Genomic DNA, 144,179 nt, shown 5'->3' on the forward strand with positions numbered 1-144,179 from the left:
ACCCAGGGAAGCTGATGTTGTCTGTGCTTTGGACATGCCAATGGGTTTATGTACTAAAAACACTTTACTAAGCACTCTTGATGGTGAAGATTCAGAATTTGATTCATGATTCAACTAGATTGTTGGGAAAAAAATATTCATTATTAAAAACACTATGTGAGCATTTCCCAAATTCCCACAATAGTTACTTTCTATTTAGCTCTATCTGTCTGATAAAGAATATAATACCTGCAATCATTCATGTGTTTGAGCTTGGCTGTTGAAATCTTCTTCCTCTGCCATGTAGAGCTGGCTCTCTTTCACAAAGGTGGGTCTTGCAGGTCAGAGTGGATCTTCTCCTGGGTCTTCTGCCACAAGTCTTGCTGTGAATATTCCCTGCAAATCTTCACTGAGTGGCTGGCTTCCAGGTATGTGCATTTTTATCCCCCCTTGGCCCGGACCTTCCAGAATTCTTTGTTGCCTTTGGCCAACGGGATCATGAGCTGGGTTTAAATCATCCAATGGGTTTGTACTAACACCCTTCACTGTTGCTGCACCAGGAAGTGTTAAGTGTACATACTCAGGCAGTCAAGATTAGAACATCTGGTCAATAATTCTCCAACCCTCAGCCTGGTTGTAACTGGTTCCTCTTGAATCTCTGCAACCTCTGTGATCTTGTTCTTCTCTGTTCTCTGTTACTGACAGCTGCTCACTGCTGTTTAATAATTCTGTCAAGCCTGATTTCTCCAGCTGTGGGTCAATTCAGAGTGTCCACATTTGGGCCCGTGGCCACTTGATCATAGTGCACTTCAATCAGGTCCCACCTCAGCCTTCTCTGTTCTAAGGAAAATAACCCAGCCTATCTAGAATGAAGCAAAGAATGGTGGATGCTGGAGATCTTAAACCAAAACAGAAACTGCTGGAGAAACTCAGCAAGACTGGCAGCATCTGTGGAGAAAACAGTGAATAATTCGAGTCCAGTGACCCTTCTTCAGAACTGAACTGAAACAATTCTGAAGGGTCACTGATCTCAAAACATTAATTCTGTTTTCTCTTCACAGATGCTCCAAATCTGCTGAGTTTCTCCAGTAATTTCTGTTTTTGTTTCAGCCTTTCTAGCTTTTCTGAGTATTGGTGAGTGAATGGAATATGCGTACATACTATTGCTATCCTGGTTTTGCTTTTTATACAAAGTAAATCTGATCAGGCGCAAAGCAAACTGCTATTCACTATTCCACCATTTAATGCGCCCACTGAAGCTGAATTTTTCCCTCATCACTCCAATAGGAAGCAACGAGCATAGAAGAAACCTGTTCTTTGATTCCAGAAATGGCATATAACATGAAAAGATTTATTCTTCATCGATGTGGATGTCGCCAACTGGGCCAGCATTTATTACCCATTCCTTGTTACCTTTGAGAAGGTGATGGTAGGCCGCCTTCTTGAATTTCCACACAATGTTGTTAGCTGCATTCCAAATCTAATAGCTTTGGTACATGTGCCAAGCTTTATTCTGGAAAACTTTGCAGGTTTGCCCAAACTTAGTTGTATCTGAATCCAACGTCCATGCTGACGTTGTGTGGTTCACCCAATTTTATTCTTATTATTATTCTTTGAAGCAAAATGAAAACTGAGAGGCTTGCTCAATCATTTTAGGGGCCACATAAGAGAGAACCACATTGCTTTGTGTCTGTAGTTGCATGTAGGTCAAATTGGGTATGTTCACAAGTTTCCTTACTTGAAGGACATTAGTGAACCACTGGTTTTGTCATAATAAGTAGCTACACAGTCACAATTGTGAATAGAAACATTTAATTCCATATTTACTTTATTTTCCAAAAACTGATTTCAAATTTACAAACTGATATTGGTGAGCTCCATAACTCAACCCAAAACATTTAATATTTGGATCACAAATGACTTCATTGGACTCAACATTTAAGGAAATGTGTGAGAGCCTCATATGCTAATTTCAAAAAGGTGTGTTTAAATCGAAGTTGATAGTTTAAGAAAAAGTGTATGCAATTCTAGCCACAAAAGGAACTCTGCATTATTTAACTGTACGCTGCTGATGTACAACATGTGGAATTAGAGTATCTAATGTTAAAAATAATTAATTAATTCCTGCCTTTAATATCTTAACCTTCCAATGCGACTTCACATTTGTGATTGTAACTTTTTACATTATCACATAAGGATGTAATGCATAAGTCAGAGTTAACAGATATCCTCTATGGCTGGTCTGTTGCTAGTCAAGAAAGAATATTGCAGCATTGACAGTGTATGCAAGAATAATGAAAAAATTTAATTTAAATTTAAGCCAGTATTTTTGACTGCTTTGTACTGCTGATAAAATGCAGTTTCTACACTATGGAGCACAGGGCCATAAGCAAAGCTGTAGCTGGCAACAATGCATAAATAGCCACAGTAGCAAACTCATATTGCCACACAGTAACATGGTACTCCAACAGTAAAGTTAAAGCAAAATTAAACAGGTCATACATATATTGTGCAGGAAACTGTTTTGTACAATGATGATGATTAAGAAGATTAAACTATTGAATAACTATGCTATTTTTAAAAAGCTATGTACTTTTTAAAGTGTTGACTGCTGCCAGTTTTTGTTTAATGTTGTTGTTGCTGATTGTAACATGTTAATGATTAGTTTGAGACACAAAGCTCCCTTGGAAGTGATAGACATTATGGTGTGCTAACAGCTGTACTAACATGGCTACATTTCTATTTTATTGCTGATGTAAGATCCAGAGCAACTTGCTGTTGTTCACTGAGTCCACCGTGTACTTCATTTGTCTGTGACCATAAGCTGTTTTGTCCTTCATTAGGAATTCTGGGATATGCCTTGGCTGCTTCCTCAGGGTCTGGTTTTGATAAGCAAGTTCCAGAACACAGCATCTGTTGAAAATTCACTGAGCTGGGCTTGGGTGAGGCCAATATGTCTTCCCCCATATTTCCCTTTTCTTCTTTTAACTGTTCCAGTGAATGTGACCCTTCAGTAACCAGGAATGCCTTTTCTCCTCTGGGAGCTATCTTTCCACTCTGTGAGTTTATCTGTGTGCACACAAAGGCTCCATGACGCTGGAAAAGGAAACAAATTCAGCTTTAACAAGCGGAACATAAGCATGTACTGGATACAGCTGTGGGCTGAGTTCATTTATTAGCTCAAGTGCTGGCACTGACTTGCTTCTTCCACTCCACTGGCCATCAGCTGTAGTTCAGTTATCTACAGGCAGCAGATAATGGATATTCTGTCAGTGCAATTTATTCATGAAACTAAACAACAATGGAAAGTTAAGTATTAAGATTTTGGCTCAGAAACAACTGAAAGAATAAGACTCTTATTCTGTTACAAATTGAATCCATTTACTATTTATTACTCAAATGTATGTGACTAGAATATTACACTGTTGTGCTTGATCTCAATTATTTCATGTCTTGAACAGATACAGTAACACATTGATTATATTGTGGGCTGACAGATTTAGAGCTGAATTTTGATAACTTTTTTTCTTCTAGGGCATTTCATGCAAGCAGCAATCAAATACATTTATTAGAAGGATGAAGAGGCTGCTCTTGCAAGTCTTCGACTGCAACTAGGAGGTACATGAGACAACAAGGTGTACAGCTGGATGAACACAGCAGGCCAAGCAGCATCAGAGGAGCAGGAAGGCTGACGTTTCGGGCCTAGACCAGACTGGTTTTCTGATTTGCTCTCCCTCCCCTAAGAGTCAAATGACTTCAGAATTGTATGATTGAACTTGTTTTTATCACTTTTTAAAAATTCATTCAAGGGTCATGGTCATCATTGGCTAGGCCAGCATTTATTGCATGCCCCTAGTTGCCTTTTAGAAGGTTGCTTTTAGAGAGGGAATTCCAGGACACTGAAGGAACAGTGATATACTTCCAAGTTAGGATGGTGAGTGGCTCAGAGGGAACTTACAGGTGATGGTTTTACCATGTATTTGCTGCCCCTGTCTTTGTACATTTTGTCATGGTTTTGGAAGCTGCTGTTTACTTTAGAAAGTTCCTGTCCTGTATCTTGTAAATGATACATACAGTTGCTCCTGAGCTTCAGTGGTGGAGGGAGTGGATGTGGTGCCAATCAAGCCTGCTGCTATTACTGGATAGTGTCGAGCTTCTTGAGTGTTGTTGGAGTTGCACTCATCCAGGTAAGTGGGGGGTATTCCATCACATTCCTGATGTGTATCTTGCAGATGGTGGACAAGCTTTGGGGATTCAGGAGGTGAGTTATTCGCTGCAAGATTCCTAGCATCAGACCTGTTCTTGTAGCCACTTTATTAATATGACTAGACCAGTTTAGTTTCTGGTCAATGGTCACCTACAGTGGAGGATAGTGAGGGATTCAGTGATGGTGATGCTGTTGAATGTCATGGGGCGATAGTTAGATTCTCTCTTGTGAGAGAAGATGATAACCTGGCATTTGTGTAGTAGGAATATTATTTGACACTTGTCAGCCCAAACCTGGATATTGTCCAGATCTTGCTGCATCTGGCCACAGACTTGCTCAATATCTGAGGAATTGCGAATGGTGCTGAACATTGAGCAGTTATCAGCGAACATTCCCATTTCTGACCTAATGATGTAGTGAAGGTCATTGTTGAGGCAGCTGAAGATGGTTGGGCCAAGGACAATTCCCTGAGGAACTCCTACAAATATGTACTAGAGCTGAGATGACTGACCTCCTCCAATTACCACAGCCATTTTCTTTGTGTCAGCAGAGAATTTTCCTTCTGATTCCTACTAACTCCGCTTTTGCAAGGGATCCTTCATGTCACAGTCCATCAAATGTGGCCTTGGTGTCAAGGGCCGTCACTCTCACCTCATCTCTTGAATTTAGCTTTTTTGTCCATGTTTGGTCAAAGCCTGTTTTGAGTCTCTAAGTGGCCCTGGTGGAACCCAAACTGAGCATTAGTGAGTAGGGTATTGCTAAGCAAGTGCTTCTTGATAGTACTTTTGAAAACACCTTCTGTCACTTCACTGATGATGATGAGTAGACTGATGGGGCAGTAGTTGACTGGGTTGGATTTGTCCTGTTTATTATGTACAAATCATGCCTGGACAATTTACTACATGGTTGGATAAATGCCAGTGTTGTAGCTGTATTGAAACAGCTCGGCTAGGGGTGCAGCAAGTTCTGGAGCACATTTTCATACTATCGCAGGAATGTTGTCAGGGCCTACTGCCTTTGCAGTGAATTGGCTGAAGACTTGCATCTGTCATGCTGAGAACCTCTGAAGGAGGCCAAAATAGATCATCCACTCAGCACTTCTGGCTGTAGTTTTTTTTTGTGAATGCTTCAGCTTTAATTTTTGAACTGATGTGCTGGGCTCCCCCAGCGCTCAGGATGGGATGCTTATGGAGCCTCCTCCTCCAATGAGTTGTTTAATGAGAAAGGTGCCAAATCTGAAAAAAAAAACTGCTTCCTGACCCAAACGTACTCCGAGGATGTGGGTTAGAACTCTAAATTTGCAAAGGAGCCTGTCAGCCTCACATCCATTCAAGTTTAACTCTGGTCAGTTGGCTCTTCCCATCTTAAGAAAGCCATCAGCTTTATTGAGATGAAAATGGTGGACTCAGGAACTAAATATTTTTGCCTTTTAGTTCCAGGCGCCTGCCTGCAGCCTCTGTGAAAGGCAGCCCCTCTCATCTATAACTTCCTTTCCTCAAAAGCCTCTCATCCCGCTACCAGACTGTAATCTCCCTTGTCACGAGGCCTCCCACCTCCAGCAGCAACTCTCTGTTTCCTCCTTCTCCAAGACATCCCACCAACCTCCAGCCCTTCTGCCCCTGCCAAGACCAACCATCCTCCCTGAGGCTTATGGCCCCCTGGAACCATTAGCCTTCCAACCTCACTCACTGCTGCCACCACTCCCCAGCCACCAAAATCCCTCTCAGGATTGGCAGCCCACTACATGTGGGAGAATCCTGGACTGAAAGTTCCCCATGATCTTCTGATGAACCCACTCTTTGCAGGTCAGGGAAGTAAAATTGGATGTAACAAGTAGGTGGGAAAATGGGGAACTAGTATACATAATGTATTTTGCTTTGTAAAAAGTGTTTGATAAGAGATACCACATAAAATGTTACTGCACAAGATAAGAGCTCATGGTGTTGGAAATGCTATATTAACATAATTAGAGGATTAGCTGACTAGCAAGAAGCAGATAATCAAAATAGATGAACCATTTACAAAATGGTAAACTGTAATTAGTGGAATGCCGCAGGATCAGTGCTGTGCCCTCAACTATTTATAATTTGCCAGAAGAAGGGGCCAATTTTATTGAACAATATTTGCAGATAATACAAAAATAGGTAGGAAAGCAAGTTGTGAGGAGAATAATAAAAGTTTGCAAAAGAATATTGATGGGTTAAATAAGTGGACAAAAAATGAATGAAGCATAATACGAGAAAATATGAGGTTGTTCACTTAGATAGGAAGAATAGAAAAAGCAAAATACTTGGACTGAGACTGCAGAATACTGTAGTACAGAGGGATCTGGGTGTATTTGTACATGAATCACAAGAGGTCAGCATTCAAGTATAGAGGGAAAGCATGTAGAATGTTTGCCTTTGTTGCAAAGGGGATGAAGTATAAAAATTGGAAGATCAGTCTATGCTGCACAGGCATTGGTGAAACCACACATAGAACACTGGGTATTGTTTTGGTCACCTTATTTAAGAAGGGACATACTAGTATTAGAAGCATTTTGGCAAAGGTTCACCAAGCTGATTCCTGTAGGGAAGAAATTTTCTTTTAGGAAAAATGGAGAATATTGGATCCACTCTCGTTGAGGTGAGAGATGATGTTATTGAAACTCGACACTGTACTATCTGAGAGAATGGACAGATTCTTGTTAAGGCAATGGTCCTCTCCCCTGGCAGATTGAGAGTCAGTGAGAGACATGTATGGCCTCTTTTTTGGAAAGCCCACTGATTACAAGCTAATTAGGCTAGCAGCATGCCTTTCTTTGGAATCAAGACCTCAGGGGCAGAAATCTCACCCACTAATCAGTTCTCACACTCAACAGTCCCAAAGGGGGGGCAGTGACTGCTGCTGGTATGACAGATTTCGGAGTTCGAGGATCAAAGAATGACCCAGACCGGAAGTAATGTTGGGAGGAGTTTTGGGGGTGGAGTCTGTGAATACAGTTCTCAGTGGATCTCTTTCACCTTATCAAAGTTAAGTCTTTCAATGAGGCAATGAGTGCCTTTGATCAAGGGACCCCACATATGCTGGAATATTAAAAGCTAACAACATAGTTCATCTTTTGTGCACACTGTATGGTTGTGGTGGCAGGCTGAGACCGTCCTTAGGTGGTCATTAATTGATTTATCAGCTATGACTGGCAGCAGGGTAGGAGGTTGGCCATGGGCCATTCATTCATATTTCTGGAGAAGGCAGGAAAAAGGCAGGACTCCGGTATGCCATCATCCTGCCTAATTAGTTGTGCTTTCTTCAGCAGCGGCTTCTGGGTATTCCAGCGTTCATCATCTTAATCGACTTTTCCCGAACTGAAATTGATCTTAGATGAATTCTGTTTCAATTTTTACTTTTTTCTTCTTATCTAAGACCTCTGTCATTAATACAGTCACCATGGTATGACAACTTATAAAACTGCTAATTTTTTTGTAAAAATACACATGACATTAAACTGCTATTCTAATCTATTCTATTCTACTGTCGCCAAACTCACTACAAGAGACAGCAGAAAATTCTGCCCATTATTTCCTCTTTTGAGCAAATATAGAACTATGGGTCACAGTTTAAAAATAACAAGTCTCCCATTTAAGACAGAGATGAGGAAGAATTTCTAATCTCAGAGGTCATTTATAGCTGGAATTCTCTTCCCCAGTGAACAGTGGTTATTAGTTACATTAGGACTGAGTGATACAGCTTTTTGATTGACAAGGGCGTCAAGGAATATGGGACTAGGCTGGAAAGTGCAGTCAAAACCACAATCAGAGAAGCCATGATCAAAAATGGCATTCTTCTGTTCTTATTTTCTATGTTCTCTTGTCCTAAGAATCGTTTCTTAAGCCTAGCAATATCCTGGTAATCTACAGTGACTGTCTGTAATGGCACTGACTACTTCCAAATGGCAATCCTAAAACTGAACGTGCTGTAATGATAGCCTTGTATAAAATTATATAAACTTATCATGATCTTGTTGCTCTTACACTTAGCTACCTCACTAGAATACATTAATTGCTTTTAGTTCAGTTGAAAAGGTTTAAAACATGAGTACAGTGTCAGTAACAGTTCTAATACTCTTGAAAAATAGGATCAAGAATATTCATACTATTCAATATACTAAGTACAAACCCATTGTCTAACAAGAATGTTATTATGTATTCAGTTTTAGAGAAAGAAACCAAATCTATGAATAAGGAAGTGATGTTTTGATGGAGTCTAATAGAGCAGTCAATAGCATAGCCATAGGTCAAACTGTGGAATTCTATGTTTCTCAGAGTATAAGTTCTTAATATTTTCAATTTGTCCTTAAGTTTACAGCAATAAGGACATAAAGGTTGAATGCCTCCCCACCAAATTCTTACTCTTTCCTTACTTATTCTTGGCTTTCACTTCCACATTCTGCTCCTTTGCTCACATTGGCCATGATATGCTGGTTATAACCATCTTGAGTATTTAATTCAGGACCTTTCAGAACTTTATGGCTTAATTCCACACCAGACTGTGTGACAACCCACTTAGCCACTGAACAAGTCCCTTCAAGCACATTTGAAGTTCACAGCCCATGAATTGCCTTTGATACGAATTCAGTAATTAGTTACATAATACTTTATGCACAGTTGTGCACATAGACCTTACAGCTATTAATCTTGTCTTACCTTGCCTCTGATGGGTTCATTTGGACACTTCCTTGCATCATATTGGTGAATGAAAGATATGTATTCCCGATAATTCGTTGGAGGAGTTAGTAACTCTCTGGGATCCACCTGTGGAACTTGGTGATATTTTCAAGAAACAGATAAGTTCAACACAAAACAAAAAATAAGCACCATATACAAGAGGTTATTATTAGACTACATACAGCTGTGTTTCCCTGTTGTGAACTTCACTGTCAGTCCTTGATTACAACTGTGGTTCAAAAACTGATTGCAAAATTGAGAGTTCTCACTTTAATTAAATAGTATCAGAAATTGGCTAGCTGTAAGAAGACAGAGGGTGGTGGTTGATGGGAAATGTTCATCCTGGAGTTCAGTTACTAGTGGTGTACCTCAAGGATCTGTTTTGGGGCCACTGCTGTTTGTCATTTTTATAAATGACCTGGATGAGGGCATAGAAGGATGGGTTAGTAAATTTGCGGATGACACCAAAGTCGGTGGAGTTGTGGATAGTGCAGAAGGATGTTGCAGGTTACAGAGGGACATAGATAAGCTGCAGAGCTGGGCTGAGAGGTGGCAAATGGAGTTTAATGTGGAAAAGTGTGAGGTGATTCACTTTGGAAGGAGTAACAGGAATACAGAGTACTGGGCTAATGGTAAGATTCTTGGTGGTGTGGATGAGCAGAGAGATCTCAGTGTCCATGTGCATAGATCACTGAAAGTTGCCACCCAGGTTGATAGCGTTGTTAAGAAGGCGTACGGTGTGTTAGGTTTTATTGGTAGAGGGATTGAGTTTCGGAGCCATGAGGTCATGTTGCAGCTGTACAAAACTCTGGTGCGGCCACACTTGGGAGTATTGCGTACAGTTCTGGTCACCGCATTATAGGAAGGATGTGGAAGCATTGGAAAGGGGCAGAGGAGATTTACCAGGATGTTGCCTGGTATGGAGGGAAGGTCTTATGAGGAAAGGCTGAGGGACTTGAGCCTGTTTTTGTTAGAGAGAAGAAGGTTAAGAGGTGACTTAATAGAGACATACAAGATGATCAGAGGATTAGATAGGGTGGACAGTGGGAGCCTTTTTCCTCAGATGGTGATGGCTAGCACAAGGGGACATAGCTTTAAATTGAGGGGTGATAGATATAGGACAGATGTCAGAGGTAGGTTCTTTACTCAGAGAGTAGTAAGGGTGTGGAATGCCCTGCCTGCAAAAGTAGTAGACTCGCCAACTTTAAGGGCATTTAAATGGTCATTGGATAAACATATGGATGATAATGGAATAGTATAGGTTAGATGGGCTTCAGATTGGTTTCACAGGTTGGCACAACATCGAGGGCCGGAGGGCCTGTACTGTGCTGTAATGTTCTATGTTGTATGTTCTGCTATAGTTGAGGAGCTGTGTTTTTTAAATTTTATGGTATTTAGTTCCATAAAGCAATCTCATGTCACTTTGCTGGTGCGCTGATAGTTTTGTTTCAGAATCATTCAACTCCACTAACTCCTGCGCTTTTACAGGTTTCCCTTGAACTGTCACCTTAATGTGAGCTTTGCCTACATCAGGGTATTTGTAACTTAAGAACAAAAACAAAGTTGCTGGAAAAGCTCAGCAGGTCAGGCAGCATCTGTGAAGGAGAAAACAGAGTTAACGTTTCGGGTCCGGTGACCCTTCCTCAGAACTGATGGTGGCTGGGAAAACATCAGTTTATGTGCAGAAAATAGGGAGGTGGGTGGGGTAGGGAGTAAACGATAGGATAGAGCCCAAAGAGAGAGAAAGACAGTTGGACAGACAAAGGAGTTGCTAACGGTCTGGCTGGGAGGGTGAATAGTTGTGAATGGGGACTACTAGTGACTAACAACAGAGGGTGTGTAGTGGCAGGCTATGTGGTAACAAGGCCTGGTGTGTGGGGTGGGGGGCTGGGACATGGGAAAGTTTAGGCCCTAAAATTATTGAACTCAATATTGAGTCCAGACGGCTGTAGGGTCCCCATGCGGAAAATGAGGTTTTGTTCCTCCAGCTTGTGTTGGGCTGTAAAGTGTTCACTGGAACCCCACTTCCGGTAAAGACTCCATCCCATTCTCTCAGTTCCTCCGTCTCCGTGGCATACGTTCAGATGAGGCCAACTTCGACAAGGGAGCCTCCGAAATGTCCACCTTCTTCCTCAACCAAGGACTCTCCAGCTCTGTTGTTGACAGGGCCCTCAACCAGGTACGACCCATCTCCCGCACTTCCGCTCTCACCCCTTCTCTTCCCTCCCACAACAGCGATAGGGTTCCCCTTATCCGCATCAACCATCCCACCAGCATCCACATCCAGAAGATCATCAGACGCCATCTCCGCCACCTCCAGCAAGATGCCACCACCAGACACATATTCCCTCCCCTCCCTTGTCTGCCTTCCACAGGGACCGTTCCCTCCAGGACACCCTGGTCCACACTTCCATCACCCCCAACACCTACCCACATCCCTACGGCACCTTCCCCTGTAACCGGCGAAGGTGAAACACCTGCCCATTTACCTCCTCCCTCCCCAGAATCCAAGGGCCCAAACATACCTTTCAGGTGAAGCAACACTTCACCTGCACTTCCAAGAATTTAGTCTACTGCATTTGCTGCTCACAATGTGGTCTCCTCTACATTGGGGAAACAAAGTGTAGACTTGGCGACCGCTTTGCAGAACATCTACGTTCTGCTCGCAAAAAAAACCCTGAACTACCTGTTGCCTGCCACTTCAATGCACCACCTTGCTCCCTGGCCAACATCTCTGTCTCTGGCTTGCTACGGTGTTCCAGTGAAGCCCAACGCAAGCTGGAGGAACAACACCTCATTTTCCGCTTGGGGACCCTACAGCCTTCTGGACTCAATATTGAGTTCAATAATTTTAGGGCCTAGACTCTCCCATGTCCCAGCCCCTCACCCCACACACCAGACCTTGTTACCACGTAGCTTGCCACTACACACCCCCTGTTGTTAGTCACTAACAGTCCCCATTAACAACTATTCACCCTCCCAGCCTGATCGTTAGCAACTCCTTTGTCTGTCCAACTGTCTCTCTCTCTCTTTGGGTTCTATCCTATCATTTACTCTATACCCCACCCACCTCCCTATTCTCTGCATACAAACTGACATTTTCCCAGCCACCATCAGTTTTGAGGAAGGGTCACCGGACCCGAAACGTTTATCTCTGTTTTCTCCTTCACAGATGCTGCAGATCTGCTGAGCTTTTCCAGCAACTTTGTTTTTGTTCTTGATTTACAGCATCCACACAGTTCTTTTGGTTTTTATTTGTAACTTAAGTTAATTAAGTTAGTTCTTGTAGCATAACTACTATATTTAGTCAAAGTGGTAATGAAAGATTCAGTAGAAATGTGGGACAACTCCTGATAAATATAAATATTACAGTAAGGGCCACTTCAGTGTCTGTACTAATATTAAGCTATTCCATTACAAAGAATTACATACTCTCATTAATGTGTCATGCTTCAAATTGTCCAGTTTAAGGTGGAGGCTGAGATCCTTATACTCCAAGGTCACATGCTAAACTTGTCTCTTAAAAGTATACTGCATACAAACTATGAAACATAGGAGAACATCCTTCTCTTTCACACTATGGCTGTGTATTATGAAAATTTGTCTATCATTGTTGATTTAAAATATTTTCAACAAGTTCAGTGAATGTTCCATTGATAATTATTTCTACATTTAGTAACACTTGCCAGTCATTTAAAATAGAAGCTTCTCCATCAATGTGATAGCCTATGACACTACAGTTGCAAAATCTGACTATCAGGCTTCACTGTGGAACAACAGTTTACTTAGGTTCTACATTCTGTATTTTGGGCAAGATAAGGCTTAAAGTTAAATACAGGATTCTCCTTTTATATCCATTATTTAATAGAACTTCTAAAATCAAATGACCTTTGGTGATAATGTAACAAAATTAAACTCTTCCCCACTCCTTCTCCACATCACTCTGTATCAGGGCCTCCCTGTTGTCATTCGAGAGGCAACACTTGCCTGGTTCAATTGTCATCTGTTTAATTCTTGCCAACATATCATATGTAACAATGTTTTTTTCCCAATACTTCTTCATGACCATTGGATCAAGGATCTAAGCTTGGTCCCCTCTTATTTCCCATGTGTTCTTCTTCAACAATATCTTCTGAAAACATAGCATTTGTTTTCACATATGCCCTGATGACAACCTGCTCTATCTCATCACAACCACTCTCAACTCCTCTGCTGTTGCCACGTTATTCAGTCACCTACAATAAACTCGATTCCAGAGCTTGTGACTCCATCTTTTGCCTTGGCAACAACTTGAAGCTGAACCAGACTGTTTGCAACCTTAGCTGACCCTGGTATGAGCTTCCAAGCACATTTCTGTGCCATCAGCAAGACACCTATTGTCACCTGTGTAACATTGTCCAACTCTGTCTCTGTTTCTGCCTGACTGCTACTGAAGCTCTCAACCATATCTTCATTACCTCTATGCTTGATTATGCAAATGCACTCATAGTTGGCCTTCCACATTCTACCTTCTGTACACTTGAGGTTTTTCAAACTCTGCTACCTTTATCCTTACACATACCAATTCCCATTCAGCCATCATGTTGTGCTTGCTGACCTACACCAGCTCCTGGTAAGGCTATGCCTCGATTTTAACATTCACACCTTGTGTTCAAGTTCCTCCATGACCTTATCTCTCCCTATTCCTCCAGCCTCACAACCCTCTTGGCAAATAGTGTTAAGGAGAATCCAAAGGGTTTCAACAAATACATTAGAGACAAAAGGATAACTAGGGAGAGAATAAGTCCCCTTAAAGATCAGCAAGGCCGCCTATGTGTGGAACCACAGGAAATGGGGGCAATACTAAATGAATATTTTGCATCAGTGTTTACTGTGGAGAAGGATATGGAAGATAGAGAATGTGGGGAAATAAATAGCGACATCTTGAAAAATGTCCATATTACAGAGGAGATGGTGCTGGACATCTTAAAATGCATAAAGGTGGATAAATCCCCACGACCTGATCAGGCGTACCCTAGAACTCTGTGGGAAGCCAGGGAAGTGATTGCTGGGCTCCTTGCTAAGATATTTTTATCATCGATAGCCACTGGTGAGATGCCAGAAGACTGGAGGTTGGTTAACATAGTGACACTATTTAAGAAAGGTGGTAAGGAAAAGCCAGGGAACTACAGACCAGTGAACCTGACATCAGTGGTGGGCAAGTTGTTGGAGGGAATTGCGAGGGACAGGATTTACACGTACTTGGAAAGGCAAGGACTGATTAGAGATAATTAATGTGGCTTTGTGCATTCGAAATCGTGTCTCACTAACTTAATTGACTTTTTTGAAGAAGTAACGAAAAGGATTGATGAGGGCAGACCGGTGGAAATGGTCTATGTGAACTTCAGTAAGGTGCTCGATAAGATTCCATTTGGTCGACTGGTTAGCAAGTTTAGATCATACGGAATAGAGAGAGAACTAGTTATTTAGATACAGAACTGGCTAAAAGTTGAAGACAGAGAGTGGTGGTGGAGGGTTGCTTTTCAGACTGGAGGCCTGTGACCAGTGGTGTGCCACAAGGATCGGTGCTGGGTCCACAGCCTTTCATCATTTATATAAATGATTTGGATGTGAACATAGGAGGTGTGGTTAGTAAGTTTGCAGATGACACAAAACTTGGAGGTGTAGTGGACAGCGAAGAAGGTTACCTCAGAGTACAATGGGATCTTGATCAGATGGGCCAAAGGGCTGAGGATGGCAGATGGAGTTTAACTTTGGTAAATGTGAGGTGCTGCATTTTGGAAAGGCACATCAAGGCAGGACTTATACACTAAATGGTAAGGTCCTGTGGAGTGTTGCTGAGCAAAGAAACCTTGGAGTGCAGGTTCATAGTTCTTGAAAGTAAAGTCACAGCTAGATAGGATAGTGAAGGTGTTTGGTATACTTGCCTTTATTGATTACTGCATTGAGTACAGGAGTGGAGAGGTTATGTTGTGGCCGTACAGGACATTGGTTAGGCACTTTTGGAATACTGCATTCAATTCTGGTCTCCCTGCTATAGGAAGGATGTTGTTAAACTTGAAAGGGTTCGGAAAAGATTTACAAGGATGTTACCAGGGTTCGAGTGTTTGAGCTATAGAGAGAGGCTGAATAGACTGAGGCTATTTTCCCCGGAGCATCAGAGGCTAAGGGGTGACCTTATAGAGGTTTATAAAATCATGAGAAACATGAATAGGGTAAATCCAAGGTCCTTTCCCCGGGGTGGGAGAATCCAAAACTAGAGGGTATAGGTTTAAGGTGAGAGGGGAAAGATTTAAAAGAGACCTAAAGGGCAACTTTTTCACACAGAGGGTGGTGTGAGTATGGAATGAGCTGCCAGAGGAAGTGGTGGATGCTGGTACAATTACAACATTTAAAAAACATCTGGATGGGTATATGAATAGGAAGGTTTTAGAGGGTTATAGGACAAATGCTGGCAAATGGAACTGGATAATTTAGGATATCTGGTTGGCACGAATGAGTGGGACCGATGGATCTGTTTCTGTGCTGTTTATCTCTATGAATCTATGATTATGATTCTCCAAGATATCTAATTCATTTAATTCTGACTTCTTGAGCATCCCTAACTTTAATTGCTTCATCATCGGTGACAGACATCACCTGCCTAAGCCCTAAATTCTGGAATTTCATACCTAAGCATCTCTCTCTTTAAGGTACTCCTTAAAAATCCACTCATTGTACAAGTTTCTGGCCATCTGCCTGAATAGAGTCCAATACAATAGTGTCTAACTTTACTTTGTACAGAAAACAACAAGGGGAGGCAATGGCCTAGTGGCATTATCGCTTGGATGTTAATCCAGAGACCTAGGTAATATGTTCTGGGGACCAGGTTCGAATGGAGGAATTCGAATTCAATAAAAGAAATCTGGAATTAAGAGTCTAACGATTACCATGAATCCATTGCCGATTGTCGGAAAAACCCATGTGGTTTACTAATGTCGTTTAGGCAAGGAAATTGCCATCCTTACCTGGTCTGGCCTACATGTGACTCCAGACACACAGCAATTTGGTTGACTCTTAACTGCCCTCTGGGCAATTAAGGATGGGCAATAAATGCTGCCTAGCCAGCAATGCCCATATCCTGTGAATGAACAAAAAAAATTGCTGGAGATATCAGTGGGATGTTCATGGAAAGACAGCAAGTTAACATTTCGAGTCTAGATGACTCTTCATCAGAACAGACGTAACATTCTTATTAAATGTACTGGGACAATTTATCATGTTAATGTACCTATATAAAGTTGTTGCAGTTTATTTTCATGGGCCTTCATCTGTTCAATTTGATGTCACCAGATTTCCCACCATGCCTTGTATTAAATGTCTGCCTCTACTTAGAAAAAAAAGCACTGGATTTTTCTTCTCTAATTTCCATTCATTGAAAGCATGCAATATGACCTGATTATGCTATTCAGGCACATGCTCACTTGTGGCTCAACTCATTTTAGTTCTCTTGTCCAACCAACGCCTGAACTTAACTTTCCCTCCTCGTTCCTTCACCTCTTCCCATCCCTCAACCTCTATTACTTTTCTAACATTCTCTTTACTTCCACTGTCCCAACTACACCTCACCTGCTTTCTAGCTCCTTTTTTGTTCTTTGGTGATCTTCCTCTTCCTTTCTGATTTTCCTAATCTCTCTTCTTGTTTCTACACTTACATTCATTCCTCAGCCTTGGTCCTGTCTCACATTACTCAATCTGAGAACCAGTGCAATAGTGCTTACAAGAATTATGCAACATCAGAGGAAATCAAATATTTGTTTTTAAAAAGACAATGCATAAAATGGGTTTTTCTATACTGCAAAAATACTTTGATCACAAAATGCTGCTTTGTACTGCCAGTGTTTTCAGCATTCTGGGAGTGGGTAAGGATGTTTGTTCTTAATGACTTCCAGCGAGGATCACGCTGATTGCTATACTGTGAGGGTATTCGTGTGGTTGTCAGTGTGTGCGTGTCAGAAGTGGGCATATTGTGAAGTCAGTCAATTTTTAATGCTTATTTAAGGTCTATCTTGCTATTTTGGACTGGACTGCTTCTGTTAATGCCCTTGAATTGAACATACGTTCATGCACAAGGGAACTACACATATGACCTCAGATCAAACATGACAATTCCCTAATTTTAAAGACTTCAAAGCAGAGGGAAATAACTTCACAACAGAAAGGGACCCTCATCTCACTAGAACTATTTAAAGGTACCATCATTCAACTTACAGCTTTTGAATATTTATTTGCTGTTGTGCAGTTAGTGGAAATACTATGATGTAAGTCAAAAAGGAGTGGTGTTGGATCTTAGGAAGATGTTTCTCTAGTAATGGGGCTATAGTTACAGTTCCCCTTGGGTTGCAACATTATAGGGAAATGGGAAAAGGCAGCAGAAATGACAAACTGTTGGGAGAATGGGGAGGAAGACTCTTAATAGTCAGCAGTACTCTTCAAAGAGCACTCTCCTTTCTGCACTTCAGTTAAGAGCATTATCTTCAGCAACAGTGCTTTGCCATGGAGGTGGTTACAGAAATTTGTCAATTCATCAAACAAGCATGCAGCTTCAGGGCAAGACAAGGAACCTTTGCCAGCGGCAATTAAGTTGACTGTGGCCCTTGCAGTGAAGTAGGGCAGATGTTCCACATTATAAATAGGAAACATAAGGGTCAAAAGATAGTTTTAGTGCATTTGTCCTAAAAAGCATTGCGTGACTGCTTGTTTACTTGAGTAAACAGTAAAGGTCATATTTTCAAGACTGTAGTTAGAATGAGCTTGGCAGAAGCAATCTTGGTGGAACACTACAACACTGCTGCTAGAAATCACAGTTTCAGCAATTAGAAGAACACGATCATGTACATGCATGTGATCTGGGTGCATGGCAGTGTGTGCTATCTGTTCAGCCATAAGTTGTGTAGCTGCATGTTGTAAGGAATGTCCTACCAAAGAAGGCCAGAGAACTCAGCAGGGGTTGACCAAGATACTTGTATCCCCTGTGAACTTGGAAAATAAACTTGTATTTACTGAAACAGGCAGTGTTGAGGATATACTTTAAATACCATTACAAGCGATCCTTTCAGGCAGGACAAGGCAACATCAATATAACACAGTCCACTGTTCAATGCTGCATATCGGAGTTCGGAGATGTTCTCTGTACCAGACTGAATGATTGAATGAATTAATGAATTATTAAATGATTGAAAGAATGAAGAAAGAATTGTCTAAAGTGGGCTGAGAAAATAGACTAAGGTAAAATCAGTGAATGAGCAGCAGCAGACATTTAATCAGTTATTTCATAACACTCAGTAAAGCCTATTTCAGTCAAAAAGGATTCAATGAGAAGGATGAACCACCCATGATTAACAAAGGCAGTCAAGGAGAATATCCAATCAAAAACTGAGGCATTCAAAGTGGAAAAAAGTAGTGGCAGGACCAAGGTTGGGACTTTTTTTTAGGAACTAACAGCAGATGACTAAAAAAGCTAATAATGTGGGAGAAAACTGAATTTGAAGAAAAAAGATAGCAGATAAGCAAGCTGCTGATGGGAGGAAAGATCTTGTAACAATCTATCATGAGGGACAAAATATTTGACAAAGTAATGGGACTAAAGGCAGACAGATGTCCAGGACCTCATGGCCTGCACCCAAAGGTTTTAAGGAAGTGACCGTAGAGATAGTGGAACCATTGGTCTAAATATTCCAGAACTCACTGATCCAAGAGGGTTCTAGCCAATTGGAAACCTGCTGATGTATCCCCTAATCAAGAAGGGAGAGGGACAGGCCACTGTAAACTCTAGGGTAGTCAGCCAGTTATCTGTTGTTGGGAAAATGCTAGTTGATAATTTAGGAAGAAATAGAAGGACATTTAGAAAAGCTTAACACTATCAAACAGAGTTGACATGGTTTTGTGGAAGGAAAATCATGTTTTACAAATTTGCTGGAGTTGTCTGAGGATATAAAAAAACATAATTGATAAATGGTAACTGGTAAATGCTGTGTATTAGGATTTCCAGAAAGCATTTGATAATGTGTGATATAAAAGGTTACTGTGTAAGATATGAGTTCACAGTACTGGGAGGGTGACGTATTAAAATGGCTTGAGAATTGGTTAACAGACGGAAAACAGAGATTTGGGATTACTGGGTCTTTTTCAAGTTGGAAAGACATAATAAGTGGAGTGCCACAAGGATTAGATCTAAGGTCTCAATTATTTATTATCTATATTAATGAGTTGGAGCAGGAAGCAGAGTGTCATATATGCAAATTTGCTGATAATCCAAAATAGGTGGGAAGGATGTTGTGACATTAGGAATCTGCAAGGAGATGTAGATAGGTTGAGTGAGCGGGCATTTGGATTTTAACACAAGAAATTGTAAGGGGTCGTGTACCTTGGTGGGAGTAATCAAAGGTCAGACTATTGTTTAAATGGAATCCCCCAATATCAACATCCTGCAGGATACCATTGATCAGAAACTCAATTGGATTTGCCACATAAACACAGTGACTATAACAGCAGATCAGAGACTAGGAATACTGCGACAACTAACTCACCTCCTGACTCCCCAGAACCTGCCCATCATCTACAAGGCATAAGTTAGGAGTCTATTGAAATACTTTCCACTTGCCTGGATGAGTGCAGCCCTAACAACAAGAAGCTTGACACCATCCAAGACAAAGCAGTCTACTTGACTGGCACTACATCCACAAGCATACACTCCCTCCACCACCAACGCTCAGTAGCAGCAGTGTGTACTATCTACAAGATGCACTGCAGGAATTCATCAAAGGTCCTTAGACTTCACCTTCCAAACCCACGACTACCTCCATCTAGAAGGGCAAGGACAGCAGATACATGGGAACATAACCACCTTCAAGTTCCCCTCCAAGCCACTCACAATCCTGACATGGAAATATACTTCTTTTCCTTCACTGTCGTGGGGTTAAAATCCTGGATTTCCCTCCCTAATGGCATTGTGGGTCAACCCACAATAGGTGCACTACAGCGGTTCAAGATGGCAGCTCACCACCACCTTCTCAAAGAAAACTAGGGTTGGGCAACAAATGCTGGCCTGTCAACGACGCCCACATCCCACAAATGAATTAAAAAAGAGATTCCAAAGAAGTGCAGCCTTGAGGGATTTGGTGTTCTTATGCTTGAACCACAAACAAGCAACACATTGGTGAAGCAAATAATTGCCTTTATTCTTTACTGGTCAGAAGTTGGTGTTTAAAAATAGAGAAGTCCTGTTACTGTCCAAGGCACTGGTGAGGCTGTACCTGCAGTACTGTGTACAGTCCCGGTTGCCATATTTAAGAAATGATAGACAAGCATTGCAGGCAATTCAAAGAGGCTGACGTTCATTAGGCTGATTTAAGGGATGAAGGGGATGACTTATAAGGATGGCTGAACACATTAGGTCTTTATTCATTGGCATTTGGAAGAATGAGCAATTATTTTATTGATTCTGTGAAACATCCAAGATTCTGAGGAGTCTTGATGAAGTAGATGTTGAAAAGGTATTTCCATTAGAGGGAAATTCCAAACTAAGGTACATAGTTATAGAATAAGGGTACACTCGGATCAGCTATGATCTCATTGAATGAAGGGACAGGCTCAAGCGGCTGAATGGCCTACATCTGTTCCTATGTTCACTCATTTAAAATTGACATGTGAAGAAATTTCTTCTCCCAGATGATAGTGAATGTCTGGAATTCTCTACCACGAAATCAGTGAGGGCTAGATCATTGAAAGAATTTAAAGAGATAGATTTTTGAAATATCAGGGATTTGAGAGCTATGATGAGCTGAGGGCTATGAAAAAGTAACTGAGACCTGGGGCGGATCAGCCATAATCTTGTAAAATGGTAGGGTACACTTGAGAGGCCAAATAGCCTACTCCTACTCCCACTCCCATTTCTTATGATCAAGGGCTTGAGTGCAAAATCAAGACTGACACTCTAATACAGCACAGGGGGAGCGCTGAAGATACTGTTTTTTGGATAAGACATTAAAACCTCAACGTCCCATCTACCTGCTCAGGTGAATGTAAAAGAATTGATGGCTCTATTTTAATAACAGCAAGGTGTCCTGGTGTCCTAGCCAAAATTTATCCCTCAGTTAGCATCACATAAAGAAAATTGTCAGTGTCACATTGGTGCATTTGGACGCTATATGTACATTGGTTACCACATTTGTTACATTACAAGATTGACTACACTTGAAATACTTCATTGGCTGTTTAGCATACACTCCTGTCTTGCAGCTTCATTAGGTTGTCATCTCACTTTTAATTATGCCAGCACTTCTACTGCCATGCTGTCCTACACTCCTCATTGAAAAAGTTGTTAGTTTCCTGACTTGATGCCAGTGTAGAGTGAGGGATATGCTGGGCCATAAGCTAAAAATCATGGTTTAATTAATTCTATTGCATGTAGTGGTGCTCAGCATGTCATGGGGGCCTAATTTTGAACTGATAGATCTGTTCTGAATCAATTCTATATGGCATGCAGTGGAGCTTCTTAAGAAAATGCACAGCGCCCTCAGTATGAAAATGGGAATTTACCTCCACAAGGACTGTACAGTGGTCACTGTTACCAATGCTATCGTGGATAGATGCATCTCTCTCACATAGATGTTGAAGGAAAGCTTTTTTCTCTTGTTGGTTTTCTCACCACTTGCCACAGACTCTACCTGACAGAATACCATTCAGGATTTAGCCACCTGTCTCAATAGTGGTTCTAACAAAGCCACTCTGCAACCAGAGTATGTGCTGTGCCCTTGCTACTCTCAGTGTTTCTTCAAACTGCTGTTCAATATGTAGGAGTACTGATTCTTCAAATGAAGAAAGCAGTGGATGGTAATCACCAGAAATATTCCTTGTCGGTGTTTCACCTGATGGCACAAGAATTCATGGAGATTGGAGTCAATGTTAATGACTCTCATGGCTATTCCTCCCGAGTGAATATCACAGTTGTCACCATTTGCTTATCCAAATGATTTCTAATGTGTGCCTTTTCACATAGTGCAACTCCAATGTTTTCTCATCTGCAGTTTCCTGGAAGTTAACGTACACAGTCGGCCATTCTTGCCGTTCAAAAATCAACTACTGACATTTTCTTGGAATGCATTCCCTATAAAGCTGAGAGTTTACTGTATGTCAGGCTGTTACGTGGGACAACTCTCCCCATTATGGGCCAAGTCGCCAGATGTTAGTGAGAAGGACTTTGCAGGGTAATCAGGTGCAGGTTGTGGCTTTTTCATTTTGAATATTGAGACTGATGCAGAGTGGTCAATCCAAGTTTATTCTTGTTCACTTTTTCTGTAGAGATTTAATAAATGTGGGTGGCTTGCTAGGCCATTTCAGAGGGCAATTACAAATCAACATGTTGCTATGGGTTTCAAATCACATGTAAGCTGAATTGGACAAGGATAACATATTTCCATACCTGAGGGACATAGAAACATAGAAGATAGGAGCAGAAGTAGGCTGTTCAACCTTCAAGCCTGCTCCACTATTCAATGTAATCATGGCTATTTATTGAGCTCAATATTCTAATCCTACCCTCGCCCCTACATATCCTTTGATCTCTTTAGCCACAACAGCTATATCCACCTCCTTCTTGAAAACACATATATTTTGGCCTCAACCACTTTCTGTGGTAGTGAATTCCACAGATTCACCACTCACTATGTGAAGAAATTTCTCCTCATCTCAGTCCTAAAAGGTTTATCCCTTATTCTTAAACTATAACTCCTGGTTCTAGATGCCCCCTCCAACTGGAAACATCCTTCCTGCATTTAACCTGTCTAGTTCTGTTAGCATTTCATAGATTTCTATGAGATTCCCCCCCACCGACTCATTCTTGTAAACCCCAGTGAGTATTATCCTAACCTATTCAATCTCTCCACATATGTCAGCCCTGCCTTCCTCTATAGCAAGAACATCCTTCCTCAGATAAAGAGACCAAAACAGCATACAATATTCCAAGTGTGGCCTCACTAATACCCTGTAATAATTGCAGCAAGACATCCTTATTCCTGTACACAGTATGAAAGCCAACATACAGTTTGCACTCTTTACTGCCTGGTGCACCTGTTCGCTAACTTTCAGAACTCGTGCACAAGGACATCCAGGTCTCATTGAATATTCCCCTGTTTTAATTTACAGCCACTAAAATATTAATCTGCCTTCCTATTTTTGCTACCAAAGTGAATAACCTCGTATTTAACCACATTAAACTGGATCTACCATGCATTTGCCCACTCTCTCAGCCTGTCTAAATCACATTGCAACATCTCTGCATTTTCCACACAGCTCTCCCTTCCACTCAGCTTTGTGTCATCTCTAAATGCTGAGACATTACATTTTAGTTCCCTCATCTAAATCATTAACATGTATTGCAATTAGCTAAAGTCCTAGTACCATTCCTTATGGTAGCACACTAGATGTTGCCTGTCTTTCAGAAAAAGATCTCCTTTATTCCTAGTCTTTGTTTCCTGTTTGCTAACCAATTTTCTATCCACCTCAATACACCAACTAATCACATGCACTTTAATTTTACACATTAATCTCTTACGTGGATCTTTGTTGAAAGTCTTCTGAAAGTCCAAACAAGCCACATCTACTGGCTCCTCCAATAAACTCCACTAGTTATGTCCTCAAAGAATTCCAGTAGATTTCTCAAGAATGATTTCCCTTTTGTAAATCCATGCTGACTATTTTTACCACTGTTTTCTAAGTTCTCTGCTATAAAATCCTCGATTATGTACTTAGTATCTTCCCCATTACTGACTCTCTAATCTAAAATTTTCTGTTTCTCTCTACCTCTGTTTTTAAATAGTGGGGTTACATTAGCTACCTCCAATCTGTAGGAACTGTTCCAGAGTCTAACGGATCTTGGAAAATGACCACCAGTGCATCAACTATTTCTAAGGCCACTTCCCTAAGTACTCTGGAATGCAAATAATCAAGCCCTGGGGATTTATCAGCCTTCAATCCCATCAATTTCTCCAACTCTATTTCTCTACTAATACTGATTTGCCTCAGTTCCTCTCTCACTAAACTCTGTGTTCCTCAGCATTTCTGGTACGTTATGCCTTTGTGAATACAGAAGCAAAATATGAATTTAATTCATCAGCCATTTTTTGTTTCCCATTATAAACTCCCGCATTTCTGTCTGTAAAGGACCTATATTAGTTTTCACCAATCTTTTTCCCTTCACATACCTACAGAAACTTTTACAGTTTCCCATAAGCTTCCTCTCACACCCAATTTTCCCCTTCTTAATCAATCCCTTGGTCCTCATTTGCTTCTAAACTGTTTCCATTCCTCAAGTCTATTGTTTTTCTTGCCAATTTCTATGCCTTTTTTTGGCATCTCATAAAATCTCTAACTTGTCCCGTATGCAATGGTTTGGCCACTGTTCTTTTTGCACTCTTGTACCAGACAGGAATAAACAATTTTTGTAATTCACACCTTTGCTCTTTGAATGTTTGCCATTGCCTATCCACCTTTCCTTTCACTCCTTTCAGTAACATTTCCTAATCATTCATAGCCAACTCACGCCTCATACGATCATAGTTTCCCTTATTAAGATTTAGGACCCTAGTCTCAGAATCAACCACCTTTCTTCCCACCTTGATGAAGAATTCTATCATATCATGATTACTCATCCCCAAGAGGTCTCTCACAACTACATTACCACTTATTCCTTTCTGATTGCTTAGTATCCAATCTAAGATGGCCTGTTCCCAAGTTGATTTCTCAATATTTTATCCAGGAAACCATCCTTTATACACTTTAGGAATTCCTCCTTGATGGTATTGTGACTAATTTGATTTGCCCAATCAATATACAAACTAAAGTCAGCCCTACGGTGACGTGGTGGCTCAGTGGTTAATGCTGCTGCCTTATAGCATCAGACACCGGGGTTTGATTCCACGCTTGGGAGACTGTCTGTGTGGAGTTTGCACATTCTCCCAACACCTGTGTTCTGGTTTTCTCCCGCAGTCCAGAGATGTGCTGGTTAGGTGGATTAACCATGGGAAATGCAGGGTTTACAGGTGGGGTGGGTGGTGGGCCTGGTTGGGATGCTCCTTGGAAGATCAGTGTGGACTCAATGGGGTAAATGACCTGCTTCCACATTGTAGGAATTTTATGGTTCTAAATTATACCTGTTCCTCTGTGCATGCTTCTCTAATTTCTTGTTGAATGCCATTCTCAACATCTTGGTATTTCTCAGTTCTACCCACACTAATTTTAAAATGTCTAAGCTAATATTTTTCCTCAATATAGTGTTTATATCCTCTTCAACCAGCAATACAACTTCACTGCTTTTTCTTTTTTGTCTGTCTTTCCTAAATACTGAATACCTCTGGCTGTTCAGTTCCTACCCCTGGTCACCCTGCAACCATGTCTCCGTAATCCTAACTATGTCATACCCTTTTACATCCATTTGCGTAATTAATTCATCCACTTCATTTTGAATGCTCTGTGCATTCAGACACAAAGCCTTAAAGCTTGTCTTTTTAACATTTCTTGTTCCATTCTAATTTTCTTAAACTATACACTTGTTTGAGTCTGACTCTTGATTCCTCTGCCTTTCACTTCTCTTATTCTCATTTCTGTCTTTTGTTGTCCTTGATTTCCCTTCTTCTGACTCCTTGTATAGGTTCCTGTCCTGCTGCTTATTTAGTTTGAACCCACCCCAACCATTCTGGCAAATACTCTCCCTAGGGCATCAGTCCTGGTCCTGCCCAGGTATAACCTGTCCAGTTTGTACTAGCCCCATCACCCTAGAACTGGTCTCAATGCCCCAGGAATCTGAAACCTTCCCCCTCACACCATCTCTTTAGCCACATGTTCATCTGACATAATCTGCTATTTCTACTTTGATGAGCACATAGCACTGGTGTAGTCCTGAGATCTGTAAATGTACCAGATTAGCTCAATGACTACGGGTCAAGCAACAGCTTGCTGTTAAAAATTCTCATACCTATTTTCAAACCCCTCATTGGTCTCCTCCCTTCCCAAATTGCAACACTTTTCCAACTGTGGTCCATTTTTGACTGGATCTTTCAGCTTCACCATCATGTTTTTCTCATTTAGTTTTCTGATCTTCCTATTGTTAACTTTTACTGTTTTTCACCAACTTGTGAAACACACTGAATTGAGTTTTCTGTATGTTAGGGGAACTATTCCTTGGAAAGGAGAAGGCTAAGAGCAAATTTGACAAAAGTTTCCAATATTTCGAGGGGACTGGACAAGGTGGATAGGGAGAAACTGCTTCTACCCATAACCAGATCGAGAACCTGAGGGTACAGTTTTAGAATGTTTTGCAAAAGAAACAAAGGCAAGGTGAGGAAAAATGTTTTCACATAGCAAGTAGTTAGGTAAGAAATGCAGAGCCTGGAACTGTGGTGGAGACAGGTTTGATTGGGGCATTCAAGGAGGCACTGGACGATTATTTAAACAGAAACAACTTTCACGGTTACAGCATAAAGGCTGGGGGTGGCAATGGTCTACTGGTATTATTGCTGGACTGTTAATCCAGACACCTAGCTAACATTCTGAGGACCTGGGTTCAAATCCCACCACAGCAAATGGTGGAATTTGAACTCAACAAATATCTGGAATTAAGAATCTAATGATGACTATAAATCATTGTCAATTGTTGGGGAAAAACCCACCTGGTTCACTAATGTCCTTTAGGGAAGGAGACTGCCATCCTTACCTGGTCCGGCCTACATATGACTCCAGACCCACAGCAATGTGGTTGACTCTCAACTGCCCTCTGGGCAATTAGGGATGGGCAATAAATACTGCCTAGCCAGTGACACCTTCATCCCATGAATGAATGAAGAAAAGAAAATTAGCACTAAGTTAAAATGCTCAGAGAGCAAGTACAGACACAAAGGACCAATAGGTCCCCTTCTGCAGTGTTTGGCTCTATGATTCTACACAAATGTAAATATTCTCTGTCATCTTAATCAATTTACATTTTAGAAGTGGTGTGATTTTATTCTAAAGATAAGCCACAGAGCTAGCAACTACTGGTTATCGCATATGTACCATATATGTAATTCTGGACTGACAGAATCATAGAAACTATAGGCTTATGCCAGCATTAGGTATACAACTGGAATTATCCACGCTAATTCTATTTTCTTGTCCTTTCCCCATATCCTCTTCTCGGGCATGCTTTACAGCTAGTCAACACCATCTGCTTCAATTAATTTCTCCAACATCTCTTCCAATGCAGTATTAGTGAGTGTTTGTATTGGTAAAACATCCCTTGCCTAATTAAGATATTCCTTTAGACAGCAGAACAATGGCATTGTTTTTGGGATGACTCCCCAGTACAATGATCAACAATAAATTGCACACACTACAAAAGCAACTGGTACCTATAACGTTAATTTTCAATTTACAAAAAACATCTAAAGAATGTACTGATTATTTACCACAGGTGTTGACAGAAAGGATTTTAGAATAAATTTCAATGAATTCACATAATTTTAAGACTGGGACAACAACTGCAGAAAATTCATACTCCATAGACAAGGCTGCAATTATATCTAAGAACAGAACTATTAATTGATTTCACCATGCAATCAAGGCAGACAGTCAGTAGTGGTAGTAACCGTACTGGAATAAACAAAGGGAAATCTCAGGGCGCTTCTGGAACAAACAAAGTGACAAGCACCAAAAAATAATCTGGTAAGATCTCTGTTGAAGTCTTTTTAAATACGCAAAATCTGTTTCCTTTAAATGGCTATGTTAAAAAAAAGGGCAAGTAGAGAGAGGCAACAAATGCAGGCCTTGCCAATGATACCCATTTCCTACAAATTAATTTTTAAAATTACTAGTAATATAGAAGTTATTTTTGTACATTTTGATCTCTAATCTTCTCTGTTCCTCTCTGGAAGCCACTGACTCCTGCTTGATGTGACGAAGAAAATCCCTATGGTACTTTGTCATAAAAGACTCTCCTTGACATGACATACACAAAGAATGTCGACAGGCTACTTGGCAGTGAAAGACATTATAGTTAATCTCAACCTTTGCAGCATTCTGGAACCAAGAATATGCACCTTCCAGGAGGGATGACTGGACGAGAAACCACAACCTCTTTTGCCAACCGATAATCAGAATTGGAATGTTGCAGATTAAGTGGCAGATTTTATTCGAATGGTCACAGAAGCCACCCAAATAGTACAGTGTGCAACAAATGGTCATCCAAATTTGGCTTTTCCATTGGGCTGAATCTTACAGATTTTTGGCTGTCCAAGTGACACTGATTTTGTGGAGAGATTCTTGCCATGAAAACAAGCAAGCTTTCTCACCATATTTTTGCATTGCAGGCACAAAGCCCAGAATGTTTAATCTTGGATCACCACGATATCCCCAAATAAACATCTATACAATTTTTAAATTACCAGAGCTAATAGGCATAAAGCCCTAAGGAGCAACACAACTGCAATTTTTAACGACAAAGCTCCCAGAGAGGCCAGTAAAACCCCCAAGTAACCATCCAAGAAAAAATTCTAATGATCCATCATCCAATCAACAAGCAACCAAAGGCTCATGACAATTAATGAAGTCCAAACAGGCACTTAGCTGTTGTTAGGTGAATGTTACTTGGAGCTACGTCTCCCGAATACACATTTGCAAATAATATTGAATCTCAACCTATTGGCAAGATAGAGAAAGTATGAAGAGCAAAGCAACAACTTTCCGGTTTGGAACTACGCATCAGCATTCGCTACATTAAGACAGCCACGTCGGGGGTGGCACGGTGGCTCAGTGGTTAGCACTGTGGCCTCACAGTGCCAGGGACCCAGGTTCGATTCCAACCTCGGGCGACTGTCTGTGTGGAGTCTGCACGTTCTCCCTGTGTCTGTGTGGGTTTCCTCCGGGTGCTCCGGTTTCCTCCCACAGTCCAAAGATATGCAGGGTAGGTGGATTGGCCATGCTAAATTGCCCGTAGTGTTCAGGGATGTGTAGATTAGGGGGATGGGTCTGGGTGGGATGCTGTGAGAGTTGGTGTGGATTTGTTGGGCCGAAGGGCTTGTTTCAACACTGTAGGGATTCTATGATCTATGATTTTACCAAACATGGCACATTTGAGTCCTTGCAGCAAGAATTGTGTCTAATTTCTGCTCCCACCTTATCAAATGTTGTTCCCAGAACCACTCATCAGTCACTGGATATCCCAGAATTCACCAGCATGCCTTGCACTCACGCCATCTTTAAAAAGCCATTCTGTACACAGATGAGCATTGTCAGTCAGAGTCACCCTGTACCATTTCTGACATTTGCCTTGACATGACAGATAGATGAAAATTGGGTCCTGGAGGTCCTACTCAATGGGGTGGTGCATAGGTGGCTTGTCCTCTTCCCCAGGACGAGCAATGGAGGCCATGACACCAGAACATGCCTGCTTAGTCTGTGGTTGACACCCGGGTTAAAACATTCTCAGCCATTTGGATACCTCATACCCCTTCAATTACTGCTACTGTATCTACCTTCCACCAAGGGTTATGCTGTACCATCTCTCACCACTGCCTACAACATCTTCCCAGCTCACCCTCATGTGCTATCAACCCCGCATTGCTCTGCGCTACCTACTCAAATTGTTCAGGAAACCTCCCACATGCACCAACAGTACTGCTGTGTTACCACTTTTGTTTTCCGTAATATCTGCCTCTGTCTCATTTCACAAGGAAAACAGCCCACAAAAGGGCAGAAAGATACCAAATGGGTGGTGTGCTATCCGTCATTCATCTCCTTAGCCCTTATAAGGATAAGATCCTGATTCAGACTACATCCCCAGGCCCTGGATTGGTATCAGAGGCTGCTCTTGATTTATTATGCTGGGATCTCCTATGTAAGGGCTATTCCTCTTGAAGACAGAGGACTGTGACATTCATGAGAAGTTTCCTTCCATTTCATCTATGTTAAATGGCATGGCAAGACAGTAGTAATATTAGGCTGGATTGCTGGCTGAAGGGTCAAAGCGCAAAAAGGCAAGGCAAGAAAATGTAAGATAGTGATGTTGTGACCATTCAGGCCTGGTCGGAATGAGTGAGCATTATGAGAGCAAGCTCAGAGCCTGCAGATGCAGTGATCCAGTCCAGGAGCTGGGTGTTTCCCCCCGAGTGCACAGTGTCCTTACAGTGACATTAAAATGATAGTGCAGGTGCAGTTCAGAAACATCCTGTAAGTGGTTCGCAAATTATCCATGACGATTCTTAGAGGCTGGTATATGTCGGATGCCAATGACCATGGATTAGGATTCAATGTGGTCAGTGCCTATGGCATGTGCCCTGAGATGCTGCCCCTGGTGGTAGTTTGGAGCAAGCAGCAGTTGAACCCGCCAAGAACCAGCTCTGGTTTCCAGGTTTACTTTTTGCCGATGAGTTGTTTGTAAAGTGAATTTGGTAAAATCGTTATCAGTGGCCAGTTAGACTGTTCACAAAGCATTTAACAAGTGATAATAATTGTCAATTGGGAACTTGTTCTTGTCTAGTTAAAAGCTCACTTGAGAAAAAAGCACAGGATATGGCGGAAGGCGCTGGTTCAGATCTAACCTGCACTTGAGGTATTAATAACACATTGAAAAGTTGATTAAAATATCTACAAGATTATGCAATGTTAAGGTGGGTTTAGCTGAATATCTGTCTCCTGAATAAGCTCCACATCTCTCCACAGTCCATGTTCTCAAAGCCTCGTAAGATTCTGCCTATTGAGTCAAAAAATTGGGACTGACCCATTGTAAAAAGGAGCTCATTATAGGATTTTGAAGCTGAACTCTGGGAAGTCTCAAAACCACAACTGAAAGGTATTTGAATGTAATGTTGGCTGAATGTAAGTGTGAATTCTGCAAAATTAAAGAGGAAACAGGTTGCAACATTTAATATGAAGATGTGAAGTAGATGCAGTTACATCTCCAAAGAAAACTGCATAGTGTACAAGTTCTAAAATGGAATGCCTGTTGTAAAAATTAACTGAAAGAAGTTTTCCAAATTAAACATCCCAGATGCGAACTGTATAAATTAATTTGAAGTGTATACAGGTGGGAGTACTCAATCGATAGTTATTTTTGCACATTTTTCAGTGACTGTAAAATCATGTTAGACAGAGGGAATGGTGGCAACAATCTAGGTAAAGGCAAACAATTCACCACTTAGCTCTCTATAATGACGTCAAAAAAAGGTTCAAAATTACATTTTTAAAGTTATTTTTGAGAACTGAGCATTGGTGGCTAAGTTACATTTACTGCAGAAAACTGGAGAACAGGATTGCTGAACAAATGAATAAACCATTCAGAAAAGTGCTGTCAGTGCTGTGGTAAAAAAAACGGAATTTTATACATTGGTGGAAACAAATAAAATGCTTGAATTTCTCATTAATTGTTCACTAAGTGAATGGTAAGTTCAGAGTTCGAGTTAACACCAGAGGTTTAAATAGAACTACTAAAATGGAAATCTTCAAATATAAAATTTAGAAAGTTTTAGTGTAAAATATAAATATTCGTCAAGCCTTCAGCAATTGAAATTGGAAAACATGAGCTCCAAGTTGTACATATTCAATACATTTTCATATTGCCTCAATGCTGGAGGTGTAGCAACTATTTATATGATACTTGAGCACTTTTAATTCTGGGCACGTGGATGATATAATGGTTTGGGAATTCATCCAAGAGTGAAATGTTAACAAATTTCAGAAATTAATTGAAGTTACAGGAAGAGTTAGCATAAAATTGTTTAAAAAGATAAACATGTGTTTACAATGAGACTGAACTGACTTGTTAGTGATGTGAAGGTTGTGGTCGGAATTAAGCATCTTTATCCAATATTTAATTTGATATGAGTTTCCTTAATTTTGCCATTTTACATAAGTACTTAAAATAATCTTCACTCACAGGGGAATGATCCAATTCACTTTTGAATTTAATAAATGGTTGTTTAATTCTATTTGGTTTTGATCTGAAGTTAATGGGTGTTTTTCTTGAAAGGCTATCTGGAGCCTTTGAAGAGAGTCAGACATCAAACAGCTTCCATTTATGGTGAGCAAAAGAGCTACTAGATTAGAAGAATGACACATCATAACTCAACAAAACAGTGTCTAATAAAAACACATGCTACTGCCAGTATTTATCTATTGAATTACTGCATTGTAGTTATTGTCTGGAAGTTGTAAACTAGGGCAAGGTCTATTGTAATGCTATTCTATTGCCTTATGAATGCAAGGAGCATCCCTTGAAGATAGGAGTTAGAAGCAACAGCAGTCAATCTTAACAGGAGTTCTTTTATCTTGACTTGAGTACACTATAGATTTTACATAGACTGGAAAGGGAAAGTGGCTGGTTAATACTGAGGTGGACTGCAACAAATTACAGGCACACATTAATAAACTGTAGAATGGGCAAATAATTGGCAAATAAATTTCAACACACATAAATGTGAAGTAGCACACATTGGTAGGAAGAGTAGAGTGGTCACATTTCTTGAAAGTTAGAAGTCTAAGTGGGCAGAGGAACAAAGAAATCTCTGAGTACAAATTCACCAATCACTAAGCTTTCCAACACAGACTACAAACACAGAAAACTAAGGGCTGGGCTTTATTTCTGGAGGGATAGAACTGATAAGTAGAGAAAATTTTATGCCAAACCTATACTGAACTTTGGTTGAACTTATCGTACCACTTAGTGTACTGCATGCTATTCTACTAAAAAGGATATAGAGGTACCAGAGACAGTGCAGAGAAGATTCTCGAGCAATGACATCTCTTTTCTTTTGAAAAAAGACTTGAAGGATGATGTAACAGAAGTTTTTAAAATTATGAACGGTTTTATGGAGTGGATACAGACAGAAAGTTTCTTTTCTGGAGAAGAGCATGATTAGATGCCATCAATATAAAATAGTCACCAAAAGATCCAAGATGCAGATGAGTTTTCTTTACACAAAAAAGTGGTAAGATTTGGAACTTGCTACCATGGGGATTGAAGTGCTACCATGAAGTGAACAGTACAGAAACATTTCGAGGAAGTTAGTCAAGCACGTGAGGGAGAAAGAAAAAATTGCTTAGATGAGAAAATATGGGGAAAATGTTCAAGTCTGGCACAGAAACTGGTGTGAACTAGTCTTGTTTCAGAATACTTGTTCCAGTGCTTATGAATTCCCATCTATAGATATACTCCAACAATTGTCAAACAACTCAATTAGTGGATTAAGGTATTACCTATTGCATTCTTATGCACAAAAGAACAATACGTAATTTCCCAAATGATATGCTACAAGGGAAAATTTCATTTAGCAGTATCAGCTGTAATAGCAACATGGTAGCCTACTCTGCTGAAGTGATTCAGGAAGGGTGATGAGAACAAATAAAAACAAAGGAACTAGGAGTAGAAGTAGATTATTTCACTCTTCCCCCTCACCTCTGCCCACCAGTCAGTAAGATCATGATTGATCTGATGCAGTCTTAACTTCACTTTCCTGACTGTTCACTGTACCATTGACTCCCTTGTCAATCAAAAATCTGTCCAATTCAGCTTTGGGTATATTAATTGACCCAGCCTCCACTCAGTTCCTGGACATCTCTGCAGGAGTTCCTCAGGGTAGTGTCCTAGGCCCAACCATCTTCAGCTGCCTCATCAATGACCTTCCCTTCATCACAAGGTTAGACGTTAGGATTTTCGCTGATGATTGCACAATGTTCAGCACATTCATGACTCCTCAGAAAATGAAGCAGTCCACATACAAATGCAACAAGATCTGGACATATCAGGCTTGGGCTGACAAGTGGCAAGTTATATTTGTGCCACACAAATGCTAGGCAATGACAATCTCCAATAAGAGTCAATTTAACCACCTCCCCTTGACATTCAATGCAGTTATCATCACTGAATTCCTCACTTCAACAGCCTGGGGTCTACCATTGACCAGAACTCAACTTAACTCGCCATATAAATACAGTGGCCACAATAGCAGGTCAGAAGCTAGGAGTACTGTGGAAAGTAACTCACTTCCTGACTCCCCAAAGGCCATCCACCATTTACAAGTTACGAGTCAAGGGTATGATAGAATACTCAGCACTTACCTGGATAAGTGCAGCTCCAAGAACATTGATACAATCCAGCACAAAGCAGCCGGCTTGATTGCCACCACACCTACAAGCACCCACCACTCTCCACCACCAACATTCAGTCTTAGCACTGTCTACTATCTACAAGATGGTCAGCAAAAATTCCCAAAGTTCCTTAGACAGCACCTTCCAAACCTAGAACCACTTTCACTTTGTAGGACAAGGCAGCAGATACATGGGAACACCACCACCAGCAAGTCCCCCTCCAAGCCATTCACTCCCCTGGCTCGGAAATACACCGTCATTCCTTTCCTGCCACTAGGTCAAATCCTGGAATTCCTTCCCTAATGGCATTGTGGGTCAAACCACAGCATAGGGACCGCATCAGTTCAAGACGACAGCTCACCACCATCTTCCCAATGGCATCTAAGGATGGGCAACAAATGCAGGCCAGCTAGCGATACCCATGTCCCATGAGTGAATGAATAAAAAAAGCAACTTTCTAGAAGCTTTTCCAAAGTCAATGTCAGGCAGACAATCAACCTCGTGTGCTGCTTGATGGGCCTGGAATGCAAATAATTTTGTTGTAATGTGCTATGGAAAAGTAACCTTACATAACAGAGTTGCAGGTTACACTCATCCTACGAGGAAGTGTATTAATGAATTTCCCCTAAACCACTAGAATGGGCCATGGACAGTTGGCTATCTGCTAATCCACCCCCAGGAAATTTGATCATATGACTCCCACAGTACTAAACTCAACAGCCTTTTAACTATACAATTTTGAAACAGCAGGCAGTTTAGGAGTCAGTGCTGCTCCATAAAATATTTACTAATAAAGTCAACATCCTTAGCTCCAGTCTATAAAGGCAATGGCCTAGTGGTATTATTGCTGGACTGTTAATCCAGAGACCCAGATAACATTCTGGGGACCCAGGTTTGAATCCTGCCATGACAGATGGTGGAATTTGAATTCAATAAAATATGTGGAATTAAGAATCTAATGATGACCATGACCCATTGTTGATTATCAGAAAAACCCATCTGGTTCACTAACGTCCTTTAGGGAAGGAAACTGCCATCCTTATCTGGTCTGGCGTACATGTGACTCTAGACCCACAGCAACGTGGTTGACTCTGAACTGCCCTCCGAGCAATAAATGCTGCCTGGTCAGTGACACCCTCATTTCATGAATGAATAAAAACAAGAATAAAAAGCCTCTAGCCTGTAAAAATTAGCCACTAATCTGTATTTGTGTAATCTGGAAGTAAAAACCCTTTGCCAGAACAGTGAAACAAAAGTCATGTTTCAACAAAATTTGCTGTAAAGACTTTTGTACAAATGTTAAAGAGAAGATTTTACCTAGTATTCCTCAACTGCTGGCTAACCAATCAATCCACCTCTATAAAGAAATTACAACTTTGGACCTGTGGACTGCATTCTAAAAGCACATTGATAATCTGTTTATTCTCTTTATCTGCTCTGATCTTTATATTTTATCGTATTTTTATACATGTGCTTGTGTTGTGAGATTTCCCCTTCATCAAAGAGTATGTGGCTTAACTTTACTACAGTGTTCCTGTGGTCCTTGCAAGTCAGAACTCATAAGCAGAGGGAGTAAGGGAAGTGCACCCACACTGCATAAAAGAGGGGTAATAAAAAAAACAACAGTCTGCTTATGGACAGATGGCAAAAGTAGGAGGAGAGATTTGTTTTAAAACTTGCAATCTATCTGTTATAGGCTGCTATCCCAAAACTGTCAAATCATGTTTCCATGTTAGGTATTAGATTAGCCTAGATCTAGAGCTTAGGCCAATCAATTGTCTTTTTTTTTATTTAGCCTATTTTTCTACTCAACCTGTTCAGAGATATTATTACACACCTCTAGAACATGTGGGACCTGAATCCCAACCGCCTGATCCAGGGGTAGGGACTCGATGTCTGTACCAGAAGAGGACCCTCAAGTGTCCTTTATTCATATTTATAATTTATAATTATAATTAACTTCTAACTGTCTAAGCCATTAGCTTGGATGGTTCTCAACTTGTCAGTTTGTTGGTAGATTAGGAACAGCTATCAATAACTTCAGCGGAATCATTGTCAAGGAGTTCTTGCTTACCTTTGAAAATGTTAACTGAATTTCAGAAGGTCTCATAATATCTTCATGAGATAATTAGTCTGGACCCAATACCAACTGAATTGACAGGGTTGTCACGTAATTTCTTGGATCTACTTTGTAAGGTTCTGTCCTTCCATTTTAAAGACAGATTAGCTTTCTTTTCAAAATATATATAACTACATGTTTGTGACACTGTGTATTGTGCAGTCCTGTCATGTAGGTGCCACATGACACTCACCATCTCAAATCTTGAGATAATTTAAGTGCTTGCAGGACTGGACCCATGTACTCTCAGTCACTCTACAAATGTTCACCTCCTCCATCTCCAGCCGTGCATTTCTGATCTCCTGAAATGCATTTCTCAGAGTCTGGGAAGAAAATCTGCCAAAGCTTCTGTAGGATCAATTCGCTCATATCTATTTGGAAGTAGTATGACAATGTCATGTGGTCAGGATCCAAAACTGATCTGATGACTGGGTTACTGAACCAGAATTGAAAATCCCAGCCCTAGAGACGAAAGAGTTAAAAAGTATAAAAACTAACACTTAGGTGATATTTGCATTGTTTCTGGCACTGAACCTGAAATTCATTTGGAAACCATACAGGGCCTTCCTGAAATAATGGCTCAAATGTTGTGTGGTTTGGAAACAGAAATATTTGTGTATTTAAGATGTTCAACTTTGCAGTCTCAATTCCAGTTAAACCATTAGTATTAAAAATATTTTGGCTGACTATGACTATAAGAGCAACACGGAGTGGGTTGGGGGGTGCAGTGGGGTGGTGATAGTCAACAATAAAACAGTCAACAATTAAGCATTCTGGATTTGACCTACAACCTATTACAAGGGCAAAAAGGAAGGCTGGAACTTGAAAGACTCCCACATCTGCAGTACATCTGCCTGGAGAATATTGTTACAGTCGATTCCTCCTACATGTTTTTCATTGATATTTGCATCAGTGCTGAATATGGAGACAAATCGGTTGGATTTTCATCTTCGAGGGAGTTATGGAGAGTTGGGAAATTTCCCAGCGCCCGCTTCAGGATAAACTGCCACTAAATGCAGGATTTTCCTTCTCAGGGATGTGGGTGAGAACAAGGTTAGGCCCACCACCCCTGGAAAGAGTTCAGGGGCAGACAGAGAAGCAGTTGAAACCTGAGACAGGCTATTTAAAAAAGCCATTGTACTCTGAGAAGTTATCTCAGTTGTAGTAATGACAGAAAAGCAAACAACATTCCTCTGGCCCTCATCTCCAAGTCCCATCCATGCCAACTCATGTCTCCTCCACTACTTTCACTGGCAGTGAGCTCCAGGTCATTACTGTTGTGTAAACTATGTTCTTCCTCACAACCATCTCCTCCCACTCGCACCATATGTTTTCCCAAAATCTTAAATCTATGTCGCCTAGGCCTTGTACCATCTAATTTTCTTTATCTAATTTATCGAACTTTGTCATAATCTTGTACACCTCTGTGTACAAAATTCCTTTGCTTTGATGGAAAGCAATCCTACCTGCTCCAACCTAGCATTCTAGCTAAAATCCCTCATTCTTGGAACCATTCTATTCAATGGATTCTGCATTCTATCAAAGACCCCCCCGCCATCCATCCTAAAATGTCATTAGCAGGACCAAACCCAATATTCCATCTGTAGCCTAACCAGAGCTTTATAAAGGAAAAATACAACTTTGAATGAAATAGATATCTGGAATTAAGAGTCTATTGATGAACAATTAATTGATTATTGGAAAAACCCATCTGGTTCGCTAATGTCCTTTAGGGAAGAAAATTGCTGTCCTTACCTAGGCAGACCTACATGTGACTCCAGACCCACAACAATGTGGTTGATATTTAACTGCCTCTGATGGGTAATAATTGCTGGCCTGGCCAGTAATGCCCCATCTCAGGAAATACTTTTTAAAAGACCCTGCAGTAAACTCTATTTGCGACTTGTCTGTCTATTCTATTATCTATATCCTGTAACCTTTCTAAGTAATTGTCAATTTAACATCAATTGTGTTGAATTTTTGGACAGATTTCCAGTGTAACCGCATACCGAATACATGCTATGTCCAAACTGTCCAATTTCATCTCAAACAAGATTCTTACACCACTAGAGCAACAGATAATAGCCATATCCCAAAAGTTTGGCTGGATTCAAGCCTATACATGAGAGATGAAAGGGCAATGTGTTAACCAAATGTGTTAGTTCCCCTTTGTGACACCACTTTATATTTCATTGCTAAGAATGACTTGCAGTTCACCATCTTCAATAGTCAAGCTTCAAGTAATTTTATAATTTTATTGTATTTTCCAACTACTACTTACGTGATTCATATTATTTTCTAACAGCAATATCTGAACACAATTACAGTAACAATTAAATAAAAATTACATTCTTTCAATCAATGCATATCTTACCTATGCCTGAACAAGGATATTTGTTTGGGTTACATCCATGTCTTGTTTGCGCATGAGAGTCAGAGGTTATTTTCTGGTAATCATGCCTCTGGGTGCTTTCCAAGCTGTAAGCTGGTATGTGCTGTGTCAAAAATGGTGATTCATGTTTCATCCAATGAAACTGTTAAACAATGACAAAGCAGTGATCATCTTTATTCTCCTTCCTTACTGTGTTTTTAAAATGTGATATTTCCTGTTTGCCACATTATTCCCCTGTGTTGCATCTGCTGATTTACTTCTTAGGCATGTAAGCATGCCAGAAAATGGAATGGGAACAATTAAGCTTTTTCCCATGTTTTTATTCTTTTATTTTGGTTGTTTGGTTGGTTATTTGTTTATTTTGGAGGTTCACAAAACTGTGTTTCAGGTTTGTCTCTTCAATTTAGGGTAAAATGTAGGGAAGAAGGGAGTTCAATTTGCCTGTTGTTCAAGGTTAAAAGGAGGCTCAGGTTATTTTACTGTAGAGGAGTTGGAAGGTATTTACATCAGTAAACAATGATCTGAGGAGCTGAGTTCTGAGGAAGGTCACTGGACCCGAAACGTAAACTCTGATTTTCTCTCCACAGATGCTGCCAGTCCTGCTGAGCTTTTCCAGCAACTTCTGTTTTTGTATCTGAGTAGCTGTGTTGGTGCAGGTAGACTCCAAAGTTTCCCGGGAATGATATTGGGAGCACTGGGTTTTGTTAATGATAATACTTTAAATTGTCTATTTAGTTCCAAGATAGAATTGCATTTACTAATTCGCATTTCTACCTTTTGATTAACATTGTCATGGAGATGAGCTCTGAGAATTGAAGAGCCTATAGGAAGCCATTGTAGGATTTGCCTGTAGGTTTTTGAGACAGGGAACAAGACTCCATTGCTCAACATGCAGGATGTGGATGAGAGCTCACATGCAAACTGAAAAGGTCAGAAGTCACACAACACCAGGTTATAGTCCAACAGGTTTATTTGAAATCACAAGCTTTCCAAGCACTGCTCCTTCATCAGATGAAGTGAACAGAAGCACACAGGCATAGAATTTATAGGCAGAGAGATCAAAAGATCATACAAATTGTGTGAGTGGAGTGTCAACAGACTGAACAACAAGTCTCTGCAGGTGATCAGAAGTGTTAGATGGCGTGAGTAAAGTGTCAACAGCTGAATAACAAGTGAAGGGATGACCTATAATCTGATTAATTGAAGCAGAGAGATAATTACAAAAAAATAAAAATAAGATGCTACTGGAGACAAATCAAATGGCTGGAACAACATGATAGGTATAAGAGTCGCATGTTGAGGGTCTAACCAAAGGAACAAGTAATCCAAAACTTAAAAAAAAATTAATGTAGTTTTCCACATTTTCATGACATGAAGCCAGGTTTTTAGGATGCTGGGGTTTCTCAAAGCTCCACCTGAAGAATCTATTAGTACCAATTATCCCACAGCTATTTCTCCAAGAAGTATTAATTGACTGGAGACCAATTCTATTCAGGTATGCCTGCTATGGAAAGGGGCCCACTGAGGGAGGCATTCCTCTTCCTGCTTTAGGCTCAAGCACGGTGATTTGCTGGAATTTTTCCTCTAATCAGCTTCAAAATTGAGGTCAGGTGCAAAACAGCTCTTAAGCAGTCATTATTTGCCCATTTAAGGACCACAAATGGGGCAAGGGCAGGTGGTCAGCCTAGGCCTCATGCAGTAAAACAGCAGACAGATGAAGATAGGAGGAGAGGTGGTGAAAAGCCCATCAGGAGAATTTTATGAGTCGTGCTTCCCCCTGCAAACTTACCAGCAGTGGAACTTAAAATTCTACCAATAGTATCTAAAGCAGGTTACAATACAGCCAGATTATTGTTCCCATTCTTCTGTTTCATTATCTTTGAAATGAAGCACATGGGGCAGCAAATAAAAACCAAAAGAACTGTGGATGCTGTAAATCAGGAACAAAAACAGAAGTTGCTGGAAAAGCTCAGCAGGTCCGGCAGCACCTATGAAGAAAAAAATCAGAGTTAACGTTTCGGTCCAGTGACCCTTCCTCATAACTGATGGTTGCTGGGACAACATCGGTTTATATGCAGAAAATAGGGAGGGGGATGGGGTAGGGTGTAAATGATAGGATAGAACCCAAAGAGAGAGAAGAGCAGTTGGATAGATGAAGGAGTTGATAATGATCTGTCTGGGAGGGTGAATAGTTGTTAATGGGGACTGTCAGTGACTAGCAATGGGTAGTGTGTAAAGGCAGGCTATGTGATAACAAGGCCTGGTGTGTGGAGTAGGGTATTAGGACATGGGAGAGTTTAGGCCCTAAAATGATTGAACTTAATATTGAGTCCAGAGGGCTGCAGGGTCCCCAAGCAGAAAATGAGGTGTTGTTCTTCCAGCTTGTGCTGAACTTTGCTGGAACACTACAGCAAAACAGAGACAGAGATGCTGGCCAGGTAACAAGATGGTGTGTTAAACTGGCAAGCAATAGGTAGCTCAGGGACTTTTTTGCAAGCAGAATGCAGATGTTCTGCAAAGCGGTCACCCAGTCTACGCTTCGTTTCCCCAATGATTACATTGTGACCGGCGAATGCAATAGACTAGATTCTGGGAAGTGCAGGTGATGTGTTGCTTCACCCAGAAGGTACGTTTGGGCCTTGGATACTGTGGAGGGAGGAGGTAAACGAGCAGGTGTTACACCTTCACCGATTACAGGGGAAGGTGTCAGAGGGCTGTGGGGGGTGTGTTGGGGGTGAAAGAAGAGCGGACCAGGGTGTCCGGACGGTATGGTCCTTGCGGAAGGTGGACAAGGGAGGGGAGAGGAATATGTGTCTGATGGTAGCTGGAGATGGTGGAAATGGCATCTGATGATCTTCTGGATGTGGATGCTGGTGGGATGGTGCTTAATGACAAGGGGAGCCCTACTGCTGTTGGGGGATGGAAGAGAAGGGGTGAGGGCGGAAATACGGGAGATGGGTCAGACCCATTTGAGGGCCCTGTTGACAACGGTGCTGGGAAATCCTTAGTTGAGGAAGAAGGTGGACATTTCGGAGGCACCCTTGTCAAAGTTGGCCTCATTCGAACATATACAACGGAGACAGAGGAACTGAGAGAATGGGATGGAGTCTTTACAGGAAGCAGGGTGTGAGGATATATAGTCCAGGTAGCTGTGGAAGTCAGTGGGTTTACAATGGATATTAGTGGCTAGCCTATCCCCAGAAATGGAAACAGATGTCGAGGAAGGGAAGGGAGGAGTCAGGGATAGACCAGGTGAAAGTGAGGGCAGGGTGGAAATTGGAAGTGAAATCGATGAACTTTTCCAATTCTGGACGAGAGAGGGAAGCAGCACCAATGATATCATCGAAATATCAGAGGAAGAGTTGTGGGTGGGGCTGGAATAGGACTGGAACAAGGAATATTCCACGTACCCCACGAACAGACAGGCATAACTGGGGCCCATGCAGGTATCCATGGCCCTCCCTCTGACCTGAAGAAAATGACAGGAGTTAAAAGAGAAGTTGTTAGGGGCGAGGACAAGCATGGCCAAGCAGAGGAGGGTGGTGGTGGGTGGGGATGGTTCAGGTCTTTGCTCCAGGAGGAAGCGGAGAGTCCTAAGACCCTCCTGGCAGGGAATGGACATGTAAAGGGATTGCACATCCATGGTAAAGAGGAGGCAGCTGGAACCTGCAAACTGGAAGTTTTGAAACCGGTGTAAAGCGTCAAAGGAATCACAGAAGTATGTGGGCAGGGATTGGACGAGGGGAAAAAAGACTGTGTCAAGGTAGGAAGAGATGGGTTCTGTGGGGCAGGAGCAGGCTGAAACAATGGGTCTGCCTGGACAGTCCTGTTTGTGGATTTTTGGAAGGAGGTAGAAGCGAGCTGTGCGGGGCTGAGGGACTATAAGCTTGGAAGCAATGTGGGGGAGATCACCAGATGAAATGAGATCAGTTACCGTAGTAGATACAATGGCCTGATGCATCATGGTGGGGTCATGGTCCAGGGGAAGATAGGAGGAGGTATCTGAGAGCTGGCGCTCAGCCTCTGCAATGTAGAGGTCAATATGCCAGACTACGACAGTGCCATCCTTATCAGCAGGCTCAATAACAAAGTCCAGGTTAGATCTAAGCACCCACAGTGCAGTCAGTTCGGAGGGAGATAGGTCGGATTTGGTGAGGGGGGCAGAAAAATTGAGGCGACCAATATCATGTCAACAGTTCTCAATGAACAGATCGAGTGCAGGTAAAAGGCCAGAGGGAGGGGTTCAGGTGTAGGGACAGTTGGAAATGGGCAAAGGGGTCTGTGGGACGGGGTCAGGACTCTTGTCCAAAGAAATGGGCACAAAGGCGAAGACAGCGGAAGAAGAGTTCGGCATCATGTCCTGCCCAAAATTTGTTAAGGTAGGGACGCAGAGGAATAAAGCCGAGGCCTTTGCTGAGTACAGAATGTTCAGCATTGGAGAACGGAAGGTTAGGAGGGATGGTGAATACCCAACAGGAGGTGGAGTTTGGGGTGGCAAGTAAGGGAACATGGTGCAAAATAAGATGTGGGCGGCAGAGTTTTGGAATTGTGATTGCTTCTGTTTGCCAGGAATAGCTAAAGCAACAAACAATCCTCTGCTACAGGGAATGTCCTCAGTATTTACTCAAAGCACAGAAAGTATTTGACAGAGTGGATACCAGATAAATAGGCAGAGTAAGTATACATTCCAAGATTTTTGAGCACATTGTGTAAATGCTGATAGAGAAGTCCACAGTTCACAATAACATGATCAGGAATCATTCCGTGACTACAATATTCGTGAAGGTCTTGGATTGCATTACAAACCTACATCATAAAGTTTCAGCAGGTTTTGAATAGCTAAGAGGCAGAGACAGTCACACTGTAAAAGGCCCATTCCATTCTACAAGTCATGCGGCATAGTTACAGCCAGGATCTTTCAAAAATACAGAATTATTACTTATTTTGAGCTGTTCAGGTTGATCAACTGTGAACTGTGACAGTGATTTAATGAGAAATGCAAAAGAAACACAAGAAACTAAGACTTTCTAAACTGCTTCAGAAAGAATAAAAGTTGAAAGATTTGCTAGATTTTTAATTCTTTTTATTCAAGTATTCCACATTTATTTTTCTTTGTAACTGTGATTCCCCATTAAGATTTTGCAAATAGCGCTTATATTCACCATTCCTTTTCCGCTAATGGATATAATTTTGACTATTGAGTACAGTTCAATTATATGAAAGGAAAAGTGTACTTTATCTTAAAGAAAGGCTAATATTGTAATGTCGTCAACTAACAAGAAAATATGGGGGAAAATAACTCACCGGTTAATATTCGTGGTATTGTGTATAGCTATACAGGAAATATCCACCTTTGATATAGCTAATATATCTGACTTAAGATATGAGGCAACTGTGTATCTTACTATAAAGACTAATTACTCATTCCTATTAATTACAATGCTATAAAGGTATGTAAATTATTTAATACCTGTGCATGCATAAACAGTCTCGCTCTGGGGCATAACTCGCAACAAAACACTTACACAATAATCATGTTCAGATCACCGTGTAGTCATGAATGTTCTTACAACTTTAGGTGATTGTGTAAAAACAAGACTTTAATTTCAAAGGTATCATCTGTCAAATCTGTTGCCTAACACATTCAAGTTACATGTGTCAGCTGTATCCATTCGTGCACTCCTGGGCAAAAACAATTCCTGTTAACATTCAACAAGTCATTCTCCAGAGTTGAATCCAGACATTTTTTTCAACATATTATTACTCATTTTGAGATGTTTAGATTGATCAGCTGAGACAGTTATTTAATGAGAAATACTAAATTTGCAAGAAAATAATCAAATTCCCAGCATCTAAGAATACTTGTTAGAATTGTGTTTTTTAAATCATAATTTTCTAGGGAGTTAACAAGCAACTTTCTGATCTTTCCAGTTGAACCTTAGGAGGATATACAAAGGCAAGCAAGGTTGTCTTAGCCATAAGACGTAAGATATAGGAGCAGAATTAGACCATTCAGCCCACCAAGTCTGCTGTGCCATTTAATCATGGCTGATGTGTTTCTCAACTCCACTCTCTTGCTTTCTCCCCGTAATCCTTGATCCCCTTACTAATAAAGAACCTATCTATATTTATTTTATAAACGCTCAATGACTTGGCTTCCACAGTCTTGTGCAACAACAAGTTCCACAGATTCACCACCCTCTGGCTGAAGGAATTCCTCATCTCTGTTCTAAAGAGTCGACCCTTCACTCTGAGGCTGTGCCCTCAGGTCCTAGTTTCTCCTACTAGTGAAACTACCTGCTCCATGTCCACTCTATCCAAGCCCTTAGTATTCTGTAAGTTTCAATGAGATTCACCCCTCATCTTCTAAACTCTATCGAGTACAGACCCAGAGTACTCAAACGCTCCTCATATGACAAGCTGTTCATTTCCAGGATCATTCTTGTGAACTTCCTCTGGACTTCCTCCAAGGCCAGTGCATCTTTCCTTGGATATGGAGCCCAAAACTGCTCACAATATTCAAAATGCAGTCTGACCATAGGCTTATACAGCCTCAGCAGTACATCACTGTTCTTGTATTCTAGTCCTCTTGGAATAACTGCTAACATTGCATCTGTCTTCCTAGCTGCCAACTAATCCCGCATGTTAACCTTAAGAGTGACAGGATTGACAGAAATACATTGATTTAAGCCTGGTGTTTTTGATACTTCTTAGTAAGCAATTAGTTAATTCATATATGACGATATACATTTGGAACTGCATTTTGACTCAATTCACTACATCATTTTATATTATGTACCTCCAATTTTTCCATTCTGTCAAAACATACCACACTGCCATTCCAAACTCTGTTTTCCATATCTTATTTTGTACAATGTCACAGTCACCTATAACCCCATGTCTTTGCTGACTACCCTGAATCCCAATTCCCATATTGCCTTAAATTCAAAATTCTCATGGTGTTGAAATGCATCCACATTTTTTGACCTACCTATTACTATAATCTCCTCCAGCCCTACAAATCCATGAGAACTTCTCCATTTGTTTAAATCTAGCCACTTTCACATCCTCTACCTTTTAGACATCTTTAGCAGCCATGGTTCAGCTGCTTGGACTCTACAGCCTGGAATTCTTGTCTTAAATTATTCTATCTTCCTGTCTACATTTGAGATTCCTCTCAAAACCCATTCACTTTTTTGAGTTCAGCTCCCTAAAAGATCATATTTTCTCACAGATTGTATATAAAGACAGATCTTTGTTGTTCAAATCTTACTCAGAATGCCTTGTGTTTTTAAATATGTGTATAAATTACAAAATTAAAAGAGATATATATTTGTATATTTAATTTTGCTGCACTCAATAACTTAAAAAAATTAATATGACGCATGTATGAACTAAGATTCACCATGACTTACCTGCTCTGGCAGTGTATCTTCAGCTTCCATATATGCAAATGGCTCATTAATAAATCTTGTATTACTTCTAATATATTTTGCATAATGAGGTTGGGGTTTATTACGATTTGGTGATCTTGGGCGTTGAGGGAAGGCCTTGGTGCTATCATGGAGATTATTGAATATTCCTGAAGTATTTGGGCTGAAACCATGGAGACCAAACAATTATTTAATTAAATAGTTATAGATACATGTTAAACATCAACATTAATCAAAATAAGCTTCCTTATTTATGTACATTTTATTGCTTTCACTTTGAAAATAATTGCTTTTCTCCTGATTTGTTTCCAAACACTACTTACATTCTTTGACAGAGAAAGTAGGAAAATAGCTCGTTGCTAGGCACTTTCTGTAGTGTCTTGAAGGTGCCAATTTTGAAAGCAGCAGGTGATGCTCGAGGTTAGGGAATCTTTTACAATATCAGCTCAAATGAGAGACAGGAAAGGAAATTAGGTTGTCAGATTGAATGAGCTGGAGATAGGTCTCCTACATTATGTGACCTTGAAGTGAGAAGTGGGAATTTGGGTGAGAAACAAAGGCTTGAGGTGAGGACAGAGTTGTAGATCACTGTATGTTTAGGTGAGGAAATAAATGGAGAGCTGAAGCCACAGATATAGCTGAATGAATGGCCTCTAATTTGGTAATTTAAAAAAAGCCTCATACTTATTGTTGGTGTGGGGGGAAATGGAAAGGACTGAAGGAGACAACTACTAGTGGAGAATCAGTTAACTTAGTTCTCCAGAAAACTGATGTGGTTTGTTTGTAGACGGGACAGCAGGGTTTGATAGGCACACTTGGGTTTTTGCCCCATCTTGAGGCAGGGGAAATGGGGGAGTACTAGACTAAGATATGAGAAAGGGACTACTGGGAAGTGGAATAGAGATTTTATTCAAGACAAACTCTAAGCTAAGAAAACAGTTGCAAAGAAAAATAAGATATACACAGATAAGTAACAGTTGGAGTTGTCTGTAATCTACCAGGAAGGGAAAAGATTTCCAGGGAAAGATGAAGAAGTCAGTGGAGTTAAAAGATGATAAGAGGAAATTTATGTCTTATCATTCACTCAGATAATGAGAGTGAAGAAACCATGGGAAATGTTGAGGTTAGGACAATGGAAATGAATATAATTAGGAGCATTTAAAGAGACGTTCACAGGTAGTTGAGGTATAGATTGAAATTGTCTCGGATGAGAAATCTTTTTACACAAATTTGAGGGGGTGGGGGTGAACAGAAGAAAGGACATCAAAGAGAAATTCAAGCAGATCTTGATGGCATAGAAGAAAATGAGAAGTTTAAAAGAAATGCAAAAGACAAGGTAAAACAGAATAAGGTCTGGTGATCGAAGGAATAAGAAGACATTAGATGATGGCAAAAGCCAATGTGTGACTTGCCAATAACTGTCACCAAATTACTGTCACAGCCTGCACTGAACAAAAAGAAAAAACAAATTGAAGTAAAGTGACGTCCTCAAAAAGAAATTTAATTATATTGAGATCATGGATGGAAGGTGCCTTGTACAAGAACAACAGACATCCTGGAAGAAAATGTAAAACATTACAAATAAAATATACATTTTCCTAGTACTAACAGACTGGACTAGCTAAGATAATAACATTCTAGGTGTTTGAGCTTATGTCACAAATCAGTGCTGAGAAATTTCAGTATTTTCAGAGGTACTGTTCTTTGGAGGATTTACATCGTCAGACCTCATATGCCTGTTCCAATGGCTGAGATTGATGTTAAAGATTCCTGGTGCTATTTGAAAAATAGAGAGTTCTTCTAATGTCTTGGCTAGTATTCCTCTCTCCATCAATATCATTCAAAAAGGTTAACTAATTCCTATCTTCATTTGTGTGATCAAGCTGAACATGTTTTAACTTTTTTTGCAAAGCAACAGGTGCTGCAAAATAATTTATTCCGTGCAAAGTGAACTGTAGTGACTCTGATGGTCATGACAATCATCTAAATAAATGCAAGTCTAATTTTTTGATGACAATTCTTACAGTTTTCCAGCCAATCTGCTTTTAAGGTCTTTGAAGATCGATAAGTGAGATGTATATTTTATGGAACTCTACATCACTATTGGCAGACAGTATGCATTCCTTATCAGGCGCACAGAAATCTTCAAATGAGGTAATGAATTTCTAATAGGTACCCAGAAACCAAAGTAAAACTGATGAATACTTCATTTCCAAAATCACTCTCAAAATCATTAACTCAAAAAATATATCTTCGTTGCACCCACTGTGAGTGCATGTACTTTTTAACCAAAGATGGCAAACAATTGCCACAAGTAATGATCATGTCATACTGCAATATTCAGCATCTCTATTAAATCCTGGCAGTAAATGCTGGTTGCACTATCAAAATCAATTCAAACTTGGCAATTGCTGAATCATGATACTTAACTGTAAATTGGATTTACAGAACTAGTGAGAGTTCAGCTCCTAGCCATTAAATTTCAAAAATCGTAAGTGCAGAAGCCTGGTTCAATGATGTGTGCAGGAAGGCATGTCAGGAACAGCACCAGGCCTAACTGCACTTTTTGTCCAATACTGCCACACATCTTGCCATAGCCCACATTGTTCAAACCCCTTATAAGATTCGCTCTTGCTTACTGTTCCCGCATTAAGTGAGGGAGGGAGGTACAGACCTCTCTCCTCTTTGGCATGTTAGGATCACTAGGCTATTCGCAAGCTCAGTATGTCTGTTACCATCACTGTGGATCTTAACTTAGGCTTTCCTTAGTTGAGATCAGTGGGGATAGCTGGAGACAAAAACAGTTGGGTAACCCTACTTTTGTACTGGACATACTACTAACTACGTAGGTCAGGCAGAGCCGGAGCCTCAGTTGACTTTGTTAGTATCTGATCTTACCTCACCGATGGTGCAGACTGTCCATTCACATATTTCGCATATATACAATTTTATATAAAATATATACAATACATACAATGCAGAATAGGCTGACCACAAGTCATAAGAGTCTGGAATGCACAACCTGAGCGGGTTGTTCAGTAATCTTACAATCTTTAAAAGATACTCAGATAAGCATGTGAAGTGTCATAAAATTCAACGCTATGGGCCTAGTGCTGGAATGTAAGACTAGTGCAGATTTAGTGTATTTTTGGCAGTACAGATTTGAAAGGCTGAAGGCCCTCTTTCTGTACTGTATGATTCGATGATTCTAAGCAGTCACACTCTCAAAATATTAGCAACTCTTCATAAATTCACAGTCTGGTACCTTCAGGACTTTTAAAAAGGTATTTTGGAACCATGGGAATTACACTCTACGGACTTTCAAGTCAAAGTACTAGAGTTCCTATTAGTCTACTCCAGAATCAGAAAGGTATCGCATTCCACAGTTGACTGCTTGTTAACAACTTGCAATCTGCAGCAGGACAGCTCTTTGAGTAGAATATCACTGGCAGGTAGAAGCACCCATGAAATTTCCCATCTGCCCTTCCAACCAACCACCCACCTGCCTCTGACCTGTCTACAATTTTACAGTAGACAATTGAAACTCAAAATGGCTTGCTCATTCTTGCCCTATTTGAGGCTATCAAGTGGCCAATTATTAAACAGCCTGGCTGATTAGCTTGGTTGGACCTGGGAGAGAAAAAAGGGTTGGGTGCTTCCATCAAAGAACATAGAACAGTACAGCATAGGAACAGGCCCTTCGACCTGCCATATCTTTACACTCTTTCCACATTATGTGACCTCCATAAAGTCTGCCCACTCACTCCCTCCTTTCTTCTCTACCTGACCACTCCATCATGTCCTAGCCCTGGTCCCCTTCCACTCCAATTGTGACTCTCTGGATTTACCAGGTCCTTGTAGTCCCAGCAGTTGCTACTGGTCCAAGTGGCACTGCTGGAAATACAAAGCTTGGCCAGTCAGATGGCTGCTGGTTCTCTGAGGTAGGATTCCGTGTATGATGAGGGGAAGCCTCAAGGGGTGGCACAGTGGCACAGTGGTTAGCATTGCTGCCTCACAACCCCAGGAACCTAGGTTTGATTCCAGCCTTGTGTGGAGTTTGCACATTCTCCCCATGTCTACATGGGTTTCCTCTGGGTGCCCTAGCTTCCTCCCTCAATCTAAAGATGTGCAGGCTAGGTGGGCTAACTGTGGTAAAATGTGAGGTTACAGGGATGGGGTGGGTGATCTTTGGATGGTTGGTTTGGATTCAATGGCCTGATGGCCTCCAACTGCGTGGTTGGGATTCTATGAATTCTATGATCTTCAGCACAATCAATGTGCAGTACAGCATTAAATGGCTGTGGAGCTGCAATGATTAGCAGAGCTGCTGCAATACTGACTTTTTCAGAGGTGGGCAAGAAGCCCTGTCAGCTGAAAACCCAACTCTTGGAGATCTAGTTGCTGTACAATTGAAAAAGTCATAAAAGTGTATCTAAACAGGCAGAATTATGTTTGTCTACAGATTAAAAACGAATGCAATAGCCAAAAAAAATTAAAATGAAATGGGGCCTACATCCTAGTCTCTTAACTTTATTCCCACTAAACTACTTACTATCCAACATACTTTCCTGACTCCCATATTAGTTGATATTGTTAATGATTCTCTCTCCGCAGGTACTGACTACATCACTTCAAATCTGCTATCATCTGCTCTCTCCTAAAAAATCCCTTAGCCCCTCTGCCCTTGCTGACTTTCACCCTCATCTCTTAAAATTTAATTTTCTCTTTTTTCGGATGCAGCTGCTTACCATATCTGTGCCCGTCATTCTAGAACTGTTTAAATCCCTCCAATCAGATGTCCACTCTTGTCACAGTACTAAGATGATTCTGATCGAAGTCACAAATGACATCCTATTTGATTGCGACAAAGTAAGCTGTTTCTTGTCATCCTTCTTAATCTGTCTGCAGCATTTGACATAATTGATCACGTCAACAAGGCGCCCCAAAGTTCATCTCCTCTATTCTCCAGTTGAGTGGGACTCTGTTGAAGGGTTCCATACCTATCTATCTCATATAGTTAGATAAGCAGTTGCCAGGGCTTTAAGTTCCAAACTGGCACAACACCACCCCCATTCTCACCTCCAACCAACAGATGGTGGCCTGTTTCTTGTTATATGCTAACTTCGTAGAGACATATTCAAAAAACACAATGTCAAATTCCATATGTACATTGACCAGACTTAATTCTATTTTATTACCACCTCTTTTGAACCCTCCATAGTCTTTAAATTGCCAGAGTGGTTAGCTGAGTTCCAGAGATAGTAGAGCAGAAATTTCCTCCAACAAACATTAAGAAGAGCAAAGCCCTTGTCTTTACTGCCTGCCTTAAGCTTTGTTCCCTAGCAACCAACTGCACTCTTCTCCCTAGCAACTGTCTGAGTTTGAACCATGTCTTCAAACACTGTTCTCGTAACTGATCCACAAATGAGCTTCTGACCACTTAGCTGTGCCATAACTAAGGCTGCCTTTTTTCACTTCATTAACATCAGACAACTTCACCCTCTCTCTGATATGTGCTGCTGATACTCTCAAGGCTAGCGTTGTTGCCTTTTCTAATTCATTCCTGGTCAGATTTCCATCCTCCACTTGCCATAAATTATGTGCAACCAATATTTCACTATCTGTATCACACTGAATTACACTAATCCATCACTCCTGTATGATACATTGCCTCCCCAGATAAGCAACATTTAGCTTTTAAAATTCTCATCCTCATATTCAAATTACTCTTTAACCTCACTCCTCCCTATATCTATAACCTCAGCCAGCTCCACAACCCTCTGAGATAACTGCACTTTTCAATTCTGGCATTTTATGCATTCTTGCTCCACCATGACAGCCGTACCAACTGTTGCTAAGGAGCAAAGCTTTGGTGTTCCCTCCCAAAGCCTTTCCAACTCTCTTTACTTTTTTAATACACTTTTAAAACGTACATCTTTAACCAACCTTTTCAACGATTTCCCTAATATCCTGTTATGCAGATTGGTATGAAATTCTGTTTGACAATGCTCCTGTGAAATATCCTGGGAAGCTTTACGACAGTGAGGGTGCTAAATAAATGTATCTTGTTGTAGGGAAAATGCATTTACAATGTTGGCAGGGGATGACAAAAGTTTATGTGGGGACTTCTAGCACTGAAAATAGTAAAGATTGAAATATTCACTTCCATATCAGCAGATATTGAACTATCACAATGTTGGAATCGATTACATAAATTTTCACCAGTACAACTACTTGGATGATGCATTATTTCATACTGGCATGATCAATAATTATCCATTAGCTTTTCAGTTGATACTCCTTAAGGTAATAGAATATGCTTCTAATACATATCCTTTTTTTCCTGTGGACTACTGCAATATATCTCTCACAAACTTCAAGGACAACTGTATGAAGACATGTAACATTAGATCTGAACACACACAACCCAAAGATCACAAAGCAGAGATTATTTATTTTACTCACATCAGATCAGTACAAATAAAAAGGAAAATTAAAGTTAAACATGGAAGATATAGTATTTACATGGAATTAAGCCTGTGTTTTTTTCACATTTGGTTGAGGAAATCCTTTCTGTGTCTGATCCACCTCCCATGATGCCTCCTTCCATTAAAGACACTCTTTCTTCTGGAAAGGGTTGTTTAACTGTTCCAGCTCTCTGTCTGGTTCTCTCCCTCAGCATTCCTCACATCCACTTTCCTGCCCTTTTCCCATTACCTTTGATTCTTCTACGGATCAAGAATCTAGCTATCTCAGCCTTAAATACAGACAAGGACTCTGCCCCCACAGCTCTCTGTGGCAGGGAGTTCTGAAGGGTCATGACCCTCTGAGAGAAGAAATTCCTCCTCACCTCACCTCAATCTTAAATTGGTGTCCCTTTATTATGAGACTATGGCCTCTGGTTCTAGACTCTCCCATGAAGGGAAAAACCATTTCAGTATTTACCCAGCCAAGCCCCTTAAGAACCATGAGATCACCTCTCATTTTTCTAAATTCCAATGAGTAGCATCCCAATGTATCCACCCTTTGCTCATAGCACAATCCCTCCACACCAGGAATCAGTCTTCCAATTGTTTAACGTCTTTCTTCCCTGTACTTTTCTTTCAGTCCTCTTGGATATCATTTCAAACACCTGACTGAGCCTCATGTGATGCTCGTCTCCATCAGAAGATTTGATGAATCCCTGGATATGATCCAAGAGAAGAACTGGGACATGTCCAAAGAAAAGATTGTGGGGAGAATAGCCCATGTATGAGCGCAGGGTGCTATTATAAAACTAATCCAAGTCCAGAATGTACTTACGCCACTTCTGTTTATTCTTTGCAGGCAAGGTGTGTGGACAATCATGCAAAGAACGGATGAATTGTTCAGTATGTCATTGCCCTCTGGATGATAGAGGGTGGCGTGGATCATGGCAATGCCATTAACCTTGCAAAGCTCTTGTAGGATTTTGCTCTCAAATCACTGTGAATTTGACATGGAACACTGAATTGGACAAACCAATTATGTACTATCACTCTGGCTACAGTTGAGGCATTTAGATCACGGATGGAAACAGTCTCATGAACTAGATCAAATCATCTGTGAGTACAAGATAACAAGGTGTAGAGCTGGATGAACACAGCAGGCCAAGCAGCATCAGAGGAGCAGGAAAGCTGACGTTTCAGGTCTGGACCCGAAATGGGTTGTTGCCTGTAAACATTTCAAACACTGTCCTGATTAGAATGTCTCTGAATCTCTGGAAACTAACCCAATTCAGAGTTAGCAGTTCAAGTGCCATACTGGAGTAATTCACCATATTCCTCCTGTTTGGTTTAAGTCTCCGACTGACATAAACAATAACCACTTTTTCCCGACTTGAGCCTGTGATAGCACTGTTCCTAAGTTGAAGAAACTGGTGTCACTTTCCAGTATGAAAGGGAGATGGAAATCTGGGAAGCTAAGGATGGGTTATGAGACAAGCTTCTGTTTGTAGGTCTAGAAGGAGTGTTCACATGCTGAGGTCCAACTCCCCCTGGTGTATCACACATCATTCATCCCTTCCCAACCATTGCTTTACCATTTTCTGATTTTCTCAGCAGATCATGGAGTGAGGTAGACAACTGTGTGTATTCTTGCCCAAACCTCCTACAATCACCAGCTAGACCAAGGAACCAACGCAGATCTCTCCCCATCTTAGGCTGGGGCTAGTCTTCTACCAGTTGGACTTTCTCACCATCAGAAGTAACGATCTCCTTGATAATGAACTGCCCAAAGTATTGTATTTATTTCCAGAAAAGTTGGCACTTCTCTGGTCTGACTTTCAAGTTAAACTGTGAAAAGTGGACCAAGTTGGTGTCGTATCTTGTAAGGGCCTCAAATATAGTAGTAGAGATGTTATATCATCCAGATACACAAAGAGGGACAGAAAATGAAGATCACGAAACGTTTTATCCATTACACGCATGAAAGTATCAGACACAATACAGAGCCCAAGCAGCATTCTTGTGTATTCATAAGGTCCCCCAGTGCCTACTTGGAATTCCATCTCTTCAATGTATTTTTCAACAATGCGTAATTGGTTATAATTGTGGGTCAAATCAACACTGCAGAATACTATGGACCTTTGAGAACTTTCAGTGTTTTCTCAATCCTAGGTAAAGGGTAAGCATCAGTATGAGTCTTTGCATCAATGCCCAGTAGTCAACTTGGATCCTCAGTTTTCTGTTTTATTTCCTCACAAGGGTTGTGGGTGAGGATTCTGCGCTTGATGACTCTTGGATGATATCTTACTCCAAAGACTTCTGTAGGTTGTCCCAGACTTATCCCAGTGATGGAGTGGGATCTGGCAATAAGGAATATTTAATGGTCAGTCACCTTTCATCACCCCCATGTGGCTCACCAAGTCACAATACCCAATATCATCATCAACACTGGGTATCCTCCAACTTGCCAATGTCCATCTTTGAAATGAGGTTAGAAATGCCTCCTCCTGTCAGTTCACTGACCATAACAGTGGCAGGTTTAAGGGCATCTATGGTGGTCTTGGTTGGAGGTAAACAGCATTATCATTGAAATTGGCAATCTGCATGTGTACTCTACCCTTTTCTCTAACAATGATGAGGATGGCTCCCCAAGTTATACCAAGTATGAGCTCTATTATGTGTGACATGTAATCCTCGAAAGTCCTGAAGTTAACCAGTTGGAGATAACTGGCATAAACCTTCAAGAACAGTGATAGTGAGAAAAGGTAAAAGAACGGTCCAACCAACGGTACTTGAGAATTCTAGTATTGCTTACAGGCCACTGCACATTGAGTGCATGAGGCAAGGTCAAAGATTCCTTGGAGATACTAAGAACCACCGATGCTGGAGTCAGAGATAACACAGCATAGAGTTGGAGGAACACAGCAGGTCAGGCAGCATCAGAGGAGCAGGAAAGTTGATGTTTCAGGTCGGGACCCTTCTTCAGAAATGGGGGCTTCGCATTGGGGTTATAACTCACTCAGAGATAGTAAGAACTGCCGATGCTGGAGTCAGAGATATCACAGTGTAGAGCTGGAGGAACACAGCAGGCCAGGCAGCATCAGAGGAGCAGAAAAGCTGACGTTTCGGGTCGGGACCCTTCTTCAGAAATGGGGGCTTCGCGTTGGGGTTATAACTCACTCAGAGATAGTAAGAACCATCGATGCTGGAGTCATAGATAACACAGTGTAGAGCTGGAGGAACACAGTAGGCCAGGCAGCATCGGAGGAGCAGGAAAGCTGATGTTTCGGGTCGGGACCCTTCTTCAGAAATGGGAGCTTCGCATTGGGGTTATAACTCACTCAGAGATAGTAAGAACCGGCGATGCTGGAGTCAGAGATAACACAGTGTAGAGCTGGAGGAACACAGCAGGCCAGGCAGCATCAGAGGAGCAGGAAAGCTGACGTTTTTGGTCGGGACCCTTCTTCAGAAATGGGCCTTAGCCTCATCTGTCAACCTCACAATGTGCTGTTCATAGCAGTCACTACATGTGCTTCTAAGGATGCCCAGTTATCTCTTAGCACATTCAACCCAACACCATGCGTATTCTCAACTTCCTTACTTCTGCTGAAATACAGATTGGGCAAACTACCATATACCCCCAACTTATGAAAACTGTGATTGCAAAGATGGCTGACTTAGATGAGGAAAGAGCCAACAACCAGCTCACACTCCTCAGCAAGACGCTCACAGAAAATCTGGTGATTAAGAGTTGAGAACTCCATTCCTGAATCAATTAAGAATGATGCATTTCATCTGTCAAATTTCACGTTTACTGTAAGGCACACTCCTATCACTCTACATAAGACTGAACCTCTACCTGGAGGAACTTGGTTCCCCCTACTAGTTCTTGACGGGAGACCCAGACGGTTGAACTTCTGATGAGAAAGGAAAGCCTGGATGGGGTCTCTGTGTCTGACAGCAGTGGTGGCCGTGGTTGTTGAGAACAGTCCTGTTGGAAAAGCTCGGCCTTGTCACAAGTCCAAAACCCCTTTGGAACAGCCCTTCAGTGGGATTGGCCGTGAGGCTTACCATGGTGATAGGACAGCAAAGTCTGGATCTGTGCTTTGTTACTATTAAGCCTCCTCAACTCAATTTGGAGGCTCCCATCTGTCACTGCTCTCATGAGGCAGTCCTTCAGAAGTACCAGATCATCGGGTGCTTCCAGTCTTCCCCTGTATCCCTCCAGCTTCCTACTCCAATGGACGGAATATCCAACCAGGAGTTCTAATTTCTTCCTCTGCAGTGTCAAAGGAATGCAGATGGGAGGCCTCTGCCTGGGTTTGACCTACAGGTCTAATTTTCTCTGCTAAACCTTGAATGATGCTGGAGTAGCTTCAGCCTCCCACATAGACAATGCCAGTTTGAAATCCCCCACCATCTGCTCCTTCTCAAACAGGCACCTTTCAACCTCATCTGCCATGACTTGGTGTTTATGCTATGGATCCCTGTTGATTACGCCATGAGATGTGAACATACAGACAGCCCAAAGAACAAAAAGTAGGGATCCTTTATTCCGTTGACATTAGGTCACTACAAAGATGAAGGAAAATTAAAATCAAAAATGGCAGACACAGTATTTACTTGGAATTAAGCCTATGATTTTTTACGTCCAGTTTAAGAAATTCTTTGCCCGTCTGATGCTTCTCCCAGTGAGGTCCCCTTCCCCCAAAGATACCCTTTCCTCCAGAGAGGATCCACTTGTCTGCTTCAGCTGCCCTATTCGCTGCCCTCTCTCACCATTGTCATCTATTCCTGGAAGCTCTGTTACAGACAGAAGCATCTGTACTAACAAAGAGTACTGAGAATCACCATATGTACAATAACTGAGCACATAGAGACTAACAACTCCTCTCTAAAGTCATTTTAGAAGTCCTATTCAAAATAGTCACAAGTTTCACAGGGTTATGCATACAGTATACTCACAGATGGTTAAGAGATCAAAAAGCTCCTTTTCAAACTGTGAATGTTGGAATAATGGTAGAACTTCCTTAAATGAACGATGCTATACTATGCCATTGCTGAAGTTTCAAAGTCCAGGAATCTCACTCTCAATATTGTCAAATTTTGTGATACATGGCTAGAAGAAGAATGGTGAATATGTGGATCAAGAATGCCCAATCAAGCTGATGGAACCTCAATTATACAAAATTATTGCTCCTCTCTCCAGAATTTCCCTGCCACTCACGCATTTCCTGTACAAAGAATTCATTCACTATCCCTTGACGAATCTAATTATCAGACAAGTGACGACTGCTGTTCCTCTCAGTGGAGGATTTAAGGAGTTGCAAATTTCTCAGTCAGATAGGCCAAAAAAAGAGAAAGCACAGTTAAGAAATATAGAAGATAAAGAGATAAAGAAAAAGAAATGAAGAAACAGGAAAGTAAAGACTGAAATGAATAGTGAAAGGAGAATAACAGATTGACTTCCGACCAATCATGGTACAGATGTAACTGCACACTTCTGGCCATGTTTCTGCTCGGATGCAAATGAATTCTAAAGTATACAGCCAGGGACTAGGGCCCTCAGGGCACAGTGGTAGTGTCCCTACCTCTCAGCCAGGAGGCTTAGGTTTAAGTCCCACACGCTTCAGAGATGTGTAATAACATCTCTGAACATTGATTAAAAATAACTACAGCCTGAGACTGAAAACGGCACTCCTACAATTCATCCCAATTTGACTGCAATGACCTCTGCAACTACAGACCAGAGAATCACTCCTGTCCCGTTGATACACTGTGTCACATGTACCTCCTGGAATGTCTGCACCTTTCAATGTGCGGTGTTCCTATAATAGGTCTGTTACGTTTAGGGCTGGTACCCTTTCACTGGTTTGAGATCATTTTCTCAATCTGCATGTTTACACTTTTCTTTCTTTATTTCTTACTCTAATAGCATTACTCTAGTACAAGGGCATGTGCCATGTTCTCTCTTCTGAAGCAAAACCCTTTTCATTTAATGCTGCAGTTAAAGTCTGATGAATGATGATAAAGAATGTCAGTTTGAAATTCCAAATATTCAGGATGATTTAAATTAATTGGACTAGCAATCATCCCATAACACTTGACTGAATTAGTCAGTTCATTTAACTCATCACTTTTTTAATAGCTTTTCATTTTTTTCCCCAGAACTATAATGTGAATCATTGGTTACATTCAAAGGCTAAGTAATAGTTTGACAGGACACAATATGAACTTTCCTCTGTGGTTGCAATAATTTTGATATGGTATAGTCATTAAGATGGTTAGTCCTACACAGAAGAACTTTCTGAGCTTCCACTATTCATAGAATGATGGTAGGGCCATCCACCTGACATGACTATCCCACTAGAAATCATGATTCAGAGCCATCTGCTCAGTCTGACTCTATCAAAGTGTGCCAAATGCATTAATACTGGATTACAAATAACACCCAATTATGATAGACAATCTATTATAGTGCTTATCAGTAAACGGCATCCAGAAAATTTTGTTGTCTGTTATATTTGGACAACTTGCTCACAAGCTGTTTTGTTCCACAATTGTTTTTATAGGCCAATGGTTAATGGGTTGGCAATTCACTTCAAAATGATTAAGCAGTTTGTCAAAATCTCTCAATGAATGAAATGCTAATAGAGTGGAGAGATCATAACGCAACAGTCAATTACAAGAAGTGTTTTTGCATTCTGGGAGATTGTACAATTGGCATTCAATTTAAAATGATATGCTTCTCTTAACCAGAGCAATGTATAAATGGGACAAAATGTATTTCACCTTTCTAACTTATTTTCATTGTAACTTCAAAATGATTCTTATTAGAGAATGTAATGAATATAAGTTATTCCTTTACAAACTTTGTCACCATTTTCTGATAAAACACAAAAGCACAAAATTTACACAGAGTCCAACTGATGTGATTTACAGCTTTTAACTCTTATTTTAGAGCTAATTTAGATCAGGAGTATTTCACTGATAACCTCAGTCTGCTGAGTTCGAACCAGTCAATCCCACAAGCACTTTGTTTTGAATCTATAGGATTTTTGGAAATCAAAGTTGAAGGCAAATTACAGGTAAAGTCACCATTGTCCTACCAGACCATAGGGCTGCTCTAATCGGAGAAAGATGACTGGTGGTGGTTAAACGTGAGGGTCACCACGCCTCAGTTGAGGGAAGAGGTTGAAGAGGAAAGTCCTTCATGGTAAATTCATAGAAGAAGGTGGAGTTGAGGTAAAAGATGATTCAATCTTATCGACTACCCAACAGTTGGATCACCAACACCTTTTCCTATTTTTCACGTTCTTATGTATCTGATCTGCACCAAACAATATACAATTTTGCACTTTGGAACAGGTGTTAGCATTGTAAAGTTTAGGATATTTTAGGATATAAATTAGATTGGTCATATAGCCTGAATCCTATGAATGTTTGACAGACAAGTCCATGATCATAAGCAAATACTAATAGGTCCACATTCATGCTACATTTTACAAAACATAATTACAATTAAGTTTTAAGTGAAGCACATACTTTTTGATCTGACTTTTATTCCAAGTTAATAATAAAATTGTTCAAACATTTATCAGTTATTGAAAAACAATTAAATCAACATTATAATCACTTTTTTTTTGCAAGGACCTATAAACTTTTTTCCAGAAAATTATTTAACTTCATGTAAGTTACAGAAATGTTTTTTAAAAAGTTTAGTATAGGGGTTATCTCATGTTAGTTTTAGTGGGAAAACTAAAGGACACAGATCTTCTCTCAAATTGACAAATTTGCCTTTTTAACAGTTCAACATGATGATCATTGACAATTACGCACTTCTTGTGTGCAAAAGAATTAATAACAATGATTAGTCATAATCTGTGAGAATAGGAGCCACAAAATAGTATATGGCTAAATGGAATGTCTGCTTTGTCGAAGCTGATCTGCTACCTGGCAATTTAGAAGTACCTTCAAGAAGTATTAATATAAACAAGCTACTGGAGCCAAGTCAAACGTCTGACTGTAAAAATGTTACCAACCTATTTTCTGAGCCATGGTCAGCGTTTAGATATTATATGATTATTCGTTAAAATTGTCAGTACGTAGCTTTCCAATTAAAGTCAAAGGTAAAGAAAACACTACCGTATAATGTATATTCAAGTATAAGGTTACTTTTGGTATTGGTGATGGGTTTAATCACCGTTTAGGTGAATCCTGGTGTCAAAATTTTTTACTTAATAGAGTAAAAGCTATCTTAAAAATCCTTTCAGAGGGATGCTTTTTAAGTATTTGCTTGTACAGCGGTTCTTGCTTATGAGCACACGGCCTGATTAGTTAAATTGCTTCTCAGGATGTCTCTTGCGTGGAAAGAATGATTGATCGAGCCCCAGCACAAATATAATTATTGTGTTCCGTTCCCAAATAAATAAGTAAGAGCGATTTTTGTTTGCATTAAGCCTGGAGTTTGCTGGTGGTCTAACTATTCCCTTTTGATTTTCGTCGAGAAATGTGCCAGGGAACTCCAGCACAGCGAGGTCATTGTTCTTCATTTTAATTTGTCTTGGTGAGTTTCGAGTTGGTTGGAATGTTTGTTAAGATTATACTTACTAAAACCGGCTGGTGACCATTTGTTCGCTGGAAACTTGCTCCTTTGGAGCTTGCTGCATTTTGGTGGAGGAAGTGATAACAAGTATTGAGCTTTACCTGAGGCCTGCTCGTAAGGATTGTTTTGTCAAAGTGCACCTGGAGAACGTCATGTTGCTTGTCAGTTGCTAGGTTACACACGCGCGTCTCCAACATAGCAACAGGCAGGTCACTGCAAAGAGCATTCCAACAACTTGCGAGATTTTGTTTTTCGCTGTTGTAAAGGAGTTCTCATAAAAAAATACAGTTTTATGTCATTCACATGAATATAACCTGCAAATCTAACACGTGATGATGGTTATAATTTTTCATTTTGCCGATAGGCGCCACAAACCATATTCAGTTGTAGCGATAATGCATCTTCATATTTAGTCTGCACTAGACATAAGTAAAACTGGATTCGTTCGATTTTCCCTCCCATCATCCATTCCGCAAAGTCATAACACAACGTGAGAAGGAAGCTCGACATTAAAAGCTGTGGACAGTACATCCTTTTTCGAGACCATGAGAACCGACTCCATCTCAATCATTGCACTCGGAAACAGCGTAAGGCTTTTGCTTTTAAATAACCTGGGGCATACCAAATTCCGATAATGGCAATGTCCTTATAAAAGCAGTATTCACAAGCATCTCTCTAAAATGTCCCACCCACTTCTCTACTACTCAGAACAGGCTGCCTAGGTTAGACGTTTGATAACCACTAGAGAAAAGGAGATTGGACACAGCTCATGAGCTGCAGGACTGAACAAAAATTATTGAAAAAATACATTCTCAAATTAATTCAGATATGCTTTAATGAGGCTGCACGACAGAAGGTTAGATGATCCTGCCCAGATCAAAAGATGTACAAATAAAAACTCATATCACTTTTCTTGCTACAAATCAAACTTTCTGTTGTCATACTTTTGTGTTAACTTTTCCATAATAAATTTCTCTAACCACATTTTGAATGTAAATGACCTGTAAACTTGTGTTGTAATTACACATCCCTGCCTGTCATATTCATGAAAACTTGTCTGCTCTTACCAATTCTATTTCCCTGCTACTAAAACATCTGGTGTTTCCACTTAATACAAATACTGTAAGATCTGAGAGTATCAAAATAAGCACAGATCTATACCTTTAAACTCTCGGGAGAAAATATAGTGTTTATTTAGGTTAGTTTGTGGTTCAGCAGCACTATTGTGTCCAATATGTTTCTAAACAGGAAAATCCAGCCAAGTCTATCTGTTCAGATTGAAATTAAAATGAAAGTAGGAGTGCATTACAGGCCAGAGAATAGTGTGAAAGGAAAGCCTGCTGAGCTACATGTCTTCCTAGAACCAATATATTTCCTGTGATCTTCATTGCTGATAATCATTGGGAAATCACTGCTGTAGGGATTGACACTTCCATCTTTTATACACAGTTGAAGGACATCCCTATCATGATGACTGATCAGAACTCTGAGGTACTACCATTTAATTTCAAAATCTTTTTTTTTTTCAAAGGGGACTGCTACAAACAAAAAAAGGTTGTCTGGCAAAGTCTTGTGTTGGACCCATGGAAAGTCACACCTTGACAATGTCAGAGAAACTTCAAACTGAGAGAGAGATGTAACATTAAGCAATAATGAGAGGGCCATCTATCAGCAGAAAGCTATGTGCTGCAGCCATTTTTTTGTATTTTGCTCTCCCAGGAATATTCAAAAAAGGAGTTAAAAACTAACTGCAAACTTGTTTTGTTCAAGTGGGAGAAGGTGTACTCATGAACTGAAGTTCATATGTGCCAGCTTGGGTTTAAGCCCTAGCATGCTGTGAAAATTCATGGTAAAGAACCACCTATTTATTGCCCCTGCACTGCAAGTAAAATAGTTCCCTTAGTCTGAGTGCTGGAAACCAACTAGCCAACAAACTAAAAACCGAAAGAACTGTGGATGCTGTAAATCAGGAACATAAACAAAGTTGCTGGAAAAGCTCAGCAGGTCTGGCAGCATCTGTGAAGGCAAAAACAGAGTTAACATTTTGGGTCCAGTGACCCTTCCTCAGACAGAAGGAAACAAGACAATAAGGACTCTCTCAGCATGAGTACTGCCAACTACCCACCGTCAAAGGAAACAGAACAAAAGTACTTCAATTGACCTGCATAAACCAAGAATCCCAAATATTAACGTTTTATGGTCTACTCCTCATGAACAACCAAGATAGACTGATCCGTATATCTTTTAATTTTTATCTTTTGTTAGGACTCACTTCTTATTCGTAATCTGTGTATGTTTGTTGCATTATTAATTTGTTTTTGCATTTGGTAACTAATAAACTACTCTTTTGTTAACTCAAGAAAGCCTGATTAATTGGCTTGTCTTGAAATATAAATTCATTTGGTCTGGAAGAAAGGCGTCACAAGGAAGAGATCTTTTTCAACTGAACCTGTTGCGACCAACAAGGGTACGGGTAAATATAGAAGGGGAGCCAGTTCATCCCTTGTCAAACAAGAGCTTAACAGTTTGGGGTATCTCTCTGGAACTGTCATAATTTGGGGAATATCAGTAGAGTCTAGTCATAATATCCCTTGTGCCAGACCTACATTTATCTGGAAGCTTTCTTCTTTAAAATAAGATCTTATGGATTTGGCTTTTCTGCCACAGGATGACTGGGACTAAGAAAGTATTTTGTGACAAAGATAAAATTTTAAATTTATTTTGTGTCCTACTAGAAATAATATTTAAGGTTGTTACAAAAAGATCTTAGAAAGGATTTGTCAATAAATACCTTACAACTGAAGCTAGAAGTTTGGCTGCAAGACTTCTTTTTGCATATTGAGAGTATTTCTCTGTTCATCACAATGGGTATCTGAAGTGACAATTAAGTTGTAATCAAACAAATATACCATTTTCCTTCATTCAATTGTTCTCATTCTTGCTTCGGAAGAACTGGAATAGTTGTTGCAAGTCACTCAGACACAGTTCGTATATGATCATAAGATTATGGATTTAACTCCAATTTACATGCCTGTCTCCTGTAATCCTTGTCAATAAAAAAATCTGTCTAACTTTACCTTAAATATATTCAATGATCTAGTCTCCATTGTTTTACATGGAAAAGAATTCCAACGATTAATAACCCACTGAGAAAATAAATTCCTACTCACCTCTACTTTTAATGGGAGGCACCATTAATTTTAAACACAGCCCCCAGTTCCAGATTCCCCATGAGCTGAAATATCGTCTTAGCATATACCCTTTCAAGTGCCCACAGAATTTTATGTATTTCACTTAGATAACCTTTCATTTTTTTAAAACTCCAATGAACATAGGCCCAATCCGCACTTCCTTTCCTCATAAGACAATACCTTCATCTTCCAAAATCAGCTTAGTGAGCCTTCTCTGGACTATTTCTAATGCAGATATATCTTTCCATAAGTAAGGAGAGCAAAACTGTACACAGGACTCTAAATGTGGCCTCACCAAAGCCCTATAACAAGATTTAGCTACTTATATACTTATTCCCTCTTAAATTTTGCCTTCATAATTACTTGCTGTACATACAATGTAATGTTTTCATGCACAAGCACACAGAGATAAATCTGTACTGCAGCATTCTGCAATCTCTCTTTACTTTAATAACATTCTGCTTTTTCTATTATTCCTGCCAAAAGTGGATAACTTATATTTTCCCATTTATACTCCCCTTGTAAATTTTTTTGTGTGCTCACTTAACCTATTCATATTCCTTTGCAGTCTCTATGTATCCTTACAACTTGGACTCCTACCTACATGGCAACACACATATGACATACAAATTAGGAGTACACTAGGCCTTTCAGCCCTTCTAGCCTACTCCACCATTCAGAAGATCATAGCTGATCTGAATACTTCACATTCTCACCTATGCCCACAACATGTTCTCTCTTGTTTATAAAAAATCTACATATCCCTGCCTTAAAAATTTTAGACTCTTCTTCCATCACCTTTTGAGGAAGAGTTCCAAAGAGTCACATCCTCTGTTAGATAGAAAGTCTTCTAGTATCTGTCTTAAATGGGTAACACTTTATTTTAAAACAGTAACCCCTAGAATCACATTTGCTCACATGAGGAAATATGCCTTCCACATGCACCTGTCAAGACTTGCAGTGACAAGTGGTGCAGTCATACAATCAGGCAGGTGGTCATGCTGTGCATCAGTTCTCAGTCCAGGGCACGTACAATTTTTTTATACGTCAGGGCGCTACATCAATCTAGCACATGTATCATGTGACCTTAGTGTTTGCCTTAAGCACACAGCATCTGCAGCAGGCAGTGGGACATGTCAGAAAGCCTTAGGGGAGTAGTCTGCAATGAAGTCCAGGGGAAACCAGGGGGCCCAGCTCAGTTAGTTGAAGGTGAACTTCCATGCCATTCTCAGGTGTTGACCACAGTCAAGTGTCCGACTGGATGGTTTTGCACAGGAATTGTACCTCTGTGGTCCATGGTGGCTCAGTGGCTAGTACTACTGTATAGTGCCAGACACCTGGGTTCAATTCCATCCTTGTGCAACTATCTGCATGGAGTTTGCATATTCTCCCTGTATCTGTATGGGTTTCCTCCAGGTGCTCTGGTTTTGTCCCACAGTCCAAAGATGTGCAGATTAGGTGGATTGGCCATGCAAAAAAAAAATGCCCCATTAGGTGGGTTAGCCATGATACAAAAACCCATGTGGAGGTTACAGAGATGAGGTAAGGGGCTAGATCTTGGTGGGACCCTCTTCAGAGGGCTGGTGCAGACTTGATAGGCTGAATGACCTCTTTCTGCACTGTATGGATTCTATGAACTGGCTTTCCTGAGGGTCTAGGACCAAGATATGACTCCTGACTTTCAGTTCTTTCATAGTTCTGGCTCTGGGTCCTTGAATATAGAGACAAAACAATGGAGTGATGATTAGAACATATCCCAATGATTGCTTCTGCAATATCCTATAGGTTTGGCCCTTCAAGTCAGTCACCAGTCTATCCGTGGAGGAAGCTTTCCATTCTACCAGGTAGATGACTGTAGTGCTTTTGGCCTGAATAGCACTTCAAAGTCTGAGCCAGAACATCCATCCCTGTGCTATCCTCCCCATATCTTCACAGATTTGGATGTTCATCATATTCTACATTATGAATTACTCCAGTTGTTCACCTTCTGACTAGGACTTGGCATCTGAATTACTTCCAGTGTTCCTCTGAATACCAGAATCCTGCTTCAAATCAATCTCTGGCAGCTGCCTGTAAGCTGCAATGTTCCCTCACTAGGCTTCCTCATTCCAGGATGCAATTCCCTGCTGAGGGTGCTGGTATCTGCTCTGATGCTTTTTGCTGAGCAAGAACATGGCATCACGCCTGATGAGATTTCCTGTTCCTCCTCAGATGTTAATGTGGAACCCTGTGAAAGATTGGTGCCAGCATCTAATGGTTCACTTGCTCAGAAAACAAAACCAAAGAACGTTACTGCCATTCACATTTTAAACGCCTCAAGCACTGGAATATGTTGCCAATGTTCATAATTCATAGTTCCTAACATGCATTCAGTTATTCATTACAAATAGATGAGAATATTCGGGAGTAGGTATCATCCCCATTTCTGTGCAACATGCAAGACACAAAGCCCCTCTCTTTAATAGGCACACACAAATCGCTCTGTGTTGCACATAATGACTCTTGCACACTTAACAACCCCATGCTTTCCTCCCAATGTACATCCCCAATTGAACTGCTTGACTCATTGCATGCAAGTTCTACAGACTCTTTTTCTATTGGCATGAGGACTGCCAGTTATGACACACTGCCTCCCATCCTTAATCTTTCATGGGTGTTGCACGCCCCTTTTCTCCTGCAACCAAAATGCAATCTGTGCAATATCTACCAAATCATTGCAAACACTCTTCTGACCTCTCAGAACTCAGCAGGCTGAGATATCTGCAGTGCCAAACTAACAGCAACCATTCCACACTTTTTACTTCTTCTCCACAGAGAAAAAAAGTAATAGGCCTAAGGACAGTGTATAACGACACTAGAGCATCAATTTATCTTGCACTTCAAACAGCGCCAACCTACACTCATATTGGGCCTTTCCAGATAAGTATAGCCTCTCTCACCAGTGCAGATTCATTAAGGTTGTTGAGTTGCTTCCTGATCTGCATCAAAGACCTTCAGATGATCCAAGGTTATTGACTTCCGATGCAACATCATAACTAAACCCAGTGATGGCAACTCTCAGTACATTTCTGTTTTAAATGTGTATATGTAAAGTTGTGGTTCTTTCAGACTTAAAGACAACATGAAAAGATCAACAATAACATTTACACAGTTGATATAATTTTGAGTGAAGCAGTACTATTAAATAGAATACAAAACAGCTGACTGATGAGGCACCACCTTTTTAACTGTGTATGACGCAAAGTCTATTAAATGGTCTAGAAACATGAACCAAGAGGTGTCACATCAAGGTGTAGATATTGCATTTGTCAATGGTGTTCACTATTGTAAGAAAGTTGGTAAATTTGTATGGGATTCACACTTTCATCTGTTGCTTGTACAGAGGAAGAGTTGTAGGTCACTAGGAGCCTAAGTGTGAACATTGTTTAAAATGGTTCCCCCTGTTTCTGTAGCTAGAGGCTTCCAAAAGTGGGGTTCAGATCCCAAATGGAATTATAAACTGGAATTGTGAGGTCATGAATCCAACGTAGCAATGGCTGACCCTGCTTTTTCTTGCTCCAGGAAGTCTCATCCTACTCCCCCTTTGCTCACTAAGAGTTCATATCAATTTTCAAGCCTCAAAATCAGGTCACAGTGGGAAAAGTTTGGGAAGTACCACTGTAGCTCATCCATAAGGTTAAAGAGAATGGTTAGTGGAATCCCATCACAACCAGATTCTGTATTCTGAACCTGTGTCCTTTGAAGACAATCAATACATCAATGAATAGATCTATATTTGCCTTTGCAGAAAGTCTAAAACACAATTTGAAGCAGCAAGAAACACCAGTTATGCATTTATTGTTTCTCAGAAGCTACAACAAGTAGAATTTTGGAAATTTTCTGAGTTATATTATTCTGAAATTTTTTTTATTAGCGCAAAAATCCTGGAAGACAATAACAGAATCTCTTGAAACAAAATTTTTGCCTGCACAGCAATTTAATTTTAATCAGCTACATACTTTGTAATGTCTGTCCTCTGCCTGTTACAACTTATAGCATTAATGGGGCCTTAATTATTAGGCTAATATACTAACTATTCACTTGAGGGGACAGTGAAATGTTGGATCGTGAATCTGGAAGTGATTTATATTGGTGTACACATGAGCAGAACTTTATCAGCCCAGCAGTGGCAGGATTAGAGGTGGAAAACTGGTAAAATGGCATTGTCACCACTTGGACTGGCTTCCTAATGTGCTCCTGTCACTGACCAGGTTTGCCAGATATGATGGTGTGTTGGATGAGTGACTGACACATCAGCAGCAGGCAGGTAATTAAAATAGTCAAACAGCCCATTGTTAGTTATTTTCCTCTTTTTTTCCCAATTTTATCAGTGGTCCATTGAGATTCAGAATCTCTTCCATTCAAAGAAAACAAACACTGAACAACAGCTGAGTAATGGAGTGAATTAGCTAGTAGCCATAGTGTGAAGCTATGTGAAGAAATGATGCCATCAAGTTTGGAAGGGGAGAGGGTAGGGCTTAAGTGAAATGTCACCAGTGGAACAGTATTTCCCAGGTCCACTGATAGAAGGACAACATTCTTGAGAGGGTTATTGCTGTGACAACTTCATCTGGTGAGGGGATCAATGTTTTCAGACTTTGTTTCCTTCAGTGAGGAGAAAACTAAGAAAAAAGGAAATATCAACATCAATTCCAAGGTATGCTCACCTACCCCATCTCCCCCTCCCCCCACAATGGATCAAGGGTGACCCACTCCCATAGCATCATCTGCAAGGATCAATGGATGAGAGTAAAAGCTGGACAGCCCTATGGGTTGATGATGACTCCCTGCATCTCTTCCTCCAGGATGTTCTCATCCTGCAAGGGATATCCATAAGAGGGAACAGATATAATTATCTCGGCAGATCCTACATCCATTTTCACCACTATTTAAAGGCTGATGTCTGTTGTTCAAATAAGTTTACTCTAATACCAGAGGAATTCTGCATGATATGCACGCAGATTAACTTGTCAAAGTACCTTCCAATTCAATGGGAAAACAAAGAGTGTCTAATACTTTAAATCCTGAAAACGATGAGTTGTTGCTACTTTAAATCCTGCCTCATTTTTCCCTGCTGCAATTGCACAACAGTGACAGTGGCAGATTTTGCACAATTAATACTACTTGGCTTGATTGAAAAATGAGACTATTATGTACATTATAGATTTTGTTGCAGTTTTTAATTGCACACCAACAGTTGACTAAGAAATCTTACACAAATCATTATGTACTACATTTGTTTAATTTCGGAGCAATGGTTATGGGTATATTTTCATTAAATTTCATAAAATGCTGCAAGATTCAACTTCGCCTCCACATTTAACTCATATTGGCTGATGGAGTGCATTACCTCATTGCTCTGCACAGTAAATGTGCTAAATTCCTGTTGTTTTGAATCCAGCCCAAACAGATGGGATGAATGTCTTCTTCTTAAGGCAGTGTGCAAAAGAACCCAACCCAGTCCCTCTAGTGCACAGCAACAAACTGTTCAAATTGTGACAATAACAAAATATTCTAGAAGTTCTTGCTCAAAGGTACTCAGAAAGCAGTACTGTACTATTCCTGAGATTCATGGAAATGCATAATTTGGTCAATCAGATGAGCCCCGAACGCATCTGGTCAATGTCATTCTTGATTTGTGAGTACTTGATATTGTTTCCAGATGCAAAAGAAAACATTGTTCACAGTGTTCACATGATTGGATTTGATGAGTAAGAAAAGGAAATAAGCAAAAGGATCACAAAAGACCTTTGAATTGAGTGCATGTTTTCAAAAGCAATGCTTAAAGTGAAAACACCAGTTGCAAAGTAGAGGTATATTTTCTTTATCGAGAAATTTCAAATGTAATGAAAATATCACATTTGTTTCTGCAATTCACATAAGTGTTGATGGACTTTAAATATTTGCTGAAAATGCAATTTTAAATAATGTGCATCATGTTGTAGTAGCCTATTGATATATTGCAATGGGACATTTGTTCATAAATTAATCCTTGGATCCTGCAATTATCTAATTTGTGCTACACAAAAGCTGTTTGTGAGATTAAAATACATTGAATAAATAAATAAAATGTGTTTGCTTTGCTGATTTATACAGCATAGAATGATGACTACAGCAAGTGAAGCATGCTCAAAACAGTGAGTGATAAACACAGATGAATAGAACTAAACTCTGGTATTTAGCATAGCTAAGCCTTTGGCTGAATACAGTAATTCTGAACGCCAAAACTTGTTGATTTTTCATTGGTATTAGAGTGTTCTAGAGCAACAGTGATAAAACAAACCCACATATAAACAAGCTCTTCATTGTCCCACAAAATGGTAGTCAAAAGACAAACATTATTAGGGGGTTTCAAATCTGTAAAATGACTTGAATGTAAACCTCTGCTAAAGCTGCAGCTCCCTGAATTTATCAATTTCTAAAATTGATGTATGTATGTGTTAATAATTTCTGCCCTGTAACATTCTATTCTGTCTTTATAACTAGCAAGAACCTGCATTGAAGAGTAGAAGTCAGCAGTGCAGATACAGGCTGCATGTTGTTAAAATTAATCCAGACTCTGAAAACTTTAATATCTTTATAACCCAGGGGGTTAGAGCAAATATCTTGCAACTATTAAACTTCCCAACTCCATAGGCATGTAGAAAACATTTTTACAGTGGAATCGAACTGAAACTTCTTTATTGTTTTCATTTTTTTTCATACAATGTGGTTTTGCTTTCCAAATAAGTGCCCATCTTCCTCTGGAACTTAATGTTTGCTTCTCAGCAATCAGATTTCTGCCCTTGTAGTAATACTGAAATGACCAGAGTCAGAAATGACATCCTAGTTGGCTGTGGCAGAGGTAAACTATTCATCCTCATCTATGTCAAATGTTTTGTAGCCATTGGTAGTGTTAACTAGGAAATTCTGCTTCAATGCCTCTCCAATTTTATTTGGCCAGTTGGTACAGCACTCACCTAGTTCCATTCTTATCTATCTAGTTGCAGCTAGGAAATCAGCTGGAATGGCTTCTCTTCCTGATACTGATTTGCAGTTCTCCCAAGGATCTATCCATGGTCCCTTCTTATTTTTTGTCTACACACTATTCCTTGATGACATTATCCAAAACATAGCATGAGTATCCACATGTTCACTGATGATACTGATCTCTGCAGCTCACTCTCTTGATTCAACTCCCTCGATACCTCCTACTGACTCCAAAATACCAGACTGCCTTACTCACGTTCAGGCCCGAATAGCAGAAATTTTCTCCAGCTAATTTTTGCGATGGCAGAAGCCTAGACTTTGATCTCCATCACAAAGTCTATTTCTTTGTAAATAGTCCTTTGTATTTTTCTTTGTAAAATTCCTTTCCTTGGCAAATGTATGAAACTGAAGCATACCATTCAAACCTTTTGTATATTTGAGCATTTTAAACCACACATACACACCATCACTCAGACCAATTATTCCCACTTATGTGACAATGTCTGGTTTTGCCTTTTCCTCAGCTTATCTGCTGCTAAAACCTTATTCAATGCCTTTTGTAACTCTAGACTTGAGTATTCCAAAGCATTATGCTATGGTCAGCTTCCTTAGTTCTACCTCCCACAAGCTGCATTCAAAAGGCTGCTATGTCGTAACTGACACAAAGTTCTATCTTCATTGTAATTGCTGACCTCCATTGAATCCCAGTTAAGCAGAAACTTGATATAAAAGTATCTCATTGTTTTATAATTCCTCCCTTTCATTGCCCCTTTCATCTCTTTGAGATCTCCTTCCTATTTACTGCTGGATCTCCCAAGATTACCAAGTGAAAGCGTTGAAAATTTGAAGTTAGAATTCAGCTACTCATAGTTTCTGTAAGTGAATAGTTGGAGGCTAGAGCAGAACATGCTCTGGGAGGGAATGGAACTTCTTTACTTTGCTTTTGAGCATTCCTGGCTGAACTGCCAACATTCTAAGCTATGGAAATCCCATCCTAGGTCTCTTCTCTCTTTATTTCTCCTTGCTCCTTTAAGATGCTCACTATAACCTATCTTTTTAACCTGGATTATGATCTTCTGGCCTTATATCTCCTATGTGAGTCGGTGGCAAAGTCTGTTTGATAACACTTCAGTAAAATGCTTGGGGATGTTTTATCATGCTATCACAAGCTCAAACAATGAATGCATCAAATATGAAGGAAACTTGTTATTAGAAATAAATGTAAAATTTTTCATAGAAGTTAATAGATTATTTTAAAGACTATAATAAAAATTCATATTGTGCATCATTAGCTCAATGATTCTGGTTAAATCTTAAATTCTGCTTATTTTTTGCAAAAGAATTATATAAGCAGCACATCCACTTTACACAACTACTATTCACATAAAGTAAATCAATACTCTTCTCCAGACGAAATGGTGTATTGAATATTTTTAATTATTTAATATCTAAAATCTTTCACTGCGTTGACAGTATAGCATAAATTAAATGTAAAATTCCCATGATAAAACTAATAGCTCTAACTACAACAGAATATTTGTTGTCCTTGTCATGACCACACCAGGCATGTCTGCACAATGGTCGAAATACTACAAATTTATATGTTTGTTTAGACCCATTTTAGTTTTTTTACCAACTGTCCAAATTTTTAAAGAATAACCAGCAAAGCTTTACTCTTAAATAAGATCAAAGGCTAGTTTATTTGTGTAAATATTACTGAGAGTTACTATGTAAAAAGTGATATAGTTATTAGATAAAATACAGATACAATGTTTAAAAGAGTGGATAAAATATACTTATAAAGTTGAAAGTAAGATCAGTCAGTTACCATTGCAAACCTATTACTTCCTCGACGATTTCTTTTCCACTAAACTGAACTCAGAATTCAACAGGTGTGATAGCTTTTTTAGTTGAATAGTTGGAGGTGCTACAATCCCAGCTGATGGTAATGCTGGACAAATTGGATCCTGGAGTTAAACCTGGCTTGGTAAGCCACAAGTTTTATTCTTCTTTTGTTTATCATGGAGGCCAATCATTGAACATATTCACTGAGGCTGTCAATGTACTTCTAATAAAAGACATAAAAGTTTATTACACAAAAGAAAAGCACAAACCATATTACACTATACAAGAACTATTACAACCACCAGAAAGGAAGATCCATTGTTTCTATTCCAGCAATAAAGTTAAGACACTTAAAACTCAGTGAAGACTCATCCCAATTATTGCACTAAAACTCCTTGTTTAGCTGACATGGCTGTTATCAGTTTCCTTTTGGCTAATGTCTACACATTCATTAGATTCTATTTTCTTTAGTTGATACTTGCAACTGTAACAGACTCATCTTACCTTTATCTTTAAAAGCATTTTTTGTCTGTACCTACTTTTAATCTTTGTATCTATACATAGGCCAGACTGGAAGAAAACTGACAATGTGATACACAAACCCCAATTAGCCACCAAGAAACATGACCAATTCTCACTTGTCTCACTACAGATGGACAATGAGGACAGAAATTCGACTGGGATAACACATCCATAATAGCACAAGCCAAACAGAGACACACCAGGGAATTCCTGGAGGCCAGGTATTCCACCAGAAATCCATCAACAAACATATTGAATTAGACCATGCGTACAAACCACTGAGAAACAGAACTGGACAAACATTCCAACAAACTGAGGCATATAAATAACAGAGATAGTAGGAACTGCAGATGCTGGAAAATTTGAGATAACAAGGTGTAGAGCTGGATGAACACAGCAGGCCAAGCAGCATCATAGGAGCAGGAAGGCTGACGTTTCGGGCCTAGACCCTTCATCAGAAATGGGGGAGGGGACGGGGGTTCTGAAATAAATAGGGAGAGAAGGGGAGGCAGATAGAAGATGGATAGAGGAGAAGATAGGTGGAGAGGAAACAGACAGGTCAAAGAGGTGAGGATGGAGCCAGAAAAGGTGAGTGTAGGTGGGGAGTTAAGAAGGGGATAGGTCAGTCCAGGGAGGACGGACAGGTCAAGGGGGCGGGATGAAGTTAGTAGGTAGGAAATGGGCGTGCGGCTTGAGGTGGGAGGAGGGGATAGGTGGGAGGAAGAACAGGTTAGGGAGGCAGGGACGAGCTGGGCTGGTTTTGGGATGCGGTAGGGGGAGGGGACATTTTGAAGCTTGTGATCTCCCCGCCTCCCTAACCTGTTCTTCCTCCCACCTATCCCCTCCTCCCACCTCAAGCCGCACCCCCATTTCCTACTTACTAACCTCATCCCGCCCCCTTGACCTGTCCGTCCTCCCTGGACTGACCTATCTCCTCCCTACCTCCCCACCTACACTCAACTTTACTGGCTCCATCCCCGCCTCTTTGACCTGTCTGTTTCCTCTCCACCTATCTTCTCCTCTATCCATCTTCTTTCTGCCTCCCCCTCTCTCCCTATTTATTTCAGAACCCCCCTCCCCTCCCCCATTTCTGATGAAGGGTCTAGGCCCGAAATGTCAGCCTTCCTGCTCCTATGATGCTGCTTGGCCTGCTGTGTTCATCCAGCTCTACACCTTGTTATCTCATATAAATAACAAGCAGGACAGAACCCCGACGCTTCACCGGAGGCACACTGACGATGTTACCTAGCAGGGTGATGAAATGTTTGCAACCAAACCCACCAGCTTGGCAAGCATGTCTACAACCTTATCTATACGTTCTATAATCCAAAATTATGGATGACTACAAACATAGCTGTGAAGGAACACAGTGAGGATGACATAAAAAGTGTTTGGCAGGAAGAATAGAAGAGCCGAATATTATCTAAATTGACAAAGACAGAAGAAATTTGCAGCCTGAGGGATTGTGGGCCCTTCTGCATAAATAAAAGAAATGCATTCAAGATCAATGGGTAATAGTCTATTATTTCAAAAGGACTGGAGTCTTAAAATAATGAAACTTGTTAAAGCTATACAGGACACAAGTTAGACTACATTTAGAATACTGGCAACTGTTTTGGTCACCACTGGAGCCAGTTCAGAGAAGGCTGACTGAGCATGGAAGGATTTTCTTACGAGCAGAGGTTGAGCAGGTTGTGCCTACAATCATTGCAGTTTAGAAGAATGGGAGGTGACCTTATTGAAACATGTAAGGTAATTAGGGAACTGAACAAGATAGATGCTGAGAGATGTTTCCTCTTATGGGAGTATTTAGGACCAGAGGGTACAATCTCAGAATGAGGGGTTGCACATAAAAGATAGAGATGAGAAGGAATTTCTTCTCCCAGAAGATAGTGAATCTATGGAATTCTTTACCATGGTGAGCTGTTGAAGCTGGACCATTAAATATACACAAGGCTGAGCTAGACATATTTTTACTCAGTAAGTGAATCAAAGGTAATGGGGGAAACAGCAGAAGAGTAGAGTTGAGGATTATCAGATCAGCCATGATCTCATTGAGTGAAGAATCAGAATATGGGCCAAATTGTCTACTTCTTATCCTCCATCTTTTGACCTATGGTCTATGTTTCTTCCTGAGACCATAAAAACAAACTGCTAACTCAGTTGACTTTTAGTTAACATGGGTTCCTTAAACTCATGTCTTTGACAGCATTATGTGACACTTCCAGCCTTCTGCTTCTGGATCTACCTTCATACTGACTTCTAAGCAACTCAAGACTTTTCTGCAATCCTGTCTGTTTGGAGACTTCTAATAACAGCACTTCTGCTCCTATGGGCCTTGTCCCCCTTCATGAACTTGCTTCTGGACCTGTCTCTCTTTCTCCGTGGTCAACAAACATATTAATACCTCAGCAATTATTTTCCAAATTATATGCTAATCATTTAGCCAAAAACCACAATATTTCTTGTAAATTCTGTTTTGAACTCAATTTCCAAAATGAATTTTTCACCTTTAAAAAGAGACAGGTCAATCTTTACAAACTTAAAATAAATCAATTTATTCTTTCATTATAGAACTCAATTTATCAAAATAATAACGTTATATTATGAACGTACATGCCTGATTTCTCCCACTGGTGTACTGAGCAAAACAGGTTGTGGGAGGGACTGAAGGTTTCGCTATTTCAATTTAATGGAATGCAGATTTTGTCCTTAGTCATCCAGTTCAGTTCTGCAGTCCTCAGTTGGACTGAGAAGCCCCTTTCTGATGATATCTGTCAGAATTCTTCTTGGCAATCTGTCAAATTGGTATCTCATGGAATTCTCGTCATAAACAAAGCAAAATAGTTCCGAGGAAGGGTCACCGGACCTGAAACATTAACTCTGATTTTTTTCTTCACAGATGCTGCCAGACCTGCTGAGCTTTTCCAGAAACTTCTGTTTTTGTTGTTGTTGTTTAAAATAGTTTCCATGTTGACTGGGGTGAGTTACTGTTCCATACATTCCCTGGAATGTCCTTCCAATCTCTTGTTTGCTTAGAAGCTTTGAACCTTTATACTTTTAGAAGGACCCATTGTGTTTTCAAAGAGTTAATTGAATTCTAAATGTCAGCCCTTGTGATTGATTCTGAGGTATCTCATTTACTAAGCTGCCTTATCTTTGGCGATTTTGAATTAACAAGGACAGTCATGTGACTTTCAGGAGCCACTTTGCAGTATTCTGTACCCACTGTAAAAAATTAGATTAAACTTCTTTATAAAATATATAAGTACACAATCCTGATACATTAATATCTTTATTTCTTTTCTTTAATTAACCATTCTCTTCTGCTATTTGTTCAACTGTGTTCTTTCACCTAGAACACATGCTGTTATGTTATAAGAAGTCTATTCTTCATTATGTAAATTCAATTTCTGCAAGTATTACTGCTTTCAGCAATGAGTAAGATCAATTTCAATATAATGTATCTATATATTAACATTTAGACTATTGCAGAAGCCAAAAAGTACACTTTGCAGGTTTTGAACTTTGAACCATTGCTGTATGATATAAACAAGACCCTCCTTTTATCTAAGGTGGTTATTCTTATGGCTAGCTTGTTATGAGGAATAACAAGCTGGAATTATGGCTGTATCCCAATAAAGTTATACAGTTTGTTCTTTGCTGTGGAACTGTGTCTTATGCTGCACAATGCAATCTTTTGCCCTTTCATCTCAAATCTCTCTTCTATCTTTTCGAGTCAGCCTGCTGTCACAGTGGCTACATTTTTGTGCTAGCTACAAACTTGAGCTGGAAGGTTACTTGGACCCGCTGACCAATCTCAGCTATTGTTTCATTGGTGAACATTGGATTTTGCTCAAATTTGGCTTTTAAGTTGCTGGGCTTTTCTGCCATCAAGACTACACTTCTCGACATTGAACTCAGCTATGCATGTCAACTATTCAGTAGGTTTAAGGTCGCTTTGTGTGTAGCCTATACTTTATCCTCCATCACTGTTGTTACTTGCTGTGCTTTTAACTGCAATATTATTTCTATTGGTTTTTACAGGTTTAATTTGTTACAGCCAGAAATTCACTCTGCCTCTTATAGTCACGTCCTCCATTATCACCATTTTTCTGTGCTGCAATTGGTACTATATCATAAGACCGTAAGACATAGGAGCAGAAGAAGATCATTCAGCCCATTTTGTCTCATTTGCATTTACAGGAATGATGGCTGATCTGATAATCCTCAATTCCACTTTCCTATCTTTTCCCATAACCTTCAATTTACTTACTTATTAAAAACATGCCTATCTCAGCCTTGAATACATTAACAACACAGCCTGAACAGCCTCCTACTAAGAGAATCATAAGAATTCCACAAATTCACTACACACTGAGAGATAACATTCCTCCTCATTTCTGTCTTAAAAGAGCAACCCCTTATTCTGAGATTTTGTCCATTGAGCCTAGACTCCCATACGAGGAAATAACCTTTCCACCCTGTAAAGTCCCTGAAGAATTTTGTATCTTTCAATAAGGCCACCCTCATTTTTCTAAACTCCAATGGTCTGAGGCCCAACCTACGTAACGTCTCTTCATAAAACATTCCCTCTAAGCTTAGCCAATCTTCTTTAGCTTACTTCAAATGCCAGTCTGTCTTTTCTCAGATAAGACACAAAAGTGTTCACAAGTATTCCAATCTGACTAGTGCCTTGTACAGTTTTAACAGAACTTCCCTAGTTTTATATTCCATTCTCTTTGAAATAAAGGCCAAAATGACATTTGCCTTTCCCATTACCTAATGAGCTTGGGTGCTAGTTGTTTTATGATTTATGCACAAAGACTCCTAAATCCCTTTGTGCTGTAGTTTTCTGCATTCTCTCTCACCGTTTAAATAATATTCAGCTGCTCTATTCTTCTTTCCAAGGTACATAGCCTCAAATTTTCCTGCATTATATTCCATTTGTCAAGTTTTTGTCTATTCACTTAACCTGAGTATATCCCTATGCAGATTCTTTGTGCATTCTCACTACTTACCGTCCTGCACATTTTTGTATTGTCCACAAATTTGGCCATTTTATATTCACTTTCCTGATCCAAGTCATTAATATATATTGTAAATAATAGTGATCCCGGTATTGATTCCTGTAGCACTTCACTAGTTACAGGTTGCCATCCTGAAAATGCCCTCTTTTCCCAACTTTCTGTCTTCAAATAATTAGTCAATCATTTATCCATGCTAATATACTACCTCCAACACCCTGGGATCTATCTTATTAAGTATATGTGGTACCTTATCAAATACCTTCTGAAAATCCCTTGCCTTTCCAAAAGTCCTGTTATTATTACTTCCTTAATAATGGATTCTAACAATTTCCCAAAAACACTTGTTAAACTAACTGGTCTGTAATTCCGTACTTTCTGCCTCCCTCCTGTTTTGAATAATGGTGTTATATTAGCATTTTTCCAACCAGTGGAACCTTTCCCTCATCTAGGTAATATTATAACCAATGGAAATGTTCGACTGTAGAAGGCTGAAATAATCTGATTTATCACATGCCCTATTAGACTGACAGAACTCTAAAAAAAATTAAATAAATGAAAAGCAAAACAATCGATCATATCTGTCCCAGCAGAGTTTGGTCTAGATATAGTCAGTGAACTGGAAGTAAACAAACAAAAAGACAACTTGTAATGTAGATAATTTTCATGGTGGAGTCAGCTTAGCTCTTTATGCCATTACCAGCTTTACCAGATCTCTGATCCACTGCTGCTATTGCATTTTCCTGACATAACTGAGACAAGAGTCGCTGGAAGTTAAAGAAAACAATGAGATATTGTGCAGGAAGAGGCTGATCTTAAGGTAAAACAATGAGACAAGAAATTCATGAGACTTTTGGCAAGATAGAGAAGTAACGTGACCATCTTAATTTTAAAGGTTGCACTTCAGGGCAGACTTGTCTTCACCAAGGTCTTGCCCCATTGTTGCTCAACTGAATTTTCTGGACTTTTATTCTTTTATAGGATGTGGGCATCACTGGTAGTGACCTGCCTTCTTAACCCATTGCAGTCCATCTGGTATATGTACACCTATTGTGCTGTTAGGAAGGGATTTTGACCAAGTAACAGTGATGGAATGGTGATATGATACAGTTTCAAGTCACGATGGTGTGTGACTTAGAAAGGAACTTGCATGTGATAGTGTTCCCATACATCTTGCCCTTGTAGGTGGTAGAGGTCACATGTTTGGAAGGTACTGCAAAGCTACTAAAGTGTATCTTGTGTACGACACACAGTGCTACAACTGTGTTAATAGAGGAAGGAATGAATGGGCTGGAATTTCCAGTGCCATGCCAAGGGTGTTTTCTCTAGTGAGGCATATAAAATACAAGTGGTGACAAGCTCACTGCGTTTCTGCCCTCTGCCAACACAGTTCCCATAATACAGACGGCATTTTCACAAGATTGGGTCAGTTTTCCAGTTTCACCATTTTGTCATTGCAAATCAGACACAATCTCACCAGGGCAAGCAATGGCTGGAAACCATTGTTCTCTCTATTCATTTATGTTTATTCTCTTGTTATAAGCTACCTTGTTTTGCAAACAAATTAGTGGTCTCAAAATGTCGAATGTATAAAAAAATGAGTTTAAAGTGCCCCTCCTGCAACCCATCATGTGTGAAATAATGTACATATATCATGTAGCTGGAACTTTGTGAAGAATTCAATGCATGAAACCACTTTATGATTTCATTGTGGATATAATTTCATATATAGGTCACAGATAGAATGACCAAAATTTGATCAGAAAAGTCAGTTTTAGTGTCTTAAGGGAAGGATATGAGCTGTTGAGGCAGAGGGATGGAGAGTAAGTAATCCAGAGCTTGATATCTAGTTAAGTGGAAATATAGAGGAGCAATTAAAGTCAGGGATTCACAAGAGGTCAAAAATAGAGGGGCAATGTCATTCTCAGTTTGTTGTGGGGCTGGAAGAGGTTACGGAGATAGGGACGATATATGAAAGGATTTGTAAATAGGAATGAGAACTTTAAAATCAAGACTGCAAACAACAAATGCTGGAGATCGCAGTGGGTCATACAGTATCCATAGAGAGAGCGCAAGCTAACGTTTCAGAGCTGTTCTGATGAAGAGTCGTCTTGACTTGAAACTTCAGTTTGCTCTCTATGGATGCTGTCTGACCTGCTGTGATCTCCAGCATTTGTTGTTTTCAGTACAGATTCCAGCATCTGCAGTACTTTGCTTCTACATTTTGTTTAAAATCAAGACATTGCTTGACTAGGAGCTAACATAAGTTAGCATAGGGAAGTGAGACATGGTGTAAGTTAAGATCGAAAGTGAAATCCTAGCCAGAATTGTGTTAGAATACTCAAATCCAAAGAAATCAATGCATGAGAGTTTCAGCAGCTGATACACTGAGACATGGGTGAAGTTGGGCAATGTTACAGAAATGGAAATAAGCAGTCTTTAGTAATGACACAAATATGAGGCTGGAAACACATTTGGATTGAATATGACACTGACATTGTAAAGCCTTAATTATAAATTGTTTCAGGGGTAGGGATGGAGTCAGTAGTTAGAGAATGGAGTTTGGAACAGGGATGAAAGACAATGGCTGCTGTCTTTCCAGTATTTTGTTTAACAGATTAATTGTTATGAGGTATGTGTGTGACAGGAGATATGATGGATAACAGGAAATATGTTCCTTTATATTGTTACCATCCTGTTTGGGAGGTGTAATGTTTAAAGCAGAATTCTAAACATCCAGTAATTAACTAACAGAACTACGATACAAGGTTTTACATTTTTAAACAAGAACAAAATTTATTGTTTCTACTTTTGAAAGAATTATACTGTGTTCTACTTCTACCTTTCCCAAGAGTTCTCTCAACATAAGAAATTTCGAAAAGTTCACCCTGTTTTCCTGGGACAAATCAAAAAGGAATGCCACAATTCTTGAAATAACTCAATGCAACTTTTCTTCATATTCCAGTTATTCCTCCAAAGTAATATTCCCTGTGGGCCCTTCCATTAGCTTTTTTGCTAAGTGATCTTTCACCTTTTCATGACAGGTCTCATGACTGTGGCAGCCTTGGTTCTATTTTCAGTAGGCCAGCAGATATCCAAGTGCCTTCCACAGCTTTCGAAGTTAACTCTGCTCATTGTTTTCAGTCGCAAAGTTCTGCAAAGTCAGCTGTGGTCTTCTTCCGTTAATCTTCCAGCAGCTTTTTCCTTACAAAATTCAAAGTGAGATATAACATATTCCATTCATATTCCATGTGATGAATGATGTAGTTCATGCTTTTGGCGCTTGAAATGGATGCCTAACTCTGACCTCCTAGCAGCTCTCTTGATATGGTGCAATGCAGCCTTCATGAAAGGAAACTACAGCTGCCTCTGACTGTTCCCAAATTAAAAATTGCTTGCTTCTTTCAACAAACACTTAAAACAGATCAATCAAACAAAAGAACCTTCTAATCAAAGTTGACCACATCTCTACAGCACCATGACATGATTTGGGATAGTTTAACCAGAAGAGTGAATGAATTATTTTACTTTCAACATAACTCTTAAATTCTATAATTTATACAAATAATTATGAATAAATGGAGTTTTACAACCTTTTTTCCCCTGAATTCTCATCAGATTTTTAAGTCAACATGCCCTCTACCTTTTAAGTGTGATTAGTTCCAAGCTTGCTTGAATTGCATTTACTTTCTCAATTATTTGTCCCAAGTGCTATGTTAAAACTTTAATTCCTATCAAAAGTAGACTAAAAGCCAATGCTAATATATGTCTGTGTATGTATTTAGTGACTGTTTATAAAACAGATCAAGCAGTCCAAAAAAGATGACTCCTGTTATCATGTGACTGGACTTAGCTGTATCCTTCTAGCAGCTTCTCAGAAGTCAGCCAGATAGTCAATACCTCATGTACCTCCTGATGGGACTAGAATGCTAACTATTGCAATATAAGCTGCCACAGAGACTGACTGTTGTCAAATACAGGTACAACAGAATTGCAAGCTACCCCTATCCTGTAAGAAGATGGGTGAATGACTCTTCACCTAACCTCTGAGATGGATCATAGACAGTTGTTTTTAATCTGCTTTGCATGTCTTTGTCTCTGATCATTTTCGCTCACTCTGATCAGCTACATAGTTCCCACAATGCTTAACCATACAATGTTGAAATAATCGTCAGTAAGGAGTCAATCCTGCTTCATACAACATCAACTGATGATATCAAAACTCCTTAATCTGGGCTACAAAGGAAAAGCCTCTGGTCTGCAAAAAGCAGCCAAAAATCTTTGTGTTCTCTGCAAATAATTAGCATTCTTTGGTCAAAACAGCGAGCTAATCTATTGCTTTATTCAAAGACTCCAGGACCACATAATCATGAATGTCAGGCAGGATTTTAAACTTCATGCCCACTGCCCTGAGTCTGTTCTAAGGACCCAGGCCCAGATAAGGGGAGTGGGTGGATGGCATTTCTGTTTCCCTCCACCAAATTTGCCTACATTGTGATTCAGTCTCGAGACCTGTAGTCATAGGAGCTGTTCTGCCAATTCCAGTAATAAGGATGCATTTCCAGGAATGACTTGGCCAACAATTATGTTATTGTAATCCCAAAAGTCCCAGGCCAGACAGGCACCGCAAGGGAGATTGAGTAACCACATGAATTGAGGGAGCCAAGCAAGAGTCTGCCAATGTAAATAGGCACTAGAGAGGATGCACAGGAAATAAAGAGGGCAAATAGGGCCGCATGCAGCAAAAAGTGTTCCTGTCTGGTTTTCAGGAAAGAAAGGCATTGCCTTAGAATAAACCACTTTATCAAGGTTCTGCAAAGGGGCAGAAAGACAGATAAGATGCAGTGGCCCTGCAGGAGGCAGTAGTATCCAAAAAGGTTGGGATAAAACACACTAAAGCAGGTGAAAATTAAAGGGCTAAGGTTTGACTGTAAAAGAGACAGGCAGCGTTCAAGTGTAGAAGTCGAACAGAGTAGGGGGAATGTAGCCAAAATGTGGACAGCAGAATTCTTACTAGAATGCAGATAAGAAGTTCACATCCCTGATGGCTTTTAGTGAGAAGGTGAACTAACCAGAACCTTCTACTACATAGACAGATAGAGAGGAAGACATCTCACTCAGATGAAAAGCAGCAGTGCAGTATAGCACAGACCAAACAGCGCAGTGTAATCTCCCAACAAATACGGGAGCAGGTTTCAACTGATCCCTCCCCAAATCTCCAGGACAGGAAAAGTTAACTCTCCTGAAGTTCAAACACCTTAGAAACTACTGCCAGTACAGTTCAAGTATAACTGCCTCCAACTTAAATACAGAACCCTCTGAGGCTTGGTCTGAAATTATTGTCAGTCCGAGCCCTGCAGCTTCATTTCGCAACAGACACACAGGTCTCGACAGAGACCTCCAAGCAACGGACCCTGACCCTCATCCCAGACATAAACCTTTACATGAAAGCTAACCTTAGATTACCAGACACTCGGGTTGTGGAATCAGCCTGAAAGAATTAAATACTTTACAACTTACCTTCACAATCAGTCATGAAAATACATAAAAGCAGTCCCACAAAGCATCCATTAGTAGAAACTGATATTTTTCCTGACATCATGAATCTGGGATTATTTCTAAATGAATACCACATTGAGACTTTGTCCAGACTATGAATGTTGTGTGCCATTACAAAGGACTATTCTTCGAAGTATACGTAATATTGGGACATTAAGCAAAGAGTTGCAACGAGAAGCTGTGATGCAACAAATAATCAATTGTGTGTGACCTCTGATTGTGTGTGGGAGAATGAATGAACACTTCTTTAGCTCTTTCTTTCCTTTTACCAGCACAAATGTATAAAGAAATAAAGTAGAATTCATTGCTTTTGAAGACAAAAGGTGTCACAAACAGATTAAATACCAACTTTAATATATAACTATATAAAATGACTATTTTAAAAATACATTAAACACCCCAACGAAGATGTCTGCTATAAACAAGTGACTTGATTTGGGAGTAACCTTCCAGGAGTCAAAGTCAGACAGATAACTGACATCTCCTGTAACTCCTGATGGGAGTGGATTAATTACTATTGTGTTATTTACTGCTAGAGAGACCATTTCTTCTTCGGCAAGAAGAGAAACAGACATTGTCAATGGCTCTGTAAGTCAACTGTCAGAAAGTGCACAATTGTTATTTGGTGTTACATCTTTCTCAGCTTCTTTCCCCTCAAGCAATGTGACTGATAACAAAAATTCAGTTTGGGGGGAGCATAAATGAACCGAAACCCTGCCATTCCAGGGTATAATTGATTGAGACTTTAACGCACTCTTTCATTATCTCATTGGCTGTGCCATGTCACAATTTATCTGTTTCTATTATCTTTTTACCCCTCCAACTATTAGCATTTCCCAAACCATCTCTTCCCACAATGGCAACTTGATCCTTTTGCTCTTGATTAACACTGAGGTAGTTTCTTTATTTATTTCTTTTTTGACGAACCCACTTTTGTGATGTTTCTCCTCATCATACATGTTCCTCAACTCTTTGTGATAATACAAAACAGTAAATCTTTGCAGATATAATTGAGCATCAGTTGTAGAATACCAAGTACAATAAATAAAAGCCTTGAAGATCCCACTAGTGCACTGATGATTCCTCCCCTCCACAGCAACCTCTCTGAAGCTCTGAATAACTTACTCATCTAAACTGTGTTGTGGCATAAATTTAAAACTGTACTTTAATCTGACGGCATTCTTGTCTAGTCATTGATGAAAAACTACTGTTGATTGTAACCTGACCAACGGAGAGAGACATGTTTTGTTACTTCATATTCTTTGTGATGTCACCATGCTGATCGTAAGGGGTTGAATAATGACTGGTTTAAGCAGCAACTCTATTCATCTTTTGTGTGTTTTGTTCAGTCAATGTGTTTAATTATCATTCTGGCTTCTAAAAATAATGCTGTTTCTGTTCTATCAGGAAAAAGAAAATGCAATCAAACTATAACCTTTTAAGACTTCTCAGTTGCATTCATGGTGCCAAGTGGAATTTCTTTCTCACTGAAGTGGCAAGTGCAAGAGGAAATAGGAGAAATTCTTTTCATAACATGAGCATTCATTACTTATTTATTTCTTTTAGGATTCTTTAAAAAGTAATGGCCTATCATTGAACTAAATTACGTGGTGTAGTTGCAGTTCCTGATTACTAATTACATTCTTCATCTTGAACTAACTGCAAGCTTTGCATTTTAAGGCAGAGCTTTTGGAAAGGACAAATAAACTACTGCAAAATTATCTTGGCATGGAACTTTCTGCTTGGCTGTTGCACCAGGGAAAAGAAAGGAGGTGGGCACATCTTGTTCATCCTTAGCTGTGGCATTGTTCATTTTGCTTAAGCTGATTTTATTACCACACCATAGTTAGAAATTTGTAATTCCAGGCATCAACAGAGTCCGTGGAACTGCATTTGAAGCTGCAACAACCAAAACTGACCCTTAGCTTAGTCGGTAACTGTGGCATTAATACTGACTGCACAGAAAGTACAGACTGTTATCCTAATTGAGTTCATGGAGGAAACTTCAGGCCATGATATAACATGCTAAATTTTATTTATTTTGAGCGCAGCTTAGACAGTTGAACATTATGTAGTTCCAAAGGCAGATGTTGTAAACTGCATGCTTAAATAAGGTTTTACATGAATTATAATATATTATAAACATGTTAGTTTACATGTACTCTGGCAACATCCAGCTCTAACTTATCATCACCTCTGTCAACCCCTTCATTGTCTCTATATGTTCAACATCCACTACAGAATGACCAGAAATTTCTGCCAATGAGCTATACATGTAAGAGTGATGCCACTGTTTTCAGTCTTTGAGGCAAACTGTGTTGCTAGTTACTAAGTTTTACCCTCTCTGAGACTGAGCTAGATTTCTCTGACCCTAAGATCACATACCTGCATCATCACTAAGATTGCTTACTTCATCTCTGTAACATTACCCATTTCCACCCTTGCTGCAGCTTATTTACAGCTGAAACCCTCTTCCATGTCTCTGTTATCTCTAGATTTGACTATTATAAACCATTCCTGGCCAGCTTCCCATATTGTCTCCTCTGTAAACTATGTCATCCAAAACTCTGTTGCTACATCCTCATTCACGCCAAGTCCTGTTTACCCATCATCCCTGTGCTTACTGCCTGACATTGACACACCTTAAAACTCCAAGACTTTTGTTGAATACCTCAGTGGTCTCTTCCTTTTGCTATAATCTTCACCAGCTCCCCAATACCTCAGATATTTTCATAATTCACATCTCTTGATTTCCCTGATTTTAATAACTTCACTGTCGATGGCCGTGCCTGCAGCTGCCAAGGCACTGAGCTCTAGAATTCCCTCCCTAAACAACTCCACCTATCTACTTCATTTTCCCCTTTTAAACCACTCCTTAAAACCTAACTTGTTGACTAAGCTTTTGGCCATATTTCCCTTTGTGGTTCAGTGCCACATATTGTTTGATAATGCTCCTGAAAAGCATATTGGAACATGTTTATTATATGAAAGCCCTTTATAGATAAAAATTGTTTTTCCATAGTTAAGGATTTTGAGTCACCAAACTGATTTCTCTAAAGGTATGCTGGCAGCTACAATTTCCAAAATAATATAATAAACCTTTCTAAAATTCATTTTGTTTTGCACGGTTTGCTAAAATAACACTATGAATTGAATACTGTATGTTTTCTGTCAGTGCAAATTTTTTTTCTTACTTAACCTATTTTTTCTAATCAACCTGTTGGAAGATGTTATTACACACTTCTGGAGGGGTGGGAATTGAAACCCAGGTCTCCTGTCAATGAAATTGTTGACACTGAAATTTAATAGTGCATACATGTTCAACTTTCCTTGCTGATCAATAAAGCTAAGTAGCTTTAAAGAATGCAGAGATTAGTGTACCTGTAGAGGAAAGGCAACCATCTCCTGTTTTATAACCAACAAAACCAGTTTGGGATGCAAAAATTCAGCAAACTATCCCTTGTCCTTAAACTCACACAACCAAGTTCAAGAGAGAGGCCTTCAGGTCTTATGATGTACAACGTAATGAAAGGGGGCTCCTGCTAGTTTATGCCTATAGGGAATCTGGGATTACCAAGGAGAGAAAAAAAAATGTCTGAGGAAGCCTGAGCTGTAAGCTGACAGTAGATAATGATCCAGACTGGGAATTCTTATTCAAAGCTGGGGACACTGAACCCCAGCTAACGTCATATAATTGAATACAGTGCATAGGTTAAACGTGTGAGTGGCTTTATCTGCAGAATTTTCTCAGAGATGTGCTGGTCAATTGATGTTTTTAATTAAACATTTTTATAGTAGAGTCATAGAGTCAAAAAGCACAGAAACAGATCCTTTGGTCCAACTCGCCCATGCTGACCAAGTTTCCCAAACTAAACTAGTCTCACTTGCCTGCATTTGGCCCATATCTCTCTAAACCTTTCCTATTCTTGTATCTATCCGAATGTCTTTTTAATGTTGTAACTGTACTTGCACCTATCATTTCCTCTGGCAGTTCATTCCACATATGAATCACCCTCTGGGTGAAAAATTTGCCCCTCAGGTCTCTTTTAAACCTTTCCCCTCTCACCTTAAAAATATGCCCCTCAGTTTTGAACTCCCCCACCCGAGGGAAAAGACCTTTGTTATTCACCTTATCGATGCCTCATATATATAACACATGTAATATCTATAATGTATGTCCAATTATATATCTTATCTAATCATTATGATTTTTCAGTTCATCTTAACTGGGTCGCTTAGGCTTTGGAGGAATCTTCCAAATGAAAAATTTTATTGAAGATACTCAAAGAAGGGAGAAAACTAATGTTTTCAATAAGTTATTGTTAAATTTATAATGTAAAAACATTTTAAGATATTGTCAATCTTATGGTCATTGGCAGGGAGAAAGGGGAAGTAACAGCTACAAATTGTGTTCTCTGGAATCATCTCTGGAATGCAGTCATCAGATTTCCTCCCATTCAGTAGTCATGCTCAAGGATATCCTGCCTACTTAACTATCTTGCACTCCAAACCACATGCAATTTCAGAACAGTCTCCACCCTTTGCAAAGTTCACATACTTCATTTGCTGTCTCTCCCCACGCAGTAGTTTATACTCCAGCACCACATCTGATACATCAGTATATTACACAGGCAGCCTGTGCAAAGGCATCTCCATCTAGCAGAATGAATGCCAAGTCTGTTCTCTTTCTGTTGTTACATTTGGAAGCTCAGTCACTTTTTAAAATGTTTGAAGTGCATCTTATTTCAAAAACACCCCTGTGGAAACTGTTGTGATTTGCCTTGCAGCATTTGAAGGGCATTTTCATAATGTCATCACGATATCTTGTCATGTTACCTAATGGTATAAAGCTCTCAGTCTCCATCTTATTGAGCTGTATCCTCTTACAGCATGACACACTGAGGGAAGCTTGCTGCAATAAATTTGAGCTCGGATATGCCTGTGATTCTCATGTACACATTTACAGACCAGTAATATAAGTTCATGGAATTAGAGTCAAAGAGATCTACAGCACAGGAAAAAAGCCTTTTGGTTCATCGTATCTACACCAGTCAAAAAAAACCTTCTAACTATTCTAATCCCATTTTCTAGCACTTGGCCCATCACCATGCATGCCTTGGCATCGCAAGTTCACATCTATTTACTTCTTAAATGTTATGACGGCTTCTGCCTCCCATCTTTACAGGCAGTGAGTTCCAGATTCCACCACCCTCTGGTGAAATCTGTGAATCTGATACCTTAAGGGACCAGTGCATTTGCACACCAAGGTCACTATGACCCTCAGTGCTTCCAAGGTCTTACTGTTTATCATGTATTACCTTGCTTTTTTTGTCCTGCCCAAATGCTTGACTTCACATTTATCTGGATTGAATTCCATTTGCACTGATCAGCCATTCTGACCAGCCTGTCTATATCCTCCTGGAATCTAAGGCTATCCTCCTTACTACTTACCACCTCACTAAATTTTTTTATCATCTGCGAGTTTACTGATCAACCCTCCTACATACAAATCTAAGTAATTTATATAAACCACAAATATCCAGGGCCCCAGCACTGACCCCTATTGGACCTCACTGGACACAGACGTCCAGTAGGAAAAACATCCCTCAATCATCCCCTTCTGCTTCTTGCCTCTCAGCCAATTATAGATCTAGTTTGACAAGTTTACTTTGATTACATGGGCTCTTACTTTTGCATCGGTCTCCCACATGGGTCTTTGTCAAATACCTTGCTGAAGTCCAAGTAGACTGCATCAAAAGCATTGCCCTCATCTACACGTACAGTCACTTCTTCAAAAGTACAATCAAGTTGTTCAGAAATGACCTCCCCTTAACAGAACCATGCTAACTGTTCTTGATTAATTCCTGTCTCTCCAAATGCAGATTAATTCTATCTCTCAAAATTGTTTCCAATAGGTTAGACTGTCTGGCCTGTAGTTTCTTGGTTTATCCAATGCTCCCTTCTTGAATAATGACACCACGTTGGGTGCCCTCCAGACGTCTGGCACCTCTCCTGTGGCTATAAAGGAATTGAAAGTTTTGTAACCACCCCTTAATTCCTCCCTTACCTCACTCACTAACCTGGGAAACATTTCAGCTGGCCATAGAAATTTATCCACTTCTAAACCTGCTAGGCCACTCACAACCTCCTCTCTGTCAATGTAAATTTATTTCAATGAATCAGAGACTTTCTTCCTGATTTCTATACCCATATCATCCTTCTTACTCGTGAGCATGGACACAAATTATTCACTTTGAACCTTACCTAAATCCACTGGCTACAGGGGCAAATTATCATTGTAGTTCTTAATGGGCCCTACGCTTTCCCTGGTTATCCTTTTACCCTTGTGTACCTGTAAAACAACTGAGGGATTTCCTTTATTTCACCTGTCATTACTCTTTCATGTCCTGTTTTAGCTCTCCTAAACTCCTTTCTAAGTTCCTTCTTGCACACTCTGTACTCCTCTAGCGTTTGTGCTGTTCTGAGCCCTTGCTATCTGCCATAAGCCTCCCTTTCTTTCTCAATTGAATGCTCTACATCCTTTCATAGCCAGGGCTTACAGGATTTGATAGTCCCACTTTTGTCTTTATCCTAACATGTTGGCCCTTCACTCTCCATTTTTCCTTCTTGAGTGCAGCCCACTGTTTTGAGACACATTTACCTGAAAGTGTCTACTCCCAATCCACTCTGGCCAAATCATATTTGATCTTATTAAAATCAGCTTTTGCTCAGTTGAGAACTGCAATTTCAAGCCCATCCTCGCCCTTTTCCATGTTGAATTCTTCAGAACCATTTGACTCATGTCTTATGTTAATGTTATAGGAGCTAATGTAAATATCACAGTGATAATTGCAGATCATCACTATCACAACTTACTATCATGTCATGGTTGTAGTACAGCAGTAAGTACCATTAACTGCTTATAAAAGAATACTTTTTCTACAGGCTCAAAATTAACATTGACAAAGAATACTGTCAGTTTTACTTTACTGCCCTTTTTGTTTGAAATATGTGACATTTTAAGTACTAAAAAGCGATTTTCTAATCTAAAGAGTCTATGTGCAGTGGGCAGTTGATTTTGCCATTTTGTTTCCCTCAATGCAGCACCAAAGCTGGTGCAATGTCACCAGCTCTTATTTGATATTTCTTAATCTCTTTATCTCTAAAAAGCACAGAAACACATTCAGCAAACATTCCTAAAGAGATTACAAATAATGAAAGCTAAAGTAAAGCAAAACAAGGCAAAATAAAAGGACAGAACTGTGAACCAAGTCAAAGAAAGGAATAAACATGACCCACACACTACTTCAATGAAACAAAAAGGCACAGACCATTAACAAGAAATGGAAGGCAAACATTTAGTTATGGATTGAGCTGCAAGTGATCCAATCACCAAATTATAAGTATTTTAGCTTTACTTTATAGATCAAACCATAAGTGATCCTAAGAAGAAATTGATTAAAATATTACTTACTGTCAGCAAGGAAAGACTTTACAAAATAAGTATATCCAGTCTTCCTGAAGATCTAAAATACACCCAGAGAAGACCCGAGAGTATTTAAGGACCAGTTCAAGGAACAAATCAACTTCCAGATCAACAGATTCCAACTCATGTCATACAGAGAGAATAGAAAAGGATAGGTACATACCGCAGGGTAAGGTTTATAATTGGGGGAAGGATAATTATAATTCTGTTAGGCAAGAACTGGGTAACATAAAATGGGAACAGATGCTGTCAGGGAAGACCACTATAGAAATGTGGAGATTGTTTAAGGAATGCATACTGCGTGTGCTCGATATGTTTGTCCCTAGCAGGCAGGGAAGATGCGGTCGAGTGAGGGAGCCTTGGTTCTCAAGAGAGGTTGAACGACTAGTTAAGAGGAAGAAGGATGTTTATATAAAATTTAGGAAACAAGGATCGGAAAAGGCTCTAGAGGGATACAAGTTAGTCAGGAAGGAGCTGAAGAAAGGGCTTAGGAGAGCTATAAGGGGGCATGAGAAAACCTTGCCAGCTAGAATCAAGGAAAACCCCAAGGCTTTTTACACGTATGTGAGGAATAAGAGAATGACCAGAGAAAGAGTAGGGCTGATCAAGGATTGTAAAGGGAATTTGTGTACGGAACCTAAAGAGATAGGAGAGGTCCTTAATGAATACTGTTCTTCGGTATTCACAACTGAGAGGGACCTAGTTGTAGGGGAGGACAGTGTGAAACATGTTGGTAGGCTAGAGGACGTCGATGTTAGTAAGGAAGATGTACTAGGAATTTTCAGGAACTTGAAGATAGATAAGTCCCCCGGGCCTGATGGGATTTATCCAAGGATTCTATGGGAAGCAAGGGAAGAGATCGCAGGGCCTTTGGCGATGATCTTTTCATCCTCACTGTCCACGGGTATAGTGCTGAAAGATTGGAGAGTGGCAAACGTCATTTCCTTGTTCAAGAAAGGGAATAGGGATAACCCCGGAAATTACAGGCCGGTTAGTCTTACTTAGGTGGTGGGCAAATTATTGGAAAGGGCTTTGAGAGATCGGACTTATGATCACTTGGATAGGCACAGTTTGATTCGTGATAGTCAGCATGGATTTGTGAGGGGTAGATCATGCCTCACAAACCTTGTCGAATTCTTTGAAGAGGTGACCAAACACGTGGATGAAGGTAGAGCAGTGGATGTGGTATACATGGAGTTAAGTACGGCCTTTGATAAGGTTCCCCATGGTAGGTTCATGCAGAAAGTAAAGAGGCATGGGATAGGGGGAAATGTGGCAGATTGGATTCAGAATTGGCTGACCCTTAGAAGACAAAGGTTGGTAGTGGACGGAAAATATTCAACATGGTGCTCAGTTACGAGTGGTGTACCACAAGGATCTGTTCTGGGTCCTCTTCTATTTATGATTTTTGTAAATGATTTGGATGTAGGAGTGCATTAGTAAGTTTGCGGACAATACAAAGGTGGGTCAAGTTGTGGATAGTGCGGAGGGCTGTTCTAGGTTCCAAAGGGACATTGATAGGATGCAGAACTGGGCTGAGAAGTGGCAGATGGAGTTTAACCCTGAAAAGTGTGAGGTGATTCATTTTGGAAGGACAAATTTGAAAGCAAAATACAGGGTTAACGGAAAGATTCTTGGCAGTGTGGAGGAGCAGAGGGATCTCGGGGTTCAGGTCCAAAGTTCCTTGAAAGCTGCCACCCAGGTGGATAGAGTTGTTAAGAAAGTGTATGATGTGTTAGCTTTCATTAATAGAGGGATTGAGTTCAAGAGCCGTGAAGTTATGCTCCAGCTATACAAAACCCTGGTTCGGCCACATCTGGAGTATTGTGTCCAGTTCTGGTCACCTCATTACAGGAAAGATGTGGAAGCGTTGGAAAAGGTGCAGAGGAGATTTACCAGGATGTTGCCTGGAATGGAGGGAAGGTCTTACAAGGAAAGGTTGAGAGGGTTAGGGCTTTTCTCTTTAGAAGTACGAAGGATGAGAGGTGACTTGATAGAGATGTACAAAATGATCAGAGGTATAGATAGAGTGGATAGCCAGAGACTTTTTCCTAGGGTGGAGGTAGCTATTACGAGGGGGCATAGTTTTAAAGCAAGTGGAGGTAGATATAGGGGAGACATCAGAGGTAGGTTCTTTACTCAGAGAGTGGCAGGGGTGTGGAATGCATTGCCAGAGAGAGTAGTGGAGTCGGCCTCATTAGGGGCATTTAAGCGGCTATTAGATAGGCATATGGATGATGTATAAGGTAGATGTGGAGGGTAGATACACCTTAGGTTTAGGGTAAAAGTTCGGCACAACATCGTGGTCTGAAGGGCCTGTGCTGTGCTGTACAGTTCTATGTTCTATTTTCTATGTTCTAAACTCCAAAAGTCTGTAAATGACTCTGCCACTCAATGCCACAGCAAAGACAGTGAGTGTGATTTCTGTCAAGAAGAATTCACACAGAGGCCTATCACGTTGGAAATGACTTCTACTCTGATAAAAGCCTTCTATAAAGATCTTCTGGGTAAGAAAAAGGGACCTAGCATTGATGTCTTGCTGGATGACAGACAGCAATATAAAATAATTACACAATTCAACATCAATTATAACTTTGGCCGCAGACAACACAATTGCTACAATCAGCGAAGTGTACCAAACCAACAAGATTGGTCCTAGATGAGGATTTTCATATTTTCATACCTACTCAGATGTTGCCCTGTGATTCTTCACATTTGTAAATCACGTGGCACCAAAGAACATTAGACATACATGTGTAGAAAGTATGGTATTAAAATAAAAACCAGACATGGGCTGCTTTCTTTGTAACCAACCCATTTTTACTTATGGTCCCTATTATCAGCTTTTCTTTCTCCATGGCTCACCATTGTTCATCCCGTTGTCTATCTAACTGCTGTTCTCTCTCCCTCTCTGGGCTCCATCTCTATCTATCATGTACTCCTTTACACCCCCTCCCCCCATCCCTCACCCCCTGTCTTCAGCATATAAACCATCTTTTCCTAGCTACCATTAGATGTGAATAAGGATCACTGGACCTAAAATGCTGACTTTTCTTTCTTTTCACAGATACTGCCAAACTTGTTGCATTTCTGTTTTGGATTCAGATTTCCAGCACCCACAGATCTTTTTTTCTAGTTTTTAACTCATAGCATCATCTCTTTCAGATATGCCCACCTCTCTCCAATAGGATTTCCATTCTAATCCTTTTTTTCTTGTTCATCCTTACTTTTGTAGTTGTTCCTGGTGTTCGACAAGGTATTTGCCAAAACTCACTTCCACAGTCAGATCTCATTCCAGAGTGACTGTATCCAGTTCAGACTCATACCGCATGGATTCTAACTGAAGTTTCATCCCCCGTGTTTCGAATCCTAGTTCACTGCACTTGTGTCATGAAAAGTGGCCCAAGTTATGATCATTGTTCAAGCTAAGCTGGTGTCAGATGTAGTCAGGCTCACCATCACTGGACACAGGTAAAGATCAGGTTGCTCAGTTACCAAGCTGAAGTGCAGAAATCGCTACCTTTTGGCAATAAGGGGCATTCATTTGAACAACAGGTCTCCATATTGGGACCAATAATGGTTTCCTGACCAAGGTATAACTCCATTAGAGGGTCTGAAAGGAAGAATTGCGTTTATATAATACCGGTCGTGACCATTGGCATCCCAAAGCACTTTACAACCAATGAAGCGCTTTTAAAATGTCGTTGTTGTTGTGACGTAGGAAATGCAGCAGTTAATTTACACACAGCAAGGAAACTCATAAATAAAACAATGAACAGTGGATGTTGAAGGTCTGAAACAAAAACAGAAATTGCTGGAGAAACTCAGCAGATCTGACATCATCAGTGGAGAGAAAGCAGAGTTAATGTTTCAAGTCCAGTGACCCTTTATCATGCCAGGCCTCCATTTGTGGCTGGACTCTGACTCGTTAGCATCCCACAGCACAGCAAACAGCAATTATAATACAGACAATAAACCAGGACATAAGCTCCTTTGTGTCCCTTCTTTATTAATTTTATACATTACAGATGGTGAAATAAATGATTGGGATATGTATATATGGAATTAAAGGAGAATCCAAAACATCAAAAACACACATTTATTTGTTTACATTTGTGGAATCTATCACAATGGAGAAATCTGACATTAAGCAAATATGAAATTACTTTCTGAGCCAGTGAGGCTGGTTAGCAGTAACTATGAACTCGGTGTAATGTTAAAAACTCAATTGTACATCATTCAACAAGGTGTAACTTTTCAACAGATTTTCTCGCAAAGGAACGGAAATTCTCATCGATTCCAAAATGAGCACAGTCAGTTGGGACGTCACACCAGCCCTAATTGGTAAAATTTTCTATGACTTAATTTCACATTCGTGCTTGGCATGCAAAAGGAAGCTAATTGTAAAATCTCAGGCAGACTCCCTTTAGATTTCCATCCATTGATAAATGGGAAATTAACGGTGGGCAGTATAACTGGGATATCATAAAGTATTGCCCTGTATGTTTCTTCATTGAAGAGAAAGACTGTTGTGTTATTGCCAGAGACCAGTAAAAAAAAGGTTATTTCTGTAAGAATTGAATGCATGACAGATGATATTTGTGTATCAGAAAGAAAGTCTGATTAATTCCTTTTTGTGCCAAGTCAGGTAGGTATCTATGACAGTTGATAAACGAGAAAATCACTATCATGAACAACATTTTGGATTTTAAAATAAGCAACCTAGTCTGTGCCAGGCCATTGTTTGGGTGGCATTGCACAAGCTGGGAAATGCATTAGGCAACTATAATACTGCATTAGTGCCAACATCTTGCCTGTCAAATTTTCCAAAGTCACTTCTGTCTGAAATCCTAAAATGAACAGCTGTTAAATAAGGCGTAAAAGACATAAAGGATTAATATGGGCCATTTTCTATCATTGTTCCTCCAGTTTCACCGATGTTGATATATAACTAGTGTCAATGGTCACTGCACAGGAATGAAAAGGTAAAAGTATATTATTTAATTGTTTAGTTGTCTTAGAAGAATTCATAATGAGATTTTGAAAATGCTCTGGTTTCACTCTTGCTGCTGAGGATTGCTGCACCATTAATTGTGTACATTTCACTGAGGTGCTCCTGTTTTACTCCCAGCCTCTCCCACACATTTGAGGTGGAGACAAGAAGGAATTTCTTTTCTCAGAGGGTTGCTGGTCTTTGGATTCTGTTCACAGTGGAAGCTGAGCCATTAAATATATTCAAGGCAGAGTGAACCAGTTTCATTGACAAGGGAATCATGCGTTATGGGGTGGAAGGGGTAGGGCGAGGCAGGAAAGTGGATTTAAAGCTCCAATCAGATCAGCCATGATCTTATTGAATTGTGGAACAGGCTTTAGGGGCGTCTTTTGTTTTCCGTTTCTTAAATAGTTTATGAGTATTGTTTTATGTGACAAGGAGCAGAAAAAGATTTTCAGATTGTTAAGGTACTAAAAGAGGCATCACAATATACAGATTGAATCCCATTTGACTTAGGAACAAGGATTGGAGAGTTTGCTCTTCACAGTAAAAGGCATTACAGAATGTTTTTTTTAATTTAATCATCGGGCATGGGCATAGCTGGCTGGGCCAGCATTTATTGCTTGTCCATAGTTGCCCTTGAGAAGGTGGTGGTGAGCTGCCTTCTTGAACCATTGCAATCCACATGCTCTAGGTTGACCCACAATGTCCTCAGAGAGGGAATTCCAGGATTTTGACCCAGCGTCAGTGAAGAAACAGCGATTATATTTCCACGTTAGGATGTTGAGTGACTTGATGGGGAACTTGCAGATGGTGGTATTTCCATAAACCTTGTCCTTGTAGGTAGAAATGGTTCTGGGTTTGGAAGGTGCTGTCTGAGGAATTTCTGTTGTGCAAATTGCAGATAATACAAACTGCTGCTACTGAGCATCAGTGGTGGAAGGAGTGGATGCTTGTGGATGTGGTCCCAATCAAGCGAGCTGCTTTGTCTTGGATGATGTCAAACATCTTGAGTGTTGTTAGACCTGCACCCTTCCAGGCAAGTGGGGAATATTCCATCACACTCTTGGCTTGCCTAGTACATGGAGGTCAGTTAGGAAGTGTGTTTGGGAGTTAGGAGGTCAGTTCGGGAGTTAGGAGGTGTGTTACTTGCTGAAGTATTCCTAGCCTCTAACCTGCCTTGTAGCTGCTGTGTTTATGTGGCAAATCGAGGTATGTTTCTGGTCAATGGTAACCCCAAGGATGTTGTTACTGGGGTATTCAGTGATGGTAACACCTTTGAATGTCAAGGGGAGGTGGTTAGATTGTCTCTTATTGGAGATAGTCATTGTCTGGCATTTGTATGGAGCAAAAATTACTTGCTACTTGTCAGCCCAAGCGTGAATATTGTCCAGATCTTGTTGCATTTGAACATGGACTGCTTCAGTATCTAAGGAGTCACAAATGGTGCTAAACATTGTGCAGTCATCAGCAAACATCTTCATTTCTGACCACATGATGGAGGAAAAGTCCTTGTTGAAGGAACTCCTGTGTGCTAAGTATGACTCTAACCAGAGGTGAGTTTGCGCTGGTACCCTTTGATTCCAGTTTTGTGCCTGTTTTACAACCCCAGTGGAGGCCAATAGGTTTTATAAAGGCATTCAGTCTACTGGGTAATAACTGAAAGAACTCTACTGCAACGTTTCATTCTTTAAGCAGAAACGTCTACCATACAAGAGTTAAGCAAAGTAAGAACCACTAATTTAACACTATTTTATAAACACCTAATCTTAAGCCCAAATGTCTCAGCAAGACGTTTCATGTTCTACTTTTATTTCACCCAGGGGGATCTCGAACATTCCTTCAGTGCCTTACATGGAAAATCCCAAAACAAAATGATATCTCCCTATGTAGTTTATTTCCATAGCAAGCTGGTACAGCTCAGATGTTTTAAATTGAAAATTTGAACCAATTATCTCCAACCCTCCAAACCTTTTCTTTGATCTGAAAAGTGGATGGATACTTTAAAAAGTTTCTTATTTTATCAACTTATTTCAAATATTTCTATGATCCGAGGAAATGATATGGCTAATGCGAATGTAAACCTCTAATACGGGCAACTGCAATTTTATCAGACTCACTGGCTCCATTACAAAGTCAAGAGAGGACCACGTGTTGATTACTTCTAATACAACTCTAACTCTAATCCTTTTAAGTTAATAATGGACCGCCACCGAGTTGTAGTTATCTTAGAGTCATAGAGATATACAGCACAGAAACAGACCTTTCGGTCCAACTTGTCCATGCTGATCAGGTATCCTATATAAATCTAGTTCTATTTGCCAGCATTTGACCTATTTCCCTCTAAACCCTTCCTTTTCATATACCCATCCAGATACCTTCTAAATGCCACCACCACTTCCACTGATACTCATTCCATACATGCAGCACCCTCTGCATGAAAAATTTGCCCCTTAGGTCCTTTTTAAAGCTTTTCCCTCTCACCTTAAACCTATGCCGTTTCCCAAACCCAGATTTTCCCATTTACCTTATCTTTAAAATCCAATTTCCAAATGTTATTTTCCCCAAATATATGAGTCATGAAGTTACACGTTCATAACTCTTGCTTAATCCAACCTACATCCCATCTCAATTATATGCACTGCTCCACAAGTGGACAACCAGATGCAACAGGGGAGTGACAAGTGCTGATATATGCCAATTCACACGCTTCCACATGGACTACTGGCAGCAGTATGTAAAAGAGATGTAATCTTACCAAGTGGCAGAATTCCCCAAGATCCAATAAGCCATAGATTGCAACCATAAGACCATGTATAATCTTTTGATCAGTCCCAGTGCCTAAATCAACAGGAAAATAAAAACTGAAAGACCTGCAGATGCTCTAAATCAAAAACAAAAGCAGAAATTGCTGGAAAAGCTCAGCAGGTCTGGCAGCATCCTATGGAGAGATGCTGCCAGATCTGCTGAGCTTTTCCAGCAATTTCTCCTTTTGTCAATAGGAAAATACTTCACTTTCCAACAAATCATTTATGACCATCAGTACTACATTGTGCAAATGAACTCTCACATTCCTAGCAGTTACTGTATTGGATTTATGTGATCAAATGGTCTCACTCTGGTCTCTGATGGTGATGAAGCATCATATTAGATATCATTTTATCTTTAAAATTTCAATTGAATGAGAAAATGAAGAGGCATTTAACTAACAGTAAGATTATATATTGGGTGGCACTATGGCTCAGTGTTAGCACTGTTGTTTTATAGTGCTCGGGACGCAGGTTCAATTCTAGCTTTGGGTGACTGTCTGTGTGGAGTTTGCATGTTTGCTGTGTGTCTGCGTAGGTTTCCACTGGACGCTCCAGTTTTTTTCCCAGAGTTCAACGTGCAGGTAAGGATTGGCCATGATAAATGTGGGGTGATAGGATAGAGGTTGAGTTTGGGTGGGATGCTGTTTGGAAGGTTGGTGCAGACTTGATGAGTCAAATGGCTTATTTCTGCACTGTAGGGATTTGGTGATGTGTTTAGCCGTTAAAATATATCTGTCTTTGAAAAGTAGTGTCTGATTTCAAACTGTCTTCTCGCAGAACTTTCCAACATAACCTCAATTTCAATAGAACAGTCTATGTTCTTTGTTGTTGGACTTTATGGATTTGAATTACCAATTCCAAAAGGAATTCTTCAGTCAAATAAAACTAAAGCAATTATCCAACTCTATTTAAGTTAATAGTGTCTCAGGCTGTAACCAACTCATTTGGCAATACTGCATCAGGAATCTCGGCACGTTATTCATTTTGGAATGGTGATTGGAAGCTAAACTCTATATGGATTATGATGGGTTTAAAGGAACAGCTACCAAAGCAACATTGGGCAATAAAAAATAATGGAGGCTTAATTGGTGCAACATGTTAGCACAGTATTTACGTTTATAAACAAATTAGATTATAAAAAAATCAACTAAGGACTTCAAATCATAGAATCCCTACAGTGCAGAAAGAAGTCATTCAACCCATCATGGGTGCACCAATCCTCCAAAGACCATCCCACCCAAACCCAATCCTCATAATCCTACATTTACAATTGCTAATCCATCTATCATGCATATCCCTGGACATTACCAGCAATTTACTTTGGCCTGCAGGAGGAAATCAGAGCATCTCACAGAAATGGGGAGAACATGCAACTCCACATTGAAAGCCATCAAAAGCAGGAATTGAACCCAGGTCTCTAACACTGTGAAGCAATAATGCTAACCACTGAGCCAATGTACTACCCCAATCAAATCATTTGGAACAATTTTAACCCATGTTGCAGTGGAAAAGTATTCAAATGCTAATTTCTCATTCTAGTTTTGAGAGGCCATTGGAATAGTTCAAACTATTCCATTAGTAGGAGTTGTTTTCTGAAGATTTCTAGGCAGTTACAAGGGTCACTGTTGACTATTCCTGTCAGTGTGAAGGCTAGTGCTAACTAATACAGATGTCTCAGTTATCAATCACTTGTCACATTTCCTTGCTGCTTTTTGTGAAATTTAGAATCACAAGATTTACTCAGGCTGTGAGATCTCAACTCATTGAATTACTTGTGACTGCAACATGCCCATGTGATCATCCCACGGCTGCTAACTTCATCTATGACCTCCAGCTATGCCTTCTTGGTGAGGTTTACAGGCTTCTTCTTGCCCCTGCCAGGGAAAAGCATCTTACATTGTGCCATTTCTGTTTAAAGGCATCATAAACCTGAGTGACACTCTTCCTGTAACTGCAGCCAATCCTTGAAATCAACCCTTGTGTACACTCCCGTTCGGCTGCCTCTATTTGTGATTACTTTAAAGTGAGTGCTGCTGTCCCTTTAAATATGGCAGCTCTATTTCAGCTGCCAGGATGTCTGCTTATCTATCATCGCTTCTGATTGGTCTTCACATCTGCTGGGTGCAGGTGCTAAAATCCACTTCCACGTCCTGCATGACAGGCCACACAATCCAGTTTGGGTCTTGACACCAGAGCATTCTTCCTTCAAGAAAAATTCAGCCTTTTGTCTCTCAGAAGTAATAAGGAATTAATATTTCACATATATTGACAATGGGTCTTCTAATGATTCTGCCTCCCTCATCCCCTCACCTCCAATAGCAATTATAAGGGGGTCATGGATTTATTTGTCACTAAGATGAAATCACTTTCTAAGCTGCCTCTGCTGTGTTCCTCCCCTCCATTTGTCCAAACGCCCTACAGTGCTCCCATTGCCTTTACCCACATGTTTCTTTAGTTTCTCTTTTAAGTCCCATTGTGGTTGTTGAGCTCATGTTATTCATGAGATCCATCTTCTGCTTCCTTAAGGCAAGTAGAAGTAAAGGAAGAAAAATGGCATTTTGGCATTTATTGCTAAAGTATAAAAGTAGAGAAGTATTGGTGCAACTGCACAACACATCAGTGAGACTGCTCCTAAAGTTTTACATACTGTTTGTCCCTTACTTGTGGAGGGATGTAGTTGCACTGGATTGAGTTCAGAGGAGGTTTCCCTCGATTGATTCCAGACATGAGAGGTTTGTCTTATGAAGAGAGATTGAACAGTTTAGGCCAATAGTCTCTAGAGTTTAGAAGATTGAGAGGAGATCTAATTGAGATGTATAAGATTCTAAAGGGGATTGACAAAGTAGACACAAAGAGGATGTTTCCTCATGTGGGCCAATCCAAAAGAAGAAGTCATAGTTTTAGGATAAGGGATGGCTGATTTAAAACAGAGATGAGGAGGAATTATTTCTCTCAAAGGTTCATGAATCAGTGGAATTTCATTATCCCAGAGCACAGTGGATGCTAAGACATTGAGTAAATTTTAGGAAGAGATGGACAGATTTTTAATTCGTAAAGGGTTGTGGAGAGCAGGCAGGAAAGTGGAATTGAGGCTAAGATGAGATCAACCTTAATTGCATGAAATGGTGGAGAGGAATAGAATTGCCTACTCCTGCTCTCAGTCCTTACAGGCTTATAGTTGTGCTAAATTGATCACCCGTTGTTTCCTCCTGACCTCAGTCTTAGTCAGTCTTGTAAATGGTTCTCCTTATTCATGTGTTATTCCTCACTCCTTTAAATCTGCTATTATTGTCCATCTTCTCAAAAAGCCAAACCTTAATTATCTCATGGTCCTCGCAACCTAACATCCCAACTCCAATCTCCCCTGCCTCACCAAACATGCTGTCACCTTCCAAAATCTACGTTTGTATCTTTCCAATCAGTTTCCCACTCCATCACTGAAACAACTTTTATCGAGGTCACAAATATCATTGTGCATGACTGTTTCATCATTTAAGTATTACTTGGAGGCTACTTCTTTGACCAAGGTTTTGGTCTTCTGATGTAAAATTAGCAAGAATAAGAAAGGCTGAATTTTCTTGCTGCTTCACGGGAGGAAATAATGATACATTTAGAAGTGGCAGTTTGACAGCATCAAGATATGAAGAAGCTGAAAGAGGTGATGGAAAAGTCAAGCTGAGTGGCATCAGCATGAATCTGGACATTGTTATAACCAGCCAGCAGCTTGAGGGTGACAAAGTAACAGGAGCCACAGATGAACTGGAAGTTAAGACATCATTGAGGCTGCTTTGATTACAATTGGTGGAGCAAGAGCAATGACATCTCTGATTTTTGTGGTTGCACTATGTATTCACAAGGTATGCAAGCCTTTATTTTGTTTTGCACAGCTTTGCACATGCAACATCTTAAGGAGGATGACTTTAAGCAACCTGTGCAGGAACTTCTGGGTTGTTGCATGGCCACAAATGCTTGAGGCTTATAGGAAACATTGGGTCAGATGGAAAACAAGTCAGGTCAGTTTCTGCCCCTTGGGCAATGGAAGAGAGTCTTTGGAGAAGGGTTGATTGTGTCAGAAGTTACAGAAGAGTTGAGAATATTATTTGTGGTCTTGGTTAGAACTGGTTTGATGGAATGGGTAGCCTGTGATGATGAGGGGGATCTGGGTGTCCTGGTACCTGAATCTCAAAGATGTTAGTATGTAGACACAGCAAGCAATTAGGATGATAATTAGAATGTTGGAATTTATCAAAAGTGTTATGAATAATAAAAGTAATTGCCAATACATTCATGGAGCATCAGGTAAGCTAAGGGCCAGAGGTTAGAACAATACAACTAGAAGAAAAATGTTGATATTACTGCTTCTATTTTTTTCAAAAGGATATCCAAAACAGTGAAAAGCACAATAACATTGGCAGTGCAATAGAAAGAACTTGCCTTTTTATGTTGTACCCTTGTCATTTTCATCATAGCCTAAAGCATTTTGATACTTTTGTGACCTTATCGCTTTGTAATGTAGGAAACATAGCTGCCTTTCACAAGAAAAGTGGCCAAGATTCATCAGCGGCACAGGGGAATGTGATGGGGAGAAGCAGTGTGGAATTAAGGTACAATCACCTGAGCAGGACCTAAGGAAGTTAATGGCACTGGGGACAGAAGTGTTATGGAGCTAATGTGCAAGGGCTGCATCACTGGCAGTAATGAAGCACAACAAGAATCATATTGGGAACAAAAACAAAGTTGCTGGAAAAGCTCAGCAGGTCTGGCAGCATCTGTGAAGGAAAAAACAGAGTTAACATTTCGGGTCTGGTGACCCTTCCTCAGAATCATATTGTGCTGATTGCCAAATGTGTGGAAAACAATGTAAAGTGAACAAATATTGTGCACATAGCAGCATTAGGAAAAGGGTAAAAAAAACACTCATGGCTTATGGAGGCTTAATAACGGTATACCTCTCCATGAACCAGTGGCTGTAGGAGCAGCATGGGGTGGGGTAGTGGTAATGTCACTAGACCAGTAGTCCTAAACTGCAGATTAACATATTGGAGACATGGATTTGAATCCCACTATGGCAGATTTTTAAAAAAAATTCATTTGTGGGATGTGGGCGTTGCTGGCTGGCCTGCATTTATTGCCTGTCCCTAGATGCCCTTGATGGTAACATTTGAATTCAACTAAAAAAATCTGATGCAAAGATCAATCCAAAAGAAATCAGTGATAACTATGTAATCATTACTGATTGTTGTGAAAACCCATCTGATTCACTAATGTTCTTGAGGGAAGGAAATCTGCCATCCTTACCTGGTCTGGTCTTTCTAAAATCAGAGCCACGACAATGTGGTTGACACTTAATTGCCCTCTGGACAATTATGAATGGACAATAAATGCTGGTCTCAGTGATGCCCACACCCAGGAAGGAATTTTTTATAAACCCTGATAAGGGTCCAAAGGTGACAATGACTGTGTTAAGACTTTAATTGGAAAGCATCCAACTATTTTGTCACAGATCAGTACCTCCATTCCAGAGGGTGGAACTACTGAACCCAGCAGCAATCTTAGCATTGCTGAGACTAAGAAAATAGAAGAAGGGAAGTGCAATGACAGCAGGATTGGAATCTTGAGGCTAAGGAAGCCACAGCTGTGAATGGGTAAGCAGTGCAAGAGGAGGGGAGCCAGTCTCTTCATCACTGCAGAACAGGCTACAGAGAAAGGCACGTGTACAGAAGGCATTATAGCTACCTTCAGGCATGTGAACAACAGTGTAGGAGATATCTTTGTATGACGAGAGAAGCTTCTTGTTGCCACGTTGATGACTGCTGCAGCAATCTCCATCCAAGTCACCTTGGTGATTCAGGATGGCCTTGTGTTGCTAGCCCTGGGATATACCACGTTTCTTCTTTTGCAGATGTCCTGCAGGAGAACATCTAAAATATGTGGCATTCTTTTTTTGTGTGTCTAAAATCATGGGAATGAATGGCAGTGAGGAGTTCAGGTCCATTCATAGTCCTGAGTTGCAGACCCTGAATTGCTATCTCAGTGCCTTTTCAATATTATGGCTGAAAGGTTCCTGTGGACTTCAGAAATTCCTGCCTGCTTGCCAGGCATTTTACCTATGTACAAATATGTAATAAGCTTTTATGAACCTAATGGCATGAGAAATCCATCTTGCTCTCTGATGGAAAACCCTCCTGCTTTTTGATCTGCCTCCATACTGAGCCTCAGAATAAAAATTCCACACAATACATTTTATTAAAAGTAAACATCTGATCCCTAGTTATGTTATATTATTTAATGTTCAGAATATTTTATTATATCATTGATGGGATGTGAGGATTGCTGACAAGGCCAGCATTTATTCCATATTCTGAATTAGCCTTAAGAACTGGGCTATAAGCCATCTTCTTCAACTGTTACAGTTCTTGTGATGTAGGTGCAGCCACAATGCTGTAGGGTAGGAATTCCATGGTTGTGACCTAGCAACAACGAAGAAGTTTCAATATATTTCCAAGACAGAATGGTGTGTTATTTGAACAAGGAACTTGCAGATGGTGGTGCTCCTAAGTGCTTATGTACTTGTTCCTTTTGATGATAGTTCTTGCAGGGTTCGAAGATGATTTTATAATGCTGCATGGCATTTTGTAAATGGTATGCACAGTTGATACTGTAGAGGATGGTGATGGAGGAGTTGAATGTTTTAGGTGGTGGATGGCATTAAGCAGACTGCTTTTTTAGTTTGGATTGAGCTTCTTGAGTGCTGTTGGAACAGTATTCATCCAGGCAAGTAGGGAGTATTCCATTGCACTCGTCATTTCTGTCCTTTGCATGGTTGGGAGAATTGTGAAATCAAGAGGTGATATACTCACCACAGAATTCCCAGTCTCTGAACTGCTTTTGCAGCCACAGTATTTATTTGGTTGATCCAGCTACGTTTGATAATTCCCACTCAATTGATATCAGGGGATTCAATGATGGGAGTGGCTGTTAAAAAAGTTAAATTATGTTGGCAGTTAAGGAATGGCATATTCAGATTTTGCAAGTCTTGAGTGGCAGATTGTTGCCAGCAGGTGGCTAATTCAACAACGCATCCTCTCCAGGACATATGTAGCGTAGATAAATTGGGCAAATAGCAGAATTGGTCTTCAACATAGCGGACTGATAAATCCTCAATTAAAACACTCAAAGGAAAAATCAGGGGGTGTGATTCATTACAAAATCATACATAGCAACATAAAAACATAGAAAACAGATGCAGAAGTAGGTCATTCAGCTCTTCAAGCCTGATCCAATACTCAACATGATCATGGCTGATCATCCAACTCACTATCCTGTTCGCACTTCAGGTATAATTAGCAATTAAGTAATATGTAACAAACCTGTTGACCATTCATCAAGATTGAGCCTATATTCTGCTGAAGAATTTGTGTGGGCATCCTCCCCACATGTTATCAGCAGCTTAGACTAGTACCAGCAGATGGGTTGCTGGAAGGGAAACCACACAAAGCTTCTCAGTCCCACCATTACAATACAACCCACTTTAGTACTTTTCACTGTTCATCTGTGCTCATAATGAATGATTTTTCAATTCTGTAGCCCAGTGCTTTTTGATTTAGTACATTGTTATATTACACAATTTACATAATTATTCCAAAATTTACTTGAATGAGGTAAAATATCTTTAATATACAGAATCGGCCTGAATTGGTTTTAGACAATCAGTGGGAGGTATTCCCAAAGAGACAGTGTGGGATATCAGCAACAACTTAAATTCATTTTAATAGTTCTGAAGTTATAAACTGAATGGAAAATATTTTAGCTTCATCTTATTAATATTTTGAGTATTAGCAGAGAGCTGATTGCTTCGTCAGTTCCTTTTGATCATTAAAATGTAACCACTATTTGGCTGCACATTCCTGAGAGCATGAAATGGATCCAGGAATACTATCTGTGTCTTACCTCACTCCATATAGGCAATGGTTTTGACGAGAATGATGATGTCCTTATTATTTCAAGCAAATGATTGTTTGGGCTGGATCCTAAATTGGATAGAGTGAAGCATTTATAATCAAAAAAGTTTCCTTTATCCACATAGCATTGCTTGATTATAATTAAGGACAGTGGATGAAGAAAACTATGGTATTCAAAAGTTGTGTTATGGATCTAGTAATCCAGAAGAGTGGACTAATAATCCAAAGACATGAGTTCAAAATTCACAATTAATTAAATAAATCTTGAATTATAAAGTTAATATCAGAAATGTGGACTGTAAACCACCAGAATTCCATAAAAATCCATCAGTTTCACTGATGTTCTTTACAGTAGGACCTTCCTGTTTTTGCCTGTTCTGGTCTTTATGTGATTCTAGACGTACAGCAATAAAGTTGACTCTTAATCGCTCTTCGATTGGTATGGGAAATCTTCTCAGTCAAATGCAGGAAAATTAGTTTTAAGCAAAGAATGGCAATATAAGCTTTTACATTTATGTCATAGTCCATTAGGACATCAAACCCTGGAATCAGGACGTGAACCTGGAGCTTCTGGCTCAGAGGCAGGGATGCTACCACTACACAATAAGAATTCCCCAAATTGACTGACAGAGCATAACTGAATCAATCTGAAGAATAAATTACAAATCCAAATGCAATTATATATTGTGTCCTTTATATTTCCAACTCAATTAGGAAAATTATTTAACCTTAGCAGTGAAAAAAGTAAAGCACATTTAATCCAAGGATATTACAATTTAGAAGTCTTGTTCACCTCTCAATCGTGTCCTGGGGCAGACTTGTTACTGGCAAGTGCGTGGGTAGATTGGATTGTGGATGGAGCATTTGGGTAAAACCCCTGAAAACAGCATATGTTGGAAACCAGACATAGTCCAGCTCACTTATAGCTTTTATTGGTAGGCATTCAGCATCACACAGGGACCCCATTGAGGTGTTGAGTCCATAATTTAAATTTTCAGAGGCAACATTCTGGTTGAATGTTGACCCAACATTCTGGTTCTCATCTCCAGTCCCGCTATTAATGGAAATGGGAGCAATTTCTGCAGCTTTACCTTGGACCTCTGATGAACAAGAGAAGCCACAATACCAACAATAAAAACATTAGGTGAAGCAACAACAGAAGAACAGCTGTCCTTTCCTCAGCCACATGCTGCTCCATATGACAGACATGATGAACAGAAAGCTCCAGCTCAAAGGAGGCAGATCCTGAAAACAGAATATTCAATATTCAACCTTGTTTACAAGATAGAGCAGGGGTAATTTAGGAGGCTTCTGGTGTCAGGACAGTTCACAGCTGACATCTGCAGCCTCTAGGAACAATTCCACTTTCCCAGTGGACCAAGTGGTCTAGATTGTCAATGGTCATCAAGGTCATTATAGATCAAAATGTCTTTACTTCCAGTTTCTTCCAAAGATCTGCTAGTGACATCTGCAGGATTTCATGACTTACTGCACACAAGTAAATCTCCGAGGTGTTTGATGGCATGTCTGCCAAAGGTCACTTAGATGCGCCTTGACATTTATGAGACCAATCAGAACAAGAGGGATTTTGCTTTGACTACAGTGACTGGATTTTCACAGGCAGAGGAAGTCACAGACTGAGCAGGATGTAATGGAGCCTGCTACAGCAGACCAAATGACAGGTGGACCTGCACAGTCATGGGGTAGGCTGAGTGGCTCAACCACCCCAGTAGGAAGACTGCCACCATTAACTCAGTGGTAATATGCTGATGGAGTATCCTCCCTGTTGGCTAATTAGGCTCATTATTGGACTACATAAAGCCCAATTGGATTAATGGTGGTTCAGGGATTTTCCTAAACTTTCATGGATTTCCCATACCTGCTGCAGGCCACTCATCAAACACAGTTAGATTTGCTAGTATTCTTCCACTGGGCTCTCTCTTTCAAAGGCACTTAAGTGTTCAATTGATGGACCCAACGTTAGTGGGTAGGGATGCCTCTGAGAGCCATCATTTACCCTTGTATCCAATTCACGTCCTCTCTCTCCAGTGCCTTCCTCCTCTCTTCACTTATGTCTCTTCAGATCTCATGATGATCTCTGGTGAAGACCTTTCTGTGTTCCTGACAGTAGCCTCCACTCCCAGTGGTGGTGCCTGGTTTGTATAGTTCCCTGCCTCGGATTGGCTGACACCTCTTGGCAGACAAGACTTCTACCCTTTGGATCCTAAACCTGGTAGTCCAATGATTTGATTTGATTTGATCTGAAATGCCTAATGGAGTGTAGTGGGACTGTGCCATTGAGACTGTTTGCAACTGAACTGTGCTGGGTGCAGTTTTTTTAACAATCTATAAAGCTAGAGACGTAGAAAGGGCTTTAAACTAAACAACAGGGGTGAAGGGTCAAGCTCGGGTAGATGGGATAAATCATAGGCTAGAGTTGAGGCAGGAGAGCAAAACAATAATGTGAGAAATGAAGGTCAGAGAATGGATGGAGGGGCAGGGAGAATTAAACTAAGAATACACCTACAGTCATGTTGGAAAGATAACAAAAACAACTAATCTAAAGGTCTTGTATCTGAATGTGCCGTAGTATTCAGAAAAAATCATAAATTAGTTGATAATGCACATTGAGATAGGTAAATAAGATCTGATAGCCATTAAATACATCTCTATTGATCTATCCATTGATCTAATATCCCGGTCCATTTCAAGTAACAGCTTTCATGGTTACATGTTTAAAATACTAAGCTTAGACCCATTCTTCTCCCCTTCAATCTGAATGTAAAATCAATCGTATTTTAGTCACTGCTGCCTCGGGAATCCTACACTCTAGGGACGTGGCTGCATGATGACAAGAATTGGGTCCTGAATATTAAGGGCTACATGACATTCAAGGAGAATAAAAATCTAGGTAAAAACAGAGGGTTAGAACCATTAATAAAGGTGCTTTAGTTAGAGATTTACGCAATAGTTACAGATGACCTAAGTTTAGGAGATCAGATTGTAGAATTAGTTTGGGTGGAGATAAGATATAGTAGGGTAAAAAAATCATTATGGGAGGGACAGGCTCTCTAACAATAGCCACAATGTAGGTCAAAAGAAACAGGAAGAAGTATTGAGTTCTTGTGACAAAGCTGTAACAATAATCATGGGAGATTTCAAACTATATATAAACTAGAAAAATCAGATTGGCAATGATAGCCTGGATGAGGAGTTTATGGAATGAAGTTGATATAATTTCTTTGAATAGCATATTCTGGGACTAACAAGAGAGCAGGTTATACTAGACTTGATGCTATGTAGTGTGACAAGATTAATTAATTACCTCAGAGTATAGAATCCCCTGGATAGCAGTGACTAAAATATGATTGAATTTTACATTCAGATTGAAGGGGAGAAGAATGGATCTAAGATTAGTATTTTAAACATGAAATCGGAGTTATCTGATGTGAGCTGGGATACTAACAAGTGAGATGCATTTAAGGGGATATTTCAGAAAATGCAGATTAACTATATTCCTACAATAACACAAAGAAGTTAAGGAAAGCATCAAACATAAGGAAAAAGCATATGATTTCACAAAGATGAGTGACAGGTCAAATGATTTGCCAGAATCTAAAGAATGGCAGAGAATGACTAAAAGATTAATCAGAAAATTAGAATAGTAGAGGAAACTAGCCAGAAATGTAAAAAATGGGTAGCAAGAGCTTCTACAGGTATTTAAAAAAGAAAAAGGGTAAATAAAATGAGCACTAGTTCTCTAGACAATGAGAATGCGGAGTTCACAATAGATGATATGGAAACGATACATGAAATTAACAAATACTTTGCTTCTGATTTCATTATAGAGAATACAGAAAATATACCAGTAAAAGCTATAAACTAGGAGGTGGAAGGCAGACAGGAACTTCGTGAAATTGTAATCACTAGGAATGTGGTACTGAGCAAACTAATGGATCTACAGGCTGACAAGTCCCCAGGTCCTGAGGGACTTCATCGCAGGATTTTAAAAGTGGCTTATGAGGTAGTAATATATTGATCTTAACTTGCCAAAATTTCCTCAATCCAGGAAACGTTCCAGCAGACTGAAAAGTAGGAAATATCATACCTCTATTCCAGAAGTGAAACATGCAGAGAACAGGTAACTCCTGGTACCCGAGGTAAATGGCTGAAACTAAATGATAGAATCTCCTGCTGTGAATTAGCACAGGCATTCTTCAATAGGGGTCTACGGCCCCTTTGTGACGTGAGAAGTTTCCAATGGATCAGCCAAAAATACATTGTACTCTACCTGCACACTGTTGCTTTAACCTTCCGAATAGTAATTTGTCCTCTTCAGGTGCTGTTGCTGACAAACTTCAACAGTACACCTGATTACTCTTTGTCTTATTCTGTTCAACATGTTCTTGAATTAGCCATTCTTGCAAAGTGGTCACAGAACAGCTCCACATTCACATCAAGGTAGCTCTTTGTGATCATGAATGCACCATCATTGCTGTGTAATGTGCACATAGTCAACTATGTCTTGTACTGTGTGGAACATGACATGAGTGGAAAATTAAATCCTAAGGCCCGAAACGTCAGCCTCTCTGCTCCTAGGATGCTGCTTGGCCTGCTGTGTTCATCCAGCCCTGCACCTTGTTGTCTCGGATTCTCCAGCATCTGCAGTTCCAACTATCCCTAATGTCAATTGTTTTCCAAAGGGAAGGAGCTAATTTTACTGATCCTGGCAAAAGTACATCCCTGATTTGTGTGATACAATTGTGGACTGAACTTTGAAAAACGTGACAGAGGTTTCCAAAAGTTGCCTGCAAAAACCTTTCTCTAAAAATGTTTAATGCAGTTGTAACTTGCAAAAACAGTGACAGAACAATCCCTCGAAGCAAATTTCAAGTCTGCCTGCAAAAGTATGCATAGCTCTGTTATGGTTTCCCTCAAGAATGTTATGGGTTAATTTCCATTTTGGATTCGGACAGAAAGCCAATAACTACAGATCAATGAATACAATGGAAAGGAAAGGTGAGTGATATGTATGACAGATACACAGCTGATCTGCAGTCACCTACTTTCCTACCCTGTCCAAAGTGAAAGTTATCCTTTTAGTCTTCCCTTGTGACTGGTCTTCAGACATATCCACGTACAAGATCCTGGCATGGACCATATGTGTGGCATTGAAAAACAGGATCGAAAAGAGCTCTTGAAATATATTGGTAACTGTGTGCAAGGTCTTCAGTGATAAGAAATTGCAAATTAAATGTTATGCTTATATGGATAGCTGTAGACTTTCATAAATTCAGCGCATTAACTTTGCTGTAGAAACCAACTCAAATGTCAGATGCATTACAATTTCAAAAAATGTCAGACTTCAAGAAGTTTGTTTATCAATAGTAACGTAGCAATGAAATAGTTATACAGACAGCTTCACCAGAAAGAACTTTGCACCTTACAGAGAGAGATAGAATTGAAATTAAGAGGCTGTTCTTGCATTGTCAGTTTGCTAATATATGCCATTTGACCTCATCAGAAAGCCACGTGAGAGGCAAAAGAAAGATAAAAACCCAGTTCAATTAGGGAAGAATAAAGTCTGGAAAATCACTTTCTAACTTCCTTAGGTGATAGAAACTAGTTCAAAAGACTATTCCAGTTGTAATTATGTAAATAGATACTTCGCAGACAAAATGCTATTCATGTACTCTGCTCACAACAGAGGCAGTCTGCAGGTTGCAAACAGGTCCTATTTTTGAGTCAGTTTGTAAGTCAATCTATATGCAAGTCAAAACACAATACAGGACAATATAAAATAGCCATTCATAAGCATGAAGAAGTGTTCGCATGTCAGATCTTTAAAATTAATATACCTCTGTATCGCATTTGTAAGTACAAGAGTTCTTAAGTCAGTCATTCATAAATCATGGACTGCTTGTGTATGTGCTTGCCTTCATTTGCATGAAAACTGGACTTTAAAGAGCTTAGTACATAACTGTTACACAGGCAGCGTGCACATAAACTGCTACTGGGTCACACTGATATAAGTAACTCCATAGTTTCAGTGGTCTTAAATGTGTAAAACAAATGTTAAAGGTTGCATTGTTGAAACTTATTAATCTTTAAAAATTGCACTGCTGGTGGATATATGTGTGGTTCCCATACTTTTTCATTGCATGATAAAATTGAGATGGCAATTACAAGCTGCTGGTGGATGCGATTCTCTCCTGAGACCATAATTTTATAAAATCAGTTATTACAAGCTTTGATGAAGTTAATTAAAGGCCATAGCTTAATTTTAAACTTAAATGTGTTATATTGTTTACATTCTATTGCACCTTTTGTGGTTCAGCCATTTTTTGGTTTCTCAGAAATAAGTTTTGCTAAGATGGTGTAACATGTCTAGAAGGTCAGGACAACCATTCATGAGAGTGAAGTACAATGATAAAACTAGCCTTGAATGAAATTCAGGAAAAGAAAGGTTACACACACACACACACACCACGTCTGTTGTTGATCTGCACTCAGTCAACTGCTCCATTGCTGAGGAGATGGCACAAACTGTGCTATGTTCGATTAAAACAGCAAATGTGAAGCCTTTTGATAATGTATAAACAAATAAAAAGTCCCGCAGAATATGTTTAAAACATTTTTGCTACTTGACCATTAGAAAGAATATTAAACATGGACTGGTTTTGGAGAGTTAGTGGAATTTTTAATGCTTAAAACTCAGTTTAAGGCGCAATAATTTAAAAATGATGACCACAGTTGACATTTATTTATTTTTATTTCTATTTTCTTGTTCACATACTTCAATTGCACAACCAATTGGCACATATTTTAAAATAAATATTCTCAAATGTTTTCTGAAAACAGCATAGCACCGTACCTCCATCCGCGTTTTATTTTCAATTTGATAAATGAGAACTATTCAACAGAGAAATTGAAAGAAAATTTGTCCTCAGTTCACTGTTCTATAGGGAAGTACCATTTTGTATATTAGTGCAATCTTTTTTATATCACTTCTTTTCAGCAATAATTTTGCTTGTTTTAATAATAAAGAGAAAAACTTTCCAATACGCAGCAATCATGCAAGTAGAGGCATTGGATTGAATATGGACAATGCCAACAATAATTTCAACTGGTTGCTCTGGCTGTGAGTTGGGAGCAACGTAAGATCATGCTATTAGTATCTGGTGGTGAAATTACTGAATTCCAGTTTGGAGATCTCCTTCTCATTTGAAAAATGTGCTTGGTCAATTCGAGAGCTTGGACTTCCAACTTTGCTCAACCAATTCTTCCTGTGGAGTAAGCAAAGGGAAATTATACCATTATTTAAGTGAAATTCCCCCAATTCCCTTATTCATACATCTCTGTATCATTCTGTAGACATTGATGTGAGTAGGTTTCAGTCTCCAGGGCTGTACAAATGTTGATGTAACCAAATGCTGGAAAGTCATAATAGCAGTTGGGTTGACTTGATCATACCTTCCTTCTCTTTGCATCTCTCTCTTAATGGCCTATTGACATAGAGCTGTACAGCATGGAAACAGAACCTTCGGTCCAACTCGTCCATGCTGACCAGATATACTAAATGAATCTAGTCCCACTTGCCAGCAATTTGTGCATATCCCTCTAAACCCATTCTATTCATATACCTATCCAGATGCGTTTTAAATGTTGTAATTGTACCAGCCTCCACCACTACCTCTGGCAGCTCATTCCATACATGCACCACCCTCTATTTAAAAAAGTTGCTCTTTAAATCCCTCTCAAATCTTTCCCCTCCCACCTTAAACCTAGGCTCTGTAGTTCTGGACTACCCCACCCCGGGGAAAAGACCTTAACTATTCACACTACCTATGCCCCACATGATTTTCTAAACCTCTATAAGGTCACCCCTTGGCCGCCTACACTCCAGGGAGAAAATGCCCCAGCATATTCAGCCTCTCCCTATAGCTGAAACCCTCCAACCCTGGCAACATCCTTGTAAATCTTTTCTGAACCTTTTCAAGGTTCACAACATCCTTCCTATAGCAGGGAGACAAGAATTGAATGCAGTATTCCAAAAGTGGCCGAACCAATGTCCTGTACAGCCGTAACATGACCTCCCAGCTCCTATACTAAAATGCACTGACCAATAAAGGCAAGCATACCAAACGCCTTCTTCACAATCCTGTCCAGTTGGAACTCCACTTTCAAGGAACTATGAACCTGCACTCCAAGGTCTCTTTGTTCAGCAACACTCCTCAGGACCTAACTGTTAAGTGTATAAGTCCTGCCCTGATTTGCCTTGCCAAAATGCAATATGTCACATTTATCTAAATTAAACTCTATCTGCCACTCCTCGGCACATTGACCCATTTAATCAAGATCCTGTTGAACTCTGAGGTAATCTTCTTCGCTGTCCACGACATCACCAATTTTGGTGTCATCTGCAAACTTACTAACTATATCTCCTATGTTGACATCCAAATCATTCATTTAAATGATGAAAAGCAGAAGTATACAGTTACTCAAGCAGAGGTGACTTTGTTGGCTTGGGCACATCCAGGGTGATGGAAGACGGTCATGTGCCAAAGGATTTTTGTATGGCAAAGTAGCCAGTCAGATGACAAGTCTCCACTTCAAGGATGTTGGTAAAGGTGACATAAAGGCATTAAGCATTAAATCTGAAACTTACCTTGACAATATAAGATTTGCACCATGATTTAACCAGTTCAATTTTACAAGTGAAATTAAAAAAATAAATACATCACATGATACATGTCAGTGATGTGACTGGGACTACTGATGTAGCTTTTATATCTGAAATGTATGTACTCAGTCATCCAAATCTCTGCACCTCCAGTTTTTAATTGAGAAAATATTCAAATTGATCTTTCTTTGATCAAAAGTGGATGACTTCACATATCACCATCTCGAACTCCATCTACTTGACTTTGCAGGCATGTATAGTGTCATAGAGTTAATTTCACTATCCAGAGCTCCAGGTTAACGTTCTGGGGACGTGGCTTCAAATTCCACCATGGCAGATAGTGAAATTTGAATCAATAACAATCTAGAATAAAAGCCTAGCCTACTGGCAACCATGTAATCATGGCGGATTGTTGTAAAAATATACTCATCCGGATCACTAATGTCCACTCGGGAAGGAAATCTGCCATCTTTACAGCATGTACCTCCTTTCGGTGTATGACTCTGAATGTGGTTGACACTTAACTAACCACCAGGCAATTAAGGATGGGCAATAAATGCTGGCCTAGCCAGAGACACCCACATCCCATGATCAAATAAAAAAATTGTCAACCTTTTTCCCACTAATTTAATCTATGCGACTTGGGTTGGAAATTGGTTTGAATGTAAAATTCTGATCCTATTTGAACAACTTATAATGTTTCAAATTGGGTGCCATCAGCAAACTTCAATATAGAGCACTCTATTACCTCACTCAGTTGATCGATGTGATTAAATGCTGAGGCCTAAATACAGATCCCTGGAACATCTCTTGTCAGATTCTACTAATCTGAGAATGAATACTTGATTCCTATAGTTTCTCTGCTACAGTTGTTTCCTGTTTGTATCACAACAAACAGGTGCAAATTCATCATGTATCATGCTCCTGGTGCCCGTTTACCAGCCTTATCCAACTTTTCCACCACGGTATCAATAAAAAGTTTGAAATGACTACATACCTTGCTCATAGTATTTCCTACTTGTTTCTGGTAACCTGCCTTTTCCTGATTACTGGTTTTGATTGGCAAATGGGGCGAGAAAAGACTTGTCCAAATTTTCCCAATAGGCCTTCTTGGGTTGTGTGTAATCACAGACTAATATTCTCATTCAGTGCCAAGTTGTTTATTTTTAAATTCTGAATGGGGTTAACAATATGGTACTAGCTAGATAATCTGTTCTTGTCATATGTTTTCAAGGACAGATACTCGCCAGGATACTAGGGATAATCCCCAGCTCTTCTTTAAAATAGTGCCATAAGATCTTTTACATCCACTTGAGCAGGCAAGTGGGGACTCCATTTAATAGTTTATTTGAAAGCTGACACCTCCAGAATTGCAGTGTTCCTTTAGTACTGCATTGGAGTATCGGCCTGTTTTTTCTGAGCTCAAGCATGGAAATGGGCCTTGGATGATGACCTTCTAGTGCAGCTAATCTGGCAGCTGGAGAAGAATTCAGTCTGAATGCTACTAGAAGGAAACTATTAATGAAGAAACTCAACCACGTTTATTACAAGGCCAAATAATGGTGAGCTCATTGGTGATCACTATTGGTGTCTAAATCATCCTACAACTTGTGCTGAGGAAGAAATACTCTATGGATTTTGCCATGCCACAATTTGTGGGACAACGTACACCATCAATCCGACTTAAATCAGTAGCCTCCCGTAGTAGTTTCAAGCATTTGCTGCATTTCCTATTTAACTGCCATTAAATTTGCCACACAAATTTAGAACTGCTACTTGACATCTTAAATACCTTTCTCATGGCAGTTCAGAAAGAGAACAATTGAAACCATGGAATCTCATTCCTACAGGAAGTAAATTGTTAGACATTTTAAAAATGTGAAAATAATTTTTCTTAGTTTCCTTTCTTTGTTTTTTTTCTCTCGCTTCTAAGCTCATCTTTATTCACCCTTTTTCACTGTACCTGATTTGACTATGGTTCACCATAGTTCCTTCTCTATCATCCATTCCTTTGTTTCTCATTTCATAAAATGCACTGGTTCAGGAGATAGCCCATTGGTCTTGTCATTTATGAAGCTCTCAGACATCCTGTTGTAATTGTGGCACCACTATCTTTGCTCATGGCCAACAATTTGGAGCACAAAATGTTTTTGAGCAAGATGTTTTTGATTTTGATTTACTTTGACCTTTTTACTGTCGTGTGTACCGAGGTACAGTGAAAAAGTGTTGTCTTACATGCTTTACAGACAGATCATACTGTACAAGTGCATCAGTGTAAGAGAACTGAGTGCAGGATAAAGTGTTAAAGCTGCCGAGAAGGTGCAGAGAGAGGTCAACATTAACATTGAGGAGGTCCATTCAAAAGTCTGATAACAGTGGGGAAGAAGCTGCTCTTGAATCTGTTCGTATATGCATTTAAACATTTATATCTTTGGCCAGTGGAAGAGGGTGGAAGAGAGTATTACTGGAGTGGGAGGGGTCTCTGGTTAATGTTTTAATGCTTTCCAGATACAGCGAGAAGAATAGATGAAGTCAATGGATGGGAGGCTGGTTTGCATGATGGACTGGGCTGTGTTCACAACGCTCTTTATGGACATGCCGAATCTTTCTAGCCTCCTGAGGAAGAAGAGGTGTTGTTGTGCTTTCTTTGCCATAGTGTCAATATGGGTAGACCAGGACAGATTGTTGGTGATAGTCACGCACAGGAACTTGATGATGCCAACTGTCTCCACCTCTCACCGTTGATGCAGACAGGGACGCACCCTCCACTCCCCTTCCTGGATTCAATGACCAGCTCCTTCGTTTTGCTGATGTTGACGCAGAGATTGTTGTCTTTACACCATGCCACTAAGCACTTTATCTCCTAACTGTACTCCGTCTTGTCATTGTTTGAGGTCCGACCTACAATGATGGCATTGTCAGCAAACTTGTAAATGGAGTTGGTGCGGATTTGGCCACACAGTCATGTGTGTATAAGGAGTACAGCAGGGGGCTGACTATGTAGCCTTGCAGGGTGCCAGTGTTGAGGATTGTGGTGGAGGAGACGTTGCTTATCCTTACTGACTGTGGTCTGTTAATCAGGAAGTCAAAAATCTAGTTACAGAGGGCGAGCAGACACTCAGGTCCTGGAGTCTGGAGATACATTTGCTTGGAATTATGGTGTTCAAGGTGGAGCTGTAGTCAATAAGTAGGAGTCTGACGTAGGTATCCTTGTTATCCAGATATTCCAGGGATGTGGGGCATAAGATGCATCACTCTCGTAAAATCTGGAGACATTAGCAGATTACACAATGGCAGAAATGCCTGTCAAACTAATTCAGTGTTGTTGAATGTTCAACTTAGAAAATAGTCATGCCTGTATAGTAGAAAAAATGCCCATCAATTGCTTTCTACTTTTGTGTAGGTTTTTTGTTTCCCATAAACTTGGAATATGTTGTTGCATTCATGTGCTTCAAATAGCCTTTCCCTTGAGAGCTTTTCCTTTTCAAATAGAAATGAAATGTATGTGCAAATAAGGAAGGCAAATGTCCCTTCTCCATGAATTACATAAATAAAGGTGTTCAAGCCAGAACATACAACTTAGTTTGGGAATAAATTTATCGATGTAGAAATGATTTCTTTAAACTAGGTACGTTTGTCTTAACTTGTTTTCACATCACATTCAGTTTTTTGAAGGTTTCCTCCCTGTTTATTTATACTCTTTTTTCATGTAGAGGCTGTAAAGGATGAATGTTGTTGTGTATTTATTCTCCCCAATTTTCTATTATAAGTTCAGTGGCAGAATCATAAAAACCTGAAATTTTCAGAATTTCAAGGCTCTTTATCCAAAGCTAGAGCAGACAGGCGGTAGAATTCCATTGGAAATTCATCCTGTCATCTTAATGACATTAATGGTAAATCAATTAAATAAAGAAATTATGTAACAGTCAGTGTCCAGGCTACTAATGTTCAACAAGGCCTGAAGTAAGGGGTCATCCAGACAATTTCCACAGATTCTAACACAGACATCATACATGGTTGCCAGTTTATCTGTTCAGAACAGTTTAGGGCTCCACAGACAGATCACTGGAACTGAAAATGGGTCTGAGATAACTCCACAAAGGCTGGTATCCAGTCACTAAGTCACCCGTTATTTACACATGCATAGTACAGGACACTGACCCTACTCGATCAGAGCTGGCTCCTACAGTGAGCAGAACCTCTAACACTCCTGTTTATATCCATCAGCCAGGGCTCCCTGATTGGAATAGGTTAACAGTCCCTGTCAGGGAATTCATATTCTATGAGGTTTACCTGGCTGACCTTGTTCCAATCACTACAGGGTCAGGAAGTTCAGAGATTTAATTGTAGATTTTGATTTGAGTATGTTGATCATAATCAGGCCAGCAGATGGAAAACAACAACCGCACTCAATATCCTCATCAAAGGAAGGAAAAGATAAGGTACGTTTGTTGCTTCTAACTCCTAGCAAATAGTTAAAGCGGGAACAAATGTACATGTGGTTGTTGCGTGAAGATGGAATCAGGCTTGGATATGATAGCCTTTTAACGTTTACTGTCTACAGTCATTGGCAAAGAATGTTCATTCAGGGAAGGTACTTTTAAACAGTTACAAATGCCTGAAGAGTCATATATCAGGAAGAGGTAACACCTTTTCATGTTGCTTGTCAAATTTCCAAATATTTACTTTCCAGATTGTCACCTTGTGAAACCAGCCACAGTCCTCAAAGGGTATCATTTACTTGCGTAGCATGAATAATCATGTACTCTTACCAAGGATTCTAGGTTTTTATCCTAAACGGATGTTTCAGACATTTCAAAATAAAAACTGCCTCCCCAAGAAATGAAATCCAATTGTTACATCTCAATTGTCACTCAGAATGAAATGTCTAACACATGTCTAATTTTTTTTTTCAAAATTCATTCACTGATGTGGGTGTCGCTGGCTAAGCCAGCATTTATTGCCCAGTGTAATTCTGCTCAAGAAGGAGGTGGTGGTGAGCTGATTTCTTGAATGGCTCCACAGTGCTTTTAGGAAGGGATTTCCAAGACCCAGTCACAATGAAAGAATGGTGATTTGGCTTCAAGTCTGGATGGCTTGAAGGATTTTGACCAATCAAACGTAAATTCAAAAATCAACTTGTCCTGGATGGTGTTGAGTTTCTGGAATGCTTTTGGAGTTGTACTCATCCAGGCAAGTGGGGAGTATTCCATCACAATCCTGACTTGTGCCATGTAGATGGTGGACAGTCTTTGGGGATACAGGAAGTGAGTTACTCTTTTCAGGATTTGTAGACTCTGACTTGCTCTTGTAGCCACTGTATTTATATGGCTAGTCCAGTTCAGTTTCTGATCAATGGTAACTCCAGGATGTTGATGGTGGAGTATACAGTGATTGTTATGCCATTGAATGTCAAGGGATGATGGTTATATTCTCTGTTGTTGGAGATGGCCATTGCCTGCCACTTGTGTGACATGATTGTTATTTGCCAATTGTCAGCCCAAACCTGGGTGTTGTCCAGGCCTTGCTGAATTTAGACAAGGACTACTTCAGCATCTGAGGAGTCACGAACACCGCTGAACATTGTGTAATCATCTGCAAACATTCCCATTTCTGACCTTGTGATGAAGTGTAGGTCATTGATGAAGCAACTGAAGATGATTGGGCCTGGGCCATTAACTGGAGGAACTGCTTGCAAGCTATCATCTCAAAAGTGAGATAGCTGACCTCCAACAACTACAAACATCTTCCTTTGTGCTAGGTATGACTGAAACCAGTGGAGAGTTTTCCCTTAGTCCCCATTATCTCTAGTTTAGCTAGTGCCCCTTTCTGCTTGTTAAATACTCCTCAATCCATGCTAACATAATAGCCTCAATCCTATGCATTAAAATTTTGTTTATTAACTTTCCATGTGGGGCTTTATTAAAAGCCTTGAAAAATCTAAGTATACCACATCCACTGGTTCCCCCTTACCAACACTGCTAGTAACATCCTCAGAAAACTTTTATATGGTTTGTCAAACATGATTTCCCCTTCATAAATCCATGTTAACTCTGCCTAATTATACAACTGTTTCCTAAGTATCAAGCAATCATATCCTTTATAATAGGTTCTAGTACTTTTCCTTCTAAAATCGTGAAACTAACAGGTCTGTAGTTCCATTCTTTCTTAAACAATAGATTACATTTGTAATGCTGAAGTGTTCCAATGAACCTCAATGTACACACAAGGAACAGCAGCGTGCCTTTCAACACTGAACACTGAGCTCAACAATTTTAGATCATAAATACCCCCAATTTTGTTTCATTATTTTTTCTTGTATCTTTCTGAAATTTTTTACTTTGTTTTGGATAGTTGTTATTTTATCATTCACATCTCCACTAGACATATCTTTTGTTTCTCTCCTTGTCCTATTACCCCTCACTTTGGCTTTGCACCACAAAACCTTTCGTCATTCAATCTGTCCGGCCCTCCAAGCTATCACAGACCTTTCCTCTCGTTCTTCACACACTCCTGCCTTTTAAGTGCTCAGAACCTGTTCGGTTTCCATCTTTGCTCAGTTCTGATGAAAATTAACTGACCTTAAACGTAACTATGTTTTTCTTTGTCCATAGCTGGAAAGAGTTTCTTGCATTTTTGTATTATCCACAACTGTATCGCCTTTGAGGGAATTATGTGACCAGGAAACAAATCAAAAACCAAACCAGCCAATAAATCATCCTGTCCTTTTCAGCAGAATGTCAGGAGATATCTTATCATTACATTGCCCAAACCCAGCAAGAAGTACCAGCTAGCCAGTGAGTTGGAGTGAGCTATTGGTAGCAAACACTGCAGCGTAGGAACAATTACTAACTGATCACTTGGTAGGGAGGAGTGTTGGGAAGGCATGATGGTTGAGGTACAAAACCTAGAGTTGCAAGGTCTAGTTTTTCTTCTCCAGCCAGATAAAAACTCCTACAACTTCTTACAATTCTTCCTACAACTTCCAACTTCCTACACCTCTTCTGGCGAAGAGTCACTTGACTTGAAATGTTAACTCTATTTTCTTCCTACAGATGCTGTCAAACCTGCTGAATTTCTCCAGCCATTTCTGTTTTTGTTTTAGATCTCCAGTATCCGCAGCTCTTTGTTTTATTATAGGTGAAAACTCCTGTTCCTCTGGGTCAATAAGAAAGAAAATAAAATAAAACTCAGCTACCTTTCTGGGTCATCTCTGCATCGCAGGACTTAGAATAAAATGCAGCTGGGTCCTGAGGACCTGGTTTCAGCCTGACCTACAATATTAAACAAATGGTCTTGCTCCCTTTTAGCAGCTGTTCAGAAGGGGAGGATGAAACTCCATGAAAGCAAAATCCTGCAGATTCTGAATATGTAAAATAAAAACAGAAAATGCTGAAGAAATTCAGCAAGGTCTAGCAACATCTGGAGACAGTTGACATTTCAGGCCTGATATAACTCTACTTCAGCACTGCTAAATAAAATTCCTGTGGGAAGGCAACAGAGTTGGAGAAACTAAACCAGCACAATTATTTTAACAGCCTGTCCAAGTTCCAGCAGATGAACAAGGTTAAAACCCTCAGGGTTGATAACTGGGGGTTTTATGATCTGTACTGCTTGGTGCTATATTATGTTGTGCACTTATTCACAGCTATTGGAGTACTTTCTCTTTTGAACGCCCCTCCTCATATATCTCTGAGCACAGTTTGACTGCACAGTCAGAATAATGCTTTATGGGTACATGAGAAATAAGTGACCTTGCTCCTGAAAGAACACGTATTCTCTCACCAGCAGGAAAGAATGTTTTAATTATTTATTGATTGCCAGGTCTTTCATCTATATATCTGCCCTGGTCATACTTAGATACTGAATACTGCGGAGCAATGGTTACTGTAACACAGGTTTACATTTTTACCTACACCTCAAATCTCTGGAAGTAATTTTTAATAATCGCAAAATATTTCAATGTTCCTGCTTTCATACAAGTTTAAAATGGGTAGAAACAATTATTCATTTTGCTTATTTTCTTTACATGTTGCAAAAGTAGGAAGCAGGATACCTACATAATATCTGTTACAGCATACCTAATATAATAAAAGTATTTGCCAATGTAATCTCTTAAGGTTGCTGCCAATTGTTTACATCTTTTAAATTCTTACTGCAGAAAATAAGGTGGCAAATCAAGAACAGATTTGAAATATATCACAAACATTCACAATCTTCACTCCCAGTTTTAAATACCACATTATATCACATGTTATTACTGCAGCTACGTGATCTGGCTATGCATTTTTGGGTGGAGAAAGCGAGTTTGGGAGAAAGACAACTTTGAGAATTACAAGTCTTTACCCTCCTCCCATCCTTTGATGTTTTAAATTTTCTTAAATCTGATTTCTGAGATCTTAGTTGCACAGGCAATTTTCATGACATATTTACAATGCGAATTAAACAATTAAGAAACTCAACTCACAATTCCCAGTGTGGTGCAGGAAAGCTGTTAGTGACAACCGGCCAGATTGCTGTGTTCTTAGCTATTAGACAGGAACTGGAATTGAGTGCTTAAAAACTCATACTGAGCATAACTGGAATTTTAGTTAAAGTGCAGCAGGCACTTTAAAAAGTTGGCTTGTGGAAATTGGCTTATAATGCATAAGTTTTACTATTTTTGGATTGGAGTACATTAAACAGCAGACAGGAGTGAGAGAGCATCAGCTTAAGTTTCCTATACTTAAAGAGATGGGTGGCCACAATCTTCATCATGAGCAGCAGCTCATATAATGTAGTGAGCTGTCATGTCCATGCAATCCTCACTGACTTCTTGAGTGAATTATGAGAATAGAAGACAGCATCAAGCAATGACAGCAGAGAGAGGTGGCAAAGGTGAGAAGCTCAATCTCCACAGGCTTCAGGCTGGTGGCACTAATAGAAACGGCACCATTGAACCCACACATACTAGTTAGCAACTGGTAGAACCAGGAGTGATCTGAGTCATGTAGCTTAAATGAGTCAATCTGAGCTAAAGTATGTGAGCTATGGATAAAAATAGGAAGCTTATGTACGTCAGAAATGCCTTCCAGGTAGGTATGATGAAAATTGTGTAACGGAAGAAATGAAACATGGAAACGTCGCCTTTGTTGGAAGTGTGAATGCATCAGTATATGCGAATATTAAAATATTTAGGAAAGCTTTGCAAGAGAAAGTGAACCTGCTATCTCAGTATAGAACTTAAGATACAGTTTAAAGAACTGATATTAATTTGCAATTCCATATCTGGTCATCATTACCTTTGATTGAGGCTTCCACCTTAAAACTCAGGATTATTGCAATTTCCCTAATGTTTTTGAGATTTAAATCAGATAGGTGTGGCCAAGTGTAACCTGATTGGCTTTTAATTAGGAGTTTCAAGGGTATTTTCTGAAAACACCCTTTAAATATTATATTTTTAGGAATGTGTATGCTGTGGAAACTGCAGAGATGGTGTAAAGAATGTGCGTACTTTATATAATATTTACAAAACAGAAACAGGCTATTTGTCCCTGCAGGTACTTGAAAGTGTTTATGTTTTACATATCAGACTGGAATCTCCACCAACAATTTAGTTATCCCTACTATTACAAGAATTATATCTTTAAAGTCCCATCGCTACTTGATAACTTCACATCAGTAATGAGGTATGGAAACTGTGGATAAAGTACAGCAGACAAAATAAAGTTCCTTCAGAGAAGCAACCAATATTTAATTGTTTATATCTTTAAATCCAAATAATTGGAGGTTATTATAAAGCAAAAAACTTAACTTCATAGTGTGAGTTCTAAAGTTATGCATGTTTTAGGATGACAGATACATAAATTATATAAAAACATAATTCATTGGGGAATTCTTTACTTTCCCTTTGTACAATACTTTGTGGTACTGTAAATATTTTAAGCATAAACCAATTGCACATCGGAGGAATGGTCCGAATTATGTTCTTCCAATATTACTAAAGAATACCTTGTTATGTTTTTATCATACTAATGTTAAAAGAAGTGTTCCGACTCTTGCAGATTGACTTCACTTTCTTGTTGTGATTGGAAATAAGTGCTGATATTCCTGTGCTTAGCTTCAGTATTGTGATATATATTCTGTCCTGTGCGACATAATGAAAGGCTTCCTCAGCCATAAACTAACTTTTTACAGAGGTACATTTTATGGAGCAACATCTTATAGAGAGGGAATGGGTCTTAAATGTGCAGATGTCATGAAGCTTCTGTAATGTGAAGGTATTAGTTGGCATAAAGATAGATCTCCTGTGATTTGAGGGAGGTGGGATTAGAAATATTTATTATTTGCGTGGTCCTTATATGACAGGAGGGCAGATGTGTTTTATGTATTGGGGGGAGCTATTGAAAATGTTGGAGCATCCTTGAAGAATTTCGAGCCTAGTAACCAAGACCATCCTGTTCTTGATGCCTCAGTTGCAAGGAGCAAGCCTAGTCTTATGAAAAAGCTTTGCTAGGTGTTTCAAAACATTTTAAAGTTTTGTATGCAATGCCTCTGGCAACATAGCTTAACTTGGGTTTTAGCCATTACTTCTTCATTTGCAAGTTAACAACAAATGATTTTGGTCTGTGGGATTGGACATTCATGTACTCTTTTTTTTAAAATCAAATTATGGGATGTGGGCATCACTGCCTAGGCCAGCATTTATTGCCCATCCCCAATTACCTAGAGGGCAGATAAGAGTCAACCACATTGCTGTGGGTCTGGAGTCAAAGGACTTTAGTGGACCAGATAGGTTTTTCCAACAATTGACAATGGTGTCATGGTTTCTTAATGCCGGATTTTTTTTGATTGAATTCAAATTCTACCATTTGCCATGGTAGGGATTTCAAGTCGGGTTCCCAGAATATTACCTGGGTCGCCCCACATCTTCTGCTATAAAGACTACTCTATCATCTTGATCCAAGTAGGTCATCTCTGTGTTGAACCCCATGAGATAGGAGAGATACTACATGAATATTTTGCATCAGTTTTTACTGTGGAGAAAGAAATGGAGTCTAGAGAATGCAGAGAAATAAACTTTGATGTTTTAAAAACAGTTCATATCACAGAAGGGGAAATTCGGGAGGTCTTAGAGAATATAAAGATGGATAAATCTCCAGGAACTGCTCAAATATATCCCAGAATGTTGTGGGAAGTAAGGGAGGAACTTACAAGGCCCCTTACAGAAATATTTGCATTATCTATAAGTATGGGTGAGGTGCCTGATCACTGGAGAGTGGCTAATGTTGTACCTTTGTTTAAGAAAGGTAGTAAAGAGAAACCAGGGAACTATAGGCCTGTGAATCTGACTTTGGTTGTGGATAAATTGTTGGAGGTGATTATAAAACATAGGATTTATGATCATTTACAGATGCAAAAATTGATTAGGGATAGTCAGCATGGTTTTGAACAAGGAAAATCATGCGTCACAAACTTTATTGAGATTTTTGAAGAATTTACCAAAAAGGTTGATGATGGCAGAGAAGTAGATATTGTTTATTTGGACTTTAGTAAAGCCTTTGACAAGGTTTCACATGGTAGACTAATTAGTAAAGTTAGGTCGCATGGGATTCAGGGTGAGCTTGCCAATTGAATTCATAATTAGCTTAACACAGGAGACAGAAAGTGATGGTGGAGGTTTGCTTTTCAGATGGAGGCCTGTGACCAGCAGTGTTCCACAAGGACCGGTTCTGGGTCCTCTTTTGTTTATCATTTTTATAATTGATTTGGATTAGAATATTCAAGGCATGGTTAGTAAGTTTGCAGATGACACCAAATTTGGTGGCATTATAGACAGTGAAGAAGGTTTTCTAAGATTACAAAGGGACCTTGATCAAATGGGTCAATGGGCTGAAAAATGGCAAATGGAGTTCAATCCGGATAAATGTGAGATATTGCAATTTGGTACAATAAACAAGGGTAGGGATTATACAATTAATGGTAGGGCCTTGGGTAATGTTGTAGAACAGAGGAACCTAGGGGTGAGGTACGTAATTTTTTAAAGTTTCTGTCCCATATAGTTAGGGTGGTTAAAAGGCATTTGGCATGCTTGCCTTCATTGCTCAGTCCTGAGTATAGGAGTTGGGACATTATGTTGAGGTTGTACAGGACACTGGTGAGGCTTCTTCTGGAATACTGTGTCCAGTTCTGGTCACCCAGTTGTAGGAAGGATACTATCCAGCTGGAGTGAGTTCAGAAGAGATTTATCAGGATGTTTTCAGGGATGGAAGGTTTGAGTTACAAGGAAAGGCTGGATAGGCTGGGACTTCCACTGGAGCATAGGAGGTTAAGAGGTGACCTGATTGAAGTTTATAAAATAATGAGAGGTATAGATAGAGTTGATTGTAGTTGTCTTTTCCCAAGGATGGGGAATTTCAAGACTGGGGACACATTTTTAAGGTAAGAAGAGAGAGATTTAAAAAAGACATGAGAAGCAAATTTTTCATACAGAGGGTGGTTTGCACGCCAAATGAACTTGCTGATGAAGTGGTAGATGCGGGTACAATTACCACATTTAAAAGATATTTGGATAGATATATAGGAAAGTTTGGGGGGATTTGGGCCAGGAGCAGGCAGATAGCACTAGTTTAGTTTGGGATTATGTTCGGCATGGACTGCTTGGACCATAGGGTCTGTTTCAATGCTATATGTCTCAATGACTTTACACGTAGTATCAGGCAGTCTCCTAGATAAAAGTGACAAATCAATTTTGGATTTTCAGGGCTATTAAAGATACAAATGTTATTGCACCAACTCCAGTCGTTGAGATCAAATTTTTGTCTATTTCATGGTCAGTAGAAATGTCTTTTTGGTTTGCACTGATATAATTATCTCGTCAGCTTATAGGTGCTATATTCAGTGTTCTGCTCCACTATTTACAAGCTGGTTTGGCCCTGCTCCACAATCTGCTGTCTTAGATGGTTGAGTGTTTATTCCTTCATGGCCATGATCACTGGATGTTAAAGTTCATGCCACAATCATTTCTACAAGAGCATCCAAAAATTGAGGTCAATGATCAGCCATTCTATCTAAGAAAGTGGTGTTGCGCTCCTGCTTTATCGATCTCTAAGGACCAATGGAACACAATTAAGGTCTTGACTCATGCAACCTGAATTGTTGCAATGCCAGGACTGATGTACAACTCTTTTTTTGTTGCCAGTCACAACAGAACATTTCAGAGCTAACACACTCCACTGGAGGGCTCCTTGCCTGCACTGCACCAGAACTCCCAGCTTAGTGACAGCAAGTGGCAGGAAAATTCAATGAATGAAACTGTCGGTATGTAGAGATTTCAGCCAGTCCTAAACCTCTATTGGCAGAATGTTTAATTCACAGCAGCAGCAGGTGAAGACACAGGGTCATCTGATCCTGCTAGCCAAATTATTTAAACTCGCGTGAAGTGAGGACTTCACACTTAAGTCATTCTCAACAGATCTAATTGTAAATCATTTGGTGGAGGCTGGAAAAAGTTTGAGTGGAACCATTGTAGTCATTGGAGTCATTGCAGTAACTGGATTGAGAAGATGAGAGAAGCTTTGAGTCAGGAAATAGGGAGAGCTTGGGGAATGTACTTGTAGCCTTTTGAACTGGGAGAAGCGTTGCAGGGGAATGCTGTACTTTTTGATTTTATATGATTTTCTGGATTACACGGGACACTTCTGGGGAGCAATCAATATCTAAACCCGCAATTCTCACTCTAGTCAGATTGATAGGAGTTGATGTCATGGATCCTACATCACACTTGAAAGTGTTTTTGCCTTTATAAACCTCACTAGAGATGGTCAGAAAAACACAGATTTAACTTAAAAACCAACTGGGATATTCCAGTTTGAATCTGATTACAACTGGAAATCAAAGGTGAACATTGAAGTATTATATATGAACTTATGAAGCATGCATGCCTCAACCATATAAACTATCACTTTTTACAATCTGACAATGTTACAGGTTTCATGGTTTTCTTTGGCACTCTTGAGATATGTGATAAAAGAGCAAATCTAACTGCCACCTAGCTTCCAATTCAGCTCAGTAAAACTGTTCACCGCATTGTATAAAGGCAAAATATTTGTGCTGTAATGGCTGTAATTTTTTGTTTATAAATGCGATTCAATCTAGTTTCTTTGATAAATCACAAAACACATAAATCTTGCACAAAATTAAAAGCTCTCCAAGTCTTAAATAAAACCTTAGCTATGTTACGATATAAAAATGGCACTATAAATTTAGAGATAGATAGATAAGAGGGAAATCCATGGCAGGGGGCAGGGGCTTCCAATTTTTTTGCCAATCACAGAAACTTTCCCTCTCCATTAACTTGAGCTGAAGCAAAATTCTGCTGCCCATGTCTTGTACCAAATCTCATTCATCTATCACAATGTTTCCTCTAAGCTGTGTGGCTACACAGCTACCGAAAAAAAATTTCCATGCAGGCCTCACAAAAATAGGCCCCTTTAATTTACTCTGCATGCACAGTTGAATTTAAAAGACCCGCACACTTATGAAAAATGCCTTCCTGAACAACATAAAAGAATGGGTGGGTTATCATCACCCATTTGCTCTCTAATTTAGTGATCCTGATATGCCCTTAACTTAAAATTCTCATCCTTGACTTCAAATCTCTCCATAGCCTCAGGCTCCCTATCTCTGTGACCTCATCTAGGCCTATAACTGTTCTATAAATCTGTATATCCTTTCTGATCTCTTCTGCCTCATTTATTTCCTTCACCTGACCATTGGTGCCTTCTGCTGTTTGTGACCTAGCTCTGAATTCCCTTACAACTCTGTTCCTCCCTTCAAGACATTCCTTAAAATGCACCTCCTTATTTGTTACAAAGTATGACAAAGTATTTACAGCACAGAAACATGCCATTTGGCCCAACAAGTCCCTCCTGGTACTTAACTGCTGCACAAGCTTCCTTCTACCTTTCTTCAGCAAATCCCATCAATATATCCTTCTATTCCTTTCTCTTTTCTGAGGCAATCTAGCTTTCTGTTCACCTGAAATGAGATAACAGTTCCACTCTGTAATCATTTTTTGGGTAAGAGATTTCTCCTGAAGTCCTTATTGAATTATAGAAACTTGGTTAGGAGAAGGGCAGGACTGGGAGCTCGACTTTCCAGGGTTTAGATGTTTCACGCATGATAAAAAAGGATATAAAATGGATGGGAGAGTTGTGTTACTGATTCAGGAGAATGTCATATCTGCACTAACAAAGGACATGTTGGAGGGGTCCTCCAGGGAGGGCATATGGGTAAAACTCAGGAATAAGAAAGGTGCAATTACTACGATCAGGTTAAACTATAGGCTGCCCAATAGCCAGTGAATGACAGAGAGTTATGTAAGTAGATCAGGGAAAGATGTAAAAACAACAAGTTGTTGTAGTGGGTGATTTTAACTTGCCCGATATTGACTGGACTCCCTTAATGCCAGAGGCTTAGATGGGGCAGAATTTGTGTACTGCATCCAGGAGGGTTTCTTGGAACAATATGTGGATAATCCAACTAGGGAAGGGACTGTACTAAACTTTTGTTTTGGAGAATGAGCCTGGCCAGGTGATTGGAGCATTATGGGAACATTACAGGCAGGGAGCCTTACATTAGTGATAGGGACATTATTGGAGAAGATTCTCAGCGACAGGAGTTACTTGCATTTGGAAAAGAATGGACTTATTAGAGATAGTCAGCATGGCTTCCTGCATGGTGAGATCTTGTCTCACAAATTTGATTACGTTTTTTGAGGAAGTGTTGAAGATGATTGATGAGAATAGGGCAGTGGAAGTTGTCAACATGGACATTACTAAGTTCTGCCAGCAAAATAATGAGTAAAGTTAGATCAGGGTAAGCTTGCGAATTGGTTACAAAATTGGCTTGATGGTAGGAGACAGAAGGTAGTGGTGGAAGGTTGGTTTTCAGACTGGAGGTCTGTGACCACTAGTGTTCAACAGGTATTGGTACTGATGCATAGAGTATTAAAGTTAACAGGTGTAGAAAACTTTAGTTAAGCCACATTTGAAGTATTGTGTGCAGTTCTGGTTGCCACACTGTAGGAAGGATGTGCAGGATTTGGAGAGGGTGCAAAAGATGTTTGCCAGGATGTTGCCTGAATTGGAGTATGTTAGCCATAAGGAGAGGTTGGACAAACTTGGATTGTTTTCAGTATAGCGTCAGAGGCTGAGGGGGTGATCTGATGGAAGCATATGAAATTACCGGAGGCAATGAATAGGGTGAATAGTCTGAGTCTTTTCTCCTAGGATGGAAATGTCAAATATTAGTGGGCACAGGTTAAACTGAGAGGGGGAAAGTTTAAAGGAGACGTGCTAAGCAAGTTTTTTACACAGAGCATGGTAGGTGCTTGGAAATCGCTGCCAGGAGAGGAAGTAGCAGCAGATACGATAGCAACATTTAAGATGCGCTTAGACAGACACATGAACAGGCAAGGAATAGAGGGATATGGACCATGTGCAAGCAGATGAGATTAGTTTAAAATGGCATCATGGTCAGCACAGACGTGGTGGGCCAAAGGGCCTGTTTCTGTGCTGTACTGTTCTATGCTCTTAATCTGTAAGTAACTATTGCATACTTGTATCTGTACTTATGGAGTTGCCAATCGTCACTACAACATCTATCATAGTCTTTCATAATCTCAAAGATTTTTTTCTTTTTCTCTTTTCCAGAGATCCAGGTCGTTCAATCCTTCCTGGCTTGATGATACAAAGACTAACTCCCGTGGAACAAAGGAATCATGGCTGTTCTGAGCAGAGTAGGTATTTACTGACAGGGTCTTCTGGGCATGGTCATAAGCTAATTGAATGTTGATAAGATGGTAGCCCTCTCAGCTATGGAACATTTCCCTGTTACATGTGGGGCCCTAACAGTTATGCTTAAGCAATCAATTTCACTTTGCATCAGTAGGAATCCTGCCAGCTCAGCAAATCCACACACTCTTTAGCTTCCCTGATTCCTTCTGGTTAGTGAGAAGTGATGAATTGTAGGATGTTGCACACAAATATTTTTTTTCCCATTTTTTTAAACAGATTTGTCAAGCAGCCTCATATTCACTTCTGGATTGCTGTGATTTTTAAATTAATTTATGCACAAGTAACAATCAAAAGCTTTCCGAAAATCTATCAAAGGACTGTAACTTCAATTTCGATTTATCTGTAACTTCCTCAAAGAAGTCAGACAGGAGGTATTTTTAACCAATCTGTTCAGAAGATGTTTTTACACATCTCTTAAGCAGATGGAACACAAACCCGGGCCTTCTGGTCCAGAGGTCGGGGCACTACCACTGCACCACAACAGCCTATACGTCAGGAAAGATCATCTCCTTCTAAATTCATGCCAGCTGTTTCTTTTAGTTGTTCCTGTGCTGATAGTGCTCTAGTTCAGAATAGAGTACATTACTTTAATTGTTATTGATTTTAAGTTGAAGTGCTTTTAGATTTAAAATTTAAATTTGCCTAATATTTTATTAGACTCATTTCAGTCCCGTAGAATGTCACCAATGATACCCCTTTGACAAAGTCAGTGTCCAATACATTTTATCTTTTGATCCTGGAGCTTCATAACACACATCAATTGGCTCTTGGGATTTGTTAGTTTCTCCTATATTATGTCTTCCTAACTGATCAAATACCATATTGATCTTAAAATCCTTGATGTACTACAGACGTTGGATAAGAAATGAATACTTTTACAAATTTTTAAGTCGATATTCTACTTTGTTTTCAAAATTCAAAATGGCTTTTATCATTTAGAGTTGGATCTTTCTCTCTCACAGTAATGATACTGTAAGAATCTTTTAGTACTGTGTTTAACACCCCACCTAAAGTAATTTCTGGAGTCAAACAAAAAACTTCAGAAGTTGGAAATCTGTAACCAAAACAGAAAATGCTGGAATCATTTGGCAGGTCAAGTAACTTCAGTGGAAAGAACAAATGAGTTAATGTTTTGGGCACAGACCCTTTATCCAAGCAAAATTGTCAACGCCCATAATGTTACTTCATGTATTCTCTTCAAAAGAGCTGTCTGAACTCTTGAATGTTTCCAGCATTTTCTGTTTTTGTTCTATCCCTGGGGGGATCTGATTTTTATTGTTTCATGCCTATCAGAATGTTCTCTTTATTTTTCTATTTAATAACATCTGAAATACTTGCCTGTGTTCTTCTTAACGATCGTCATAAATGATCCATTGGTTTTAAAGACTTGCATATTTATTTTTCAGAAGTTTAGGGACATAGATTTTTAAATTTGGTCCATTGACTCTGACTCATTCCATTGCCCTTGCATTTTCAAATTTACACCTAAGTCCTTCTTAAAAATTATTATAGATTCTGCCCTACATTTGTTTCTAGTAGGACATTCCACATCCTAGCAGTGCACTGCATAGAAATTAATTCTCCATCCTTTGCTTTGTTTCAACAGTGATCTTAAATTTGTGTCCCTGGGTTCATGACAATACAATGGCGTTAGATCTTTTTTCTGATTTACCTTATCACAGTGCCCTCTGGGTTGCCAACTGTCAGGTTTATTCCAAGAGGCAACTTTGGAGCTATTGACTGTACAAGAATAAGAAATCCGAATACTGAGTCTATCACTTACAGATGTATTTTAGAAGGAAATTCTATTCGCAGGCAACACACGTGATGATATGAAGGAGATGAGAAACCTCCTCCATGATCTTCTCTCTATACTAACTTACCTCAGCCCACTGCTCTCAGGAGATGTGTTTTACACCAAAGCTGACCGTACATAACAACAACTTATATCTGCAGCATATAGTGTCATAAAATAATTCAATGCAAATTTACAGTGCAGGTAAAGATATTGGGCTGAATTGTAACAACTAAGAAAAAGGGCTGGTATCATGTCTTTGTAAAAGGCAATCAAATTTGGAATTGGAAACTAATTTGCCTACTTCTAGTTTTGACACAGGTGGGGTGAGGGTTGGGGACAAACCTGGTCATTGGAGCTGTATTACCCATTCTACTATTATAATAAGGCAGCGTGCCTTTAACTTACATTTATTTTATTTTTAACTTGGGCTTCGGGAGCTTGACAACTTAAAGGAAGAAGAGAGGCTGAACTCATGAAGCAAAAGAGAAGACTTGCATTTGTATAATACTTTTCAGGATCACTGGATCTTTCAAGGACTTTAAAGCTAATTAAGTACTTTTGAAGCGTAATCATCCCTGTAATGTAGCGACGATGGTCCCTGCACACAATAAGCTCCTCTGAACAGTGCGGTGATAATGACCACAAAATCTTTTTTTGAGATATAACTGAAGGATAAATATTGGTCAGGACATTAGGGATAAACCCTCTACTGTTCTTTAAAGTAATGGAGACACTTTTGGTCCACCTGAGAGGGCTGACAGGACTACAATTTAATTTTATATCTGAAGGATGACACCGCTGACAGCACAATGCTCACTCAGCGCTACATGAGAATGTAAGCCTTGATTATGTGCTCACATCTTGCAATAGGATCTGAATGTATAACCTTCAGACTCAAAGGCAAGAGTGCCACCAACTGCACCACCGTTGACACACAACCTGTTTGGTGTCAGTAGGGACAGGAGTGTTTCCTGCAGGCTCAGCAAGCAACTTAGTAAATCCCCTCCTCAGATGACCTCAGCTCCCTCATGACTACCATGCAATCCCACAACCACCACAGTACCCTTCTGATCCTTTCCCAAAGATTAGAGGCTCTATTGACCCATCCAATTCCCCAATCTACCTAGCCCCTTTCGTAGATTTTAGCTAACGTTGCTGTCCAGCCTGTCCTTTACACTACCTGTGGGTGAGAATCCTACAGAAAAAAAGTTATAGTAGCCTGCAGTTACATTTGTAAAACCTGCTTTTCTGGATTTCTTAATCTCAACAGCAGAATCTATCAGTCCAGCTGTAACACCAGCATTGCTCTTAATCATTTCCTCTCCGGAAAACAATCAGACAAATCTATCTTTATAGTGATGCGGTTTAATTAATCTGCAGATGTGCCTCTGAGGTATGCTGTTTCGTAATTCTGAACTCAGTAATCACGTGAGAGAGAATCAGTTTAAAGGACGGAGCTGGAGCAGCTTAGGGCAGAGAGTTCTACAGCACAATCATCACGTGTACCATCATAGTAAATACAGTTCAAGCAAATACCTTGAGGTCTGGTCTGATCTTACCTCCCAGAAGGAAAATTCAGTTGAATTGGGAAATGATGGAGCTGGTCCAAACTGGGATTCAATTTTCAGGCATACAAAATGCATTCGGACCAATACTATCATTTCCAAATCTATTGATCATTTACTGGTTTTCTCCTTGCCCACACTAAAACAGTCTCCAGGCTAAAATTGATGCCTTTGTTATCAGAGTTCATGTATCCCCTATTAGAAGGCTGAAATTACAGGATCAACTGATATAAATAGCTCTCTGGTAGTACAGAACTTGAGTACTGTTGAAAAAAGAAATTTGTTTAAGCTTTCTTGTCTTGCATTCATCAGGACAATTTGTAAGAATACCAATTCAATGAGAAAAACCTTGTAAACAGGGCCTGAGCCATTTGTCCACCATGCAAACTTAATGCTGATATAGAACACATCAGAGCCAACCAGTGGGATAACGGCTACCTTGGTGAGATAATCTTTCATTGTATATTACACAAGCTCGTTAAAAGCCCTCAGAAGTTTCTCTTGGTCACGAAAATGCCTTACCCTGGAAGGGTATGGTATCTCAGAAGTTTGAGCAACAGATTAAGTCAGCTGTGTCATGCTTCTAATACACAATAGAAACACGAGTGATATTCATTAGCGCTAACATGCTGCCATCAACCCAAAAGATCTTCTGCCTACTACACAAGTGAGTTATGTGGTCTACAAGTTTCAATGCCAGTATGATGCCAAATATGTACGTCATACATCCCAAGTGCTTATGGATGGTATCAAACAGGATATCCTTTGGCTGAATGCAACAAACAAGGTACCGACTATACCCAACAAGCTCACGCTTGCAAATTTCACAACTTAGTAACCAACATTAGATGTGATTTATCAATTGAACAACATTTACAATATCATCCTAACTGCAAAGAATTACTCTGACGACTAATTTAGAATTGTCAGTCTAGCTCACAGTGTACTGTGCGTACTGGAAACTACATATATTAATATGCAGGTCACTGATCTGTGCAGAAGAAAGATCATATGCCTGTTTGAACTCAACAAAATAGATGATAGTCATTCACTGATTTATTTCTCATAGCAATTAAAGTGGATTAAAATTTAAACGGAGCCTGGTAGTTATCTGTCAATCATCATTAACTGGTACACTTCCATGGCAATGCCCTTACCAGAATCCACTTGTCAACCAATCAGCACTCTCCTCACATGTAGCAAAAATAGTAGCATTCCCCTTGAATTGATAGTCTTGTGAACTGTCTTGATCAGCAGAGGCAGGAGTGTTCCTTTACAGTTGGGGAACACTTCAGTGGTCAAGGACATTCAGTCTCCAATCTTTGGGTAAACGTCCTCCAAGGCAGCCTTTGAGATACATGACAACACAGCATCGCCGAGCAGAAACTGATAGTCAAGTTCTGCACCCATGAAGACGGCCTCAGCCGTGATCTTGGGTTAATGTCGCACTACATATAAACATACCATATTGTTCTGTGTTTGTAAAATTTTCCTTTTTGTCCTGTTTTGACACCACTACTTTGATTACTTGTTATTATCTCCCTACCTTCAATCAGTTTGTAGTTTTTTATTACTTGTTACTTCGGTTAGACCCTAGTCATGCAACTGTGATATCTACTCATGTTATTCCAGCCATTTGATTTGTCTCTAGCACCATCCTATTTTTGATTATTTATAATTATCTCTCTGTCTTAATTAATCAGTTGATAGGTCATCCCTTCATTTGTTATTCAGCTGTTGACACTTTACTCACACCAATTGACACATTTGATCACCTGCAAAAACCTATTATTCAGCCTGTCAATACTCCACTCACACTATTTGCATTTATCTGTTTACACTCTTAATTATCTGGAATTATCTTGCCATTATTTCTCCATCTATGTATTCTGTGCCAATGTGCTTCCCTCCACTTCACTTGAAAAAGGAGCAGTGCTTCGAAAGTTTGTGATTTCAAATAAACCTACTGGACTACAACCTGGTATTGTGTGACTTCTGACTTTGTCCACTCCAATCCAACACCGGCACCTCCAAATCCTGAGTGCAAGACAAAAAGCTTCAACAAAATGTTTCTGTTGTCAAGAAATATATGTTGACAATCGATATCTAGGACAGGTCTTTGGTGATTTCAGCAGTATTTTGATATTGTGCAACCATCCTCTGTTTCAACAGATTCTGAAAATCTGTATATATCATAAAATGGAGTCCTGAATATAAAGAGATCCTGTTCCGCAAAGTATCCTCCAATCCATTTGAACATCTTTTGTCAGTTCCTCCTTGTGATGATTAGTGTAATCTTCTCAAGTCATCTTGCCAGTAGAATAACATTCTTTGCCTTTCAAAAACAAATGTCAGAGAGAAACATAAATTCTCAGGTCACAGAAGTCAGCTGATGGTTAGCCCATTGCCATCGTAAACAGAAGACAATTCAATAGTATGGTAAATAATAGTTACAAAAGAAAAGGAGGCAAATAAAGAGACTAACAAAGAGACTATCAGATCCAGTACTTCTGAAGAAGTCTCATAGACGTGAGCTTTGGACTAGATTTTCAAATGTCCTTGTGTTTTACGTTGGGTGTAGATGCGCTTCAGAAACAACGTTCCTAAATGGCATGTCAGTATTCCAATGTCTCCAGACTGCCACACTATATTCAAAAGAAGCAGACTTGAGAGGTGTGGTGGGTGGGGATGCTGAAGCCTGCACCTCCCATTAATGTCCTGCTGAACGCCTCAAAAAGCTTTTAATGGCTGCAAAGGCAGAAGAGCATTTTAAAATTGGATATCAGGACAAGTGAATGTGCTGGTGTACACAAGTGCTCAGTTGACGGGAGCAAAGAACAAGGCGTTTAGGTAATGTGCCTGATAAATAAATGTAATGGGAAGATAGGAGTCAACCAGAGTGGGTTAAGTGCCTTGGTTGACCATTTGGCCACCTTTCTGACCTGTGACACTGCTAGCTCTTTGATGACCTGACGGCTCTCTGTCATGGCGGCCATCTATCTATGAGAATTGCAATCCACAGCAACGCCCATATCCATACAGAAACTGACACCACAATTGGGTGCCGTGGCTTACCTTCGACCCAATGGCTGAACATTTCAAAACAGCGTTGGATTCCCTGCCTGGAATTGAAAAGCAAACCTATTAACTTTGCTTCTCTATCAAGAGATGATGCCTGACCTACCGGGTATTTTCAGAATTTTCTGTTCATGTCCCATAACTGTGACCTTATGAATCAGATCAAAATGTAGCTTGCTAACATACAAATTTCTATTTACAGCGGCATTATTTCAAAAATCTTAGTTTCATATTACATAAATTGTCAATGGCTTGGAGAATAAATTAAATCACTAATATTCTCATGTATCTACATTTCCGTGCTGTACTGAGGGAATGATAAATTGTTAGACATTAATCTTTCAGATAACATCTTAAGCTGCAAACAAGATGGCAGCAGAGTAGCGGCGCTGCATGTGAGTTCCTGGCCTGGGGCTCATCCGCTTCTGTCCACTTTCTTTGTTTTCTTTTCACTTTTGCTTTTTGCTTCAGCTCTTTTCTTTTGCTGTATTACTTTTTTTCTCTCTTTTAAGGCCTTTTCAGCATCTTCAGCAGGACAAGTGCTGGCCTGGCCTTCTGAGCATGTGCAGCAGCGGTGGCAGGAGTTGGCTCCTTGGACAGAGCAAACCCCAGGGGAGAGGAGACTGAGCCCTTACAGAAATTGCAACAGCAGCAAGTGTGGGCCCAGCAGTGAGAGATGGCTCTGGAACATGGTGACTTTGATGCTGGTCAGCCCAGCACAGGACTTGAGGCGGTGGCAGTGGCACTGGTTTTCAAGATGGCAGCAATGGCAGGGTGGCCTCTGCAATCAGTGGAGAAAGTGGCATGTGTGGTCAGTGTCAGTCAGCTGCGGCAATGCGGCAGGCCTGAACCAGTACTCCTGGCAGATCGATGGGAATGGCAGCTGCATTGGTGGTGACATGATTGGGCTGGTGTGGTGCTCCTGGCAATGCAGCAGTGGCCCCAGAGTGGCACTCCTGAGATGGACTATGACATGGGGTGTTGGAGGGCCTGGAGCCCGTTGTAGAGACCCCCACCTCCCCCATGTTGAACGGAACACAAGAACGGAGAAAGAACTCTGTTTTTAGTTATATTTTAGTTGTATCTTAATATCTTCAGTAACTCAAAATGGTGCCAGAGCATAGCGACATATTACACTTTTCACCGTATTTACTTGTTAAATACAAGTGACAATAAATATCATTCAATTCAATTCGATAAATCAATTCCCCATATGGCTTCTCAGATGAATGTAATAGATCTTGTGGCATTAGTTTGAAGATAAATATGGGAAATCTCCTTGGAACCATCCTAGCCTATAATAAATACAAATGAATATAAAGAAAATAAATTATCTAGTTTTAATTATATTGCAGTTTACCTGGCTTTATTGTGCGCAAAACCTCCTGCCATATTTGGATATAAGAATGACTGTACGTACTTAATTGGCTGTGAAGTGTTTTGGAATGTCCTCAGATAATGAAAGGTGCTATATAAATGTAAACTCTTTTCTTTCAAAAGTAACATTTAACAGCTAAATCTTATATCTAAAGTGGGAATCTGAGAAGATGTTTGTGTGATTTCATTAAAATTTCAAGACATATTTTACACTACAAAAATAACACTTGCTCATAGAGTCATACAGTCATAGAGCTGCACAGCATGGAAACAAACTCTTCGGTCTACTTGTCCATGCCAGCCAGATATCCTAAATAAATCTAGTCTCATTTGCCAGCATTTTCCCATATCCACCACTTCCTCTGGCAGCTCATTCCGTACACGCACGACCCTCTGTGTGAAAAGTTGCCCCTTAGATCATTTTAATCTTTCCCCTCTCACTTATGCCCTCTAGTTTTGGACTCCTCCATCCCAGGGAAAACACCTTGACTATTTACCCTACCCTTGCCCCTCATGATTTTCTAAACCTCTCTGAGGTCACCCCTCAGCCTCCGACGCTCCAGGGAAAATAGCCCCAGCCTATTCGGCCTCTCCCTAAAACTCAAACCCTCCAGCCTTGGCAACATCCTTGTAAATCTTTTCCAAATTTTTTCAAGTTTCACAACATCCTTCCTGTACCACAGTGACCAGAATTGAATGCAGTATTCCAAAAGTGGCCTATCCAATTTCCTGTACAGCCAAAACATGACCTCCCAACTCCTATACTCAATGCACGTGCCAAAAAAGGCAAGCATACCAAACACCTTCTTCACTATCCTATCTACCTGCAACTCTAATTTCAAGGAACTATGAACCTGCATTCCAAGGTCTCTTTGCTCAGCAACACACCCCAGGACCTTACAATTAAGTGTATAAGTCCTGCCCTGATTTGCGTAATTATTCAAATAGATACCTGAATGATTGCAAAAAGTTTTGTATACCGATTATATTAATCTAAAATGTATATAAACTTAAGTTCACAGGAAGGTAATTTATTCAAATAACTTGCAATTACTCTCTTTGAAGGAATGAGCTGTGCTTCAATATGTAGCTTTCCATGATACTTCCCACTTCCCCATCTTGGTTCTTTCAAACTGACACACAGATTACACATGCCGCGTACGCAAGAAATTGGTTGGCACAATGGGATTGGTGGCCATCATCAGGCCTGAAAGCCAGCGTAAGCCTACATTAGTTATTTGTACCTGATAAACATTTTCCATTGGGCACCTTCCCCTATGAGTTTCTGGCCAATCAGAGGTCAGCAGTGCACAGTGCCCCTAGGAGCTGTGGCATTGTTGAGACTGTACTTAGCAGGACTGAGTCATCAAACCCAGAAACCACAGAAATGCCACTAGGAAGTTGCCCCAAGTGGTGGAAAATCCTGGTGTGGAGCACTAGTGTGCATGCCTTGCGGTGGGCTCATTGTCAAAACAAATTGTCAGAAAATATTTAGTTTACATTTTTAAAAATACCTTGAACACAAAAAACAGCAATTTCAGAAACTTGCAGTATGAATGCAATGCACATAGTAGATTAGGAATGTACGAACCACTTTTCATCCTATTTTGCACACAGGATGGTGTCCTATATTTTCAGGTACATCTGCCATTTTCAATGATGAACAGCAATATTTTTGTTACTGGTTCCCAATCCCACCGTCAAGATGAAACTTGGACTTAAACCTGGAAATGGCAACAGCTGGACTCTGTGGAAGATTTTGGAAGAGATAGTTAATTACTCTGCTATCTCTGTGAGATGTATCCAAATCAGGGCCATAGGAGGTGAGGCAGCACTGAAGGATCAGCAGTTCCATCATCAGAGATTAGGTTTGACAAAGGATGTAGGGAAGTTTAAAGTGAAGGTGTCGCCATTCCCTGTGGCCAATCACAACTGGGGGGAGGGGGCGTGGGCGCTGTTTGAAAGCTAAATGCTGTTGGACAGGTAGAGAGAAGCCCCCACAGTAAAGGACACTTTTACAGTTACAGGGTTTGTTCACATGGCACTTTCCCAGTGAAGGAAGCATCTGGCTTTCATGACTACCTAGCCTGTCACTGAGGGCCACACTTTCACACTTAGCCTCTCGGTTGCAGCCAGTTGGATAACCAAACCTGCTACCACCTCATCCCCTGCAGAAACCCGTGGCGCCAGGAATATAGTCCAATGGGATTTTCCTTTTATTTTTATGACCACCCTGCCTCTCTTCCAGATGGTATTCCAAGGCTCCTTGAAAATTCTACCCAAAAGTGACTGAAATATTAATAATGTTGACCAATGATAACCAGGTCTATCAACAGTGCAATAATCCAGGACAAGAGAGATCTGCTGTCGTTTGGGCAAAGGCACTGTTATTGATTTGTCTAAAAATGTTAGGTACTAAAATGCTTCAAAGGTGTGTCAGCTGGGAACTTCAACTGAGATGTCAGTACAGCCTACATTTATCACAAGAAGCTGCTTTGGTAAAGGGGTTTAAGTGAACGCAAAGAGTAGCTGTCCCGAAGATTCTTAAAGGGCTGCCTGCTCAGACTCATTGAAGATGCTGCCTACATTTGGCAGGTAATATTATATTTTATAACTTCATCCAATGAAAAAAAGCATCTGAACCGCAGTTAAAACAAAAAGTGGTTGTTGAGGATTTTGAGCATGTTAAGTTTTCAATGTTTACTGGCTGATTGGGGTAATTGACCACACTGTGTTTGAAAATCACTGTTCAGACCTAACAGACTTCCTCAGACTCTTGATCAAAACGTCACTAACAATGTATCAACATCGTTAATAACAATTCTCTCAAGACTTTACTTAATTGCATACCTTATAGGGAATCAACTTGGAAAAACAGGTAATGTGGTCATTGACATCTTGCTAGGCATGCCCTTTGAACTGCATGAAGAATTAGAGGAGGAGATGTGACCGGAGCGAGGAGTAGTGACTGTTGCTGGAGAGCGGGATGGAAGGGGACCCTCAGCAGGTCTTAATACAGCACGACTTCTACATTCACATAATTCCATGAACAGTGCAAATGGAGACTGCATTTGGTCAAGGAGGTCATCACAGAGCAGTGTCTATGTGGAACTAAGACTCAGATGTTAAAGCACAGCCAGGACTCCATTGGTTATGGCAATAGCACTAAATATTTACGTTCCTGAAACCTTTCAGGGTGTCATGAATGATGCAAGTTACATAGCAGTGTTCTCTGGGCACTTCTGGATAATAGGGCTGCTGAGGCTTAACAGTCTTAGAAATCATTACATATCCTTCCCTATTTCCAGTGAAATCCAGAAACAGGAAGCACTAGGATTTAACAGAATTCAGGAATTCGCACAATCCACAGCACAATGGTGGCAA

The 144,179-nt window shown here is 40.0% G+C and overlaps 1 protein-coding gene and 1 long non-coding RNA gene across 2 annotated transcripts in view; both read right to left on the reverse strand.

Moving 5' to 3' along the window:
• Positions 1–1,774: 1,774 nt before the first annotated feature.
• Positions 1,775–61,177, reverse strand: LOC109936295 (uncharacterized protein C2orf73). Its single transcript, XM_020534911.2, has 5 exons — positions 61,060–61,177; positions 45,968–46,148; positions 38,535–38,694; positions 8,869–8,984; positions 1,775–3,075 (listed from the first exon to the last, which is right to left on the reverse strand). Exons 1-5 carry the CDS (start codon positions 61,116–61,118, stop codon positions 2,719–2,721), a joined length of 873 nt encoding a protein of 290 aa, XP_020390500.1. The 5' UTR covers positions 61,119–61,177; the 3' UTR covers positions 1,775–2,718.
• A 53,483-nt stretch (positions 61,178–114,660) lies between these two features.
• LOC125484014 overlaps positions 114,661–144,179 on the reverse strand; it is a 136,895-nt gene continuing 107,376 nt past the window's right edge. Inside the window, exon 3 of the long non-coding RNA XR_007262881.1 lies at positions 114,661–114,742. This is a non-coding gene — a long non-coding RNA (uncharacterized LOC125484014). The remainder of the gene's footprint in view (positions 114,743–144,179) is intronic.

Source organism: Rhincodon typus, chromosome 9, assembly GCF_021869965.1.
Source record: "Rhincodon typus isolate 14 chromosome 9, sRhiTyp1.1, whole genome shotgun sequence".
Classification (NCBI taxonomy): Eukaryota; Metazoa; Chordata; class Chondrichthyes; order Orectolobiformes; family Rhincodontidae; genus Rhincodon; species Rhincodon typus.

Coding starts and splice junctions, on each gene's coding strand:
- LOC109936295 (XM_020534911.2), bottom strand. CDS start 61,118: ATGCAGCAAGCTCCAAAGGAGCAAGTTTCCAGCGAACAAATGGTCACC. Junction 38,695..45,967: donor AAGATACACTGCCAGAGCAG/GTAAGTCATGGT, acceptor ATTGTTTAACAG/TTTCATTGGATGAAACATGA. Junction 8,985..38,534: donor ATATCCTTGTTCAGGCATAG/GTAAGATATGCA, acceptor AATATCACCAAG/TTCCACAGGTGGATCCCAGA.